The 144,179-nt window shown below is 38.9% G+C and overlaps 1 protein-coding gene and 1 long non-coding RNA gene across 2 annotated transcripts; one reads left to right on the top strand and one right to left on the bottom strand.

Annotated features, from left to right (window-relative positions):
* Positions 1 to 56,293: 56,293 nt before the first annotated feature.
* LOC126648889 (uncharacterized) lies at positions 56,294 to 131,656 on the bottom strand. Its single transcript, XR_007630904.1, has 8 exons — positions 125,143 to 131,656; positions 98,151 to 98,390; positions 94,410 to 94,502; positions 82,421 to 82,488; positions 63,268 to 63,619; positions 62,049 to 62,188; positions 59,552 to 59,652; positions 56,294 to 58,736 (listed from the first exon to the last, which is right to left on the bottom strand). It is a non-coding gene; the product is annotated as an uncharacterized LOC126648889 (long non-coding RNA).
* An 8,455-nt stretch (positions 131,657 to 140,111) lies between these two features.
* On the top strand, positions 140,112 to 142,930 carry FZD8 (frizzled class receptor 8). Its single transcript, XM_050332396.1, is given in 3 exon segments — positions 140,112 to 141,277; positions 141,280 to 141,319; positions 141,321 to 142,930. Coding segments are annotated over 3 exon segments (2,007 nt in total). The 5' UTR covers positions 140,112 to 140,277; the 3' UTR covers positions 142,288 to 142,930.
* The last annotated feature ends 1,249 nt before the right edge of the window (positions 142,931 to 144,179 follow it).

Here is a 144,179-nt window from a genome sequence, read left to right as displayed (position 1 = left end):
ACACGTGGAGGTGAGGGGGATAAGAGGACCAACCACCTTTAAGAAGGAAATGTGAAAATTAACCTTCGTTATGGTCCTCCAGGAATAAAGGGAGGATATGATTTTTACATCTGCTAAATGTTCCAAGTCTGTTCTTCTTTATGGTGACAAAAATACCTAAGTGAAAGACAAAACATATTTCCACCACCATAAAAAGTTCACAAGTTATGAGGTAATTGCATTAGCACGCTGAGAAAAGAGAAGAGAATGCAAGAAATCCTGATTGGCGTTTCTCTGTTTAAAAGGAATTATTTTCCAATACCTGAGCATGCCCAGAGGAGCTAGTCTCTGAGCAGCTGTGAAACAGAACCTTTTTACTTCAGGGTTAGTGCAGGGAGCTCATTAGCACAGCCTCAACCCTCAGCTAAACAGCCTTGTTTGCATATTGAAGCAATAGAATGTGAAGGTGTTAAAAAGGAAGAATTGCAGCCGCTACTCCTGACTGACATGTCTATCTGGGCTCTTGTGTTTACAAGAGAATAACGAAGCTGCCCCAAAGCCCCTACTGGGCCTGATTATTATGCAGAGGCTTCTTAGATTATGTATAATTGATATCCATTTTCCCTCCAGCTAACCAATGGCAGCTCTCAGGAGTAATGCTCACTCTCCTGCATCTTACCAAGCAAGCAAACACTGGAAATTGCTATCTTTTGCTAAGCTTAATAATTTTTAAAGACCAAAAAATTGACATTTACATTTTTCAGAAGCACAGATGACTGCACCGTTGGTGGGGGTTTCCTGCTAATAATAGTCAAACAGTTGAGATACTGTATTTAAGGGTGTTGATGATCTGGGGCTATGTTTGTGTATCATTTCTATATACTCACACCTTCGATGGACTGTCTATATAATGTATGGGTATGTCCCAGTTTTCCCATACATTAACAATATGGCAACAAAAAGTAAGGACAGGTTCTGAAAGATTATTTTCTACCATTTTTAGTGAAAGATTTGCAAGGTGAGTTTTGCAGGCAAGGACATTCCTTCAATTACATTTACTGGTCCCCTTTCTGTACTTACAATAGTTATCTTCATCCTTACAATTTAGGCCAAATGTTCAATTCCTAAATCTGACACAGGCATGAAATTGAGTAGTGCAGTGTTCATTTTTTATTTCTCAAATAGTTTTCTGCTCTTCTAAGAGAAAATCCCACTGAAGTTTTTCCTCAAAACTACATTTAACCTTTCAATTACAAAGCAGTTATGAGACAGGAGAGGTTTATTTTAATTCCACTGGTCAATTCTTTTGTTGTTTTTAGGATGTTTTATTGGTCTGTTTCAGAGCTTTTGAAAGGATGTTTGTGTGGGAGGATTGGGCACAATAATTTTGAAAGTTTTGCCAGTTGATCTTGAAAATTAAATGCTAATAGCTTGAGATAAACATGCAAAGTCTGTATAACCCTCTCAATGTGCTGTACTTCAATCCTGACCTTCAGCCTTTTTGCTGTTTTTGTCCTGGATATCTCTTCAGCACAAACTGTCAGTTGCATGGAGAATTTTTTATCCATACAAATAGTTTCCAGAATAAGGATGTGTCCAGTCCAATCATTTTCATGTCACCTTTCTCTCTAGAGGTGAAGACCTAGCTCACTAATCCTTTCTGCTACCTAGCCTTGGCAGAATTTTAATTTTAATCTGCTCTCTGAGGAGATGCACAAGAAAATGCAAGGAATATTAATACATGGGCTGAACTGGGTTGAATGTGAAAAGGTGAACGTTTTTCCACTCACTTAGATATACCTATTCAAAAGCATAGCCATTATGAGTGCACTAAACCCTCTCTCTGCACAGAGCAAGGCAAACCAGCAGAAAGGGAGATCGTGAATTAATTGATCCTCTTATAACCACTTCTATAACTGCCAAAAATCTACATACTTCTTCCATCCACTGAATAGCCTGAGAAAAACCAGATAATAATAAGCAAGGAGCATACAACCTGATTTTTGTTGCAGTAACTTTTCAGAAACCAGAAAGTAGTCACGGAAAGCTGAACAGTTTGCAGCCGCCCCTCCTTTAGCATACCCACCTTTACGTTATGGAAACATAAAATGACAGAAACTGACCATAGCAAAAAAATTTCTACCTAAAGAAAGGCAGAAATAGTCCCAACAGGCAGTCATCCACATCATGATCTCCTGACCTGTATTTAACAAAAACTACACAATAGTTCTAAGAACAAGTGAAGTCAAATAGTCGTTTCAGAGTTGCACCTTTGGCCAGTGGACCACAGGACTGCAGTATGAACGACCACACAGGGATTTCAGGACACATAATTACATTCCAAGCAGTATTAGTCCTGCATTGACTATATAGTCAGTTAAGTGATAGAATAGGTCTTCTTTTTTATAATGTAAGCATCTGCTTTTTACTTAAGCCTCTGCAAAGTGGTCCCTGCAGTTCTACAGAGAGCTTACTGGTCACATATGTCTGTCTCTCCACCTCCTTTCAGGTGCTAACTTTCATTAAAGGAAGTTTTAATTAAATATTAATTTATTACTTATTTATTACATAGTGCTTTTCCATGTCAAGAACTGCTGAGCTTGCCATACAGATACTATTTGATCTCTGGAAGGAAAGGAAGAAGGCTGTGTGTCCATGGATGGGAGGGGGAATGTTCTGTATGGAGAGGCAGCCCACATTATGAAAGACTTAGGTCACATCCAGCATTTACAATAAAATTCAGGAGTGGCTCTATTAAAAGGCATATTTTTGTTGGTCAAACATTCAGTATTATTTTGAGATGCTCCTTGAAAGTATTTATGATATTTGGCCATAATCTGCTCTTGAAAAAAAAATTATTAAGAAGACAGTTTCAGCTTTGCTTTTGCCTTCTCTCTTGAAAACATTGAATCACAAGCCTTCTTTGACTTCCACCAGTGTTCAGTAGAGACTATTATACTTCCTTTTTCTTCAGAAATACAGAACTTTCTCACTGCTTTGGGTTTTGGAGTCATCTTTGGCAGGTTTCTCTCATGAAGAAGAAACATGTCTGGCCCAGTTTGCCATGTACTTGTAGAAGCTATCAATAGAGATAGGGGCTGGCTTTAATAACACAAAATCTGGACTCATGGGGGTGTGACTCTTTTTCTTCTTTCTTTTGTTATATAAGTAAAAAATAAGGACATAAAGCCCCCCTTCTGAAAAGCAGATCCTGTTTCTCAGTATACCTTCCCTGACGAGTGACATAATGAATACTGAATGTTTTTCTTTTATAATGTAAAATATTTTCCAAAGTCCACTTACCATCATCACAGGAATAAAAATTGCACTGACTATCTGAAAAAGATCATAATCAGTAAATATATCAGGTGATGTGCAGACTAGAGCTTTGGCCCAGTTCACTATATGATCCATCTACAGCAACTAAGAAATATTCATGATTTGGTCCAGGAAAGCATTTAAGTATTAAGTTATGTATCCAGATATACTGAGTTTAAAAGGTTGACTGAGAACCTTGTAAGAGGACTTTTCTTTTTCTTTCTCTTTGCTTTTAGATTACACCAGGTTTTTCTCACCCTGTGTTGGTAATTCTTTTTCCAAATCCAGGGGAAATAAAGGCACACAGACATACATGAAAATCTATATTTTTAATCAGCTCTGCAACACATTTTTTATGTTTATTACCTGTTTATAATTTTGTTTGGTAGTAACAGGGATCTTTTGAGTCATGGCTTCTGTGCCACACTGATGGCACAAAGGAAGCCACAGCATGAAAAAGACTGCAGAACATAATTATAGCATAGAATAACTGAAGTCCCAGGAATCTATGGTCCAGAATAAATTTTAGCCTGCCATTCAGTGTGTTCTGCATTCATTACTATTCAGTGCAAGTGCCATACACGCAAACAATAAAAAGTTTACTCTTGGCACTAGAAATTCTCACCTGCAAGAAGGCAAAACAGTCTAAAGTGGAGACAAAATAACTGTTGGAATGAATATTTAATGACTGCTTCAAGAGGTTAGCACAGGGAAAGAGGAGAACAAAGTTTGCCATTCAAAGACTGCTCTTGTATAAAGCCAGTGAAATTTGTTTTACAACTCTGTTGAAATATAACATAATCTTCCTCTTTATTAGATAGGTCCTTGCTTTAATTTGTTACTGCTCTCTAACACTGTGAAACACCTGAAACTTTCTGTATCCTAAAGAAATAGACTATATCTGTATATAAATACAGAAATAGCATTAGCCTCTTTAGAAGCCCCATTGTGTCCTGCTACAACAGAGGAACTTAACACAATCCATTTGCACAAGTCAGTGCCCAGGAGCTACCTCAGCTCTTCATTTCCTCTATACCTTGCTCGGCTATAGCTAATAGTTAATATGTTGATCCAAATATCACTGATCTTAGTGCCTTACAAAATGTTCTTTTGAAATTAAGTTCCTCAAAATTGACATAATGTTGTGTACAGGTATCACAAAGACAATACCACAAAGAAAAACAATGGAGAGACATTAAAAGTACCACTAAAAGACAATGATCTCTCCCAACTAGATTAGCTGAAATTTCAAGTCCTAAGAATCTGATTATGTCCATAAAAACATAGGTCCAAATGTTGCTATAAAGAACAGTCCCTCATTTATTTTCAAGCCTCTTAGTCTTTCTATCTTTCGTGTCTATCACTGGATTTCTCTTAATTTCCTGCCAGACAAGCTATACAGATAGAATACCACAGAGACAAGAGAAAACTTCCACAGCCAAGTGCAACTCACTTGGGCTGCTTTGTTCCTCAGGAATCCATTTTCAGGCAGCACCTCATTGCTGCAACAAATTAGTCACCAAAGCCCTGGTCTGGTAATGTGCTGTGGATTTGCAAAAGCTTGAAAGGCATTACATTTATTACCTGAAAGAAAAATTAAGTGAGTGCTCAGTATGGGAAAATGAGCACAATGGCAGTGTCGGAGGCCAGTTTTCCTCTGGAGCAGTTACTGGTAAAGTTAGCTAAGTCCCAAAATCTCTGGTTCATTTTTGGCCTGCACCAAGTAGTCATCTTTACAGTTGTACTTGAAATCTAGAACTCCATGGATCTTGGGTTGTTTTCCACAGGTTTGGTGAAACAAACTATTCCCAGAGACTGGCATCAGCCTGATCTTTGTTAGCACTCACAGAGGCTTAGATTCAAATACATGCTACTCATTAGTCTATTTTCATCATCCCTCTTTCCAAGCCCGTCTTAACTTTTACCAGTATCTGAATGAATAATTGTGATGTTTATGTTATTATTAAAGTGGGTAAATTCATTACAGTCTACTTTATCTCAAAACATTTCTGCATTTTGCCACTGAGAAATAAGACAGGCAGTATTTTCAGGAGATAGGATGGGCAGATGTCTTTAGCTTTAAGCTATAACAAGAGAATGGAGAAAGCAGTAGAAATGCATAAATATGGCATTTCCTGAGTCCCACTGAAACACCCTGCAGAAACATTCAGCATATGCCTCCTCTGACACTTGAGGCTCAATCCAAGACTGTTATAACAATCAGTCTCTTAATGCTTCACTGAGAGATCTCTGCTCAAGCTCCACGACTCTCTTAAGAGGAAGGGTCAGCAACTCTTCAGCAAAGCATTGTTGTTGGTCCAAGCTCTTACTCGTGGAGATAGATAGATCAAACGCAAGAAATCATCCACCACCAAACAGACTAGCTGAGTTTTTGCAGAATAGATACCTTGAGACTGAGGCAGAGCTTGGCTGCTTGAGGAGGAGGCACTGCCACAGGAGCTCAGTCATGACAATGTTGCTCTGAATATACTGAATTTACTCTATTTCTTTCAACTGCAATTACTGCAGCTAAAGCAGAATCAGTGCCAACTAGATTGTATTTCTGACACACAGCACTTGAGACCTCAACAGCAAAAATGCATTCCCTGACCTTTTATTGGAAATTCATCTCTTAGCAGTAAGGAAAAGGAGGTAAAAAATGAGTGTATGGTGAGGTTTCCTATTAAAGCATCACCAAGCCTGTCAAGTGCTGAAAACATATTGTGCATAAACACATACCAAGAAAATCTCTGCCTCTCAGCATTTCCTAAATCAAGACATTCTCCTATCTCTCCAGGAAATACATTTTATTTTCTTTCAGCACAGCAGAATTGCCTAGAGTTTATTCACGGCCCTTTTCAGGACCATGATATAAGCCATTAAGCAAAACATATCCATTCAAGGTTTCTTATTTAAAAATAATTTATAACAATATCAGAACCATATCTCTGCGTGATTTCTGAAAATCCTTTAGTATAATTTAGATGAGTGAGCAAGGAATATTTTTCATTTGGTTTACCTCACATTACAAATACCTGTAAATACACACACAAAGAAAGCGTAAAACATAATTATTTTTGTAATGAAGCATATTGTGGGGATTCATCTCATCCATTTAAAAGCACAGATTCTGAAATTAAGATAGTTCAAAAGAAAGCACACATGATCCTGTCTTAGGTGCCTAAGACAAGTGTAATGAAGCTAAAAGTTGGCTCACTCTAGATGTCCAACATTAAGGTGCCTGAAATTAGAGAAGATGAAGACCCACAGCACTGCTGCGTGGCAGACCAAAGCAGCAAATGATTTGGGCCAATGCCAAGTGGCGGGGACCATGGGAATGAACCATTTTTGTTACAAACTGCAGAAGTGATATAATTCTGCCTGTACTTTTTGGAGAATTAGGTTCTCTGATCACAGGCGGCAAAAGGGATTTGTAAGAGAAGAATATACTGTTGTGCACTCAATGAAGTAATGGATTTGAGAGACCTTGCACAACACTCCAGAGCACTGATTCCTCCTCCTATGACAAATAAGCTACTGAATGAAATTTAAAAATTAGGATCTATCTACATTTAAAACACAGTGCAAGGCCAATTTGTAGGCATGTGGGGCAGTAGCAGATTTTCAGTAATAGGTTGATTCCATCCCCCAAACATGAGAACTTTTCTTAATCAAAATTACTTCTGCATCTCACACCTTCATCCAAGCCTCACCACACTGACCTTCCCAGTATCTCTCATTTGGTGGTTAGGATTTATTCATGTGTATTACATCAGAAATGTATAAATTTTTGATACTAGGAAGGCTGAGCTGGACTTTCTCTAAGACTTTTGGATGCTGACATTGAAAGAAATAGCCATAATAATTAAACAGGTAGGACAGCCACTTAAAACAAAACAGCACAGCTGCCCATTTTTCACACTGACTGTCAGAAAATCTTATGTATTTTTAAAATAAATGTTTCACCAGACAAGGAATTGGAGGAGGGGGGGGTTGGGCCTGGGGAGCTCAAACAGTCTTCCACAAATAAGGAATCTTGGCATGGGTAGTAGTGGAACAGTCACGCCGTGAGAACTTACAAGTAGTCTAAATAAAGAAATTAGCATAGAAAGTAGGGTCTCCCCTGAATTCAAGGTAACAAAACACCTTTATGTAGGCAACTAGCAATCCTTTTAACCATCAGTCATCAGTTCATTCATAGTTACCATAGCAGAAAGCAACTGAAGTATTTCAAAGAGTGTCATTTCAGAATTGCTGCCAGAAATTGGAGATGAAGGCTTATCAGCACAAAAAACACAAATCTGGCATAGACCTCCTGTAAACCAACAGCAGCAAGGAAACTGAGAGGCTGAAGTTCAAATGGTTTTTTTATGCCAAATCCACCCTGCTTTGATATTGTAGTTTCTGGGTTTGAATCACTGGAACACAGTAGCTAGTCTCTTGTCTGAGTCAGTGTTTGTCTGGCATCTAGCAAAATGCCACTTTGCCTGTGGTTACACTTCTAGGCATTACGATACAAGTGAGTAAATAGTAAATATAACCATTCATTAAGGGGATAATCTTTCCCTAAAGGTCTCTTATGAAATAATTCATTCTTTCAATAAACTTTTCTTTATCTGCTAGCTAGAGACTTCATTAAAAATACAAAACCTATGAAGAAGACTAAATAGTAATACTAATAAACAAATACTTCTATGAATATCTTACTTATTAAAAAGAACAATTAACAACCAGCTCCAAAAGGAAGCTTCAGTCTACAAATAACATGCTTGCAACACAAAAAATTAGAAACATCTTTTCCATGTTAAAAGCCAGTTAGAGGAGATGTGCTACTAAGTTAGAACAGAAACATGGCACAGTTGTGTAGAGGAAAATTATGTTCTGCTGTGAGATCAATTTTTATAATTAGAAGAAAAAAAACAGCTGAGTTTTCCTGCAAAAAAATTCCCTTCAAAATGCAGTGTTATTCCTTGTGGTTACATATCACATTGCTTTATCACCTTCTGTTCTTCTTCATTACTTCTGCAGGGCTTAAATATTTATCCCACTCACCATTCCAGCTCCATGGAATGACTGTCATCTACCATGTAAAAAATTCTGTTTATAGAATATGCTTTGTTTCTAACAGCAAAGTGTCTCTTTATAGCTCTATTACAGTAGACATATCATGTCTTTTTTTTACTGCTGTTGCCTAATGAACTCTTCCCAAAATTGTGCCACACACTCTAAACCAACAGTGGGAAGCATTCTTGCATTAATAGCTTTGTTACCTAAATAATGGAAACAAGCACAGAATGAAAAAGAGGGCATGTTACAGGTGGGGAACTGAGACACAGATTGATTTAGTCAAAAGTATTTTCCAAAGACATACGATAAATCAGTGGCAGAAGGTTGGATTCCTTATTCCCTATTCAGTCTCAAACTTTCCTTTCTTTTATTATTTCCTCTTTCACATGATATTACTTACTCACACACATGAGCAAGATAACTATCACAACTATTATGCTATGCTATTATATAGCACTGAGGATGGATAAAAATGCAGGCTATGGAGTATATCAGTTTTATACTGTGCTTTTGAATGTCACAGATCTCCACCCATAACAGTTCTGCATCACTGTTTCCATAGTAACAAGATAACATGAGACACTTTGGTGTATGTTACTGTCTCTGAAAGAGTCCAACCTCAAGATGAGAATACCATATTGGACTTTGTAAATGAATTCCGATTTGAGCCTTTCATGCAAAATATATCCCTGAATGATGTACCAACTTGAATAGTGAAGTTATTTAATTTGATGATGATACAAAGACACAGATAGGAAAGAAAACAGTTTTTAATGTGTAACAATGAGCTGAAAATACTTTTCTTTTTAGATAACAGAAGCTACAAGGCAACAGATTCTCATGCCAAATTAAATAATGTTTATATTAAATTTACAGGAAGAAATAAAGTGATGGCAGTGACTTATAAAGCCCAGGAAAAGACTGTAGAGAATTTTTTTAATAGAGTAGTCCTTCAAATTACAGTTGATGCTTGAGGAAAAGGTGTGATATGAGCTCACTCATGGTACAGGTAAAATGGTAGCAAGCCAGGTGTCTGCACATCCCAGCAGTTGAGATCTGGGAGATGAGAGAAGTCAAAGAGCCCAACAAAAGGACAGCAAATTAAAGTGGATCTGTGAAACAGCAGCAGGTACAATGGACAAAGAGCTGATTTGTGTGATGTGATCCAAAACTGCTAAGAATATGTACATGGAGACTGTAGGATAGAAGAGAGAGGGAATGGTACTGCAAAGATAGGTAAGAAAAAATTACATACAATTTGTAGAAAAATTATGCACATCCAGCTCCAGGAACCATTTCTACCACTCCTAAAAATTTTACCTGATGCAGTGCAATACCAGGAAACCTCTTCCCACTGCTGAGCTGCAAGGCCCACCACATAAGCTCACTTCCTTATCTTATTTTTGGAATGTTTTTCAGGATATCAGTTGTTTCAAAGAAGTTTGAAGTGCAAAGTACATATAATGGGTTGTAAAACTTAGGAATTTTCTGACTGGCTCCCAGTGTGGCAGGAATGTGACTGAAATACAGTAATATGATGTGTTCTTATAATTCAATAACTTTTTTTCATATATTTTGGCTTTTTCTATTTTTGTCTACCTTTTGATGTCTAAAAGTTAAATTAATTCAAAAGGTCTATGGAGTTGGAAGAGCCTGCCTCTGACTTGCAGAGATGTGCATGGCTGGGCTTGCATTCTCCTACCATATGTATCCCTTTTAATGGTTCAGACTTCAAGGGGCTGACAACATCTCTTCATTTGATCAATAGCCTGAACCCTTGCTACGTGCTCTAGCGTGTACAATGGAAGGGGCCCGGCAGTGGCACCTCTCTCAGAAAAAGCATTGAGATAAAGTCCCACACCAGCTTTTTATTCGTGTGGAGTGTCACTAAACCCAGATAGTGGCTCCACACCGCCACGCTAGAGCAGCGGTAGCTCTGCACTTACGAGGTCAACAGCCATGGGGGAGCACAATGGGGGGCTTTCATCAGTCAGTCCATAACCAGGAGAGAAGAAATTAAATTGTTTCCCCTAAAACACTGGCCAATCCTCACTGCAAGGAAAGTCTTCAGTTAAATGGTCTCTTCTTCTCTTAAAACTTTGCTTCACATCATTTGTGAGAGGAATCTGGGGAAACCTTTGTAAAATCATGAGAGCTGGGGATAGACTTGTGTGAAAGTATGAAAGTGTAGCTCTATGGTCTACCGTGCAATAGTTTCCACATAAAATAATCTATTCTCCTATTCCTGTTCCGTTCAGGCTGGTGGGGACTCAAGTGGCTCTAATGAGACAAGGATGAGCAAAAGGCAGCCACGTGGGCTGTGAACTGAGTTTCAGCAATAATGTTTCTCAAGGGCTGGTTAAGCTCCTGAGTTTTAAGCACCGCTCACTTATTGAAGGAGTATAACTGAAGCAGAGTATAAACATGTATCTGTATCTGAACAAAAGTGAGATTTTTCACTAAGACATTCAGTGATCTCACTCCTCTCCCAGTGAACCAGTCCTCTGACCTGCCCCATGAAAGCTTTTCTTCTTCCTCCCTCACTGCCAGCTCTGAGCATCCTTTTCATTCAGAGGCCTCTGCCATTTCAGATCACCTGCTCTACAGCTGACTTTTGCTCTAGCACTGCTCAGTTTTCTAGGGAGTTCAGAAATGACCTTATGTTTTACAGAATTCATTCAATCTTTCAAACACAGTAAGAAATTTCAGAACTTATTGTGTATAGTACCTGCCCACAATATGGCACACCACTAAACCTCATGCCCTACCTGCAGATTTGCAGCTGAAACATATTTAACCTTCAGCACATGCAAGAGCAAGAAACAACTAGAACTTTGCTTCAAAGTAAGGACAGCAGCAATGTGAATATCTGATGATGGAACAAAACTTTCAGTAGAAAAGTGACATAAGAAGTCTTTACAATAATGCTGATAAATACACTGTTATAGGTACTGGGAACTGCTATGAATCTCTTCACCCTTTTGCCTTGCAAAGGAACTTGCTAGAAGATACCAACTGAATTCCAGACTCTAACCTTAAGCATGATTGAATCCCATAACAACAAACTATAATGATATTCTTTAAATGGAGAGTACTCAGATGTGCTGGGCGAGATAAGCAAAGCAAAAGCTTTGGAAACTATTTCACTCCTTGACAGTGAGAGTTTGAAGGGGATGCCTTTGTAGCTTGTTTTGTTTTAGTGAGGGTTTTTTTTGACAGTCCTGATTTGCAAGCCAGCAAGTTTCACTGACTTCCTGCATTACACTGACCCTACCTCACTTGGTCCTCAGACAATTATTCTTCTGTTCATCACTTCTAAATGCCAGTTTCAGATCTACTCTTTGTTGCAGATCAGACCCTGCACTACTGCCCCAACTCCCTGCTTCCTTATTACCTGTGTTTCACCCCTTTATGTTAGGGGAAAGTGTAATTTTATTTTCCTCCCAAATGTTTCAGCAGCAGGCAGGATAACATAAAGTAGGTTTCCTTTTTTACTGTAACAGTACACAAGATGTGCACATCAAACTGGAACAAACTAAATGGCTGTATCAAAGTCCCTGGTATGGGCCAAAATAATATATTTCTTTCATCATGATTCCCACTTGTGACCTCACACTGTCTATGAACTCTGGATGCAATGTTTGTACTGTCAGATGTCTGCAATGCGGTGGCATGGGAAGGATACCAAAAGGTTTTCTTAATAATGGGCTAGGAGAAAACAGGCATATTAGGGTGAGATTCATTCAACAAATTTGAAATGCTTGTGTTAGGGTGAGATGTGTAAAATCTTACTTTTAAGGTATTGAGTCTTTGGGGGTTTAGGAGGAGTGTTTGGAACCACTACATTGACTTGATTTCTCCAAAGCAACCCAGCTTTGTAAATCAAAAGAGAAAAATGTATGGCAGATATTTACTTCTAGGAGACTTAAAAAATTGAGGAGTTAGTTCCTCCTCTTGATATGGCAGGGTTATATTAATTGCCTAAATAGTTAACAGCACAGTCCTCTGTAAGGAATGATGAAAAATACTATCAGTAAGTAAAGAATTCACTAAGGAACACATTAAGAGAATGAGAGAAATATTTTAGGACATATTTTAAACCCTGCCAGTAATGGAAAACAAAATACTCATAATCTTTATATGCTTCATGTTTTTCTTCAATAGTATCATCTACTCTTCTAATCAGAAGAGGAGAAAAATCCAACCTAAACCAACTAAAAATTCCCAACCTGGCTCTTTTTCTTTAATCTTCCTAAAACTGCAAGTTATTGTGTTGGACATCTTGGAAATTCCAACTCACTAAGGCTCTGTAACCTCATGGAAGTAATCCTCTACAGGAAAATGGAATAATTTCTCACTAAGATTATGCCAGTCCTCAGGTTACAGAAGAAGTCACATGCATATTTTCCTGTAACTCTCTTAGACATCAGTACTATCTATCTTAAGAGTAAGTTCATTGAATAAGGAAGGGTAGTGGAGCATTTGCATTGATTTTTCTTGGAAGTTTTGCCTGATAAAGTTTATAAGTCTCTATAGTTCTCCCATTAATGTCATACTGGGATCTTCATAACTCATTCTGTATGACACAGAAAGTTGTCATAGGCTTGAAGCTAGTAATATCATATTAAAATAGAAATCGAGAAATACAAAAACTTATCATAGATACTCCTCCTATATTGCTGTCCTCTTTGTCTCAAAGGTATCAGCTTCAAAAACTTTAATTTCAGAGAAAGTCTCAAGCACATTGGGCTTTGCTGTGCCAATTAGGAAAGTTAGACTTACATATAACCAACCCTTCAAACAGTAAAAAGAAAGAGAGAGAAAAGTAACATTAAAATCCTCCCTGGTTTGTATATTAGCAGTAACTACACAGGACAAGAAAACTAGTCTTCTGCCCTATAAAAGCTTCCTAGGGTTGTTTTGCTAAGAGCAGAGTTTCTCTTCAGCTATTACAAATTAACTGCTTGAAGAGCTCTTCAGCTCAACCCCAATCCCTGCAGACTCAGTTTTCCTTAATGCCTTCTGAATTTTTGGATTTCCTGTGTCCTTTTTAAAGACAGGTCTTCACAATATTGGTAGGTACAGCCTGTGTTAGCTTCGTCTCATGGTGTCCTATGCTGCACCTGGAACCTGCTGCTGTGTGACGCAGTTTTCTTCACACAGTGTGTAGGGGATTGCAAAGAACTGATGAGGGACTTAGGGAAAGAGTGCTTAGTAAAAGAGTATAGAGACACAATAATGTACAAGAGTAATACTTTGACATGTCCTGGCAGCATTTGCCAAGCATTTGCAGGTTAAGAGACTTCCCCCACTGAAGACTGATTGAGGACAATTGTTTCTAATATATATGTGTGTGTGTGTGTGCGTGTGTTTATGCACATATGCATATGCATAAAAACATAGAATCCACTCATATTTTTGACTTTTCTAGCAGTTTTCTGTTAAAAAGTTCCAGATATTGTTTTGTCTGCTTCTTTCTACACTATAATTTCAGTACTTTCACTAGCTCCTTATGTAAAAAACAGTAGATCATTTCCCATCCCCTTCTCTGTTACTCCTTTTCTAGCCCTCTCTCATATCCCTACTGCCTCTCTTCTCTGAAATAAAACCTCTTAATCTATTTAGTGTATCTTAGAAATACATGTAACAGATCACAAACTGTTATCTGTTAGATAAACAGATCATAAAGAACTGTTTCATATTTATTGCCATACTTCTTTTTCTTCTCTATAAATATTCTTGCTCTTGTATATGGGTTTTTCAGGGGGGATATGAAAACTCTTGGCAGTGTTTAATATGTGGGTTGACCACTGATTTTAAAAAAAAACCCCATAGGTCTGTGTTCTGATATCCTGGTCTCTGCCTTCTTCCTTACAGCAAGAAACTGTCACAAAACCAGCATGCTGAGAAGGATCTGTTCAGAGATAGCTGGTAGGAAATGCTCAGAGCAAGGAGATGCCACCACTAAATCCCGCCCTTCTCTGGTGTTTTAGGAGCTCCAGATCAGGATTAAAAAACACAAAAACTACTCATGAGGAGCCCTCCATGGCATCATATACAAAATACTGCATCGTATGCAGACCACTCGCTGGATCTGGAAGAGCTATGGTCCAATTTACCCCTTTCTGCTGGTGATGATTCCAAACCACTCTTCTCAGCTCCTTAGGAGCACTCATACAGGTGAACCTTCAGGTGCATCTCCTCCCAGGTCACATCTTCTCTGACAGGGGAAGCATCTGACCTTCCCCTGGTTCAATGGGTCCTGGAGGGTTTTCTGTAAGTAGAACAGCTTTAAAACAAGGGACAGAGAGCGTCTTCTCTTCAAACGTGAGCAGTAACAGGGCACTCTTCAAAGCTAAGAAACTTGGATTTAAATCTGCAGAATTTAAGAACTAAACTGAGGTTTTCAATATGCTGGTCAAAAGCTCCAACTTGTGGGCTGCTATACAAAGGGAAAAGAGTGTTCAGACGTTCAAGCTTTTTTAAAAGGTTGGGGGTGGTGGGGAGACGGGTGTGGAAATGCCAAAGTAAAAACAGTTGCTCCACTTTTAAAGCCCCTGGTCTATCAGGCTTTTTGCCATAACAGGGACTCTATAAGATGCCCTAAGCTCAAATGTTGTAGTATGCAGAAGTTATTCTTTATTCCTGAAACTCTCAACTTAAAAGATTATATTTTGTAAATTTCTATGAATAAAAATGGGCAATTGTACATCTTGCAGTGACACTCTTTCAAGAACAGAAAACCAAGACATTCTTTCCTATTTTTCCTGGCATACATAGGCTTCAGAACTGAGATTTCTAACACAGTATAGCAGCACAAAAATAGGGGAGTTTTATCCAACACAATGCAGAATCTAGCAACAGGAAAGACAGGAAATTTTTTTGCCTTTTTTTTCCCTTGCTTTGTTGGTAAATTTTTCCTCTAGATATTGGAAAAGAACAGAGCAAAAGGAAAGGTAGGTTTGAATTCAGAAGAAATTAAGCTTTGATCTTAAAGTAGTTAAAAATCAGAGTGCAGAGAGTACACAAATCACTAGGTCAGGGGAAGTGATGTCACACTCATAATGAGCAACAACAATGCTTCTGAAAAAAACAACTTCAAAAAATGCCTCCTAGATATTACATGAAGGGGTATGTTTGCATGTTAACTGCCTCCAAGCCATCTTTTATATTAAACTACTTTACGTGCAAGACTTCCAGATCATTTACAGGGCAAGTGCTTAGGAAAGTAGGGGCTTTCCAAGCGCCTGAAAAGATTGTCTGACTGATTATCTGTCTACAGGTTTCTTTTAAAGCTATTTTAAGTATATGATCCCGTCCCAGCTATTTAACTCAGGAACCTGCCAATCACACACTGCCTAATTGAACCCTCGGATACTGTAGGATTGCAAGCCACAAAGAATATGAACAAAAATGTGAAGAAAGAGTTTTCTGCTGTGATTTCATTCTTCAAGCCCAATTTGAAGAGGTCAAATTTCAGATTGCACAACCCCGTTGAGACTCAGAGACTAAACTGGGACAATCAAAAAAAACCTAATTTTTTTTCTGATTTTGAAAGGTAGGAGGAGGTCTTTAATACCAGTTAGTTGCTGGGGCTGATAGCAAGGTTTGAGGGTGGGGAAAGGACAATGCAAACTGAAAAAGGGAGACATAAGTCAGTTTTTGTACTGCTGAGATAATAAATGGATGACTGACTGACTGTATGACATCCCCTTCAGAGACACTTGCGATCCTGCTTTCTCTTGTTTGATTTTTTTGTTCTTCAAAGAGAAAATATGGGAAACCAAACAGAATTAGGAGCTAAATAAGGGCAAATACGTCTGGAATACATTTAACAAAGGACTAGAAATAAACTGTGTATTTCACAATGGTTGGACTGTGGTTCAAAGCCAAAGCCCCCTGAGGTTAAGTGAAAACCTCCTTAATTTCAACATGCACTATGTCAGAACCTAAAGGTCAGTGTTTTACAGAAATGAGAGTGGCAGTATCTATCTTGGCACATATAAAAGAAATTTAAACTACTGATTTAATCAGCATACACTTGGGTTTACATTGTCACCATCTTCATTGATTGACTTCATAAACGTGTGTGGCCTCAGCTGGTGTAAAACCTTAGGACTCCACCGACTCCAGTGGAGCAGTGACAGTTTATGTCAGCAGAGAGATCTGAACTGTAAAGGAGAATGGACTTTACACAGTATATGGTCATCATGCTCTTATATAGTACGAAATATGACTGAGCAGGTTCATAACATGAGCTGAAGGGCAGTGACTCTAAGGAAGAAAAAGCATCTGACTACATATGCTTACATATGCAGGTGGTTTGCAATCTTGATCACCCTGAAACGTTGTCAGAAGTATGCCTGGCAGCCTCTTTGATATTTAAGGTGAGTGAGTGTTGATTCTACTGACCTTATTTGCAGAACTTCCTCCATCCTGTGAGCATTAGTGACTGTCAGGCTGCACACTTTACGTAGCTGTCTACTAGATGCTTTAGTTTTAGTGATTTTTTTTTCTTACCTGAGGCATTTCAGTCATGTAACTTCAGCAATCAATTTTGGCCCACAGCAGCACACGCCTCAGTTACAGAGAAGCAAGTATTTGCATGCAATCTTGCTATTAAAGCACCAGGGAGAAGAGTGAGTCCACAAAATCTTAAGAAATTCTAATCGGAGTTGAACCATCACAGAGCCAGCTAAATTATTGGCCCTGTAATTAGCCTTTTTGGAGGTCTCTTAATTGTTAATCCCTTTGCTGATTACAATTGCTTTACTGAATCTAAATAAACCCATTTTTTTTAAGAAATAATCATGCAATTCTAATGGTTACATAAAAATAAAATAAAAAATAGGGAAGCTACTTCATTTGAGACCTAATTTAGATTAGGCTCTGTTGAAAAAAATTAATCTTGGGAACAGTATTTTTTGCAGAATTGTTTTGTGAGAGCACTGAATTGCAAGGCTGGGAGAGGTTAATATTTCATTTATGCAGTGTATGCAAAGCAGTTATATTTAAAAATTCACTAGATTGGGACTATTCACTGCATATGGAGAGTAAGTCAGTGCCAAATAAGAACTGGATCCATGCCAGGAAAGAGAGCCAGGGATTAGACATCTGTAAAGTGTTGGACAGGATGAAGACAAACGTAAAACACTTCAGTTCATTACACATCTAGGTGATTTTCTAGCCATTCATGTAGATCTAGCTTTCCAGATCAAAACCACTGTATCTAAAGATAGACATTTTCATATTTTGCAATGCACAGATAACTATTTCATCTTATAAGGACTGACTTTAACCTGAACATATAGCACTGAAATATGCAGGGTCTTACCTGACCCAGTCAGGGACAAAAAAATGTCATCCAGGTGTCTGGGACTTCCAACGCGAACAGGAATTACCTCATTATCCTACAGCACTAGCTCCATCAGATAAAGAAGAGTATGGGGGGGAAGGACGTGGAAACACGAGAAGGAGAACAGATGAAAGGAACTCGGGAGAAGAAAAAACATGTTGAGTCTTAATTGAGCTTGGAGAGGATGCAGGAGGAGTAAAACATAGTTGGCTGGGTTATGATTTATTCTCTCTAGTGATCTATGTTTGCAGTGGATTGAAACGTGCTCTTGTTCCTAATATATATTTTATTCCTTGTTTATCAAGTGTGAAGTCAAGGATGAACAAGTTCTGGGCAAAGCATGACCCTTCTTTAGAACCAATCTTATCAAGAATTACTTTGTAAAGCCCAGTGAGTATGTTAACATTTTCCAAGCTGTTACACATCATTCTACCTTTAGTCTCTGTTGGTTTAGTGTGTTACAATAAACACTTAAATGCATTAAACTTTATATAACCTCTTATATGTACAACATGCAATCTTGATGCCCAGTGCTTCACCAAGAAATCATTACTGAGCACAAGAAAAGAATTCGAGGTTAAATTTGGAAAGAGAAAAAGAAAAAGAAGAGCAGAACCAGATATACAAATCAGTGGAAATACAGTCCTCTTTCTCTTTCTCCATTCACCTACAAAAGTAAGGAGAGGTGACCAAGTTTGGAGAGGTAGAAGGAGGGAACCAACATAATGAACAGAGATCACTGGTAACATGTCTCCAAGGATTCATAAATATAACTATTGAACCAGACTTTGTGCTTTGATTCCTATTTGTGGAATATTTTGCTGGCTTTAAGAGAATTTCTATAGATTCCATGTTTACATATACATTTAAAATTCCATATTCATATGTACAGATATATATGATCTTTTCTACAAACTATTTTGTGGAGTGTTGAGCCTCCAGCAAGCTCCAGCAGTGTATATGAGTATTTAGAATACCATCACAATTAGCCCTGATAAAAATGAAATGAGTGTTTGAAACTAGCCCAATATGCCTAAGTGTCCAGTTGCCCCTGGGAAAGCAAGTGTGTAACAAAATGTCACCTTTGAAATACAGCTCTCTATCTCTTACACACAGCTGAAAAACTGCCACTTCAGCAATGAAGCACAACAGCTGCTCAGCAGCATTCTGTATCTCTACATGCTTTTCTCTTCACTTGGTTATGATGCCCTCAGTAATTGTGCCCTTACGGAACTTTTAGCTAAAACTATTTTAATTTGGGAGAATGGTATGACACAAATGATCCATTGCTATAACACCAGATTTTTTTTTCCCATGATCACCAGATTCATAATTTTATACACAAAAAGAAAAAAAATCTGTTTTATCTGCATGTACATCTCAAAGTCCACATAAGTATTTAATGTCATTAACACTCCCATTTTTTTAGTCCTTCTTCATGATTAAAATAGAAGGGAAAGAAAACCAAAAACAATCTACAGAATCAATAAGTTGCCTATAGCAAACTTCAGGGAGTTAGCAATACTTTTCTCTACTGTTTTAGTATTACTTTACAGGGAACCAAAAGTAAATACATTAAAAGAGGAACCATCAGCATCCTTTTTATTTCTCATCCCAGAATATCAGCCCTCATTTTACTTTTTTAAATTGCAAGCACTTCTTAAGTTCTTAGCCTTTGCTTTAGTTGAGGAGAGCATCCTCAGCTAAGTATAGCAGCATCTGTACAACACCAGCTACCTTTGTCTGAAGAAAATGTATGAAGTGTTCTAGGACACTGGTCTGGCCCGGTCATGCATTCCTCAATGCTCCAATACCCAGGAAAGACACATAAAAAGATGCATAATCCAATTAATTATGGAAGTAGCACAAATTACTGAAGGCCAGTATAAAAGGATGGCACAAACCCTTAGGAGAAATATTTTTATGGGCTCAGGAGCATGCCTGTGACAGAATTTGAAAGGGAAATAAAACATCATGAGAAGAGACTTTTAAGTGCTTTATTAACAAGATTAAAAATTAAGGTAATAGTTAACAACAAAATACAGTTAATTACTAGCAAGTGGGTTGAAGCATTGACTCTAAGACAGGATTTGGGGAGCAAACTTATATCTTTTATTAGACTGACTAATTTGGTAGTAAAAAAAAAAAAAAAGTCTTCAGGAACACAAACCCCGCTCCAGAGACAGATTGTCTATTTTCCAACTATATCAATTGGATTATTAAAAGAGAGTGTCTTTTTCCCCCAGCATTTCCTTGATTATACTCTTAGGCTATCACAGTTACAGCATTATCACTGTATCTTGAAAGTGTTCCATGATCTTTTTGGTTTAACTGTTGCTTAAAAGATCTGTTTTAATGGCATAGTCAACCCCACTAAAATCATAAATATAAGAGTGAAAGTCAGGACAAAAAAGTGAAACAATCAAGTAGAATCTACATAGATAATGTTGCAGTTTTCAGGTTGGCTAGGTTGGGTGTAATTCAGTGCTAGAAAACAGAAAACAATTTGTAGCCACTAGCAATTGTCCTTAGCAACTTGAGGAATACAGTTTCCAGAAGACTAGAAAGAACAAACATTTACTTACTTTTAAAATGTCAAAAAGAAGAAGAGAGCCAGACAAAAATATCAGAACAAATAATGAATAGGTCTATTCTTAAGAATCTTGAATATAACCAGTATGTAAGAGACAAAATGAATTTTAATAAATAAATCATGTCAGAGCAAATTTGTTTCTCTCTACAGTAGATAAGAGGGTTTAAGGACAGAGGAGAATAAATACTGTCATGCATTTGGATTCTGGCTTTTGACATCTCACAGGGCATTCACATAGACAATCAGATTTAAGGTAGTTATTTGTGAAATCCCATTCACAGAATTAGTCATCAATAGTTATCAATGATTCATTTTCAAATGAGCAAGACACATCAGGTCAGGTTCTGCAAGAACCTGTACGACATATTCATTAATGAACTGGTAGATGATTAAAATGCTTTTTGCATTTTAAAATACACTAAGCTATAAACACTTCAAACCCTTCAGAGTGCAGAATGTACACTTTAAATGGTCTTGGTGAACAGCAGAAATCTGAATCCAGCTAAGCAATTAAATTAATTCACAAATATATGCACAAAAAATATTACCTGAACAAATATAAAATGGAGAATGACTAACCAGACAAACAGTATAGAAAAGAATCTGGCAATTAGAATAGATCACAAACAAGCAATAAAATCATACAGTTGTATAAGAAGCAATCATGCTGGGTTAGGGGAAATTAGTACATTTTATATTAAACACACAAAATACTCCTTCCATTCTACTCAGAGTTGGTAATTCTTACCTGGATCCCTGTGATTACTGCAGGTTATCACGTGTCAGGATGATACAATACATCGACCAGCCAGAGAAAGTCCCCAAAACAGAAATAAGAGTGAACTTACGGGAAAAAAAGTTATCCAACATAAGACTTTGCAAGAACTGAGCTTGCATGATCCAGGAGGGGGAAGACTAGGAGAAGATTTGAAAACAGTTCTCAAATTTTCAGGATTCCTCATGACAGCAGATAATGAATTGTTTTCCATAATCTCTGAAAAATAGAAAACATTGCAATAAAGAAGAACTAGGTTAGAGGTGGGAGAAATAATTCAGTGTGAAAGGCCGACTAAGCAATGAGTAATAGACCTACAAAGATTTTTCCTGATTGTTAGAAATTTTAAGGAGGAGTAAGACAAACAGTGAGGACTGGTTTTCTGTATTGATCCTGTTTTGGAGCACACTTTTGATTTAGTATATCTCATAAATATTGCATTAAAAGTATTATAATCAAACAGTATACAACTTTCTACACTTGCTTTATTGCATAGACTCTGGTGCTAGACATATATCTCTATTAAGAGTGTTATAATGTAAGTTGAATCTGAAAAATTAAAGTAAATTGAATGCCATAAACAAGGATTCAAAATTCTTTTAACTAGGCATCATTCTAGTTACTACTGCAGAGGAATGGAAAGAGAAAATACCCACACTTTTAACAGATTTTTCACAGTATACCACTACTTTCTGTCCAAATATTTCATTGATCCAAAGATATTAGAGTTTAATTATTAGTTACACCCACAAGAGGTGAATGCCTTTGTGAGTAGTCCATATTGCATTGGCTTCTAAGGTTGCTGCATGCATGTTCAACAGTTTTCTGGTTTTCCATATTAAAATGTAAATAAAATCAATTTCTGCACTCTGTAGCTCTGACATGACTGTTATTTCAGAGGTGTCAATTCTTATCACTTTCTTTCCCACTCTGAACTTTTCAGTAGGTCATTAGTTATGGACTACTGTTGATTATATTTTTATCATAAAAGCAGGATTATCAACTAACCTATAGGTTGGACATATTTACCAGCATACCATATGAAGGCAAATCCTTTAAGCAGTCTCGATGACACTCTTCTAAGTTACTTAGAGAGCTCAAATAACAAAAATTATATCTTGGGGCATTAAGAGGGAAGGTGGTCCCCATCCTCTCTGACATAACTATATTCAAATAGCATCTACTTTGCTGTAGCTTCCAATTCTTTGTCACTTCTTATCTTAATATTTCTGAGGAATAACGTAGGAAGGTTTATTTAAGCCTATGATGTCTTTCTTTTCCAGTGCCTTAACAGCACACGTGCACTGTTAAACAGATCTCTCCATCTGGGTGGAGAAGTTATGCCAAGACCAAGAGAAATTCTGCACACAAAGGTAGGGAGACCAAGTCCAAGAACAGTGAAAAGGTAATATGTTGAGCTTACCCTCACTACTCAGAACTATGTCTGAAAGTCCTTCTCTTTCATTAAACACACTTCCTATTCTTAAAATAATGGGGAATAACAAAGAACAGCTGTTGTTAAAAACAGCTAATGTTCCACCTGTCCCTGTTGCTGTGCACTCATAAAACTCAAAAGTCATTCACACAATTTTACTCACTATAGGAAATACAGACTAGAAAAAGCATTCACAAGATCACACTTGTGAGCATGGATACTTGCACTTAGGAAAAAACCTATGTATCTAATGAATAATATTTTCTAATGAAAGTGAGCTACTAGGGACTCCTCATAAAATGTAGCACTATAAGAAAAGACTATTTCAGAAAGTTGCTCTACTTCATCAGCAGGATTCTCAAAAATCAATGTCATCAAAAATAATATTTGAGAGAGGTTTTAAAGTTATTTTTAAAAACAAGTACATATACTTTCTGACAGGAAAGAGAACGCTTGTGGTGAGCTGTACAAAACCACAACTTACTGCTGCTCTGATCATTATTCCCTGTTCCCAGTTACTGGACCACATGCCACAGCAGCTGACAAGGTCCAGGAATAATTGTGTTGGAGCTTTAGAGCTGCCTCTAGGTCTGTCACATTGCTAGACTGCCCTTGTGTTGTCTTCCTCATCCTTCATAATTCCATTTCCTTTCCTTTCAACATTTTTTTCCTATAACTTGTCTGGTTTTTATCCATTCATGGGCAGCTGTCCACTCAAATCCCACATAAATCCTGGACACACGAGGTGTATATAGCAGACCTTCAGGCTGCAAGTGCAGGTTTTGCTCAGGTGGGCAGATGGATTTAAGAAGAACATGCCTGCTGGCACTGAAAATGCATACCTGAAACACACCCTGCACACCGTCTGAAGCCTTCACAAATGCATACCACACCCCCTTAGCCAAGTACCCATTTCCTATTACAAATATAATGTCCTTTTTTTCCTGACTAGATCCTGGTTCAATCTGGAAAACTCAAACTTGGTCCCATATTTCATGTGCTCTGTTCAAGTCAGGAAATCTTGGTGGGCTGTCTGGAAGCAACTTAAGGACAGAGATGGATTTGGTTTGAATTTTGTATTCTGCCACTGAGACAAAAACAGAACTCTAGCTTTTAGGGGGTACTTGTGTCTATACCACTCAGACAGAAAGCTCCTGAGACTGTCCAGAATATCCTGCATGCTCGCACACCAAATGTGTTTGAGTCATTCCCAGCATATAGAGCTGTACCTCCTATGGGTATGCACTAAGAAAATCCTGGGGCACGGGTTTTGCAGTGGGCAACAAGTCAGCCATCACTCATTCTCCTATTTTACACGCTCCGTAGATGATATGAACCTACTGTGCAACCCTACATAAGACACAGGTTCTGGGAAGCAGGAATAGAAACCGTGCTCATGGCCAGATGCAGACCTCACAGTGTTAGCCCTGCCCAGGTGCTGACTTTGTCTGAACTTGCAGAGGTTGTGCCTGTGCATGGAGTAAGGATAAGATGGCACAGAGACACTCACTGGCACAAGGGCCCCCTACTAGGCAGACTGTGGAGATGCCACCACCGCCAGCTCCGCCACTGAGGGTCTGCAAGCCGGAAGGTTGGTGCAGCCCTGTGTACAAGAGTTCCTGGAACAGCAATGAATCCACCCTTGCACCTACAGGGCACAGCTCAGAGACACAGTCAGGGGTGTAGCCTCCCCTCACAGCAGGTTCTCAGTGCCCCTCAGAGGTTGGACAGTCGGGGCAGTTAGCCTTGATGATGCCTTCAACAGTGCCAGGGGGCACTGGACTTTGAAGTCCAGCTATCACACCAGCTGTCTCAGTCACAAAGTTTGTAAGCCACTATTACAATATCCTGTACAAATAAGGGCTTATCAACAAGAATAAGATCCTTTAGGGCAAAGCTGCAGTCAGTGCTTGCATGGTATGCTGCAAGGATGCTGGGCCTCCTTCTCCTGCTGTCCCTGCGTAGTGCCCTGTCAAAACAGTCATTGCTGCCCCACTGGGAGTAGAGGTAGCAATACCACAGGGGAGAAAGAAACTCAGATAAGCAGGGCGCAGGAAGAAGGTCTAACATGTCTTCCCACCTTCTTGGCCTCGGTTTTGATCCATCCATCACAAAGTGATGTGACTGGTGATCCACAAAGATAAGGAATGAGCCTGAATTCTGCTTTATTTGGACACTGGACACATATCCAGAAGATAAAAAGGGAGGTATTACATCTTTACCAAGCTTCATCCAAGTAACACCACACCAGTCCATTGCCAACTTGCATTTCAAAAGCACAGGCTTTCTGCAGTGATAAAGAAATATTTACACCATAAGTCCTTTAAGGTCCAATTTTTGCACTAAGAACAAGCTTGTGCTTTTTAGAAACGACAGAAAATGCTATGCATGCATTGATAGATTGCAAATTAACAAATTGTCTTTTCAAAAATATTAAAAATGCACATTATGAACCATTATGTAAAGACACTAATATTGCACAGTACAGATCACATTCTTATCTCCAGAACATCCTGACCTGAATCTATCTTTACTCAGCTTTTTCAGGAAGATGGAGTAATCCCTAGGGACTTCACCAAGCCCAAAGAGGCAAAGTGATGTGTCCACAGTAAGTAAAGCAGTGATTCAGAAACATTCTTCCTCAACCCATTATTTATCAAGCAATATTTCTTCACCCTACTAACAGTCTAAGATATCATGAGAATCACTGCAATTAATTGTGCTTATAGATAAAATATGTATTGCAGGTTGTGTTTTATTACATCTGGGGTTGGGGAGAAATCAAATGACTGTCAGTTCTGCTGCAAGAACATTTCTCACTGCTCAGCTATAAATAGTGCTCACAACACATGTGAAAAGTATCACACTCCATTCTGAGGTGGGAAATCGCTGAAGAAAACTGTTCTGGTAAACAAGCCCTTCCTGCATGTCTGTCCGAAAAACTGGCAGTGAGCACAACTCCTGGATTGCTCTGCTGACAAAAACTGCCTCACTCCTCACTGTTAGTAAAGCAAAGCTGCATGTCAGGGAAGGCTGAGGCCACTAATACAGAAGCTGAGGAATATTGGTGTCAGCCTTAGAAAAATCCTGGCAAAACTGCCCTTTTCAGCAAATGATCTCCTGGGTATGGCCCAGGTGTTTAGTGCAGCTCACATCTCAGCTGTTGATACCACCATCTCACTGCCATTTCAGGGCTGCTAGGAAAGGCTTTTCTTGTGTCTCTCTGGAGTCTTTTCTGCTACAGCTTGAGCATATTTTGTTCTCCTGTCCACCAAAAATATGGAAACCAAACTATCCTCATTTGCACACTTCTTGGTTTGTTTTTGAACATCCTAGACAAGGTCACTATGCCTGCTAACAATATTTTACATGGTTCAAAACTGTTTTCATATATCATCCTGTTCCAGAAAGTACATGGGATGCAGCAGGGCTGCTGCATGTAATCATTTGATGGAAAATGTGTTTAGGTATTACACACCTCTGTTCTGTTCTGCAGAGTCACACAGGATTGCCAGTACCTGGATGGCACAGCATTTTCCAGGTCTATTTTCCTGCTTCACCAGTCACATGCCCCACATCCCATGCAATACCCCTGCCAGGGAGCCTGGGAATTCTTTCATTCATTAAGCCATGTTTACATGACCATAAAATACGTTAGCTGACTCTGCTATTGCTAAACATACCACTACACTGATACCATCCCCCTTGGCAGACTACACAAGTCATCCTTCAGACGTGCCCACTCCTTTCCACTGACCCTATGTGGGACACAGGCTCCTAAATTTTGGTGCACCACATTGTATCTCAGTCTGATACCTAAAGTGGACAGTGAGTCAATCTTGCGTCAGCACTTACACAGATATTTATCTCAGCATAGAGCTTTTGGTGTATGCAATTTTTGAGTAAAATCATGTAATACACTTCCCATAAGCATTCAGGCTGGCAAAACTTAATAGTTCAAATACTTCCAAAAGAAGCAGCCCAGCCCTGACTGAAATGAATTTTGTTCCAAATGTAGGTGAAAGCATGGAAAATATTTTGTGGTCTTTGGTCTGAAAATGAGGATATGTATCTAAAGCAGAAGTCTTCATTCTGAGTCACTGGCCATTATATACACCCTTTAGGTGGTTAATACTAAGCTTCACAGTATAGATAACGTGTTAGAAACTTCTTTGTAGCTATCCAAAGAGAGAATATGCCTAGTTACCATTGACATTTAGAATATGTTAATTGTTTTCCTTCTCCTTTACTTTTGACAGCTACGGCTTAAGAAAGGACTTTGATATAGCCCATGACACGCCTGAGGGTCTTTTTAAAAAGCACTTTGGGGAAGAGGAAGAGAATAAATACAGGAAAATAAAGCCTGATCTAAATTAGTAATTTACATGTTCCCAGATGTTTCCTTCTTGAGATCTCACATAGAGCAACTGCATCAAATCACCTGTAGTTTAAGGTTTTCAGTTTGTCACTAAATCTCTCTTCCTTTTTCATAAGCTTATCTCATGTCTTCCAGGGTACTGTTGTTTTCACTTCACATCATGTGCACAAACAAATAAAGCATTCCCTCCCCCACAAACACAACCCATGTGCACTCATGCTCCTCTCTTTGGTCTGCATAAGGTAGCTTGGCACCAAAAAGATATGTGATTAAGTTTTAACAAGTGTCAAAGCCAAGTGGCTCACAGACACTTACCTGGAGATCAGAATGAGGTTTAGGTGCTTTCTGAAATTCAAATTAGCAAGTGTCATTCTTCCTGCCTTCTACCACACTTCAGGGAATGTTTGATCTGCAGAGAGAGAATGAGACACAGAAAACGAGCAAGAGAGAAACCTCCAGGATCCAGGGGCTCAGACTTCCCACTCTGCTGCATTGACACTGTCTCTGGGAGCATGTGAATAATCACAGTTACTCTTGTTTACATGGCCCTACTGCAGGGCACTAATGTAATGTACTGTAGAACCAAATTCCTCATAAATATTTAGGTCAACGATTTCAGCTTTGAACAACAGTACAATTAACAATTCAAAATGCTGCCACTGAAAGTTATTTTTTATACCATCAGCTGGAAGTGAGCAGACATGCCTTTGTTATGTTATAATGTAGTCTATCATTTGTCAAACAGTATCAGTGCAGAAAAATCAGTCCCTAAGATCACTGATCAGAAAATTAATAATTTTTTTTGTTTGCTAAAGCACACATTTTATAAAGACTCTCATGATCTCATGTTACCATTGTGTTGCCCAGAAATAGAAGGCAAGAAAGGAGATCTAACATCTCGTGACCTACATGGGTTCTTTATTGTTAAAATACTAAATTTAGGTAGTTTCTGCATCAGAAAAAAAAAAAATAAATAAATTGGCATACACAAAATGTATTTTGTACATCAATTTTAATACAAATTTTACACTTCACATAGTGGTCCAAATTAAAGTATCAGTGTTTACCTACATCTACCCCTCATACCTCTCTGATATACTATTATACAAGTGCTTGAAAAAATATGTCAACACCTACAAACATAAAAAGAGTTGTAATAGCAAATTGCAGCGTATGAGCAATAGTGATTTCCTTTCTTTTTTAACTGAAAACTATTAAGTCCAGTGAACTGTAAGACCTGCATCCTTTGTTTACCTGAGTATCCCATTAAGCTGCAGCTGACATACTGAAAAGGAAAAGAAAGATAAAATGAAAAAGAAACCGAGCATGAGGAAAATAAGAACTATTCAAAAAGCAGGTTTTTCCTCCTGCTCATGCTCAGTCATCAGCCTTCTACCTTCACAGCCTCTGTATTTGCATGTCCAAATATGAACAGTTCATCATCCAAACTTACACTGAGCCTGGGGCTGTTCTAACCAGACTGCATACACTGACATTTTCTCCCTTTATACACGTTTTAAATACTGAGTCCCTTTTGCCATAGGACAGAAATAAAATGACATCTGGCTATACCAAATCTTGTAGTTTTACATTGGCTTGTTGAATTTGGGATTAATCCTTTTCTGGATATTGATGTGATTTTGGGTACTGATATAAGCAGTATAAAAAATACATGGCACAGGGTAGGAAAATGTATGATCAAGGCACCATGAAATCTTTATCTTTTCTGTGTGTTTTTCCTGTAGTTCCAGGAAACTTTGCTTTCAATCCATCCTCAAATTACACAAGGACCTGCTACACTAAGTCTGCACAATGGAGGCTTTGGTGTGGTCATGCAAGAGGCACTTGGCAGACAGCAGAGACTCTTCCTGGTTAAAAGATGGTCTAAACACAGCCCTGTCAGACCATGCTCTTGACTGCGTCTAATTCTCAAGTGACCTGTTTTCCTACTCACAGAGGAGTGCAAGGCAGGGACAAAGGAGAATTAATACATTTGAAACTATATATACCTTTCATTGTTAATAAGAAATCATATATATAAAAGAGGTACAGTTGCTAAGTCTTATTAACAAAGAATTAGAATAGCCCCCTGTGACTTGCTAATTATGTACCCATCCCTGTAAACGTTCAAGGCCAGGTTGGATGGGGCTCTGAGTAACCTGGTGTAGTGAAAGGTGTCCCTGCCCAAGGCAGGGAGGTTGGAACTAGGTGATCTTTAAGGTCTGTTCCAATCCAAGCCATTCAAAGATTTATGGGTGCAGGATGTGCTGTGTACCTTAAAATTTTTGCAGTGGTCCTCTAACTTGTCGTTGAGTGCTGCTGATTTTAATGTGGCTATTTTCTGAAGCTAGCAGTAAGATCTGAGTGCTTTCTGAAAATGCAAGAGGATTTAAAAGGATGAAGGGTCTGGATCTGAAGACATTCTTTTTACTGTATTTTTATTTTTGTTCTTTGACATACTCGACAATCTATTCTTTTAGACTGATGCAATCCGTTCAGAAAAGGTATCATAGCAGCAAGCTTGAACTGCAGTGCAAAAAAGCAACAAAGAAATCACTGTGTTCACCTTGTCCTAAAGACTATTTCCAAATATATATATACACATACCCACATACATAAATGCCTTTATTTATAACTCTGTCGAACTATAGAAGTGAAGAAAGAGAAAAGCATTGAATAATTCATCAAATTTTCTTCCTTTATCACTCAGGTCCAATTTTCCCACATAAACATATAAAACCAAACTGAATTCTAACAAATTATTAATATTAAAGATGCAACTGCAGGATTTTATCCCAAAGAAAAGAAGTCCTGCTAGTCAGCATTGCTAGAGTTTCTGTGACTTCACCTAGAGACAGGCATCTAGATCTGAAGCAGCCATCCTTGTCTCTGTGCATAGTCAATGTACATGACAGAGCTCAGGGATTAAGAGGTCTCATCCTAAGCAGAGAGCTAAAACAAACCACCTGAATACATTACAAAACTATCTATTTCTCCAACTAAAGATAAGGAGAGCCTGAATAACTACCTCATGTATATACCCCAGAGATGTTTAAAGTCATGAGAGATTAAACATTCGCTGTGTCCAATCTCTGACAAACCAACCTACTCTATTTGAATTTTGACTACAGAAACTGTGTCAAACAAATACATATCAATATTCAGAAATATTCTAAATACACTGCTACCTTCAGGTCACTGCAGATAACTCCAGTTAAAACGTGTTCTCCAGGAATATTCGACCAGTTTATATGTCAGTAAAACACTCTCCTGTAATAACAGAGCTTTGACTTGACTGTAGTGAAATTGAGCATTATGCAGAGAATACCCTTGCTATAGTGTTTACTAATTTAGCTTTCAAGACTGTGTTGAGAGGGATGTTGAGAATTAACTAGCATGTTCTCTATTTGTGAATTATGTGGGTAATTCCCCAACCTGAAACACGAGCATACATATCTAAAAATAAAGCCCCATACACAGTTTCCCAGTAGACAATTGCTTACTCATTTAAAATGTATGTTTACTTAAAATTTTGTTCTCTGGGATGGCCTTATGAAATATACATTTTATTTTAGCAGGGATTCCCAAAGGAGTCAGCTGCCAGGCAGCCTTTTTCTAGCTCCTTCAGTACAAACTGTGTAAAGCAGGACACTAAATTTGCAATAACAGGCAACACTCAGGAATTAGAGTTTCAGCTGTGTTTATGCTGACAGTGCCTGAGGAGCACCTGGATCTGAACAATTCTGTTAGTACATTGGATAATTCATTCCCAGCAATTTGTTACCTGACATTAATTTCCTACAAAATAATGATATCTAAACGCGTTCCACATAAAATCACTTTTCAGGAAAGTCAGAGGCTAAGAGGAAATAACTGAGTGAAATTTCCCTAGTTATGAATGTTTTCAGTATTTTTGTTTCCAAACCCCCTGCAAGACCCTCCTAGAGTAATTTTAGCTGCTTTAGTATTAGGCAATGTAGACATTAATTCTTCCAGCTGGAAATCTACCTTAAATTCTGTCCCACATTTTGAAAGCATGAAGAGAGACTAAAAAAACAGACTTAATAAGGTTAAAAAGTATGCAGTCACTCTATTGCATAAATTTTCTAACTACCAGTGAATTCATATAAAAGACTTAATACTATATATCACATCCAGCATGGTCTCACAGACCATCTTCATTAGATAGAACCAAATAATATCTATATACCAACAAAAGGAGGTGTTTATGAAGAAACATTTACTGCAGTTTTTCATGTTTTGAGTGAGTATAACACTCTATTGTATGTTACAAATCCTTGAAAATCAATGTCACAAAGAGTCAAAACAATAAAAGTACATTACAAGGTTTTGGTTGAAATAAAGGACAGGGAAATAGTAGTACACTGCTTGGCAGGAGTCCTGAAGACGTTTGTATCAGGAGTCATCTAAAACTAAATCAAAAGGGATTTAGGCATCATTGGCTACAAGTAATACCAGCCAGGAAAACTAATCTCTATAAAATGATACCCAAAAAAAAACATTTTTAAATGCATCTTTTCCATCAAAGCCTTTCACAGAATAAATGTCTTGAAAGAGTTTGACTGAATTGACAGACATTTCTGAACCTCTCACTCAGCAAATATAAATCAAGATGAAACTATAGATGGTTTTATAGAAGAAAACAGAAGTAAACTCCAGAGACAACTATGGTTTATATTAAGGAAAAAATTATATTTAGTTACAAAAACAAACAGTTGTAAAATACAGGAGAAAAACTCTCCTCAGAGCTTTTATCCAGCAACTAACAGCAGAGGTGAGGCATACTTGCTGCAGGGAAAGTGGAAAATGGGCTACTCACAATATTGTTAAGTGCAGGACTGGGTCTTCTCAATCTTTCAGACCTGCCATATTTGCTGCATAGCCACCTATATCAAAATGCATTAGGCTTTTAACAAGGGAAATACTGAAAATAAAAAGAAATTTAAGGGGAGTAGGTTAGAAATAGGATAGGAAAACAGATAAGAAAGAAAATGGTATGCAAATTTATTTTTTTTAATTGCAAACACTAGCTCTTTGCAGCCTAAGTAAGGTATTTACAAAAACCCTACAGTTGAGGACAATTTGACATGTAAAGAGGAAATGAACAGTTAGTTTTGAAAGAGAACATCAAAAGCAAGAGGCAGCAGAGTTCGTCATGAGAAAGTTACATGAGAATCATTTTACAGATTTGAAATGTTGAACACTACAACACACAACAGCACCCTTCTATTTAAAAACATTGTAAGAAACTTTCTGACTCTTTTCCAAAGCAGATAGCTGGAGTTCTCTGTTCCCAGCCTCACCACATTTCATATTCCATTTCCTGTAGAGATGGAGTAACATCAGGTATACAAGTTTAGGCAAAGAAAGGATACAATTCCTCAAGCTTCACCAGCAGGTGAGCAGGTATTGTACCAGCCTCCCCCAAGGTGACAGCTATCAGCAGTCACACCTTTCCCCAGGCAAGCACACAGAAAAATCCATCTGTTTCCCAGTCAGAGTATTTATCACCTCAGTAAAATGATACAGAAAATTTTTAGCAGAATTGTTACCTTTGTGACTGAAAAAGGATTTGCAAGACTGAACCATTGTTGTTTCATAAATAGAGACAGTTATTGCTTACAACTGTAACATCAGTGCCTAGGTTACTTAAATGAAAATATTTCTTTCCCCTTAGCTGCAACTAGCCCACTATTTTTTTCTCTACTGAGGCTTCATATTGGCAGTACTGAGGTGATATGGTTACTCCAAAAAAAATTAGACCCTGGCTCCTTGTCCTGGTTCCACCTGGGATAGAGTTAATTTTCTTCCTAGCAGATGGTACAGTGTTGTGGTTTTGGATTTAGTATGAGAAAAATATTGATAACACAGCAGTGGTTTAGTTGTTGCTCACAGTGCTTACTCTCTCAAGACCTTTTCGATTTCCTGTGCCCTGCCAGTGAGGAGATGAACAAGAAGCCAGGAGACAATGTGGCCAGGCCAGCTGCTCTGAACTGGCCAAAGGTATATTCCATACCATAGAACGTCATGCTCAGAATATCAATGGGGAGGAGTTGGTTGAGAGGGACTGATTGCTGCTCAGGGTCAGTCTGGGCATCACTGGGTGGTGAGGAATTATATTGTGTGCATCAATTGTCTCTCTTGAGTTTTATTTCTCTTTATATTTTTGTTTTCTTGCTTTTCATTTTTATTGTTGTTGTTATTATTACATTTTATTCCAATTATTAAACTGCTCTTATCTAAATCAACAGGTTTTATCTTTTTTATGATTCTCCTCCCCATCCCAGGAGAGGCATGGGGTGAAAATTGAGCAGCTGTGTGGTTTGTTGCCAGCTGGGGTTAAAACACTTCTTTTTCCCTTCCTTGTTGTTTATTTCCACCTCCACACCACTCCAGGCTGCACAAGTGCACTTATTTTCCCAAAGTATCAACTCTACCATCCAATTTACCAAGCAGCCTCAGCAGGTCAGGGGTGCAGAGTTAAAGTGGTCAGCGGGAGGGAAGGGGAGACAGCCAGGGCAGAGTTACTCTGGCAGCCCTGAGGGCTCAGGTGCCCCACACACCACAGCTGATCCCTGTAACACCTCAGTTCAGTTTGATGACACTGTCCCATAAGGGGTCTAAATAATTAGGGACCTGAGATCTACAGCTACATACGCTAATTGCTTTGTAAAAAATCAGGTAACAAAAGCTGCTGCCACAATTCATTTATAAGTTTGTTAGATGTATGACTAAAATTTCATTGAAAGGGCAGACCATGGGAAAATTGTTAAAAGAACTAAATAAATATTTACTAAATAAATACGTCCATGTCTAGTGTAACTATGTATCTACTGTTTACTAGAACTACCATGATACTATCATGTTGTTTCTTATAGTAAAAGAAATAATAACAATCATCTACCATGATAATATTTCTGCTCATTTTAATAGATGTATAAGCACTTTAGTTCAATTTGTCCATTAAATCACTAAAAAAAAAAAAAATCTTCTTCTATTAAGTTTCAACCCTATTAAGTTTTGCTGGATTGATGTACTCTTCATTACTGTTGTCTCTCTCAAAATACCACCTTCACTACAGCTGTAAATAGCCCAGGAAAATAGTTCAAACCTGAAAGGGAAACTTCCAAAGAAAAGATATTTTTTCCCTCATAACTGAGACCTTTCCCAAGGGAACAGGCCACTTTTGGATGTGTTAGTGCTTCATGTTTGCAGCAATGGAAAAAAAGTATATAGAAATAATGGGTTGGCTGAGTTTATTATGAAAGGATTGCTCCCATTAGGAGATTCAGGGCAAATAAGAGTCATGATAAAACAAAGTTATGGCAGAAAGCTTGGAGAATTTGTACTAGTTTCAATATCTTTGCTTCCATCTTCTAAATTGCCAATTGTCAAATGTCATTACTGCTCAGGCTGTTAGGTGTTCATTTGATTACAGTGTAGCCCCTTCTCTGGAGTATGGCTGTCAGTGTGTAAAATCATAAAATATGCTTGTGCAGGTGCAAAAGCTTGGGAAAGCATGAAGATGATAATTAAAGATATTTTGTTGTCTTTTTAATACATAGATACATCTACAACAACACACAGAAATACTAAGCTGTTTACTTCTATTTGTCCTTAAAGGATTTGTGACTGCACGTACTTCAGTGGTTGCCAGGAGTTCTTGCACAGTTTTAATACTAATTTATGATGAAGCATACCAAAGGAACCACAAGTTACTTAAGAAAATGAAATAGGGAAACTTTTGAGGTTTTAGTAGGAAAACAGACTGGAGTGCAAGTAGTCTAATGTAAATGAATAGATGGCTTCAATGAAAATGAAAGAGAAGAAAACTCCCTCCTGGGGTTCATTATGCCTCTTGAGCTGTTGGTAGTAAAGTTAATTTTTAAATGCTTTGAGGTGATTAAGAACTCAGGCATCACTCTAAATGTAAATAAGTCTTGTTTCATTTCCTTGCAGTTAACTGATTGCAGCAGTCACCAGCTACTTAGCTTGCTGATGTATTTGAGATCTGTAGTCTAGTTCATAATTAACCCTCTTCATATGAAGTGAAAATGTTACCAAGCCTGGTGCTAAACATATATAACCAGGATGTGACATACTCGCTCACGAGAGAAAGAGAACATTTGTATTAGTAAATCATGAGGGCAGTATTTGAAGCAAAAGTATCACAGAACGAAAATCAACACAGAAATGAAAATTTTGTTTCCATTCACACTGGATGCAGCTTTAAAACAACACCAAAATATATGCAGTTTAGGTACTTCAGCATAAATAGATGAATTATTTATAGTAAAATTTGGAAAACCACTAAAGCTGGACCTCTTCCTCCCCATCAGGTCAAATCAACAGAAAATTTCAACATTCTGTATATGAATATCACATATAAATTAAAAATCTCAGATGACAATCCATTCTGTTAATGCACATATACAAGCAATTAAGAATTAATATCAATAATCTGCTCAAGGCAGTGACTGGGACCTCCAAAATATGTATTGTCATTCCAAATTTGTCTCAAGATTGTTTCAGGTCTAGGCAAATGTTTCAGAAGTGACTAATGCTGTGCACCAGTTTGTAATTACCTAACCCAAGACATGCTAAACCATAAGCAGTCAAAATAGATCTACTGGATACCAAAATACCGAGGCAACACTCACCTCTGAAAATTCTAGCCTTGAAGTTCCCTACACTTACAAGAGGAAAACTACATCTCTCTCCCTCTCTCTTAGCAGACTAAGATTAAATTATTTCACAGTTCTGAAATATTTTAGTAGAGGTTCTTCCCATATTGCCTACTTTAACCTTGATCAGTCTTGTGATATAAGTGAAACAAAGCAGTTCAGTAACAGCTGAATTCAGTAGTTCTGCACTCCCAAACTCACAAGCGAAAATGATAGGATAGTTAAACAGCACTTTTATTTTTTATACAAGTCATTGTGTCAGGGATTCCCCACATCACATCAGGTAAATGGAGATTGCAATTTAGTCTAAAGATTAGCTTTTTCAGTCACCCATATGCTCAGGGATATCATTCTCCCTGTGAATAATCCCAGAGGTACCTTGGTACATACCCCAGTCTTTGCTGTTCTGACATGATAGTGGGAGAAGATGCAGTTTCTGAAGACATTAGGTTTAAGCTATTCAGAGGTTTGTGAGCCAACACCTGTGTTTCCAGCTCCTTCAAGGAACCAACATGCAGCTAATGCCACAGAGAAAATCTGTGGGTTCTGCACACCTATAACTGGTCCTGGCTAAGAACAATCTCCATATTCCACACCATCTGTTTCAAGCTGATTTTAGGTGATATATTCCATATATACTTCACTACAGCGGTAGTATATTCGGATTGGATATTATGAAAAAGTTCTTCACTGAGAAAGTGATCGAACACTGGAACAAATTTCCCAGAAAAGTGATCATGGCCCCATAGCCCCCACAACACACTTAGATATATGGCCTAACTTTTTAGTTTGCCCTGTGTGGAGTCAGGACTTGAACATGACAATCCTTATGGGTCCCTTCCAAGTCAGGATATTCTATGATTCTCTGTGGAGTAAAGATACAGGCTTTATTAATATGATATAAGTATCCAAGTATTCCAAAACCCAGGAACATCGGGTACAAATCCTAGCCCCAAACTCTTTCAGCAAAACATTTTTCTCACCTGCTGTCAGGTTTTATTATGATCCACAAAGGCATCTGACACTTTTCCAAGCATACTATAAATATAGAAATATTTCAAGGCAAACAGTGACCTACAGAGATGTCCATTTTCACATCTACCTGCAAAGTCAGGCATTTCATGTGTTTAGTCAAACCAAACTTAAACATTCTTTCTTTTTTTTAAAAACTCATTTCCTTTTATTCACTTGAATACCAGAAGAATTGTTGGAGGAAAATGTACACAAAATAGATACTATATTTTCATAGTCCCCTTCTAAACCAAAAAACCAGACATGTCTCACAGCTGTTGGGTACACCTCTGCCTTGAACAGAAAGAGAGATTGTGCATAGCCATGGCTGATGAGAAGGAACAAAGAAGGAAAGTAAGATTCATCAGCAAGTAGACTAGTAAGAAACTGATCATTTCCAAACAAATAACAAAATGTTACAATCATTATAAATAAACTCTATACAAATGCAGTTGCTTTTTTCCCAGCAGTGATATTTAACCCCGAGTAGCTAAAGTGGAAGAAAGAAATGTCCTAAATTGATCAGGATAAAGACTTCCTAAAATCGCTGGTAGTCTGAGCATAACTCAGCACTGCCCCAGCTAGAATCCTATTTCTGCTCCAAGACTGTCACAAATTTATTAGTAAATTTGATGAAATAAAATTGACTCCAACCATTTTGGAAAGAATGTCTTTCCAGTGAATTTTAGTCCCAATTTCCATTCTCCTACTGACAAGTTTTAACTCAACCTTGTTTTCACATTAAATATCTTATTACAATCTTACCTGACAAACATGTTGAATACAAACTAACAGCTGGATTTCTAGCGTTTTTTGTTCAAGAAACAACAGCACAATATAGTCATATCTTGCTAATAAATAATCTTTTACTGCATTTTAAGTCTTAGCTTTTACAAAAGTTCCTAGAAGAATTTCTTTTCTCTCCTGCTCTTCTTCAACTTCTAAATCACGTTACAGATAATATTACTTATGTCTCACTTTCTGCACTTCACACTTGTAGCTGGAAGAAGATAGGGAGGTGAGAGAGGTTGATCTAGTCATTTATTAATGTCAGGGAGCTTCAGGCTAGATCTATTCAGTGGGGGAGAAACACTGTTATAGCTCTCAGTAAATAGAGGCAGGTCACGTCAGTCTTGCAAACCAAAATTCTCCAGTTGTTCACATTTGCTAAATAAAGGTTCTCTGGCCAGCTGCCTGCTGACAGCCACAGAACGACAGCAGCAAGAAACATTGCACATCTCTCAGGCACCCGCAGGGAAAGCAATGTTGCCCCATAAGAAAGTTCACAGAATTTCCAAGTAGCAAACAAAAAGGCAGAGAGAAATTACTAGAAAACACATTCGAAATAGGTGCCTGATTGTTTGTAAGGAGGAGCTGGCTGCAACATCTCCAGCAGGCAATGTCTTTTCTTTTCTTTTTTATTTTTTTCCATAGTCTAAATATGGTTGACTTCATAATTTATTTTTTAAATTATGTCAAGTTTGGAAGTTAGGCTTGCATATTACTGTACATGGATATGTGCATTCAGTGATTATGAGGATGTGAGTTAATCTATGATTATAACTAGAAATTAATGTTTGAAAATAACTCTCAAAGTAAGGTAATAGCTGCCATACAGCACACAATATTCATTTTTGCAAGCAGAGCAGCTACCTACTTCTAAGTTTGAAAGTACTATACTAGAACCATCACTTCAGAATACATCCTTATTTGAATCACAGACACATTATTAGAAGGTGGTCAGTCTATCAAAGGCCAGAGCCACAGCAAGCCCACAAAAATACCAGTTAATAAATGTGGATTTAGAAAGGTAATTTCTGCTATATTCTGCTTACTAGGGATCTGATATAAACTTTCAGCAACTGTAGCACCCCATGAGAAGATATACAGGCAAAGAGGAGGTAATTTTGTTCCTTTTGTGCTGAATCTCTCACTGTGCTTCACTTTTGTGTGCTAAATGAGGACAGATTCTTTGCATGGAAGTTCCCCACTCCTCATCTCTCACCCACACACCATGGCACACCCATTCCCCGAGAGGACAGGTCACCTTCACTGGCCTTCTCCACAGAATCAGAGAATGGTTTGGAAGGGACCTCAAAGGTCATCTAGCTCCAACCCCCTGCAGGGACACCTTTCACTAGAGTCAGGTTCCCTCTCTCTGGGGCTGCTCAGTCACAGGAAGAAAGGAAGCTAAAAGTCTTCTCATCGCACTGACTGGCCATGGCAAAAGTATCAGAAGTCCTGGTAGGCACTAAACACAGAGGGTCATCCCCAAAAACATGTGTTTATTTTAAGCCTTTAGATTTTTAAAGTAATCTTTTTATCTTCCAAAGAGGGGAAAAAGATGTCTAACCAGTTTCGAATGGTTGCAAATGGCAACCAGTATGAAGTGTATAAAACCACAGTAAGTGCTGGCACCTTGGTGGTAGTTGAGAGGTTCTTTCCCAATACTGTGGTATGGATTACAGTTTTCTTCATTGTGCCACTGCATTAATGTAACCTTTCCCATGCCTTACCTGTCTGAGATGACAGAAGTGCTTTTTCAGAGGAGTATTGCAGACACTAATATTGATTTGTGTAGAGCATCACAAACAATAAGTGTAACATCCCATTAGCGGAGCAGGAGCACACAGCCTTGATTCAGTGTCCAAATTTAGTTTCCCCAAGTGAGACTCTGCAGGACACTCAGGATTAGTGGATGTTGAGCATCTCTTAAAGTTTGAGCAAGACTGAGCAGATCCAGCCCGCACTGACTGCCTGGGTAAAGATTTTCTCATCTTATCCTCAAAGCTATTCAAACCCTGATCCTAACAGAGGTCTTAGGGGGCTTTTTAATTTTCATACTTCTCAAATGCAGTTTAATTTAGTAGTCCCTCTCAAATCAAGTCAAAGGCTTAGAGGGATTTGAGGAGAAATACAATCTTTTTTCATTAAAAGCAAGGTCTTATCACAGATCTTTGTGATTTGTATTGTCGTGGCAATAGGGGAGATCATGTAACTGGGAGTGTTTATTTTCTATTAGGCAATTAAGGTTGAGAGATATGATTGTAATCCTACGTGCTTACTTGCAAAACTATGTACTCACTTACACCTGGGCTGGGCCTGGTCCCTCTGGCACCAGTTGCCAAAGTTATTTGTGTGTGCATATATCAAGGGCTTTGAGAGGTCAAAGAAAGACCATTCAACTGAGACTTAAAAAACCTTGTCAGTGTAAACAAAGTTTTTGTTTGAGAAAAATACTGATTTTTACATCACTCTGCTCTTCTCCCACCAAATCCACAAAAATATAGCACAGAAAGTTCATGACTGCATTTGAAGTCCTCTCCTTTTTAATTTAGAAAGATGTCCTCTTTTAAGTTTAGGGTTTTTCTCATGTTAAATAATTATTCACCTGAATTCATATCTTCTTTTATTCTTGATCATGCTGGCTCCTCAGATCCAAACACCCAATTCCCAATTGGAGTGGAATCAATTCTTACTTTTAAAGGTTATGGGCATACTTTTTTCTACAGCTTAAGAAAATCCTCCACTTCCAGCCACTGACAAAATACTACACCCTGTTTTAATATCTCTCGAGTAAAAAACCAACCAACCAAACCAAACAAAACATCACCACCAGACAAAAAAAAAAAACACCAATCAACTTACAGGACAGAGAGAAGGTTACCTGGACAAGGCTATGACTTGCCAAGTAAGGACAGCCACAACCGCTGATTACATAAATGCAGTTTTCTGTTTTGACTGGGGACAAGCCCTTCCAGTAAAATATGATGCCAATTAGCATTTATTGTAGATGAAAAAGACTGATTCTTAACCTTCTGTGATACTAGAAAGAGCCGAGGACACTCCAGTTAGTCATACGACATACAGGTACTCAGTTAATCATAAAGCACAAACAGCCTTCTCAGATAATCACCCAAGAACTGCTAATTATGAAAAGAATAAATTAGACTGAAAAATAACTCATGTTTTAAAACTTTTCTCCTGGGCAAGGTGATTTCTTCTCTTTTCTTATACTGATGTTTATTACATTGTCTTTGCTCAAGGGATTTTCTTCCACCTGCTTGCTATTCTCAGCTACATCTAATCTTTCACACCTGTTCAGACTTATTAACCCTTAAAGTTAAAAATCCTGCATATTCATATCTCTCTTAATTAACTTTGCTGCTTGTAACCAAAATCATTTAACTAGGGAAAATTTATACTCCCTAAAATATGGTACAAACAGGCCCATATCTTTCAGAGTCAGTGCCCAGTTCCTGCTTACCCAAATTCTCCCACTCTCAATAACTTCCACCCAAAGACCAGCCAGATGAAGTTGATCCAGTGAAATTTCTGGTGACAAGAAACATGTCAATCTGAAGCATTCTCCTTAGGACAGAGGACCTGTACTAATGAATTAAGATAAATTAGGACTGAATTATGTACTACTGCCGAATTAGTACATCATGAGTTCGTCAGAGTCATTTAACATCAACATAAGAAGAGTACTTAACCCTGATCAACTGCTACTGTCCTCGGCTCAAATACCAGTATTGTCCTGCAGCATCAGAAATGTCCACAGAATATGAAAAACTTGCACTCTATCCTACAATGTTTAATGAGAAATGTTGCATCTACATCAGATTTGTTTGCCAGATTCTACAATAGCATCCCACAGAATATTGAATATAGGTAAAAAACTAAATGCTGTGTTCAAGATATCTTATGGCTGATACCTAGAAAATTGATTAAAATAAATTGATAAAGATGATGCTCAAAATTGCCACTCCCCTTGCACACTCGGACTTCCACTACAAGGGTACATTTTTAAGGCTACACAAGGCTACAAGAGAAAACTCTCACAAGCCTACATCCTAACCACCTTTATTTCACACAGTTAGGAATGTAGGAATGTTCATATTCTCAAAAAAAAAATTAAAATAATTCATTGCAAATCTTAAACCACTTTTAGAAAAAAATTAGTTCACATGCAGCAGGTTTTATTTATGCTGGTTAATGTGGCTATGGAAGCCAGGATGCTGTGTGGTATTAAAAAAACCCATAGGATGCAAGGACTAAATGGAAATGAGATTATCAGGGTCTGTCTCTAGAGACAAAGTGATTATTCCGTCCAAATGATTATTCAAAAAGAGCAGTCTCTGACAGGGAGGGAAAAAAGATAGAATGGGGGTCATAGGGGGAAAGTGTGCATTGTTCAAATATTGATAAACAAGCTGCACAGACGGGGGTAGAGCCTGAGGTACCAATCACAGCAGCAGAATTGCCTATTTAACGGATGATGAGAATTATGGAGGTGAAAATCTACTGGGAATGGACAGGGTATAAGAATGCAGAAAGAGAAACTGACCCATGTGGAAATCTTAGAAACCCTCTGACAGGGATGGAGCAGTAACTGCCATCTCCAGAATTACAGGCAGTAGGAATGGAGCAGAACTGATCAGCCAGAATCCCTTTTTACCAATCAAATTAAGGTTTAACAGACTAGTAGTGGGAGGCAGAGGGGCGGGGAGGGGTGTGGGTAAAATAAAAGGATATTACATAAGATTTGTTCTTCACTTCTAAAATTACAAAGTTGGTGTTCTGTTCCTATTAGTGTCCTGTGTTTTCCAGCACTCTGTTACCTGCAACTACTGGTATGTAATTACGTGTTTCACAAAATGGTGCAGTTACAGGAAGCCATGACTAAATGCTCCTACTAAATTAGCCTCTTGTGTATTAGTCACTCTTTTCATGCAGGAAAAATGGATTTTGGCTCTTCCCTCGTGTTTACACTCATTTTGAATTGGTCTCATCTCACTGCCTCTATATGTGATCTGCCATTGCAAGTGGAAGACTCTGATGTGCTGTTTCAATTAACTTTTCAAGATACATATTTTCCTCCAAATATTAATGATATGCAGAACCTAAAATATTACAAAGTGATGTTTATAACGGTGTATTTCAAAAGAATGAATGATTTAACTAGTATAATCATATGTGCAGCAAAGAATGCAGGAGTATGAGGGAATATTTTAATGTACATAGCAATACAGGTGTGAATTAACTTTGACATTTATGTAAACAGTAAAACAATTCTAATGACCACAGAGAAGAAAGAGAGAAAAAAAAAGTTCTAGAAAATGCTTTTCCTCCCTTCCCAGCCCAATCCAAATCCAATAAAGAGAATAAGAGGGGCTGGGTCAGGACCCTTATTCAAATACATTAGGATTCATACTTTTTTTTTAATGTGGTTGACACTATAGAATTGCCATAAAACTTGTCAATTGCATATATACTAGATATAAAAAGTTCACCTTAATAAGTTCATCATTAATTTTATTTGGAGGAATTTTGCTGACCTCATCTTTAGATGAGACTTTTCCTGGCATAGGAAGAGGTAGAAGGGAGTGGTGCGTACAGAAGAAGACAGGCAGTTCTGTTATTTTGTGTCTGCACAGCACAGTGGAGTCATTACTGCTTTGCAAAATGTCAGCAACCTACAGATAAAATGATAGGAGATCTGCACCACCAGATTGCATCTTTCCATTGGAGGAGACAGTGAAAGTATTACTTAGCAATTATCTTTCACATATTAAAGATACAGAATGGTAAGGCTGACTGGAAAAAAAACTTAATTCCACAGGACTTTTTATGACAGTAGGGCAGACTCAGCTGTCATTATGACACTGTAGTATTAGGATATTTCTAAAAACTACTTATGTTAATCGATTGTGTCAGTAAAGGAGGAAAAATATGTAAAGAACTATTAATTAAATCACCTGCAAAGGATTTATGTTCACAACTAATACTCTTCCTAAATGAAGCTTCAAGCTGACCATCACCTCTTACAGATAGTCACAACATGAGTCAGAGTGCCCTCTCTTTTCTTAGGGAAAAAATTTTTTCAGTGGTCCTCCTCTCCTAGCATTACTGGGATTTCACTTTATCCCATTTAGAATAAATGGAGCTCATTAATGTAATATTTTGTGCTGTGACTCCAGATTAAAGATGCACCCAGAAAAGCACTATAGCTTAAACAGAAAGATAAGTAGAACTAGAAAAATAACACTTCCTCCTGACTGGTCTCTATTCCTTTCTAAGATAATGATTCTGAGAAAAGAGTTATCTGTTTGAATAAATGAATAGAGGGACAGTTGGCATTCTGTGCATATAAGTTGACTAGCTGAGTAAGAAATGTTTCAAAGACCTTGAGTGCAAGTCTTTGTTTATCGAGAATAAGCAATCAATCAGCCAGAGCACATAACAAGACCTTGTTCAAACAATGGATAATGATGAGTGCCTCAATCACACAGCTTAGATTGGGCAACTAAGCCTGACATTACCAGCAAAAAAGGCAAAGTCAACAGCATAAAAGTCACAGAATAAGACAGTTCAGGGAGGTCTCAAGCACAGGAAGGTTAACATACATTCAAATGGATAGAGGGCTTTCTTGAGATTTCTCTTAAACAAAACATTTATTATTTAAAGCTAAGAAAACTTGCCTTGAAAACTAGATTATATAAATCTCTCACATTTGAAATCTCTATGACTAAAGACCTACTTCTGTTAAATTAATTTTCGTGAGATTAATAGTATCAAGATTATTTTTCCTTCCTGTATGTATTTGTATGTTTTACAGATTTCATTTACAGCAGTAGCCCTGTTTATAAGCCTCACATGAAAGCAGGCCAAACGTGAGCAGCAGCACAGAAAGAAACAGCCCACACCTTTAAGAAAAAATTAATGGAAAATCTAGTGCAAAACAAGAACTAATTATTCTGTGAAATACATGCATCTCTTTCTGTTTCTCTTTCCAGCAGTTTCTTGACTACATTTTTCTGTATTACAAATGAAATTATAAGCAGTCTCAAATTTTGCAGCCAGTAGATCCTGACAGTCTTCTGATTACCTGGTGATGGATGAACTTGCACTATTTACACAGGAATGGAGTGGCAGGGGGAGAGAGGGAGGGGGGTGTCTGGTGAGAGACAAGAGACCAGATATGCAGAATGCTTTCACATCCTTGGGTTAAGGAACAGTAACAAGATGAGAAGTTAATTTACAGACTGTGAAATATACTTGAAAACAGAGCTTGGGTCGACATAATATTTATAGGTCTACTTTGCTTGCTGTTAACTGAAAATCCTATCACATGTAGTCTTCATTCTACCACATTTTCCATGAAGGTAGTGAAAATCTTCAGATTAGCCAAGGTATTTGTGTGAGAGAGCTTGCAAGACCATAAGATCATGTCAGCTGTGGTATAAAACATCGATTGATAACACAGGCTGTTTCTGTGAACCATTTCTGCACTGCATCCCAGCAGCCCATTCCTCAAACCTTTAGCTGCTCATGTAAGGTGATTTTCCTTGAGCCCTTGCAGAACTTTTCCTGTTCAAAATTTCTCCGTCGTGTGGCTGCTTAACCTCATGCATTTATCTTATTTTTATATATATTTTAAAAACAAACAAAAAAAGAGTCAATGGAAATTTTTTAAAGATAATCTTGTACATCTTTTGATTTTGATAAACTGAGCATTCCTGCAGCTACACAAACAGAGGGCATTACATATTACATCTCCATAAATAAGTATCAGTCTTATCTCATTTATTTCCACATGCACCGGAGAGACAAATGCTGGAAATGGAAGTCTGAGGTATATTTCACAGTGGACAGAACCAGGATGCACTTCCTTCTCCTGTGCTGCATTTGGACAAGGGCCCTTCAAGTCCTCAGCCTCTGTTGCAGCTATGAAACATTCATTTTCCACAGGTAGAAAGGAACTAAATTACACATTGATCACATTGTACTCAACTGCTCCTTCTGCCAACAGGGAAAACACTGTGCTGAATTTTAAATGAAATTAATTTGGTAGATTTTCAGAGTATGAACTGTTTGATGCCTTGTGCACCCCAGGAGTTGCAAAAATGCAACAGGTTTTTGGTTGCTTGAGATTTCAGTGGGTGAACAGCAAAAACAATAAAAACTGACTTTGTGCTGTGCTAATTTTCCCCCACTTAGGGAAAAAAATATATATAAATAAAGAAATAATTACTTGTGATAAAGTCTAGAACCATTCTTGTTAAAAGTATATTGACCTCTAATTATTTTGAAGCATTCTGTAAATTGAAAGACAGAAGTCTACACATGCAAAAAGTTCCTATTCATTCAAGCCTAATGATACACATCTTTTTTTAGGCAATTCTTTTCATTCTAAGATGATTTTTATTATTATTATTCAAAGCTATTAGACAAATTTTTGTGAGATATTATTATTCTGATACATAATCAACTCTCCAGGAATTTTCCACAATGATAGAGGAAAACTTTGGCTAAAATATTTTCGATTTCAGCACTGATTTCTTTTGGATGATTATAGGGCTTCCCCAAAGGATTACCATGACACACAGGCAAGGGGGTGACCTACAATACAGTAGATGAAAATTTGGCTAGACTCAAAGGGTAGGGGTCAACAGTTCAAAGTCTAAGTGGGGGCTCGTTAGGGACAGTGTTCCTGAGGAGCCAACATGGAGGGTGACACTATTTAATGTCTCAGAGGGCTGGACAGACAGGAAACACATTAAGTTTAGCAGGAAGCTAAGTTCCAAGTTCTGCCTGGGAATGGAAATGTCCCTTGTGGCAGCACAAACTGGGGACAGATTGCCTTGCTCATAGCTCTGCAAGAGGGGCCTGGGCAGGGGGTCAGGGTAACAGCAGTAAATACTTCTTAGCAGAAGAGCACAGCCAGAAAGACAAGGGGAACACTGCTTCTACTCAGCACTTGTGAGGCTGCATCTGTGTCCAGTTTGGGGCTTACCACTATAAGAGATATATTTTCAAACTGGAAAGATTCCAGAAAAAGGCCGTTTAGCTGGAAGCTGGAGCTGATTAAATCCAAGGAGAGGCTGATGGAATGTGTTTGTTCAGCCTGTAGAAGGGTATGGGGGAACCTGATTGCAGCAGCCTTCTGCAACAGAAAAAGGAGTTCACACAAGGGTGGAGCCAAAGTCTTCTCTGGGATGCTCAGCAAGAGGCAATAGTCACAACAAGTTGCAGCAAGACAATCTAATTTGACATAACAGGGAAAAAAATCAGACTGAGAGTGATTAAGCACTGGAAGAGGTTGTCCAGGGACACGGTGAAATATCTATCTTGGGAGATTTTTGAAACGTGACTGGACAAGGTCTTGAGTAACCTGATTTAAAGCTGAAGTTATTCCCTCTTTGGGTGGGACTATATGACCTCTGGAGGCTTATTCCAACCTATGACTTTGGCCCAAACTCATCCACATGGGCACAGCTATCTCAAAAGTTTGGAAATGGTCTGTGGTACCTCTGTCATGTCAAATCAAAGCATAAGAGATCGTTGCCTTCAGGAGACCAGGTGCAGCAGTAATACTTTTGGAGGATCAGCTGGACTAGTGCCCTTTTATATATCCACTCTGCTGCAGTAGGTGAAGAGCACAGAACATTGTTGGAGTTTGTGTAGAGCACAGAAGAGTCTGTTATGCACAGGGGAGAACAGAGCTAGCACAGCAGTTTGCCCAGAGACCTGTATTCTTTTATCCTGCCTGTTGTCACAAGCTTCATTTGATAAACTCACTGGATCTGTCTAGGAAGCCCCAGTGAGACAGTTTTCACATTTACTCAAAGACCAGTCCACTGAGGTCCAAATCCTTTGGACAGCTTAATAAGATAAATATTTATTAATCTGAGTTACTATAATGGCAAAAGTGTTTACTGTCTGTGAGAATTGCTTCCCTTTGGTCTCCTCCCTGAAATTTTCTACAGCTGGAAGTTGCTCTTTCCTTCACATTGCCTGACTGCCCTCTGAACTCCCCCTCACCTCCCTCCATCCTTCCTGTGCAACTGGCGTTAGACTCTAATCTCAGTTCCACTTTCCACTCTGCTACTACTTCACCCACTCTCTTCTCAGCACAACCAGCCTGGGAGAACACTCACTTGCCATTTTTACGGATTTCACGTCTCTCATTCCTATAATTCCTGCTACCACTTTATGCATTGTTTTGCTCTGTGTGTTTGGATGGTGTGTCAGACCAGGTGTTTGAATGCTCATGGGAGTGGGTGTGGTGAAAAAAATTTATAGCTTGCAGTAATGGAAACTTCATGACAGTACCAAATTATCTAGGGTTAGGTGAGTACAAACTCTGCAGGAATTCACAGGACCAGGAAACAATCCATGGGGGAGCAGAAGTAGGAAGATATATTTGTATTTCCAAACAAGCTATCCTTCCTTTGAGTCTGACCCCTTGTAATCCCTCCTCTGGTTCACAGCAGCACCAAACTGCCATGGTGCACCTTGTCTTGCAGCAGAATGAAGAAAACTCTCCCTGTCTGCAGCAGGACACACACAGATACAGGAGAGCTTTTTCATCTTCCCGGAGTTGTATGCTCCTCTCACACACTATCAAACGTTACTGGTTTTTAGAACTGTGTTTTTTAAGGAAAAAGGAATCAACTATATCTGATTACCCAACACCAAATTTGTGGAATTGTCTTTTTACTAGCCAGAAGTTAAATCAAGCAGTTCTGTAAGAGCCCAGATTAATGCAGCCTGGTGTTTTAGACCACCACAGCCGTAACTGGTATTGGGTATTGTGGTAGGCATGAGTTCCAGACAAAGCTTTCTGCTTCATAGAGACATTCAGAAATTTTCTCTTTTGATCTTGTCATAATACCTACACACACAGAGGATGAATACCTAAGCCCCATCTTAGGAAATCTGGTTAAACAAATGAAAGCAAAGAGATGGAGCAGAGAGGCATATCTGCTAGTGAAACAGATTTTTTTTGTTTGGTTGGGTTGGGTTTTTTTCTTTTAAATGAACACATAGATTTATAACACTTCATCCTACTTTCTTCTGGGTAGCAGGACATTTTCAGCACACATACCTTTATTCATTTTTGTCTACCAATGCCCAGCACATGTAGGTAGCTACCAAAGCGCAGGCATTTCCTCTTGCAAATCCAGGTTTCCAGGGAAGATAGCAATATATAAATGCAGTAATTTAAACTTCTTTATAAAGCCCATGAATGTAATCAGTTGTAGTTTGCACCTATCAGTCTTCAGTTGTTACAAGTAGAACAACTTTTAAACAATAAACCTCTAAAAACATCCATCTTGTAGGGTTTGAAATAAATACAATAGTATGTTAATAAACTCCAGGAAAAAAAAAAAAACCATGCTCCTAGCTCCTACACATGTTCACAGTTGTATTTTTAGGTTATATATAATAGACAGCAATCTTTGTTTGGAAGCCAACACACACTTCCCCAGTGAACTGCAGGATACACGTAAATAATCAGAGCTGGAAAAAGGTCATCTCACGGCTAGAAGTGGGTTAGCAACAGCGCCCTGCAAACCAATTGTTCAGAAAGCCTTAAGCAAAGCAAATCAAGCTAAGTGCAACATCAGTGACTGTGCTGAAAGCTGAACAAACTTGATCATAGGGATGAGCCAACCTTGAACCTTAAAGCTCATCAAATTTTATTAAGAATTGACAAGTAGTGAGCGAAGTTGCAGAGTTAAACTATAGCTCAAGGGAATGAGTGTGCAAAAACAAGAGGAGGAGCATTTAATAAAGCCCAAGGACCACCAGCTGAGCTCGTGAGAATCAATCAGTAAGAGCTTGGTCCCAAGGTCTCCTTATTACTGCATAGGGAACATATTAATGGTATATATTGACTTGCAATAAGAGATTTCCAGAAACATTCCCTTTTAACTTTTGCAAAATAAAATTTAGTTAGGAGCAAAAAAAGGACCATAAAATATTTTCAGACTGTGTCTGTTTCCCAGCAGAAAAACAAAATAGATTTCACCAAGACCTATTTGTCCAAAAGCTCAATTTTTGTAATTGAGAACTGAGTTCTTTTTCATTTCAATGCCCTTGGGCACTGTCTTATGGTCATGTCATGATCTCATTTGCTTTGTTAGGCCAGAATCCCTGGACAAATTTACCTGCACTTGCACTGTATGCCTAGGGACTCCCATGCTACAAGCAAGAGATCCTCTGCCTGAAAGCGGGAATTGTCTCCTGGAAGACACAGGTATTTTCATAAAGAATAAGCCATTCAAAGCAGCCCACAAATTGTGCCCAGAGTACATAGATATAGCATGCAAAGAGTTGCTGCTTGGCAGGAGGAAAGGTGGCAGAGGAGAAAGCAGGATATTCAGAGGTGTTATACTCTTTGCCACTGAATTGCTGTATGCTTTAAACACAGCTTCACAACACTAATTAGGAAGCTAAGCCTTGTGATTTCCTGATAGATTCTTAAATATCTTAGAAAAACCCTCAGGGAGAACTGTAAAAGGCAGGAACTCCACAACTGGACTGTAACTAAACAGAATGAGTTTTGAATCTCACTCCAATCTGTCCACAAAGTTTGCTTTCTGTCTGAAATATCTTCTGTATGTCCAATCTGAAGGAAGCATATTGGCTTGTTTTCTTGTTTTTCTTTTCTCTCAAAAGTTTCCTGTAAACCAGATAACATATCTTGCTCTGAATTCTGAAGGCATTTTCAATTAATACTGCATACTTAATCTTGTCTTAACATGCCTTTTGTTTGGTTTGTTTGTTTGGGTGTTTTTTTTCGTTTAATGGGATGCAGCAGTTGTACAATCCTACTGATTAACTGATGTTTGCTGTTACAGGAATGCTATGAAACTTAGTTAATTGAAGTTTGTAAAAATTTTTACAGAATCTTAAATGAAAGCTGCTTCAGTTTAGGTAAGAAATAGTTATTAGAAAACAATGGAAGGACATCTGATGAAATTATGTATAACAAAACTACAGAACAGAGGGTCTATGCAAATCATATCCAGATGAACACCCACTTGTAGCTCCTTTAGCAGAATAGAGGTGTTGAGTAGCATGTACTGGAGCCTGATCTCATTTACCTGAACTGCAGTGCTGGGAGCTGAGTTACTTCTGATCTACACCAACGAGAACCAGAATCAAGCCAGGCAAGAGCCCAAGGGGTACGCTCAGAATGAGAAGAATAGGAAGGAACTCCAAACTAGACAAACCCATGAGCCCAGGGGATTCCTAGTTTGAACTACTTTTTATATGACAATTGCCAGTCTTCTGACAAAACTGCCATTTATTATGTACCAAATCTTACAGTCATGAGGAAGAACATTTCTCTTCCACTAAGGGTATATAAAGTCAATGACTGGGAAGAGTCAGAAAGAGGTCATAAAAAATTATCTAGTAAAAACAATTCCTCCTTCCTCATCCTTATTTCCTGTATACCCAAACCAAATCTGTTTATTTTATTGACAGAGGGTATTTTTATTAGTTACCTGCAAGCTGGATGTTCTTTTGAGATAAATCTGAAGCATAATGTGAACTTTCTCTTACATCCCCAGCAACAATCCTGGTGAAGTTTCCTTGCAGCCCACACAGCAGTTGCAGGAGTTGTGATGGAATTACAGCACAGCTGGATGTGAAGAACATGACTGCACTTAAAGGTGCACTTACAGCTCTTGAATAAAAATTCAATATGCACATGTCTGATGGAAAGGTTATTCAGAAACAGAAGTATTCTGGAAACATACTTTCTAGGGTAACTTCAATATATATTCAATGCCATGCAGGACAGTAGCCATTGAGAAGCTGTGAGGAGCAGCAAGTCCAAATGGGAAATGTTTGCAAATAGGCTTACAGCCCACACAGGTTCAGCTGGTTCCTGAACTGTTGTTTGACACCGATCTCATCTCAGCATTTAATCTGCAATTTTCAAGTGAGTATTCACTGAGTTCTTATCACATATAGCCACTACCTGCTTCTTATTACAACACTGCATAGAAAGAACAAGTCCCCACACAGTAAACCTCACCTTACTCTCCAGTACTCCATTTTTGGGCTGACTACACTGCACACTACTAACATATCCACAATGACTAGACCCAACAGTGTACCAGAAATCTGGGGAAAAGCCAACTACTAAAGACAGATCTTCAAAGATCTGGCTAAGTATCCATATTTAAGGGCCATTGTTCTTTTTCAAAGACTGACAAAAAATGAGACTATGTCAGATGCCTGACAGTTGTGGTATAAGACAATCTAATACTGCCCTTGGTGATACATTTGTTCCCTTGATAGCTGTATGTGGCAGAGAAAAGTATTTACTAATTCTGCCTTCTGCACCCAAAACTAATTTGGGTTCCTCTGCCAGAAATGTAACCAGCTGGGGAGGAATTCCTGAATAACAAGGGAGAACCAGGAGCAGGGATTCGCTAGTTGCCATAATTTTATTTTCTCTAAGTTAAATGGAAATAGTTTTTCTTTTATTTCTCAATTTTTTTTCAATTTTCTAATGCATTAATTTAAGGTGTGGTGCATTAGACATTCACCTAAAACCCCCTGAAAGAGAGATGGATTAATCAACACACAAGTAGTCTCAAAGCTAAGCAGGATATCTAAAGACAGGATGTCCCTTGGGTTACAATGTAGGCTTCCAGTTCTGTCAGCTTTTGAGTATTCTTGTTTCTTTTTTCCTAAAGCTTTCCCAGTTTGTCATTAGCCTCACTGTACTGTGAATACAACCAAATATAATGTTCTTGAAATGAAATTGCAAATGCCAGCTGTAGGATACATTCTTCCGCTTACATGAAGACCACGTTAGTCCTGTTTGCCAAGGAATTATCCTGGGAGTTAATATCCAGCTTATCCATCAGCCAGAATCTCACTTAGTTGTAGTCAGAGTGACTGTTTCTGGGACAATATCTCCCCTAGTACCTTTGGTTTCTATTCTTTCTTCCAAGATAAAGTTGCCTGTTTCCAACTATTTGAGACCTGCCTGTATCATTTCTGTTCCTTACTCAGCATTTTCCCAGTACTTGAGCTATCTGCAAACTTTATCTGTGATAATTTTTTTCTTTCAGAATATATGAAAAAACATAAACAGAATGGAGCAGGAATTAATCCCTGCAGGAGCCCAATGCAAGCATCTTTGTGTGCTAAGGCCTTCTCACCTACATTTATAATTTGAAACACAGTATTCAAGCACAATAATTTTGTACCTTTTACCTTTCTTATCAAAATGTCATTGGGAATTAAGCAACACTAATTTCTCAAATCTATCAATCAAAATTTTAATCCTATTAAAAACAAAAATTATTTTGAGAAGATTTCCAGGCTGCCAATCCATGTTGACTACATTAATTGCATTATTTCCCCTGTTTATTTCTTAACTGATGCACTTTAACAAATTCATCTGTTATTGAATTCAGACATTAAGTAACCTAGATTTCTAAACACTGAGAAATGGTACCTAAATATAATTTTAAAATATTTTAAGTCCTTTGACACTTTCCTGGTAGCCTAAAACACTGTTTATTCTTGGAAAAGCCTCAGCAGCCTCATCTTTTTTAAATCTTGGCTTTATATAATGAATTCATAAAAAAGAATTCAGTACTTACTTGCCCTCAACATCCTACAAATTAACAATGAAAATAAAAGTACTTCTAATTGTGAGATTATATGGTTTCATTAACTTAATTTTTCACCAATTAGGAAAAATATAATTTTTATCTCCTGTGCCACTTTTCTGTCATTGGTAACTGTACCATCTCACCTAGTAATAAACTAATAGAATTCTTCAGGATTCTTTTTGTTATATAAGTGGAAAACTTTCTTACAGTTCTAAATGTGCCAGCGACTGATTTTTCCTTTTCTGATTTTTGCCTCTGTCTTCCATTTTCTATAATTTTAAACATATATTTTTGTCTGGATTTATATCTGCTTCTTTAATAACTATGGCTACTTTCATGTTTTTCTCTATACCATGTAAGGGGTTTTTTTAAGATAAAATCTTTCTAAGCTGTACTGGGGGCTCTCATAAAATTTTCTTAAATCCCTCAGTTCCCTTCTTCAATAGCCAACTAGTGGTTATTTTTACACATGACAAATATACATAAGTGCATGTCACAGTGTATATGTTTCTATTTATTTAACATGCACATCTAAATACCGTAGTAAAATTTTATTCCTTTCTCATACAATAAATAAATGCATCTATCTCAATCACATCAACTTTTAAAAACCCACTGATGAGGAGATGTCATCATTCCCTTTTTAATTTTTAGAGTAAGGTCTAACATAATATTTCTTTATTGCAGGTACAATAAATTTTTGGCTTGGAAATGATAATTTCAAGGGGTTTTTTAATATCCAGGTATTTTACTTTTATATTATCGTATTTTCAACACATTGCTCACACTGAAGTCTTCCAGGATAACACAATGTACTTTCCTTTATCAAAAATACTCTTTAGGGACTGTATTTTTGTCCTTTTGTGGCTATCACAGTAGGAGAGAACTAAATTCTATGTCATGTTTTCCTGTTTTAAGACCCTGATCAGCAAACACCTAAGAGCACTAGCTTCAAATTGTCTGTCATGTGAAGACTCCTTTTCCTTTGACATACAACACTAATCCTTGGAGGATTTTGCTTCACTGGTCCTTCCTTTGTTTTAATAAATAAACTTTAACTCTCTCCACCATGCTTATTTCCATCTTGTGTGTAGAATGAGATGGAAACACCTGAAGTCTGTTGCTTCTTCTCACCACAGAAGGTGAGACAGTGTTGCCCAGAGGTGTTTACCACTCCTGCTTGTTCAGTATATGTGCTCATCACCTTCTATCTCCTGCTATGTACGATGGTACCCCCTTCCCCTGCCTGGGGTGATTAATAGATAACTAATTTCTCCCTGAGTTTCACTTTCTTTGGTTGCTCAGTAGCCAGATCTCTTCTTCATGGTTCTGGAGAACTGCTGTCAGTCACAGTATGCTCGTCAAGAAATGTTCACTTTCACTGATATGCCACATTACCTCACTTAGCCTTTCATTTACATTTCCTGCTCTTTATCTGCTAGACCCATACTGCTGTATGTGAACTAAGGTGGCAGCCAAAAAGGGACAGATTCGTATCTTGCTCCCTTCTAATTTGCCACAGTTTCCATACTTTCCACCTTTTGCTCTTTGTGAAGCTCTCTTTCGATGACAATTTTCATCGGCCCAATTCAAAGCAGGCCAGACATCTTCCTTACATATCTTGCTTACTATTCACAACAATCTTTCCTTGTAACTAAGATGTCATATAGCTTGGCTCTGATTACACTCGCATAGCTGTAAATATATTTTCTTAAATGGAGTTGTTCCTGACATGAGTGGTAAGCCCTGTAATTTCATAGCATAGCAACTCACTTTAGCTAAAATAGGGGTTTATTATTATTTTGTAAAAGGAAGATGCTTTCATTCTGACCTAGATAAGAATCTCTTTCTCCTCCCTCCTTAAGATAACTATGAAAATGAGACTGTAAATCTCCTATGGAGAAGAGACTTGGACAAATCAATAATTTATGTTGTGATTTTGAGAGACTTTCACCTTGAGGAAGTGCCAGCCCTATCGTAATTCTGTAGATCTTGTTTGAAAATGTTTTCCATTACTAATCGAGAGAACCTTTTTCTTTTTTCTTATTATTTATACAAGGCTCCTTTGATTTTCAGTGTATGACACTTCAGAATGAAAATGGTGTCTGCATTAATTAAAAAAGAAGATGAGAACTCTTACTTTCCTTCCCCCTTCACTTAAAATCCAAGTAAAATGCTGGCAGGCAACACTCAGCATGTAGTGCTCTACTTCCAGCCATGAACCCCTTTTATAGATTTCTGTCATTTTAGCTGCTTCTGGCTAAAATCACTGGTTCTAACAGTGACTTGGAAAGAAAAATGAGCAGTTAAGAGCAAAATGGGGGGTAGGGACACGTGGCAATTAAATAAGCCTTCTGCAAATCTCAGGCAGAGAGCATGTCAGTCATACAGTTCCTAAAGCAGACCCTGGCAGTGCCAGGTTCATATTGAGGGCCTTGGGGGAAAAAAAACATACACATTTATGCCCATGCACCTTTCATTTGACCTCCACATCTTACTCAAGTGCAGACTGCCTTGTCAACAGCTCACTTCCCCAGATCTCCCCCATTGTTTCAAGAAATCTTCATTATGACTTGTAGCAGTATGCTCTAAAGCTGGCTTGCTTTATCCACAGGATCTCTCAGAGGTTGGATAATTAATGGTCACCCATTCTCACCCACTGCACCCTAAAGTCAAAACCACTCACTCAAAGTGAGGTAGCGTGGCTGGGTCTGCCCACGCAAAGGACAGACACCAGAGCTCCTGCAATGGCACAACAAACAGCAGGGCTGGGGCCAGTCTCTCTGTATAAAGTTCCACATTTCCACTTCGACCACTGCAGGCAGCTGTGACATTTCTGAACCACACTTAGAGAGAGCAGACGACCTTCAGGTCTTCTGGAAGTTGTAGAACTTGTGTCTGACTGCTGTATGCCAAGTAAATTGATTCCCTTTATTCTTTATAGCAAACCAAATCTGAGATGTGACAAAGGGCTAAGAAATCTGGCAGAATAGGAATTATAGGAAAAAAAAGAAATTAAAAAAATCTTTGGTCAAGGATTTTCACCTGTTAGCACCAACTTTCACCTCCAGTGGTTTTAAACTTTGTTTAAATTGAAGCACCACCCTGCAAAATTTTTACAGATTTCTGGAACAAAATTACTTTCTTTGTGCAAACATTTGACTATCATTCCAAACATTCTTTCACACAATTCAAGTTTTTCAAGCTTTTCAAGTTTTGATAAAGTTTTTATGTTGTGGTCTTATATTACTAACATAACAGGACATCAGATCAAGCAGGGCACAAATCTAAAACAAACTCCAGAAATACAACTTTGCATCAAAACAGAAAGCATGGTTTTATTCGATTTTTTTTCACACACAATTATAAACAATGTAGGTAATGAATGAATTGATAGGCTGGCAAAGAAGTTCATGGTCACTGGACAATTTAAGATTATTCAACCCTTAACTCAAGGTGAAAAATAGTAACTGTTGGGTTATAAATAACATCAAAATGTGATCAAAATTCCCAGTACACATCAAGAATTACACTGGGAAAGTAAACACTACAACCTCTAAAGATTCAGATGTATAGACTGGGAACTATATAGCTCCAAGTCCCTCTTAACTCCTACTCTCATTTATTCCCCCCCATTTCTATATTAGATTTTTTTCCTTATCTCCCCTGCCCCTACAAAGCAGCTCAGATATCCACATATTTACACAGCATTCATGGCAGCAACTCTGTGACTAAGACAAACTGATGAATATGTAACAGAATCTTTAAAAATGCACGTGAAATATGCAAAGGCATCAACTTAATGAGTACTTTAATTTTGTACCTTTTTTTTGCATCGAAGGTCAGTTTATCAAACAAAGAGCATCGGAATTAATTACTTGTATTCTGAAACCTAGAGAATTCATCTGGCTAAACAAGGAGAATTATTTGAAATTAAGCAAAGGACTGGAATTTCTCTACCATAGGGTGGCACAGGACGCACTTTTTAAATATCAGGGCATCCAGGACATTTTTGTATGTCATCTGAGGTCTTAAAAATGTGACATAAGAAGTGAGCTTCCATCTTAGCAGTCAGCAACCAGAAGCTTTTTAAGAATTTTCACTGCCTGTAGAAAATTTTTGCAACAATTATTCATTTTGATTTCTGTAACTGAAATGTGAATATTTTGCAAAATGTAAAACCAAAAAAATTGTTATTTCACCTACTTGCCCTTTAAGGGTGACAGAAATGGGCTTTTATTTCTGCAGTGGTGCATGATGAGTGTCCATATACAAAACTAGGGGTACAGTAGAAATACTCATTCAGGTAACCTCACAGACTGGTGTCTTTGGGTATTGTCTATGAAGTGCAACTTTAAAAAGAAAGAAAACCATGAAGGAACTATATATAATTCCAGACAGTCTGGTAAGATGAACAATAGCATGTAAGTTGAGTAGTTATCTCAAAACTTCAGCATTTACAAACACTAGGTTTCAGAAACAATACTTAGTGTAAAATCTGACATAATTTGCATCTGCATGAAAGTTTTCAAATAATTTTGAATTGACACATTCCTAAAAATTCCCAGCCATGTTTGTTTGGAACCAATTAAACAAAACTTGTTTAAAAAATAATCTGTTGATGCATTTTCTTCTTCTCTTCCAACTAATAATTCAACTCCATAAGTTTCATCACAGTTTTTATAATGTATGCCTTTTTTTCACCTGGGTCATTTCTTACCCATGTGAAAGTTATATCTCACTTTTTGCCTGCAACAGTTTGAAAACTTTAGAGAAATCATTAATATTAAGAAGAATGCCAAAGACGATAGTTTTCTCATCTTGTCTTTGTTTCTCTTTTCCTCTGGGCCACATAAGGATGTTCAAGTCAGCAGAGACAGTGTTGCTCTTTAAAAAACCTGCTGATTTAATATTTAGTAGGTGATGGATTCCACCTCAACAATCAGACTCAGGAATAAAAATAGTCTGAATCCCACTCAGTGCCATCCACAAATCCATAGATAGAAACCCAAAGAATTGTACAGCACAACATTTCCTGCTCAGTAAGCTAGAGACAAGCTGCTGTGATTCCCTATATATACACATATATTCTGAGCTGATGCCTGTCAAACCAGCCCCTGGTTAAGTGGCAAGCATAATATAGCTTCCTTTCCCTAGAGGTAACTGTCCTCATTACTGAAGCGAATGAACCCCTAGGTGTATTATAGAATCTTCTTTAAAATATTCATCATATGACAACTGATATTTCAGCCATATTTGGCTGGAATGCCACATTTTGGGGAATTTAGGACTCCATAATCAATTAACCTAGCATTTTGCTTGCCATCTAATTATTTTATTTTTTTTATCATGAATCATTAAACATTTATGTCACTATGTAAGTTGTTATTCTCTTACTCAGGACTGAGCAGGATGAGCAGACCAGGGTTTCCTCTTACAGCAATATCCATTATAACACCTGGACTAGCAAGGCTGAAACTTAACACTTTCCCTCGGCTGAAAAACACCAACTTCTCAAGGTGAGTCACATTATCCAACATGGTTCTTTTTCCTTCACACTGCTCAGAATCAACACTTCAGGCTGTTAAAATCTCCCTCTGCCAGCAGTTCTCAGGAAGACCATGGACAGGCGAGGGAAATAACACCGGGGCCAGAATATTCCACCAGAGATCAGAACAAAGAAGCTGTGTAGTGAGAGAAAGAGACAAATACAGCAGCAGGTTATTCAGCCCAAACATTTCCATTCTCAAACACAAAAAAATACTTTTCCTTTTGCCTCTATATTCTTACTTCTTTCTTTAAAGAAATACTGTATTTTTCCCTGCCTAGTCTTCCCATTTTTTTCCTACCTTTTCTTAATTACAGCCATAAACTTCCACAGGTTCTCTTCCACCTGCCCTTCCACTCTATCACCTCCCAGCATGAGTACCTGCTGCCTCTTCAATTTAACCTTCCACAGCCCTTCCCCATCCTGTTCCATGCACAGCACCTAAGGCAGGTACACAAATGAGCCCCACCAGTGCAGAGGGAGAGTGTCAGCATCATGCACAGGAAGTTTACACTGCTCTTGCTCAAACCCTGCAAGCCTTCCTGACACCAGCACAGCATTCCAGCACACCAGCATCATTTCTAAGTGATCTCTCATGTGATTAGGGCTGTCTCTCTGTTCCCACATGATACTCAGACATTGGTGGCAAAAAAATCATTCTTACTCTCATCAGGACTTGTTTGTCATCAGAACCCCTCTTTAATTTTAGTCATTTGCTTAGTTTTAGACTACGGATCTCATTATGATGGTCTAATTAAAATCATTTGCTGACAAATATTGTCAGTAATGTAACAGTTGGCTAAATTAACACTGGCTTAGCCTTAGCTTTTTTATCAGCTTAACTATGCAGCACTGATTGATGAGCATTTTAAAGCAGGAATTCCTCTCTTCAGGTCAAAGGCAGAGAATGAAAAGCTGGAGATTTGAATGTGATACATCGACAAGTCTTACCAAAGAAAGTCAGACGTAATTGTGCCCAAGTCAAACCAAACTCACTCTCCACGACTTCCCTGTAAGCTCAGTCATAATAACAAAGATGCATTTGGCCCAACCTGTTAAAACAGCAGGAATAGAACAATATCTTGCTCTAAATTTACTGTTATAAGCAGTATATCTTGTTGTCTGACTCTTATTTACTTTTTTTGGCATATATTGAGTATTTCTAGACCACAATTATTCCCACAGATGAAACTTAATTGCAATATTCATCACTGTATATGTCTAAATGATAGGGATGCTGGAGTGTTTTACAGTGAAAACACATCCAATTTTAATGAAGTTCAAAAGAAGAAATGTTTATTTATGGATTAAAAGTACACAAAGATCTGCTGCTCACACTTTCTGAAATACTGACAGCTTTTTTTTTTTAAGAGGGAAGGAGAGAGAGAGTGCAAGGGAAGGAAAGACTTCACATCTTGTACATAGTTGTGGTGAGTGGATCAGTGTTCCCAGCAGACAGGCAGAGAGTTACTGGGTCTTTTGACACAAGTTGAGATCAGATGATATACAGCTGAAGTCTGAAGACAAAGTTGCTTCTAAGAGGTTGCCTCTGGTGAAAGGGTGGAGATGTTGTGCTGATAGCCTATTACAGCTGCAGGGGGATGTCTTGACATGTCTTGAGAAAGACTGCATATTTCTCTGTTTGGGGCTCAGGTTTGCTACTGTTCAAATTAAGTGACATCTTTTTAACACTCCTAAAATGATTTTAAAGAAAAAAAGGTGGAATCCAAGCTAGAACAGTATCCTGAATAAATTTATTTTTTATTTAATAAGTTCTTAGGAGGAAAAAAAAGCATAAATAAATACTTAAAATTAGTCCCTCTACTGAAGACCTAAATTGAAAACAACTTTAAGGAAGATGTGAAGGCTTCAGAGTGACATGTAAATATAACTATGACTTTCTATAACTTTCATAGATGTATGAAAAAAAAAATTAAATACAGAGAAAAATTCCATTATTGGATAAAATTTCCAGAACTCTCTTCCTTACTTGAATTTGCAGCCACTGCCTCTAGAATGAGAGTTGCTGCTGGTAGTCTTTAGAATGATTCATTCGCTGATGGTCCATAGAAATATTACTAGGGGGAATACCAACCTCCCTGACATACAGATTCAGCCTGCTTGGAGTCAGATGTTGAGAAAGAAACTAGAAAACTGTGGCTGTGCATAGCCTTGACAGGACTTCACTGGAACAACAAGAACCCAGGTTTGCACAGGCTCTAGAAAGTTAACTGTTGCAAGAAATCCTGACTGCTTTAAAATAAAAATTAAAAAAAAAAAAAAAAAAAAAGGTTTTCATGGATTTCTCTCTTCAGACCTTCAAACTGGTTCTTCAGGTAATTCCGTTTTGGGATCAGTGTAAAAAGGAAAATGAAAATGGGAAAAGGAAAATATGACAGACAGGTAATCCTTACTGCTCTGAAAACCATTGCTAACACTGACATGCTGTCAAACCATCCAAAGACAAGAAAAGATACAATCTGCTCCCATTATTACAGTCCAAATCTTTATGGATTCAACAACAGAAAAACAGCAAGTCCAGAGTTCGGCCTCAGCTTACATTTCACGAACAGAGAAAGAAAAAAAAAAAAGACAAATAATTTTTGCTAAGCCAGCTAACAGCATGCTGCTCCAACACTCTGCCTCAGGCCACGCAGCCTCAGCTGCACCATCTGCCCTGGAAAGACTCCAGGGAGGAAGGAGCAGCTGAGAGTGCAACAAGTCGAGGATCCAGTATAACCATCACTGTTCTGTGCTGTGAGTTCACCTGAAACCTCACCTCCCTGGATCCTGTTCTCAGACACCTACTTTGTTAAATTGTTATTTTTTTAATTGTTATTTTATTATTTAGCTGTCTTAATTACTGTGAGTTCACGTGAAACCTCACCTCCCTGGATCCTGTTCTCAGACACCTACTTTGTTAAATTGTTATTTTTTTAATTGTTATTTTATTATTCAGCTGTCTTAATTACTTGTTTCTCTCTAAGTGTTGGCTTCTTATGCCTTTCCACTGTGTAACCTTCTCCCTGAATTCACAAGGGACAGCATCCTGGGTAAGAGGCACAGCGAAATGCCACTTACAGTGCAGGTATTAGGTATCAGGAATAAAACACAAGGCAAGATTGTTTTTAAGAGCAGTAAAATCCGTTCCAAAATCTTGTGACATCAATTATCAGAAATAGAGATAAAACGTATTTCCTATTTTCAGCAGCAAAATTCCCATTGATTTCAACACTGCAGGATATGTCCCTGTGCACTGAAACAAATCATCTGTATATGAATGCAGTCAGGAAGAAGTGGCCTCCAGCAAAGAAATTTTTTATCTTTTGGTTCTGAGGAGTACCAGTAAAAAGGTCTGTCCCTTCAGTCTGTATCTGTGAAGTCACCCACAAAGAGATGTAACGTTCTGGATCACACTCTTTTGTTTCCCCTTTCTTTGACATCTTACCATGCTTCCCATTTTGTTTATACATTTCTCTTTTATGCTTGACATGCAAAAGTTAGTGACTTCATATGAGGCCATAATGCAATGGCTTGTGCTTTCTGAAGGTAGACAGTGTTAGCAGAGGAATAAAATCCAATAGTCTCCTGGAGGAAAGAAAAAGAAGGCAGTATGAATCATCTACAGACTCTATGTGAAAACTCCATTTTGGCTAGCAGATCAGGGAGCAGATTGGGGATATTTAAGTGCAAGTCTACAAATTCAGCTGGAGAGTGTGATTATTGTGCTGGCAGTGCATTAAGACACACTCCTTTTGCAACTCTCATTCACAAGAGAAAAAGAACAAGGAAGAATGACTTGTGAGCTGCGCTGCCTCAACCTGCAGGGCAGAGGAGCTGCAGCTGTCCCCTTGTTACACACTGTACACCCTAAAACCCTTTCTACTGACTTCAGAGGCAGCACTTCCCACGAGGTATCTCCACATCAGGCCAGAAGACGCTCCTGGCTGTGCAGAGACTGTTCTCCAAAATCCCTCCATGCTCCCACAGTTGTACACAGGTCTATGTGACAGGGAAGGATCCCTCATACGGAGGGATGACTGTATGTCTGAAATATTTTGCTATTGTCTTCATTACATCAATATCAAATCTTAAATTGCCTTTAGCAGGAGCAGGGTAGGAACCTTGCATGGCATCACATGAGTTGCTGAATCGAAAATGCACATTACCTGGAAACTGCCTTCAAAACTTGTTTTAAAGAGAGACTTTGGAAGAATTTGACATCATTTTCATCCTTGAAGATGGATTAAAAAAGACAACTGCAAATAATTTAGAAAGCTGCTTATGTTTTTTTACAGGCATTTACATTATTTTCTGCTTTTCAACACCCAAATTCTGATTTTTACCACTGGTCTTACTGCTCTGCAAGCAAGCACTGTTTCTCTGGTGCTAACTCCTCACATTCCTGAGGTAAAGGCAAGACCTGTTCTTACTTGTTGAAAATTAGCACAGAGCAAATTTAATGATCAGAAAAGTACATATTACACAGGAATTGTAAAGAGTTCTGTGCTTAGGATTTTGAAGGGGATCATTTCTATAGTTCACTTATGTGAAATGTTTTTTGAAATATTCACATGTATATTTGAATCCACTCTTGGGATCTGGATGTCCAGCAGATGGATTACAAAATCTGACTTGCAACTCTTTTATTATCAGTTTTTATTTACCACTGCCAAATCCATGTCCTCCGACATCTCTGATATAATCCCATCATCACTTCAGGGAATATGAAGTGATAGCCAGCAGGGTAGAGGTGTTCAAACACTGCAGAAGAGGAAGTCAAACGTCCTAGGCCAGAGAAGAACGTAAGGACACATGAATTAGAAGGAGTGAGCAAAATCTCCACTTCAGTCACTGCAGTGGGTCTGTGTGTGCGTGGGCACATTGTTCCCCTTCATTCACAATCAGTTCACAGACTGAAGCCACCCTTATCTCCTTTCTGCTCCTGGAGAGGGACATGCAGCTACATATGACCTCTGTCAATGAACATCAAACATGCTGTGAGGTGCAGAAAGACATCTGTAGGAAAAAGAAAAAAAAAAAGAAAAAAGGAAAGAAAAAAGCATCATAAAAATACTCTCTCAGGACAGAACAGGTCAGAAGAGCAGTCAGAGGATGCAGATCCAGCCATTTGCTGGCAGTTCTTGCCCAGTGCAGTATTTATCACCTGAAGGCCCTTTGGAAGCTGAAGTGACCCCTGTGTGGCAGTCCATGGAGCATGACCCAGTGCTGTGCTGCCACCACACCAGCACCAGCCAGAACTGTTTTGTATGTATCATAAAGCAGAAGAGCAAACCAGGCAGGTATTGCTTTATTCCTTAAAGGGAGAAGACTAGGAGACATTAGAAAAGACCACCAGTATGGTTCTGTCCTTAGCATAAATGGAGGGGCTTACCAGGCCATTGCTTTCCATACACACATTTAGAAGTTCAGCACATATTGCCAGCTGTGTGACCTATTTATATTCCATTGTATTTTTCACAAGTGCAAATGTGCAAAAGACAAACTTCTGCCCATCCAAACAAAGGCAGTTAGACAGAGCTGTCCTGTGATACCACAGGGTACTCCTCAGAAAAACCTAGTAGGAGGTTCAGAGGCTGTAAGGAGGAGGAGACCCATGCTCACAGCATGCTTGCATTCCTCTCCTGGGATCATATCAGAACACTGCAAACTGTGTCTATGATAAGACAGCTTTCCATGCATGGAAAAAACAATGCCGAGAAATCTTTTAAGATAACAATCTCACTAACTGCAGTCAAGAGCTTAACAAAGACGGGTTTCACAAATCAAGTGAAGACTTCTGGAAAATATTCAAAAGAGTATGTTGGGGAGCAAAATACTGCACTAACAATAAATTGGGTTTCTATGTCCAAATTTTTTATTGCATTTTTGGCTATTTCCATCTCTAACAGCCAAGAAAGATGAAGGGACTCTGCATAGAAAGTTATAATAGTTGTTTTACAGAATGTATCTGAAACTCCCATTTCTCACACTTACATCCTTACCATTGAGATTCACAGTTCCAAATCCTTCCATTAAATTACTGACTCAAATAATGCCATTGCAGTGAGTACAAGCACTGCAACAAAATCTATGCAAGTTTAGATGCAATTTAAAAAGTACATTTATTAGTATATATCAAATGCTTTTTAACTTATCTAGTCATCTTAAATATACAGCATTAGTCAACTATCTATAGTTAAAAAGCAACACTACCCAAGATACAAATGGTAGTACCCAGATTATGACAGGCACTGAAATTTGTGATCCGGGTTTCCAGGTTCTTGCAGGTGGAGGTCAATATGGTCAGCCAGACATGGCAATGTGGAATATGTCCCTGCCCATGGCAAGGGAGTTGGTACTAACTACATGGTCTTTCAGGTCCCTTCCAACTCAGACCATTCTATGGTTCTATGATTCAATCAGTAAACTTCCCTTTTCTTAGATGACCCTTTACATCTGTCTACTCCTTTAGGATCTACTGCTTTTAAGGACCAATTTTATTCTACTTTAGGGAGAAACTATTTTTTTCCCTAATGGGAATAATCTGTAGCAATTATTAGTCACTTTTTAAGAGATGCCCATTCAAAGGCATTTTCCAGAGACTCACATTAATCACATGAAAAAATATGTTTTCTAGGAAGCTCTGACATATTGCAAATGCACTGAATGCTTGACATTTTTATGATTATGCTAATATTGTGACATTTGATGTGCTTGTTTTTGAATAAACATAGTGCAATTAAGTTCTCTGAAAGAAAACCAAAAAGAAACAGATCAATCACTGAGAAGGCAGGAAGAATGAAAACTGCTTCTACCAGCTTTGGAAACAAATGCCTGCTAGTCAATGGCAAACACATCTGAACTAGATATTTCATGAGATTTGTCAGTTTTACTCTGAAAGTAAAGAGCACTGATAGGGTGACTTTCATGTTTTAGTACAAGCAGTGGCTTCACTTTCACCTGTTCCCTCTACCTTTGAAGTATATTAGCATTCGTCATAAAATGACTCCTTCCATCACTGAAAGAATTACAACTCCTAGACAACTATTACTTCCCCTTAGACTATTTCAAACTATGGATAACCCAGTTAGGTCATGGAACCTCATTTTTAAGTTCATCCCCTTTTAAAACATGTTGAGTGCTTCAATTATATCTCAAATCAAAGTAGGAGAGAGATAAGGTTTATAAATGCCAATATAAATCATTTCATAATTTCTCTCCCTCATCTACAGACCAGAAGATTAACAGGAAGAACCAGAGAACTGAAAGAGTCACTACTGGAACAGCATGGTGTTTGATGGCTGAAAGGTGGCATGGATCAGAGCTGTGGAGCCAAGCAGAAACACAGAAGAGCAGTAGACACTGGAGGAGAACCGAAGGGGGAACCAACTGTGTATTTTTGGTACAAAGCTAGAAAAGGCATAAGAAATAGCTACAGCTTGATTACAGCAATGTTAGGAAACAAGATCCATCTCCTCTGCCAGATCCTTGGAAGCCGTAGCACTCTGAAAATGCTGAAGTAACTTAGTAGCAACTTTGGAGGCAATTAAAAGAACATTCATAACCTTAGGGACTATATAAATTGAATCTCTTGGTAAAGACAAACACTGCTCAGATTGAGTTTAATAAATCTACCTTGATGGATACTCACTATTGATGAAATCAAGAATCAGCTTAATTCCAAGAAATCCAGTTCCTTACATAATACATAATCAAGGCAAAAGCAACAAACTCGGGAAACTGCAGAAAGTTACTAAAAAAGGGGGATGTTGATCAAAAATATTGAACTCATGGTCAATCATTGGCAAATCCCAAGTCAGACTCTGAAAATAGAGTTATAAAGAGGCACAAGCTGGAAAACTGTAGGAGAAGTTTTAGCTCTTTTCCCTGAGACATTGCAAAGTAACAGATTTAAGTTAAAGAACTGGTCTGAAATTAAAGGGAAGAAACAAAAAGGATATTCAAAATCAAAAGGAATGAACTGGCAAAACACAAAGCCTAATAAAATAATCCTTTCAGCACAGTCAGAGACTCCTACAGCTTTTCTGTTCCTAATAAGATGTGTACACCTAAACTTTATTAATGTTCTCCAGTATTTGTCTTTTTTCAGATACATGCACTCTAGGATTAATAATGTAGAGCCACTTGACCTACAGAAAGATCTCCTCATATAATTGGCATGGCAACAGATGCAACATATCTTTAATAGAAGTGACAATTAGTGGTACTGCTTCTGCCACCCCTCCCAGTATGACATTAACCTTTCCTGAGTTACTTTCCTACAGCATAAAAGTAAATCCAAAGCTTCCCAGATCAAACATCCTTCTCTCAAGATGTTTTAACTTGGAGACACCTCAATGGCCCATATATTTCATTCCTTGGTCTTAGTCTCTAACAGATACTTTCTCCTTTTACTGGCTGCAAAGTCTTTGAGAAAGTTGACTCATTAGCCAGTGGTGGTCAGAAGGAAAACAAAATCTGGAGGGTCAAAGTGTTTCTTTCTACAGAACTAAATGCTTTAAGCAGGTCTACATCAACATGTAAGCCCAACTACCAATGCCCTGCTTACCTGCAGGTATGCACTTAGAAATATATCCCAAAACCTTAAACTTTTAGTTTTTTAAGGCAATTAGATTTTCAGACCAGTGGCTCAGCTTCGTGACCTGTAAAGACTAAGACTGAACCAGACCAAACATACTACAGCCTATTTAATCCAGCTGGGAACACTGAATATTTTGGGTGGGTTTTATTTTACCATATTTTAATTCCCCAGAGAGTATATGTCTATATCAGAGCTAGTTAATTTAGGCACTTTTTTTTTAAGCTAAAGAAGAAAAACAAGCATTTAAAAATGATTCATCTGACCTATTTTTGCTGATCTACACTACAATGAGATTGATCACACCTTAAATTTTAAGTCAAATGACTCAGCCTCTTTCTGACCTGAAAAATAGAGCATAATTATTAGCTCAGAAATTTTGAACATACAATGCAACCTTCTGCTGACAACAGAGACAAAACACTGCAGGTTACTAGACTCAGTAGGTCCAAATTCTTCTTCCCCTAGTACTGCACTTACAGCCTACACTGAAGCTACTTCACTTTGTTTTTCAATACAAAAGAGAACCTTTGGCTTTCTCCATCTTAGCTTCCTTATATGACTTCTGTAATGCAGAAAAGTAAAAATATTTTGCTTAAGTATTTTCTTCAATCCTTGTGAATCCAAATCAGAAGTGGAAGTGTGTCTAAGGCATTCACTGTTGAATATCTGGACGTTCTAGGTTCTAATAGATACAGAAAAATCCAAACCTGAATCTTGGTTTGAATTCATTTTCCTAGCCAAGCTCTACTAGTAGAAATAAGCAGGATCTAATGTAATGGAATATCAGACTTTAGACCCAGCCTGAACTGATGTAGGTTTTATAACCATGTAGGGTTTTTTTTACACACTAAGGTTTTTTAAAACCCATACTCATTATAATCAAATCTCATTACAATGTCCACAGCTTTAAATTAAGTTTTACTCAGAATTAAAACAGCTTCCTCCAAATTATATTATTTTAAAGTAAAAGTTTAACTAAATAAGGAAAGCATTAAAAAAATTCAAAAATCAAGCTCACAGATATATATAGAGAGGTATATATAGATAGATATAAATACATAAACACATTTTTCTTTATCAAAGGGCATTATGAGAACTAAGCAATGAAGTAGCCATAATTGTTACAGTAAAGTCAAAGAACTAAAATTTAAAAGAAGATCAATACTTTCTAAATTCTCCAAGTTTTTGTCTACCTCTATTTTTGTATTTCCAGATGTGAAAATCTAGTTCCCTCATTTTAAAGTGCTGAATACACAGCCATGAAAACTAATGACAGCTGGGGTTACCCAGCATCTCTGAATATCAGATCCAGAGCACCACACCTTCTTCCAAATTTAGAAACTTCTTTTGACAATATTTGCTAAAGTAGTTTCCTGTTTTATTATACAACTCCTTAAACTACACAAGTCAGTCCTTAGGCCAGAGAGATCAAACCTCGGTTCCACCAAACATTGAGGGAGTCCTGACATTAATCACAATGAGGTAAAAATTAGCCTCTGCAGAAATAAGTGGAGGGGGTGTATATGAAGTTATTCATTGCATTTCTTATAAGGAGTCAGCCTTACCTTTGAGTCACTCCATAATAAATACCATATCATTGCTCAATTGTATGGAAATGGTGATTAGTGGTTCTGCAAATGTTTTGTTTGGGATTTGCATTTTCTCATCAAAGGATACTTCTCTGCCTTCATATGCTGTCAGCCTCTTTCTGATGAGACAGCTCAGCACAGAGATGCCTCAAATATATCAGGAAGAGAAGAAAACATATTAAACCACAAAAAACGTGCAAGCTAAACACAGAGACTCTGAGTTCAGCCACAAGGGCTTGGAAATGAAGGGAGCTGTAGCAAAGTATTTTGGGTTGACTAAATACCATGCCCCAAAATTTAAGATACTTGCAGTTCTTAAAAAAGAAATTCCAGTGACTAAGGCATAATGAATACCAGCAGGGAATTCTAGTTTCCACTCCCAATTTCTGGCTTCAAAACCTTTTTAGTTTATTTTACAATTGAAACTTTGGGTGTTCTGTATAATTTAAACAGCTGTCAAATACATATGCTACATTCCCTCAGCCATGAGGAAGTGGTCGGTAATGGGGAAGTGATAATAGTGTGAAGCCACCATCCATGTCAAAGCTCTTAAGATAGCTCTGGTTTTTAATGGGTCTCTCCTAGCATACCAGTATGGTCAAGTACCTCCAAACTCATTTGCCTTGCGAGGATCATTTTCAGCAGAATTTGCTGTACCCAAAACCAAAAGACAATTCTTTAGGTTGTATTGATTTTGATGACTATTGATTTCCCACACATTTATTGCTGGCTATCACCATAATACTATGATAAGAAATATCCATTTATAAAGCTAAAATTAGCAGCCCTGCAACCACACACTGCATACTCTTCTATTCTTCTGCTTAAGCCTTCCATTTCCACTCAAGACATTGACCGTGTTTTATCTCACACAATCAATAAATGGCTGCTCAGACAATACACTCTACTGATGTAGCCTACATTCAATCTTTCACTGGATTCACTGCCTGTGAAAACAAACATAGCACATGTTCAGAACAACAGAAGGGTTAAGGCTGGAAGGTACCCCTTGAGGTCATACAATCCAACACCACTGCTCAAGCAGGATCACCTACAGGCAGTTGCCCAGGCCTATGACTAGATAGCTTTTGAATATCTTCAAGGACAGAGACTCCACCTGATCTCTGAGAACTCTGTGGCAGTGCTCAGTCACCCACGCAGTGAAAAAGTGTTTCCTCATGTTCAGAGGGAAACTCCCATGCTTCAGATGGTGCCCATTGCTTCTTGTCTTGTTACTGGGCCCAGCTGAGAGACTGGTTCTGTGCTCTTTGCACCTTCCCCTCATATATTTATTTCTGTGGATAAGATCCTTTCTGAACCTTCTCTTCCCTAGCTCCATCAGCCTTTCCTCACAGGAGAGATGCTCAAGTCCCTTAATCATCTTCAAGGACTTCATTGGACTCTCTCTAGTATGCCTAGTATGTCCATGTGTCTCTTATGCTGGGGAGGCCAGAACCAGACACGGCACTCAAGGAGTGGCCTTATCAGTGCTTAAGAAATCTCCTCCCTTGACCTGCCAGAAATGTTTCTCCTAATAAAGCCCAGGATAAATTCAGCCCTTGCTGCAAGGGCACACTGCTGGCTCACGATCAACTTGGCATCCCTCAGGACTCTGGGTCGTTTTCTGCAAAGCTTCTTTCTAACCAGTCAGCCCCCAGCATACAAATGGTGCATGGGGTAGTTCCTCCTCAAGACCAGGGCCTGTCGCTTCTCCTTGTTGAACTCTATAAGGTTCTTGTCATCCATTTCTCCAGCCTGTCCAGGTCCCTCTGGATGGCAGCACCACCCTTTAATGTATCAGAAGATAACCTGGTGCCTGAAGTGTAAAACCTGGGACAGACTCCTCATCATTTTGTCCAGCATCTACAATGACAAAGCCTCAGGACTGGCCTTCAGGTGAATTACCAGATCTTTCCTTCTTGCAGAAAACAAGGGGTTCCCAGGTTCACTAGGTACACCGGCCCAGTTCTGTGTTCTCTCCAACAGCATAAGGGATACCTGTATCTTACAGATAACATTTTAATTAGGTAAATTACATTTCTCATTAGAATGCCATGCACTGAAGTAAAAAAAGACTGTGTCTCAGACATGTTGACAGCAATTTCTGTTCTATTAAAACAAGCCTCATAAAGACAGATTCTTTTTCAATGGTACCAGCAGTTTTTTAAGAGAAAACAAAACAAAAAAAAAAATGACTGGGGGGAAAAAGGGTATATTTATATGAAAACTGAGGAGTTCTTTACTGTGGAAAAAGACTAGTGTCACAAGGTTCAAATATTTTAAAATATTAAATTTATTGCCTGATTGAAATTCACTATAAAGTGTTATTCAAGGGAATGATTAAAACACTTGCCAAGTAGTATTATAAAAAAAAAAAAAAAAACTTTTATTTTTGCTAGCAAAAAACCCCTGGCTTAATACTACTATGAGGCTTACTCCACCACTTTTTTACAGCTTTTCATTAAATTCCATTAACTTATGATCAAATCCTGAGTTATATTTAAATTTTTTGAATTCAGGAATGATTCCAACAGCAGCAGACTAATGAGAGAATCAGGACCTAAGAGCTGCTTTTATAAATATTGTCACACCTTTACATAGTAACTTTTAGTTCATTTTTTAAACATTACTACATTTAAGTGGGAAGGCTCTTGCAGGCTGCAAATTCCTCACTCAGCATTTGTGGAATAAGGCTGTAAAGCATGTTTTTGTTTAATGAGGCTGTGTTCAAAATCAAGTTTTCAAGTTTGCCTCGGTATCACAGGCAAAGAGCTTTTGGACTACAGTTGTGTGAATGACTACGAGACATCAATCTGCAAGTAGGGCTCCAAAAATAGAAAGACAACCAAATACTCTAAGGGAAGTCAAACTTTACAGTGCCCCAAAAAGAAGCTTTTATGATCTCTAGAGGAGACACTATATTAAGACAAACTGAATTAGTCCCAAATTTATTTAAAAAGGTTGGACTGATATGAGTCTTTTACAGTTTACTTCACAACTGTTAATCATTAAACACACTTCAGATAATCATCGGATATTCATTTTACATGCAATAAGATTTTTATTTCAGTTAACATAATAGTACATCTTAAGAACTCTCTTGAAAATATTCCCTTAGGAAAAAAAAATTATCTGCGAAATAAAGCCATGAATTGTGTGCCTCATGGGTTAGCCAACTTTGTAAATACATATGATGTGAACATATATCATTATAACACTATTCTAATGCCATACATACCCCCTGCTTTACTATGCATAGTAGATAATTTGCCTGGGGTTTTTTTATGAATATCACTGATTTACCCATCCTGGAGAGGTCAAGAGAGGAATTACAGACATTGCATGCTACTGTTTTACAGCTATCTTGTTCTTTCCTGTTTTGAAAAAGATTTTTTTCTGACTAGACTTTTTTTCTGCTCCCATAAGGTCCTTCTCTGACTTAAAGGAAACTCCTCCCAGAAAAATTACTTTGGCCCTAATCCTGAAAGCTGATCTGTGTCAATGGACATACACAACATCACACTGAACTCAGTGGAGCTCAATTTGAATGTGAAGGTTTTGTTGATTTAGTATGAAGAGAAAAGTAAAAGTCAGAGGTTTCCAAGGTAAGGTCTGTATTTATATCTGCAGTGACTAACTGGCTTGTGTTTAGCTTCAAGTTACTTCAGCCTACTTTCCTAATGAAATGTAACAGAAATCCAATGAGAACAATAAAAATGTTTCAAATACTAAAAATTAATTTTCTGTACTGAAATTATATTAATTTCAGTGGTACCTTCAGAGGTACCTTCACTGAAATTACATTAATTTCAGTAACTTTCTGACAATTTTGTTTCTAAAAATATTTCAAAATTAGCTCATAGAAATAGATTATTTTTTTTAAGCCCTTCCTCTCTAAATCACCAATTCTGTCACACACAAAAAAAATACTCCCAGTTAGTTGCTTGCCTAAAAATTTGTGCTCTTCTGGTAAATAACCTCATTGATCAGAACTGCAGTGAAGGTGAACTGAATGTACCTGCCCTGAGGTACCTTCACAAAATTCTACCCAACTTTTAAAGTCTCCTTAAGCAGAAATCTAATGAACCTACAGCCACAAAAATCAAGTTTTTCAAAGACTTTAACAAGCTGCTTGTAATTTTTTCTGACTTACTGAATGAAAGGGAGTCAAGAGGAAAATTCCAATAAAACTGTATGTAAGCCAAAGGTTTGTTTATGTTTGTATGGATTAGCATTCACACATTTCCTGTTACTAGACTTCCTATTAGTGATGTTTAACTTTAACCACATATCCTGGGTTAAGGAATAGCTCCTGAAGTCAATTTCCTGATTAGGCTAAGAAAGGTCAAAGGTTAATTTTGCAGCCACATGGTTAAGCTACCAACAGCTACCGCATAGCCTTGTTTTAACATCTAAAGTTACTGCAAATATTAGCTGAAGGAGGTGGCACACTCTGGTGATTACACAAAAGTGTTGGGAAATAATAATCCCAGGAGTTTATACACTCTAAGTGAAATTTACTCTCTCCACATGCACACCTAGAATACACAGCAGTGGAGACATCTCTCAAATACGGCGAGGCCAACCTGGCAACCTCAAAAATGTACATCCTTTTAAACCTGGCTGTGTGACCACTGCCAGTGCCAAGAAACTTCCTGCTGTATATCCTATCATAGACTTTCTTCATACACTTGCTACAGACCTTGAAGAAGAAACCAGGTTGAATATAAGGTAATACAGTAATCCATAACTATCATATTCTCAAAAGCACAATGATTTCTGTCTCCTTAAGGGAAAAAAATCAACTGATGGATGATGAATTTGCAAGCACCACTGCAGCAGAGACTCTTGTTGTAACAAATCAGCAAGAATTAATTAATCATCATTTCTTCCATTTAAATACTAAAGTGAACAATCCTCCCCCCAAATACTTAGGATGAAAAATGAAATATCTGAAAAAGTTTGTGGAGCTTCTATCTGGAGAGGTACTTTTGTCCAACAGTGAAATCAATTCTTTTTTAGGAGTTGACACACATTAATAGCAATGAAGAATTCTAGATTTAAAGATGGTAATCCAGATTTGTTCACACTGCAAAGCATTGTCCTTCTCTGGTGAGTTCTCATCTACAAACTATTTCATTCTGATTCAGTTTTGGTAACTCGCTAGCATAGAATATGTGAAATATTCAATAGTCGAATGAAATCCCATGTATTGAGATTATAATCTTCTTTCAGATCTGTGAAATAGGTGATGGGGTAATTTGACATTTGATTTAGTAAAGACAGTCTTGGTACTTAGTTAGCTTGTTACAACTACTGTTGATTAAATAGAGGGCTCACAAGTAATTAACTCGGGTTGCGGGTCATAGTTTTACAAATAAAACATGGTTTGACTCTTACCCAGGACCTAACATTACTAACACAGCCACCACTCTTTGGGGTGTTCCTCTCTGTCTCACGTTATCATTTATATTTGCATCAGTGTAGCAGCATTTTACACTTGTTTTGCACAGGGAAGGCCTCTAGATAAGATGCAAGATAGTGGAGACAGTAAGTCATCAGTCTTTATTCAGGATTTCCCAGCTGCATGTGAACAATAAAAAAATCCTCTTTTTTTTGTAAAAACTAATGCATTTGAAGATGTTTGGAAATAGAGAACATCTGTTTCTTACACTTAAATCTGGTTAAGTTCCAGTCATGAGGAACTGGCTCAATTTTCACATTTAGACTGTTTGCAAGACATAATTTTTGTGAATCATTCATAGTCATTTAGCCTTTACTGCTTATAAAGAAAACAAATATAAGTGGATGCACATGAGCTGTTCTTCATTCACTTGTGGACTTTTAACATTTGGAATTCACTTTTTCAGCCATGTGACTGGTTCTACCAGTCAGACAGTACAACTTTTCTTCTCTGACTAGACTTCCTAAACTTTGTAAACAGCATAGCACTTGAAAAACAGGTTGCACCATCCAATAAAAACAATGAAGATCACCCGAGAAATAAAAACTTTGAACAGAAAGAACAGTCTAATGACTTTTGTTATATTTAAAGAAATTTAATGCCTTCTTTTTCAGCTGAGGGATATTTCTGTCTGGCTAAAGGTATCCATTTTGGATTTTAAAATACTCTGTTTCTTTCCTCAAATGCAACAGAGCAGGGGAGAAGGATTTCTCTTATCACATTCACACCAACTCATCACTACAAAAGCAGTTTTCCTGCCTGCTCAGAAGCTGTCACGTTACTGACCTGTGCCTCCTTTTTCTCCACATCTTCCCTGAATTAGTTTAGTTTGATAGCTCTTTCTGGTCAGCAGCTTTGACACTTTACCAGCTGATTTTGCTTATCTCAAAACATGAAGTTCTAGAACTGTTTACATTTTAAATTGTAAACCCTTTGGTAGAACATATGATGACATTTCAGCAGCACAAGCTCCTGTGATGTGAATCCTCCTCTCCCAATAATTGAATGTACTGCAGGTACAAATTCCCTGTATTCTCCAGTTGGAATATAGCAAGTTCTATGGCCAAGGGATCTCACTTTCTACAGTGCCTTTTCCCTCTTCTTTCTTCTTATTATTGGAAATGTCTGTTCTATGGCACCTTGAAAAATCACTGCATTTTTCAATCTTTTGTTTCCCTAGTAATTTTAATACCTGCATAAACACATCCACAAGGTACAGAACTACTGGGTAAATGACTCTGATAAAAACACAATTTTTGGCAGCCAAACTCACTAATGTTCTGTACCATTTGTCTAACAGGTATCCCACAAAAAGGATAGCTTCCACTGTGTTCTAATAGTTCTGAATCTGCAAACCTACTTAATTATTTTGACCATAAAGTTTCTGGTTTCTGTCACTGCTCTTTTTTTGGTGAGAGAAAGGTGAATAACTAACACAAGGTAATTCATATAGAAATACTTCACACCTCTCAACTCTATTCCTTTGAAATCCCAGACAAATGGCCACTGCTTATGAATGGTGAGACTCTCCATTGGGCAGTGAGGTAGATGCCTGTTTCTCTCCTGTGAGAAGAAATACTGCACACTTTCAACATCGATGGAAAAATTGTCAGCGCCCTTGCCTTAAATGACAGTAGAGCAACTAAAGTATATAATCAGATCCTGGGAGACTCAGGTAATATGTTCCCCTGAGATAAAAGGTGTTCATCTCCTATTTTCAAAGAAAGTGTCCTAACCACTAAATTACAGCTTGATCAAAGTGCTCTGGTATGGCACTGCACTGCAGAGCAATACGTGAACATCCACCAAATGCACCTAGAACCTGAATCTGATTTTAGTTTCCTTTTGGAAATGAAGGGAGAAATCTGGCCTGTGGTTAGACATGACTATTCAAGATTTCCTAAAATATACAGTAACTATATTCCTAATTAATTGCTGTCTACTTCTGTCAAGATGATACAACAGTAACTCCAATGAAGTTACAGCACTTACAGTAGTACAGCTGATAGTAAAACTTGGCTCAATATCCTCAAACATAAATGGATATTTTATCTGTTTAGTGCATGCTGTCTCTTTTATTGAAACCAAAACAGTGAGACAAAAGTCATCCTGAAGAGACCAAAAGAAACTTAAATATGGGGTTTTTTCTAAGCATATGAATATTTTATGATCTATGGTTTCCATAGTGCTTATTCACTTTGTTTGTTCAACATTTTGAGTTGTCAGAATAGGCTTTAGAAAGAGCAACAACAGAAAAATGGAAAATAAGTCAGTAAGAAATGGATTTCTTACATTTTTCCTTTAGCCACCATCAACACATTGCAAATAATATACTAATTGTTCATTTGGCCCAAACTTAAACCAAGAACTCAACACTCCCAGAAAGTATTCAATATATAATTTTTTAATTATTCTAGTCACATTAAAATGTAGAAAGGCTCAGTAAAAATAATCACAGAAGGAGAAGACAAATCAGGTACATTTTGAAAAGAAAATATTGTGTACACAATACAATAACTTTATCAGATTAGCAAGTTTCTTACTAATGTGCAGAAGGAGATATTTTTAAGTCACTTATTTGAGCAAACAGTTTCAGAAAATGTTAAATGTTATGAAGTATTTCTTTTAAATCTGCATTATTAGTATAATTTATCATTCATCTACATTTGCACTTAGCATTTTGGCATTGGTTTTAAATGTATCAAAATTTGCTTCTACCTTTCAGGTAATGACAGGGTAGGAAACACCTAAGACAGGCTTCCTTGGGAGATGCACAATATTTTTGACTGCATATTTTCCAAACTCTGTGTTGTCTTCCAGTGAAAAGCAAACAGAAATACTTAAATTACTTAATTGTCTCCATAGAATCTACCTAAACTCTTCCTTCAGTCACACTCTCTTCTTTCAGTGAACCTCAACAAGGCAAACTGAAAGCTTCCTTTGTTATCCTGGTCTGTGGCACCTGAATGGTGCCAAACAAAAATGAGTTATTCAGAGCTCTTAGCAAAAGGATTTCTTTCTCTGACTTCTCCCCAATACCAAATAGAGAAAAAAAAACAAGCTTTGTCTTTTCTCTCAGTATTATCTAACAGCAGAGAAAACAAAAATATCATCTCCCTCATGTTATGATTTACCTACGCTCGTCTTCCTCCTTTTTTATTTCTTCCAAGTCTCTGTTTGATTTCTCATGGTTATTATTCATCTACATAAAGGCGTTACCCCTTATGGTATGAAGTGGTTTCACATGGAATCTTTGTAATGCAGCAACTCATAACCATAATCTAGGCTAAAATGTGTTACCTAAATTGCTGTGGTTTCAAAATTTACAAAAAAAATGTATTTCCCTGAGCAATCTAACTTCTCCTTTTACTAAAACAACAAAGCAAACCCATTAGGAAGACTATGAGTTTGAGCAATTAATTACACACTTAATAATATTTTATGGTTTTCTAAATACTTTAAAGTCCTTTCCAAACATTATGATTTAAATCCTGCCACCGCCCCTCATATAGACTAGGAAAATTAATGGAACAACTCCAAAAGCAAATTACACTTAGGTTCTGGGAAAATTTGGGTTCTGATTCAATTTTTTTTTCTAAGAATTCAGTGACATCATTTTGACCATATGCATTTTGAAAAATGGGAAATGGAAATACCACATTTGTTACAACTTCATGTAACAAAATGGTGGAAAAATAAGATTTCTCTCTAAAAAAAAACTCTGACTCTTAAGTATCTCACGGAGCTAAGTGTTCCAAAGGCACAGAAGGTGGTCAGCCACAAAATCATTATGGAAAGCCTCAGAACTGGATCCTACCTCACATTTACTTCTGTAAATCCTCCCCTTGTTATGTTACTGCACCTTAAGAACATAAAGAATGAATAACTAACTATTGCTTGGAGTTTCATGTTTATTACACAACTAATGCCATATTCACATTGAGAAGTTACAGAAATTAAAAGAGCATAATCATAATATCCAAAAATCTTAAACATTTCAAGTGTACCATTGACATGACAAAGAATTCAGTAACTACTCAAGTCACATGGTTTGCAGAGGCATTCTTTGTCAAACAAAATAACTAAAATTTAGGGTTAAAGCTAGGAAAAAAAAGACAATTATAAATAGTGGTTCTGTTATACCTATTCTGTTAGAATTTTTAAAACATTAGGTAAACCTTCGTGATTTAAAGATGTTGATTCAGAGAGTATTAGCTATTTACCAGATGCTTAATAAAGTCAGGTACAAATTAAAAAGCTCAATATGTAATTCTCAGTTCTGCATAGAAATCCTCTGTTTGGTGGTTGGAACCACATCAAATCAAATTTTTACTAGGTTTGAAAAAAACTGCATATATTCATGGTTTCCACCGGCTAGTCAAGAGCTTGAAATATTGGTCTTGACTATCCAGTCAAGACCAATTCTTTCCACAGGAAAGTAATTCTCAGAGGAAATTATTTGTCACGCTACTTCCAATCTAAAGATCTAAACACAGTCTTTCCTCTAGCCTTTGGCACAGCCCATAATAATTGGACCATAGGAGAGAGCAACAAAAAAGTGGATCCACAAGATGCATGCCAAATATCACTACCAGCTCAATCATTTGCTTTCTCACCTTTCCTCCCCATCAGGAATAATCAGTAGCTGAAGTATTAAATGACATGTCACAGTCATTCACTGATGGAGCAGCAAGACAGAATGACATATTCTGCTGATCATTTATAGCTATTGGTTGTTATAGGGTATTAGCTTGCAATACACAGTCTCGTTTGAATTTCAGATGAGCAGATGGCCAGATGAATTAGCCTGTAAAATTAATATTCCAAACCCACATACAGCAGGACTTTGTAAGGGTACTGACTGCTTCAAAATCCATGTAGTCGGTTTAGTGGAGTTTATTTTTCAGGCCTTGCTTATTATTTGCTCCATAAATACTGAAACCTACCACAGAAAAAGGCAATTCTGGAATGCTTCGGTAATTTGGTGCCATGGTTTCCTTGAATATTTCTTTCACAATGCCAGGACCATTCATTTCCAGTGCCCATCTGGTGAAAAGACCAAAATTTGTTTACCTAGCCTACATGAAAATATTTGCACACGCCTACAAGGAGGTGTACGGTACATGGGAGCTGGAGATACTAGGTGCCTCATTATGGCAACAACCAACACTGAAATTATTGCCAAAAAAACTTCTCTGTGCTTCTCAGGCCTCACCTGGAGGACTGTATGTGTACAGATACCTGGCAGATGTCGCTCCCAGTTCCTGAATTGACCAGAACACTAACACAGACCTGCCGAAACAGGACGGAGCAACTCACTTGCTGGTACAGAGGGTACAGTTAGTGACTGCAGCCTGGGAGAAGGTGGTAAGTTCCAGCTATTAAAATCTGTGAATTTTTCAAGTCCCCTAGATCTTTCTGAAAAGCTTACCTCAATTGCAATTAGTCTGCCTTGGCCTCTGACCCACTGCAGATGAACATAATACAAGTCTTGAGGGAAACTGATGTATTTGAGAGCCACCAACTTGATTACTATTGATTATCTACTTGCCTCAATGGTAATTTCCCTTTGTCAGTAGCATTTCTGCCTGACTGCTCCTTCTGGGACCTGGCTTTTCTGTTATTTTTCTCTTTTTTTTTTCCCCAGATCGGCTCCAAGAAATATATTTTGATTATTGTTTTGGGTTAAGCAAGGGAGGTAATAGAAGGGAAGCTCTAATCACGACAGGAACTTATTAAAGAAATCCTTCATTGTTCCAGGGGAACAAAGAAGGTAACTTTCGAAAATTCGATCGTCCACGAGGTAAGTTTTCCTTTTATGCTTTGATGAGGAAAAACAAAATAATTTAAAATAAATAATGTATGAGGCACTAGAATACTCCCATGTAGTTATAATCTTGCCAGTTAATGTGAGGACTGAAAGGATTCCTACAGTTAAATTACTGGGTGGTTGAAAACTCAAAGACTAAGTTTAGAGCTGACTCTCCAATATGATGACCCAGCTGAGGGGTTCAGTAACAATGATGTCGGGCCTCCAAGTGGCAGATGAGGCTTTTGTTTTATTTGTTTGACAGTAAATATCTGGGCTGTTGCTTAGCAGCCATGCACAGAGACAGAGGCGTTTCCAGACAAAATAAACTACACTACAGCAGGTAAACCTTTCACAGCAATTACCAAATGGAAATGAGATCTGAACTGATCACTGCAAAGCAACCCAACACCTTTGTTTCCTGCAGATGTTTTAAGCACAAAAATAGCAATTTGGGATTTCTTTATGCCAGTGTGATAAGGTATCATACATTTAAAAAAAAAAGAGTATACTGATTTTGAAAAATGATATGCTGAAAATACTAGAAACAGAGACCAAAGTTTTCAAACTTCTGTCAGCTGTTAAATCCATATTTAAATAACACATTAAACAACTAGATTTTCTCTCAGGGACAAGGAGCATTTGCAACTGTTGCTGAATTCCAGGGAATTTTCATATATCCTAGGAGCATTGCACTCATCCAGAACTGAAATACAAATAACAGAGCACCAGACTGAAAAGCTTTTTTGGATGTTCTAACAACTTGGTATTAATTCTGATAAGTCTTATTTCTACCTCTGCTGTCACAAAAGCCCCGACACCCTGAGTTCTCAGGCCAAAACTCGTGCATGTCACCTACTCCTGAGTGTTTCATTTCCACACAAAGTCTTCAGCTTTCATAGGACTTACCTCCTATACCAGGAAAAAAAAAAAAAAAAGGAAATGCCAAAGCTGCTCTTGCATATCGCAGCTGTACAGCTCTAAGGCAGGTATTTCACTGAGAAAGCAGCACTTGGCCTCAGTGAGCAAACAGAAAGGGCCAAATTCTGCTCTCTCTCCTTACCCTGGGGCATTCCACCACAAGGAGGAATCTGCATGTGAATAACCTAGAGAAGAAATGTGTTTCCAGACACTTGAGCTTAAAGACTGAAAAAAAATGCTGTTGTGAATTCTGTAATCTTATATTTTCATTGACGGTTTTTTTGGGGGTGAGTTGAGTTGTGAGATGTTTTTTTTTACTCTCAGAGTTGATCCACAGGGCATTGTCATTATGTTGCTGTCTCACCTTTCAGTTGATAGACAGACTTCCTGCTGGAGAAACATTATTATTTAACCGGATCCACTCATCCTGCCACTGATTTGTTTTACTTTTGTTCCTGGCAAAGAACAGCAACTCTAGGTAATGTTTCTTCTCATTTGGGCAAGTCCTTCAGAACACTTTAGTAAATTAACCCTATGTAGTTCACTTAGTAAACACAGGATCTCCTGAAAGGATTTAAAAAACTAAATTACTTTAGAATTTCCAAACAATCTTTGTTTTTCTTTCGTTTTGTCTGACACAAGCTTAAGAAACTACTCAGGAAGCAAACGTGAATATTTAATTCCTCAGCAAACAGAGGTTGCTAGCTCAGCACGAGAGAATTAAAGTAAAAAGGAGGGGTTTTAAAATAAAGATGAAGACATGCCAACTCTGTTTCTGGAGTAGAAGTATTATCAATGAATCTGCAGTAGTCTGTTTTTAATTACATTAATCTTTCTAGTTTGGGTTACCCTTTAGCAATTGCAACCCCTCTGGAAATCCATGCCTTCAATTTGACCACAATCAAATTCTCATTCATTAAGTTTAGGCTGCATGTACACATATTTCTGTACAAATATTTATGATATATCCTGTACTATATACCACTGCTCAAAGAGAAGTTATAGACTTCCTAAAAACATTACTGAATAAGATTTTTTCATCTCAGTAACATCAGACCAGACAATTACAATTGCATCTTACATTCATCTACAAGTCTATTAAGAAAACATATTCAGCATAGTTGTGTTCAATGGAATATTCTCCCTCCCGTATTATTAGAGTTTAGAAACTTCTATCAAATGGTAAAAAGGCTTTAAAATATTACATTGTAGATGCCATTCATAAAACTTTCCTTGAGGATGCAATACTAATTTATGCAGTAAACAAGGAAAATATTCCAGTTAACCTAAACAAGACTTGGTCTCAACTGTAGACTGACAGATACTCACCACTAACTTCACACATATTTTCTTCTTTCTAAATAGAAAATTAGGATCATAGTTTGCTCAATGGTCCCTACAGATTAAACAAAGGATTTCTCTTACTACTCACCTTCTTCTTGTTTTCCCACTCTCCAAATGGTCCAAGAATCACCAAGACAACAGGACACCTTCCAAAGTCTTCAGTAATGCAGACAGAAAAGAAAAAAGATTTAAAAAAAAATAATAAGTAACTATTAGATGCGTGCCACAAAGAAAGAATCCATAGATTCACAGGTTCAGGGACTTCCTTTATATGGGAAAAATGAGAGACCTCTGATCCTTAGAAGTTAGGCAGGAATATTTTCAGGCTCCACAGTTAGGATTTAAACACATTAAGGGGGCAAGGGAGGATCGCAAAGGTACGTCTAACCTACTTGCAGTCTGAAAATATACAAAGCAGCTTTAAACACCCCGTGCAATTGACAAGAACAGTTTTGCTCCAGAGCACAGAACTCTGGAAGCTAATTTGGGAGAGGACAACATTAACCTGCGCAGAACTCTAAACTGGATTAACCCTTGCACAGAAATTAGCTCACTTAAAGCCAGTTAAGATACCTCAACACTCACTCTCCTGTAGTCCACCCACCCCTGAGAATACCCTAGAAGCAGAGGCAGCAGCAGAATACCCAGCAGAGGTAGCAGCAGAATACCCAGCAGAGGTAGCATCAAGCACTCTGTACAGTTGCAAAATGGAGAGAGGATTTCTCAAGCAAGGTTAATATGTAAATGTGCAGCAGCATTAACAGCAAACATCAACTGCACAGAAAGCAAAGTGAAATGCAAGCAGATGGGAGCAAATACTGCAGAGGGCCTGCCTGTAAGACCATCCTGCTCTGGAGGAGCCACACAGTGTGGGGCAGACAGCTAGGTATGACCAGGAAAAAAGGCATTTCGTAGGAATCTTTGAGACCAATTAGGCAGTGTTGCTGCTGCATCAGCTTCTTCACAGTGAAGATTCTCAATATATTGACCAAAGGTGCAAACAAAAACATTAAAAAATAATCCCTCTGAAGTTCCTTGCCATGTTAGCTGCCTGGGCTCCTCTTCTGCCCTGTATATACTGTCACAGATCTCAGGGGTTTAGCAAACTCCTTCCCCTTCCATACTACTGCAAACAGCTGAGCTGAGCTTATTTGCAGTGACCAATCCAGAACTAAACATCAGCACTTCGGCAAGCCCGGGATGTGGCAAATCCGAGCCAACAATGCAAAGTACTGAAACCAGTACGAGCTCCCAGCCAAAACTGGTGTATGGATAAAACTGCTTAGGAACTTAAGCTTCACCATTTAATGTTATGTATATCCAAAGAAATTCCAATAGTGTGACCTAGCACCCGTAGGTTCTCCCTGCACACAGCAGTGCATTCATATAGATGTTTTTTTCCCTCATAAATACTCTGCCTTGGTGGATTTAAAGCTGTGAATACTTGAAGTTAACAGCTTTTGACTTCAATCCATAGGCAGTACAGAATCAATTTCCTAATTACATATATAAACATCTGTTTCCTCATGCCAGAAAAAAAAAATTTTAAAAAAAAAGGAATACAATCATAATAATGTACCATCATTTCTAACAAAGTCAGGACATCCTAACAAGAGAGGTTTGCAGCAAGATTTTTTTTAAGTATAAACCTCCATTCCCTTCACTTTCAGTCTTCCTGCTGTAGTTACCAATTACTACACTTAAAGACAAAGCTGCTCTGAAGGAGAACAAGAACTGGAACTGCCAGAACTGAGGCTGAGATATTCAGTTAATAATTTAGCAGCAGCTACTTATCAGGATGTACAAGTTCACATTCCTCCTTTTCCCCACAGAAACATCTTCTTCGTGAAGGAATTTCTCTGGGAGGTCACTGTTAGAGAAGAGAGTGAATAGCACTATCTGCAAGAAAATTACTATTTCAGGTTCCAAGAATTATTCTGGATAACTTGCACAGACTTCTTTAAATGAATGGTAATAACATTCTTTTAAGGATATTAAATCCTCTATGCAGAGCTCTTCTACCATGTTGCAGCATTTAATCTGATTTGAAAACTACATTTTGCCCTTGTGCAGGTCTAGTAAGAGATCTATATAACACATGCAAATTAAAAGAAAAAAGTATAATTATGCTCTTTGGTATCTAGATTTTAAGTTTAGATAGAAGAAGAATGAGAGTGAATGAAGTATATCCAAAACGTAATGTCAAATTTTGGGCTGCTGAAAACAGTCCATTCGTATATTGTTATAAAAAATGCAATATTATTGTCTCTTAAATATTACTCTTTTTTTTTTTTCCAGACTTCACAACTGCCTTTGCAGGTAAATGGTATCATTACTTCTATTTCTCCATAAGAGAGTCACCCAAATCAAACAGTATTTCTGCAGAGCATCATCAAATATGATATACTCATCAACTATGATATATAAATGGAAATTTTTAACTTCAGACTGTAAAAGTATGCTCAAAAGTATTAAAGGTGTACAAATTAAAATCATCTGGAAAAAAAAAATTCTGTGCTTTGACTCATCTCCTTAGCCAAGCAGGGCAAGGCGTTTATCAAAGTAAGTTTTAGTGATCAACTCTCCAGATTAAAAATACACCTTTCTGTTAAATTTCAATGCTCATATGTTCTTCTGTATAATTTTTTGCTATGTACAGGAGATAAATTTGAGGAAGTTTTATTTCACTGAGATCCAAATTCATCTCACTAACTGCAGGAATTTCTCTGGGGTGCCTAATTAGGAGGCACATCAACAAAGGTTGCCTATATAAGTCAATGCTGAGAGACAGCTTTAAAGGATAATTCAGTGTTGCTACTCTAAAATTGCCTCTTCTCATGCACTATAGAACAGGGCTCCTAATCTCAGCTGGGTATTACAATTAGTTGAAATTAATTCTGGCCCCATCCCTAGGGTTCCTTCAGTAAAAAAGTTTTCCTTTTTTCTTTCATTCTGAAAGAAAAAAAAATTATTCACAAACCTAAGAAACACATAGGACAGATGCTCCTGTCTTTCACTTGGCCCTGCAGGCTTCTGAAAACCTATGGAAAATCCCATTCTCACTGGTGTTATGGCTTCACAAAGCCATAACCACTGCCACTGCCTTAGACTGCATTCAGTGCTCCCAGTAGACATTTCTAGCTAGCTTGAACTTCAAATTCACCCCATTTCTAAGCCATTCCAGTCCCCAGAAAGGATCTTCAGCAGTCTAAGGCAGAATAAAATGAACAATGACATGGCTCCCTACTGCAAACCTGCACTATGTTTTTGAACACAGATGGAAAAAGTAAAACAGAGCCCAGAGTAACTCTCTGGATGCATGAGCCAGAAACTGGTGCACCCTGGAGTCCTGAGGATACACAGCTCTCACAAATGTATTATGCTCTGTAAGTAACCTGCTTGTGAATTTGATATGGGAAAAACAGACAGTCATGAGACAAAAACAAAACAAAACAAAACAATCAAATCCATGTATTGGTATAACTTCACAGGATAGACTTTACCACAATCAAAGAACACAAGCTCCATTCACTCAGCCAAGTTCAGCATTCTTTCAATAAACCAGGTCAGAAAAAATCCTGGCTAGTGGCATGCCAACAGAGTAAGGGTCATTTAGGAATGCTAACTGAGAATATTCAGCTGTCTAGCATTTGGATGGGGGCAGGGGAGAGACAAATTATATTTCTCCACATTTATTTCCTTTAGAGATTATTATTTTTTTAAAAAAGATGCCTTGCTAAGGAAAAAACAATTATTTTTCATCCTTTCATACTGCTCTATATGATATATGAAAAACTAAAGGGAAGACTTAAGGACATGGTTTAGTTTGGGTTTACAGTCAAAATTCTGTGTACTCCAGAAAAGCGGCATGACTGAAGAATTTATGAAATTGTGATGTGAGAGAAAAAAAAAAAAACAGGAAAGAGTAAACCCTACAGAAGTAGAGATTCCATTGTCTACTGTCCTTCAGCCAAGATTTTCAAGAATGACTAATGATTCTGGCTCTTACAATGCCTGAATTGCCTATGTGGATACTCATTTCCAGAAAGTGCTGAGTATCTTTCCTCTGCAAATCAAGCCTCTTGAAACTCTGTGTAGCTGGGAAACCAAGAAGGAGGCATGGAAAACTTTCTTTAAATTTAGAATATTTTTTTAAACACCCATTTAACTACAATGCTCGAAAGGACACTTGGAAAAAATGTCATTGTGAAGTGATTGGATTATCTGCTATATAATTACAGTGTTGCAACACATACCCCTGAGATATTCAAGAAGCTTGTGAGGAAAACGAGGGATGATAATGTATTTTCTGAGATATGAAGAGTTTAAAAATCAGCAGAAATAATGGCTCCAGCCATTTTTTATTTGCTATACCAAGATGATACTTTTAAAGTACTTTGTACATTTACTAGAGATTGTGTTTACCACCTTGGTGATTGGCCATAATCTAAACTATTTCAAAGAAGTGTTTTTTGTGGAGACTTTTGGCCTTTTTGGCAAGTGCAAGCACTCTCCTGTAGTTATAGATACAATCATATGTGAAGCCTGTGGAAACTGATAGATTTGATTTGCATTCAAGAGTTCATGGAACTATCAGGCCAAATGGGACTACACAGATGACTTCAATGAAACGTGTGCTTGGCTGTCTGTAGGGTTAGAACCTTACCCATGACGTTCACTTAAATATTCAGCTATCCTAACACCTTAACATTTAGTACAATCCACTTGAAAATACACCACAGCACACAGAATTCTTATAGGCTGCAAAATACCATTATTTCATCTCCAAGTTCATTGAGAATTTACAAATTTCCAGCAAAATACAAGATGCAAGCAGCTGCACATAAGATTAAATCCCCTTCCTCCAGCAGTTTTACAAAACTTTTGCATGATACATGTTCATTACACAAAGCTAAGTGCCCACCAATCAAACTGCTATGAATGCCCCCAAAGTGGTTATCACTTTAAGAAGATAAAGTGTGCTGTTTATATAACTTATTAAAAATTGCACCCTTGCATTCCTTTTTCAGATAAAAAGTGTGAGGGCACTGCTTTATCACTTTAACTATGTGTTTCTTTGAACATATTTGTGCTTTAAAGTAAACACCAATGCTAGTTTTTTACGACTACTAAAATCAAAACACATCTTTTCAAACTAATCTGTACAATGGTTGGGAACAGCCTTTGATTCAGTACCGTAATTATAAACAGGCACTTAAGTCAGAAGTCCTAAAAGAGCATCAGTCATTTAAAATCAAATTAACAGTTTGATTAATCAAACACCAGACTGTCAAGTCAGATAACATACCTGATGGCTTTGTTCAGTTACCAAAGAGGGTTTCCCCTTTAAGCACCAGAGATTTCATCAGCAAAACAAATTTTACTCAAGCAGAAAATTTTGGGTTCCTTCAAATGTGCTTTACAGTATTACTAGTAAAATTCTCATGACAAGCCAAATTCTGCTTCACTTTCATGTGGTCACATGGCAGGAATTGGGAGACTTTACAGATAGATTTCCTGTCTCTTTGAGGCCCACTTTTCAGGCAGAAAAGTGCAGTGGGAGTCAGGAGGATGTGCATTAATAGAATCAGATCATTTGTATGTGGTATACCAATGTGGTAGAAAACCAGTTAATTTACTTATTTCTGAAAGTTAGCGATTATTTACTAGAATGTATATGAGAAGCCAGTGCACAGCATAGGATACATTGCATGAATTTTCACACCTGAATCCTCCTTTCCTCCCTAAGAGTATTTTGCTATCCTACCATATGACACTAAGTCTGAATATCATTATTCTCTACAAAAATTTGGAAATACCCTTCACAATAGAGACAATACAATTGCTGCCATTGTGTTAAAACCCCAAAATGGAAAAGGTCATGCTATGTCATTACACCCCAGAGTAACAAAATGAACAGAATGGAATATGTCATGCTAAAACAGACACACATCTGCAGAACCATTATGGAAAACGCTGTCTCTGTGTTTCACAAAGCAGCATATTCCTCCGTGCTACTGGGATCAATCAAACTCGAGAAACTGTGACTGAAGAATTGTCCTATAAAGTAACACTGATCCTCTGTACGTGTGACATTGTATCTGGCAGGAGGTGTCTCCAGATGTGTTGTATTTGATTATGAAGAAAAATGCTGTTAGCCAATAGAGAAAGAAGACATACACTTCAATTGACCAGAAAGGTCTCAAACAAAGAGAAAGAAAAAGCCATCTTTTGTCTGCAGTATCCAAATGCTCCTAGTGTTGGATGATGCTCCAGAATTAGTTTTCAATCCCTTGGGTGTCACAAATAATCTTAAAACAACTATGAAAGTAAAGCGAGAGAGTTTCTCACTATATCTGTTCACCCGCTATTATGAGACACTGAAAGATTGCACCTGTGACAAGCACCCTGAATTGTGAAGCAGCATCAACAGGCAGATGTGTGCTTGTGGGGATAGGCCTGTTTTCAAAAGAATGACTGCAAATGCATGTCCTTCACAATGTCTGATCTGGAGCCCATTTCCAGCATGGCAAGGAAGGATAAAATGGAAGTGTGCCAAGTATACCAACATAAAACCTTGAAATTTGTAGCAGACAATTAAAATTACCGGAAATAGGAACGAATTCCAGATTAAACAACAGCAAAGGAAAAACTTGAAGAAACAAACCCCATCACCTCATACACCAAAGATCTTTCTGTCATGATTCAGTATGCTGCCTGCATAATATCTATGGATGCGTAACCAAAGGAAAATCAAAAATGCCTCTTGTAAATGGTGTTTTGAAAAACTGATAATTTCTTGGCTTCATTCCACAACTGTTTTTGATACTCCTCTGTCTATGATTACAATTCAAACTTTATATTCCTCTATGCTTCCAGCCTAAAATACATATTATTTGTTAGTTGTATTCTAAATGATAATTCTTTCAAGGTGTCTGCATATGGGGCCATTTAGGGGCTGAAGAGTCTAATTCAGATTCATGCATTTAAATGTTTGGTGCTGCCCATTGATAAGCTCTATTGAATATGAGAGACCTAAAGATGAGCAGAAAGTAATTGGCCAGTGGGATATTCTCCCTCACAGTACAAGAAAAACTCCTAAAACTGTGCTTATTAAAAAAAAAAAAAAAAAAAAAAGCAAGGAAAAATCTTAACCCACTGCTTAAGTGTGTTATGAGTGAAACAATGATCACGGGTTGTAGGAAATCTAAAGGCTTATGGTAAAAGCATTTCTCTTGCTTACATTGGCATAAAGACAAGGGGTTTCAAAGAAAGCTTATATGGTTTTTGCCAATTCATTACAGTATTTCTGCTAAAAAGAATTTCCAGCACAGGTCAAAATCCAATGATATATGAACCACAATGTCTTCTGAGGTTTGGATCAAGTATGCCATGAAAATTATGGCTGCTTATCTAATCTCTGAAGCTTCCTTTCTTCCTTTTCCCTCCACAGTCTTGAACTCTCCCTCCACAACCTCATCACAATTCATTACTACTCACACCAGTCCTTCACTGTTTTTAGAATATCATGTGTAAATCCAACCAAAGCCTTTTTTTTCTTCTAACCACAAATATTGGTCTGATAGCTGTTTCAGATACCAAATCTCAGGATCTCAGGAAAAGAGAAGTGCAACAGCAGGACTCAAATCCTGTGTCTGGTAGACTGAGTCATTTTTCATATCCACAGATGTTTCCCCAGGACTGAATGAATTAGAATTCACCGCCTCCATCCCAGAGTCCCACTGCAAAGATATGCCCTGGAGCTTGTAGATACTGCATACAAAAATTCACCTATGTATTTGCACAGCTATATAGGCAATTTGGACTTTAAACTTTTTATTCAAACCCATTACAGCTGGAATCGATTCAGTTTGTTGTTTGTGTTCCTTAGTGTGAAGAAGTGACTTCTTTTTAAAGCAAATGCTTGATCTTCAAGCTAGATGGACCATCAGATACTGATGACTAATGACAGCTATGTATTGTTTCACTTTAATCCTCATTGATATTAATGGAGACACAGTTTTCAGACCGGGGCACCTAATTGCAAGTAACCTGTTCCCTTCATGCTTGAAATATCTACCATACTGATGCAAGAACATTTTAAACCAAAGAAAATCTGATCAGGTATTATTCTCTGGAAAAAGCAATTTTAACAAAATCCAAAGCTTTCATCAATTTTGATGAAATCTTACATGTGTCGGCTTCTAGTAAACAATCACTGTTGTATTTTTTTAATTTCCATTTTATTTCTACTTCATCATTTATTTTACACCTTTGCCATAAAACACTGATACATAGCATGCTTCAATACTAACAGAGTTTCCATGCCATGAAAAATTTCAAGTTTTACTCCAAGTTAGAACAAAAAGATGTTTTATCCTGAACAACAGAAAAATGCCATTCTCAACCAGCAATACAATACCTAATTTAGGAATCTAATTTTCATGGACTTAGATGAATATAAAAGTGCTCAAGATAGATATGGGCTTTGCTTTCAGAAAAACTCAGAAACAGAAAACAATCATCAATGCTCAGGATTGAGTTTTTAAACATTTGGATTTCTCATTTTTCTTATGTATGTTTATTAAAAACCAAGCAAACACAAAGAAAGGAAGAAAATTTTTCCCAACAATATAATCCCATCTACCAGCAGTGAGGAATCATTCTGTTTCTCATCCTAATGGACATTTTTTACTGTCAGTGACACCCTATCACCTTGGCAATAATATAGGAAATTTCAATATACAGGCAAAATAGGAACGAACTAACCCCTTTAACCTTAGCATTTTGGCTACATGAAGATTCAGACCAATGTATTTTGGGTTTTTGTTCCAGAATGCCTTTCCATGCAAATACAATCTGCTGGAATAACACGAGACTACATTGTGAAATAATAATTTTGTTAAGAAACTAACAAATTTTGCTCTGAATGCCTACATAGAAAACCATTCCTATACACTGGTCAGTCAATTTACCCAAATTCCATAGAGAAGGTCACTTTTAACTGGTGTCCAGGCAAATGGTTACCACACCAATACCTCCATAATCACTAACTAACAACACCTGACTCCGGTTTTAGCCTCATATTTGGTCCAAAGTCTAAATTCATGTTAAACAAACCTATACCAAACCAAACCAATCAAAAAAGATAAATATTTATGACAATTCATAACTTTTCTAAATCACAGTGGCCTAAAGTATAAGAATCTGAAATTAATTTCACATGGGAAAACTTCAGGAAACTGAGTAAATTCATGTCCCTCATTTGCTGTAGACAAAGATTACACTCTTACAACATTCAGATAAAACTAATTCAGATTGAATTAGTTCAACCCCTTGCTCTCAAACATCTGATCAATAGAACAGAGCTTTAAAATTATCAGAAAGAGAGTGAACTTCTCCAGAAGGCCACCTCAGCTGAAATCTATACTGAAATCTCATTTGCTTTAATCTAGCATATAAAACATAGATATGTCATCTGGCATACTAATGTATATATTCCTCACTATTTACAAGAATTTGTACGAGTCTGGACCATTTCCTTCATAAATCTTAGGGGTGTAATAAAGAGAAGCCTTTCACAGTATGTCACTGTGATTCTAATTCCATTAACAACTTTATTTTACCAGAAACTGTGGCCCTCCAAATATGTGCTCTTGAGACTGTAGGATTTTCTTTTCCCCTTTGGATTAGCTTTAAATACAGGCTCATACAACTGCACAGAATAATAGCACTCAAAGGAAAAAAAAAAAAAAAAACAGGAAAAATAATACCCAAAGCAACTGTTAGAAGGAGTTGTAATCAGCAAAATTCCAGAAGAGAAAATGGGATTATTCTAATAGCTTTTTCATATTGGTACTTGCTGTATCTTTAGAACAAACATTTATGGAAATGAAATCAGGACTTTCTCAGACTTCCTGCTTCCTTTGCAACATTTTCTCCCTTTTTCTACAAACTACAGAATAGATTTACTTCCCTTTTCACTTTGCACCTTCAGACCATGCTATCCAAAGAGCATCTGAAGGAGAACTGTACCTAATTCAGTCAGCCCATCGGACCTGCACAGGATAAGCAGCTCTTCCCACACCAGACAAACCATTCCATGCTGTTCATTATATTTTTAATTATAGATGGTATTTCTCAGCACTAATCAGAAGGACAGCTTGGTCATTGCTCAAGAAGTCATACCCTTGTAACATTGTTTCAAACACCTGAAAGGTCAATACCAATAAAAATATGTGCTCATAGTGAAGAGTTCCTTTATTTGACATCAGCTGCCCAACACGTCTCACTTCTGTCCAAACACCATGCAGTCTAAAACCAGAGACTGGAAACAAGTTACCCACAGACTCAACAGTGTACTCAAGCACAGTGGTATTGATCCCTTTTTCCCACGTTTTGCTCACTGCAATGTGAATAGCCATTGGATTCCTTCCAGGGCAGTTTCCCTGACTGTGGACCTGAGGAAGGTAACTTGACAGTGTCAAATTCAGGCCTCTCTTCTTGTACACTCACCAAGAGACAATAATACAGGACCAAGCCTGCTTTCCTGACAGCAGAGATTCAGGAAAGAGGGTGTATCATTTAAACAAAATAATGAAATATTTATTCCATTGGTATCAGAAATCTAACGTACACATTACAGCCTAACATTCTTCGCTACAAAGAATGTACTATTAAAAACAAAAGCAAAACAAAACAAAAACAAACAAACAAATACAAACAAACCAACCTCAAAAACAAATATACGAGGAGAATGGGAATATGTTTATTTCCAGATTCTTACTGTAAAACTGAGCTACACTGGAAGGGTATAGAGAGTTAAGTATAACACATCAATGTATCTCATGTTGCTGAATCAGAAGGTAACAACTTTTTTACTTCAAATCCTTTCAGAATATGTGAACATCTACTTCTGAGTAGGACTGTATGTCAGTGGATTTTCATATTTTTGGACAGCACAACATACCTTGAAATGACTCCAAACCTGAATAACAGTGTTTTAAAATTAATTCCAGTCACAGTTTCATTCAGCCTCGGTGGTGATACAGCCCTGGAAGGGGTTGAAGATCAAAAATACCCCTATCACCGCACTGGACCGTGGCCACGCTGGGTCAGACCAGAGGTCCATCTGGTTGGATATGCTGGCTCTGACAGCAGCCAGTAGCAGACGCGTAAAGAAAAAGATACAAGCAAGGCAAGCATGCAGTGATCCTTCCCCTACTTGCACTTCCAGCATCCTGTGGTTTCAGTGCTTCCTAAGCCAGAAGTAGTGACAGCAGTTTTATATGCTGAATTACAGGATTCAAATCCCCAGCCCTTTATTTTGTGTAACAACGGGAGAAAGAAATGTTTTGCAGTTAATTAATTCATGTGTTAAGAAAGACCTGTTTCTTTAGCCTCAACACAGTTTAAGTGTTCCTGCTGCAAAATTACATTTGTTTAGGCACATTTCCATGTCACACATCTAGACACGAATTCCATCGATCTTGTAATTTCATTTGCTGTTTGAAGCTGCAAAGAATCCACAGTTTGTCCATAAAGATGCCAAAAGCCTAGAAACTTATTACACACTGCTCACAGTGTGGGTTCAGATACATTATCAGCATAAAAAGAAAAAGGCAAATTAGGCCACAGTAGGAGAACACATTTTTAATATTACAGTCTGCAGCTTGAATCTCTAATTTAATGCTGCTGTTTCCCAAAGTTATGCTACATCATTCTAGGTTGCTGAATTGAAGAGATGACAGTGAACTAAATTTTTACAAGCAACTGGGCAATGCAGATAGTCAGTACACTTGATGACTTCCAGAGAAACCTTCAGGGCCAAAGTGAATGAGACATTTTCAAAGAATTCCTTAGGCCTTCATATTGATAGAAATTCGGTACGAATATGTTCAGAGCACCAAATCTGGGGAAAAGGGAGATTCTAGTGTATTCTTCTAAAAGAACAGAAAGGAAAAATACTCAGCACCTGTAAGCAAAATGCATATACCCTCTGCAAATGCTCAGTTGGTTAAATACACATGCCACACACAAACACTACAATCATTTCCTATCAAGAAATCATTACTTACCGAGAGGATTATCTGTGCCATTACAGCTTCTCTCTGGAGCTGATAGTTATCTTCTACATCATACCTACTGTTTCCTCCAGCTACAGCAGAAATCTTGAAAGTAGATATCAAAGAATAGCAAAGAAATACAGTCAGCAAGGAAACATAAGCTGCAGAACTTCTAGTTTCCTCATGCACCTTCCCAAAATTCTGGTCAGCAGGAGCAACTACGTTTTGCTTAATTTAAAGTTTAATTTAAAGATGGTGACTCTCCCAGCTAAGAATTAGAAAATGATACTGAAGAACCTTAGGGACAATGAAACTTTAGATTATGTTGTTTTTATGAAGTTGTAGATTTTTCTGTTTAGGAAGAAAAAAACCAGACAGCTCATACATATGAAAAGTTTTGACCTAGTCAGATGGAAGCAGAAAGGCAAAGACCTAGCACCTGTTGACTTTATCCTAAACAGCAGACTTTAATACTAGACAGGTTCAATTTCAACAGTTCCAGTACCCTGAGATTTTATAATACCATTCAGATGAGGTGGACTTATCAGAGTTTACCCACTAAAATTACTTCAAAAAGATAATGAGTTCCCACCTTGAAAGTTTACTTTACTAATATTCAGAGGATGCACATGCATGCCCCACAAAACCAGTCACCAATGAACACCATGTCTGTCCTGACTGCTAGCTACCAAATGGCAGGCACAGTAGAAAATGATTCAGAATTGTAATTAATCTCATGATTATTCAGCCAGCATTTCATTTAAGATGCTTACAGCAGGTGATTTTACATTGTTCAAAATAAGCAGCCTGCTACCATTAGATATTTCCTCCATGCAAATTAAAGAATACACAGTACAAGAGCATTTCAAAAGAACTAAATAATAGTCAATTTACATGTCAGCAAATTGTTGTCAAAAATTGCAAAAAACTAGCTGTTCTTCAGGATGGATATTCAGCATGTTTGGGCCTCTTCAGCATTTCTTGCCTTGCTCTGGGGAATGAGCAGTTCGAGACCTTTTGGTCTCTATTGTAATCCAAAGTATTGTGTTACTTGAGAAAACAAATTAAACAAAGCAATTAACTGGGAAGAAGGTGTCTGTGATTCTTGATATCCTGAAGTGGAAGTAAGTTAGCACTGGCACTCATATAGCAAACATATTATTACTGTCGGATGTTTATGCAGCAACACTGCAGGGTCTCAGAGCCTTTAAATTAAATTTACATGGCCAGTTAAATAGAGAATCAATAGTACATATGTCTGTAGTGTTTGAGATATGTATGGTTTGCTAGACTGAACCACCAGGTAAGCTTTAAATTCCCTTTTTTATCATTATTTTTTCAAGAAAATATATAAGAAGATAGCAAGTGTTTAAAGATATCAGGACCATTTGTCAGCCTCAGGCTGATTAGAATATAAATTTTACACTGTAGTTAATAATTTTAAAATTCCATATTCAAGCTTTTCTAGAACTCTGGCAACAGCACTGTGAATCCTGGGACACAATTCATCTTGTTCTGCTGATCTGTCATTTGCACTTCTGGGTCATATTTTGCTGCTGTACTGCTGGTCAAGGTGGGTTTAAGAAAAGGTTCTTTTCTAAATTTTTCATTTGATAGGCGGTACATTGTTACTCTGAGCCTCTAATGTAGGGTCTTCAATCATTTTTACCCTGTTGGTTGCTCTTTTAAATTTCTTTTCAAGAAGCTTTCTTGGGTTTTATGTGTTTTTCTTTTTTGAATTTTAATTTAATTAAATTTTGAATTTAAATATTACTATTAAATATAGGGTGTTTTTTCCCTTCCACAGGACACAAAATTTGAATTAGTCCTGATCTCTTCAGCCTGATAAGTAGTAATATCTTGAAGTGCACTCTGTGCCATGTTAAGGATTTAGCCAGACTTCACTTCTCCTTTATTGATTTTGACTATCATTAATAGAGGAAAACTTTCTAGAAAATACCAATGATGGTACTTCTTAGTGAAAAAAATACAAGCCTGAACTGCTTCTGATGCATTAGAGAAATTCCTATGCCACTAAGTCAACCTCTGTGAATGTAAGATTGTCATAAACCACAAATCATAAGTTGCTGATTAATAAAGATCATAAATATCTTTCATATTATGGGGTAATACTTTTTATGTAAAAAAAATAAGAATTGCTTAAACTGTTTGCTTATAATCATGATTTTACTGCATAATACTAAGATTTCCTCATTTTTTATATAAAACAACCATAAAGTTATTCCATCTTGCTTTAAGTACATAATAAGGATAGTCAAGTAAAATGCAGTTTCATATTCCATTTCCAAGAAAGTCCACAATGCGTGGTCATTTTACAAGGTAGCATCTAGAATCTTAAAAAAGCTAAACAAAACAGAAGACTTGCGTAAAACTGAGACTTTTACTGCCACAGCTTTGTTAAAAGTAGAAAAGGATTATGGTAGACCAATAGATATCCTGGAGTAACTGAAGTGGTATCACCCCCTCCATTACCAAAAAAATCCCCTTTTTGCAAATTCAACAGTCAAAATAAGCTCTGGAAAAAATGCTTCTCATTTGCAGTTGTAATTATGGAATCTGTAGTCTTAATTATGGACATTTGTAAGCATAACACAACCAGTAAACCTTGCATAGATAAATACAGCCTTAGACACTTTCATAAAATAGCAGTTAGCAGTACAGTGTTTCTGAAACACAAGTAGAGCAAAGGCTGATACTGGTTTAGCACCAGACCAGAGGCCCTATGTGCACAAGCACAAGCTTGACATAATCTATCAATCACATTGACTACTACTGTAAATTCATTTTGAGATATACTGGAAAGACTAATTTTAAAAATCAAAGACAACTTCATTTTCCAAAATGTGTGGTGTTTAAATTTATTTAAACATTAGATTTACATTCTTTGGAATCAGACCTACATTTGTTTGTCTAAATCTACAAAATAAACAAACTACAGCAGCCAAAATGTTATTTAGTTCATATTAAATCCTTCACTTTAGGATGTGTAATGGCAAGCAGGATTGGATTAAAAATATTGACTACATGTTTCTGCTAAACTGGTTATCGCTAAAAATTATCAGGGTTGATATCTAAAGGCTAGATTTTCAGGAAAATTCAGCATTCAACATTTAGACACCTAACCCAGCAAACAGACTTTCAAAGGAACTTTGTCCCCATTTTGGTACTGAAATGTATTAATTAGATTTCCAAGGACTCAGTCCTACATGGTATCAGGCATTCTGGCTCTGCAGCAATGAAGCACTTCAGCACACTTAATTTAAACATGTAAATGGTCCCACGGAAGCCATGGGGCCATTTGCACACTTAAAAACCCTCATACAATCTTATCACACTGTTGGCTCATGGCCAAAGTTTTCAGAAACTCACAGGAGTGATCCTAAAAGTAGTGATGAGGCCTGGGCACATTTGAAAGCCCCCCATACATACTGAACCTTGATTAAAATAAAGAAAGTTGGTTTCCCATTTGTCTCAGAGTTTGCCAGTATTTGCATCTTTGCTCTCACTCCTGTTTGTAGAAGGAAAGAACGTTGTAGAAGGAAAGGATGTTGTAGAAGGAAAGGATGTATATGAAGTCTGTTTTATTGAACAAAATGGGAAAAAAAAATGACCAAAGGTGAATATAATTATCTTGAAATCTAAGTCTGCCCTTCCATGAAGTGCTATATTTCTAAGCTCTGTGAACATCACCGTGATCCCTGTTGCCATGTCTGCTTCTCTTTATTCATTTACCTTTTTGTTCACTGATGTCTCTCATCCATGGACAACTGCAAATCAGCTGAACTGGCATGCATTCCATCTGACATTTCATATCCCATCAGTTTCAGTTCAATTTTGGCTTTTCCACAGTCTTGGATGTTGGCTTCTTATTGTTTGTACCACCACTGCATAAAGGCAGTGGTCACCGTTCTTTTCATTTAGATCAAGTGAAAAGTGATTATTGCTGGTGAAGAGCAGCTAGGGAGATGCCACCTTTAATAAACAGAAAATAAAACACTGCACTGAAATTGGCCTAAGGGCTGTCATAGCATCAGTGTAAACCATCAGCCATAACTGGATCTGTGATCACTCTACAGATTGGAGAAGGCAGCCACTACTGCCAACATGAGTTACCCACTCCAATGCTACACGACCAAACTCCTTCCCTCAAGTCTCCATGGCCATGGAAATTCTGTGACAGTGGTACTGCTCTTGCACTGCTCACCCACGCACGTGAGCCGCATGAGCCACACCATCTGGCTTTACAGCTTACACTAGCAGCGCTGTAACAGCATTTGCAACTGCTTCTGTGGGACATCTCCTTTTGTTTCTAGGAAGCTGACAGCCTCCCAACTGCAGCTCCTCTCTAATATACAGTGAGCACTGGTCAGGGATGCCAAGATGATAATGTCAGTTCCAGCACTACATCTGATGGCATCTTTCTGCTACCATGTGCAAAATTTCACACAGCCTTTTATCCCTAATCTGAGCTTTTACACACATACATATACAGCTGTTAAAATTGCCAGCATTCTTCAGCAATAGGACATTAACTGCTGTGAATTTATCACTTTTACAGAAAGCTTTTTGGGTAAAGAGAATTAAAAGTGTTCTTCAAAATGACGTACATTCTTATGATGTGTAGTAAACATCACACTAAAAGGAGGGGATGGGGAGAGAAGGGGAAAAAAAAGAGCAGTCCATGCAGCCAGCAGCTGTCAAGTATCAAAGATTTCATTTCAACATTATGTCAAAACCCACGATGCTTTAAGGCTCATCAAAACATGAGTACATCTCCAAGGCAGATGTCTTGACTCTTTAGGTTGTTGAGTGGCTGGATTATAGAAAACTTACCCCAAAAAACAAGAACAAAAATCAGCCATGCATCTAAAATTTTTGAGCAACAAAAAGCATCCATACAAATGCAACAATAACAGTTACCCTTACTTTTGGCTACATTTCTACTTTGTCATCTGTATCTACTATATCTAGCTCTCCTTAACTGCCAAGGCCCTTCTGATTTCACTTGCTCTCCAGCTCTGAGCAATTGTTACTGCTTTCCAGTGGCATTTTTTCCTACTTGAATTCACATAGGTATCACAGATTTTTATATATCTTAAAATACACATTAATAGACCCTGCAAGAAGATATCAGTCTAAGGATTAAAAAAAATTCATACAGTTAACAAAAAAAAAAATTTAAAAGTGTTTAACTTTGGTCCAAGCTAACATGGTACCCAGCATACTACTTCACAGTATCTGTTATATACCTGTGCTCTAAAACTAAACAGTGACAAAAATAATGTTCTCCAGAATTTACAGAGATTTGGTTCTGCAAAGGGCCAGGAGTTTAACTTTGGTGATCCTTCTGCATGCCCTCCAACTCAGGATATTCTGTGATGTATGATCTCAAATATGTGAATTCTTCAATTCGAGTGGCATTAACTCGGCCTCAACACCCCTTCAAATGGCTAAAAAAGACAGTAGTAGAAGTGTTACAGATATAAAAGATGTATTAATTGCATAAAGATGCATAAAATCAGATCAGACTGGATTTATGAACCAAATTACAATGAAACATCTTACTAAGCTCAACATTCTAGAGGAAATATCCATTGACATCAACTATAGCAGCAACAGACATCTAGACTCTCAGAGCGCCTCTGACAATTTTTCACATGATGGATTAGTACATATGGTATTAAATATAAGCTGCCCTAAGGAAAATTTTGAGAGTGGATAAAGAGAAGTATAAGACTAAATAATTGGTTTATAGACAGAAAGAAGAAGAGGAGAATTTAAAGTATCCATTCACCATAACATGAATTGTTCTGCATGGGATTTATATCAGATAGCTATTCTTCATACTTTGATTAACAGTGTACAGAAAAGATTGAAAAGGTTAAACCTGTCTATTGTCATCAGCATCAGAGATTAGGAAATGGTTAAAATTAGAAGAAATATTTCTATTTTGATCAAAATAGAAGCTCAAGGTGATATGGGAATTTTAAGTTCCATGTGCAGAATCATGCACACAGAAATGGTAACTCCTTAATTAAATACAGGTCAAATAAAAGGAAAACAGTGTAAAGGAGAATGTGATCTAATTAGGTATGGTGTAGTTTTTACATTCATCTAACACAAAGCAGAAATTTAAATGTATTTTGCTTTTCTCTGCAAGGTTCTTTTGTAAGAAGGAAATCCTCATGAAAATCCACAGGAGTTTCACCACTAATTTCAATGGGTCAGGATTTCACTAGAGGTGTCTGACATTATTGGCTCTATCTAAATTAAGAAAATGCCACATGGGTAAGTGGTGAGGTTAGCTGCAACAGGAAAGTTTTTCACCTGAGAGAAAACTGGAACAAGTGAAGATGGGGTGGGTAAATTTACCCTGATGAATTTACTTGACTAACTTAAGGATTTACTTTCTATAAATTAACCACAGCAAGATGCATCAGATGCAAATGGGCCTGTCTGAAAGTACAAATGGTTCCTATAAATATACATTACACTCTAGGAAAGTTCAATTTCCTGCCACGCTTCTGGCTCACACACACCTCTTCCCTTTGTGTGCAGAAACGAATGGCTATCACCTTCTGGATTGGTTCCAGGTCAGTAGGTAATTTAGATGAGTCTCACAGTTTTTGTAATGAAGATGCTCTCTCCTTGAGCCTCAAAGATGAAAATCTGCAGAAGGTCATTGAATTATAACTATGACTGGGTTTTTTAATTGCACTGGTGCTACTGCTGAAAGCCATACCCCAATTTACTGGGGAGGTGGGGAGCTTGAAGAGGGGTTATCTTTGAAGGCTATCACTTTGAAGTATATCCTCTCAAAGAAAATAAAAGGATTTCACACAAAAAGACAACAGATTTCTACAGAAGATACTTCTGCAAAAGAGAATAGTTCACTGCTAACTTATGCCATGCTGTCACTCATTCTTCACACTCAAATTAGACCATCGAGTTTAAATTAAGTTTCTAGCTTGCAAATTCTGTCAGATTTAGGCATGGAATTGAAAGACATTGCTGCCTCAAATTCCAAAACACCCATAGTAGGAACAGAAGTTTCATCAGGTCACTCAGCCTCCACAACTCACTATTCAGCAAATCTGTGGAAAACTGCAATCAACTTCAGGGTACTGCCTTTACCTTTTGCTTCTTTACTCTCATAAAGCAGCTCTTTTGATTTCCTTTTGTCTTCCTGTGTCTTAGGTTCTTTTCTCTGCATTTCCTTATCTACAAATACACGTACCTTCATTCTCCTTACACACACCCACTTGCCCCATTTGGGATACCACATACTAGCTAAAAGTTTAGGTGGAACTGAAAGTTCATGGAATTTTGTAGTCCATTCTACAATGAAATTGAAAGCAGGGCAGAAATCGCTGCTTCAGTGATATTCATACTGCACACTAATATTTTTCCATGAAACCTGGAAAACTTTGTTGTGTCCTAGAGGCTACAAAAATATATCAATCAGAACATAAGTTTGAACACCACCTTCTGTGCAGATAGAGGTCTTGGTCACCCTGGTCCTGATTCATCCTGCAGAACACCAGCATTTAACTGAGGTGCTTAAAAAACAGCCTCTCATCTCAGGAGCTTTCTGCTGTCACAAAGAGACACAGATATACATTAGACATGCTGACTGGTTTCCTGTGTAATCCTGGTCCACAGGTGTCTAATTGCAGAGAGAGGAGTAGAGAATATCCTTAGCAGTGATACCTCAGTCTAGTGGTAGAATTAGCTGTGACCAACTCAAGTCATAGCATTTTTCCTAAAACACCTACTATCAAGCAATTTGACTTCAGGAAAATCTTAGTGTTAACATTATTGATGCCCTTAGAGTCTGTTTATGCTTCAACTAGGATTAAAAGAGCATATGAAATGTGACTATTGTGAACAACTAGGAATAACCAAGAGCGTAGAGAGATGTAGTTGGAAAAAATATCTAGGCACATACGATTATTCAGAAAGAATTCTGTAATGGTTGTTCTTGACTAGCTCAATGTGTAGTCAAACCTTCAGTCAAGATGGTTTGCTAGGTCAGGGTGATGTAAAGATGGACATGGTTTGTAACAGAGGAATCCTGTATTGCAGACTATCAGTCTTGGTCAGGTGACTTGCTCTCTGGAGGTGCTCATCTATCATTAGGAGTTACCTACACTCTCATATGGTATGCTTTGGCAAAATATATAAAGTTATTTGGCATAAATTGTGGTCATATCAGTTTCACAAAAGTCTAGAGTAATTTGGAACAGAAAAAAATTATAAATTAGTTATCTTTAATTATTTGAGACAAATTCAAAGTTAATTTATCCTTCATGAGATATTCTACCTTCAACAGAAAGAGAAGTTCCTCCACGTATAATTCAACCTATATTTGACAGCCCACCTCAAAACTCATTTGGACAGGCTCAAAGAGAAAGAACGTGTGGTCATAGGAGGAGGTTCCTTGACACTTCCAAAATCTACATAGGACCTCTGAAAAAAGACAGTAAAACTGGAAGTAGTTACAGAGGATCTATTAATAGATTATGAAAAAAGAAAGTTGGACAAAAATTGATTAAAAAAAAATGGAAGGATAAGGATAAGATAGCATTGTGAACAGAGGAATAATTGAATTCCAGGAAGGAGCTACAAAATTCAGCATTATTAGTTTATGTGAGTACAAAAATGGATAACATTTTTCAGTCATAACTCAGTATGTTTGAGGAGTATCCATCACTTCAGCATCCACAAAAAACATTTTGCCTTTTAGGACCCACTGGGGATTTTGGATTGGTCATGTTTCCTCTGCAGTACTGGCTATGAACTTCTCTGATGCTCCTTCATTCTTCACTGCAAGGTCTACCTGTGACATTCACTCTGCTTTGCGCACAGGTTTGAACGCCAAAAGTCCCTTCTAACCTAAATTATTCCATGATTCTAGAACATTTTTAAGACTCAGAATTCCACAAATTTATTAGATTTGGAAGTTCATCTTGCTGTCCCAGAAATTAAAAGCTCCCTGGCCCATGTTCTATACCGGGCTAGTACAATGCACTGCACCACTGTACCCAGTGTTCTCAATAAAGGACATCGGTCCTCATACATCCATTGCCCAGAAGCAACAACCAGACCTATAAGAATGATAACCATGGATGTGACAATAAAAAACCCTTGGCACACACGGAGTCCTATACATAGGATAAAACTCCTATTTAAAGGATCTGTCTTGAAGATAGAACTTTTTGTAAACATTTTGTTTCTCAGTAAACGCCAGGCAATCCCTCATGAGATTCTGCACTATTCTCTTGTGGAGCAAAAAGGCTTCCAGATCACCTATTCTTCTCATGGAAAAATGGTTTTGAAGAGCAGTTGTGTGAAAAGAGCCCATGCTCATTATAAAAGGTTAATCACAATTAAGCTCTGTACATTTATATAATGTTGATGTTCTTTTTCATTTTTAATATCAGACACTATACAAAACGTATTTATGCTGGCAGAAATGAACCTCTTTTGCAAGAAAAAATAAAAGTAAAAATATGAAGAATGTTTTGAAAAATATGTACGTTTTCTTTTCAATGCTAATCCCACTACATAAAAGCTCTTTCAATGTGTTCCTAGAATCATCCAGGTTAGGAAAAATTGCAATCCATAGGATTTCAAAGACTACCTAAATCTAAGCCTCCTGCAGCATAATTTCACTAATCCTACAACACCCCTGCCAGATAAGCATCTTGTTGAGTCTTGCATATTCCAGTGATACTGGTTACAAAACAACCCTTGGCAGCCTTTTCTATTGCATAATTGCTCCTATGAGGACTGAGTTGACTTTGTAGTTTGAAATTTGGCAATTATCTTATCCTTTTTTGGAGATTTGAGGAGGTATAAAAATAAAATCTAAATTTGGAATCCATTTTTCCTATAACTGAAACTGATTCTTAACAGCCATGAAAAACCTAGGCTACCTTAAGTTGATGCTTAATATTTTGAACACAGATTTTTGCTGTGAAGTCCATGTGTTCTGCCACTGCATCTTTATTTCTGAAAGCAAGCCAGTCTTTCCTCTTTTCTGCTTGAGTCTTCCCTTCATAGATGCTCCAAATAAAAAACAGATTCAGTGGTTGAACTCTCAACCTGTCAAAGAACTCATAATTGGACAGGACAAAATTTGATTATTTTTAAAATAAGGTTATTCATTATTGTTATTTTCTTGTTAGGCAGTAGGAATAACTGATGACAGTAACCCACAGGTATCCCTTTGAATGCTCACAGACATAAGCAAGTCTGTTTTGGTTGTTTCTGTTGTGGGTTGACCCTGGCTGGATGTCAGGTGCCCACCAAAGCCGCTGGAAATATAACAGAAAGCTCATGGGTTGAGACAAGGACAGGGAAGATCACTCACCAATTGCCATTATGGGCAAAACAGTCTCAAATTAGGGGAAAAATTAGATTATTACCAATCAAATCAGAGTAGGATAATGAGAAATCAAATCTTAAAACCTTCCCCCCCCACCCCTCCCTTCCTCATCTTTCCCAAGCTCATCTTTATGGGGCTGTGGTCAGTTCATCACGCATGTTCTCTGCCACTCCTTCCTCCTTGGAGGGAAAGAGCCCTCACAATCTTCTCCTGCTCCAGCATGGGGTCGCTCCCACAGGAGATAGTCCTCCATGAACAAGTCCTGCCAGGAGCTTGCTCCAGTGTGGCCTTCCCATGGGTCACAGCCTCCCTTAGACATCCCCTTACTCCCATGTGGGGTCCCCACTGGCTGCAGGTGGGTTTCTGCCCCACCACAGTTGCCTCACCACGATCTGCACCACGGGCTGCAGGGCAATCTCTGTGCCTGCAGGATCTTCTCCCCCTCCTCCACTGGCCTTGGTGTCTGCAGAGCTGTTCCTCTCACATATTCTGACTTTCTCCAGCTACAGTTTTCTCTTGCACAGTGAACTATTCCCGTTTCTCATCTATGTTATCCCAGAGGGGCTACCACTGTCACTGATGGGTTCAGCCATGGCCAGCAGCAGCCACTGGCTCTGTCAGACGCAGTAGAAATTTCTGGCAGCTTCTCACAGAAGCCACCCCTAAACCTTGCCACCTTGCCACCTTACCACCAAGTACATTTTCATATCTTTAGATTCCAGCATGCAGTAGCAGTGTCTACAACATTTTATTAGCCTGGTGCATATGATTTCATTTGCTACTAACAAAGCAATAAGCACTCCTCAGACAAGAAAGGAACAGTGCCATCCACAGCAACTTTCATACCACATGCACTTACTCAGATTAAATGACAGGGTACAGTTGGTGAGGGATTTGAATTTATAACACTCTCAGGGCAGAAGAAGCTACTGCCCCCAAGAACCTGTCTTTCTATGATGAAATACATTCCAGTTCTATGCATAATTTTAATAGGAGTTGCTTACTAGACTGCTGGAAACATTTGATTAGTGGTAGGAATTTAATTCCAAAGCTCGTAGAAACTATTTTTACCCCTCTGGAACACTAAAAATGCCCAACAAAGGCTTGGCTGCTATTTGTAATTTGCAGACTGTGAGTGAATAAATGTTTCAAAGTGTTTTGTGGGTGAGCTTCAGTGAGCATCGTTATGATGAAGCAATGGGTAAAGATCCAAACAAAAAAGGCAGTTGCTCTGAGCCAACACTTTTTTCTGCCCTTGAATACAGGGGGGAAAGCCACTACACATAGGAAATTAAAAAATAAAATGTTTTACCTTCACAGTACACAACAGCCTTTGCTGATTCTTAGATCTTTCTTCTGTGCTTCCTAGTAACATGAGCTGTCAGTGTTTGCTCTAACACAGATCAACTCTGCAAATATATGATGAATTAGCAAGAAGAATTCAAGGACATTTATCACAATAAAGATCATATATATCCCCTCCAACTCCAGAATGTTTTTCAATTTGTGACATTTGGAAATTCAATTATTCAATGAAAAAATGTTAAAATTATGCCCTGTTCCATCCTAAAGAAAATCAAACTGAAACTAAAGTTTAAGGTATTATTTTTGTGATTTGGGGTTTTTTCCTCCCTCATTTGATCAAACTCTTGCTCCAGGAGCTTATTTGCTAAGCTAAAAAGCAGTAGAAAGTTTACAAGCAGAAAACTATATCAATATTTAACTTGGACTAGAATTCCACGTGTTGGTGGAATCAATGCACACTGACTAGAAGAGTTGGTACAGACAATATATCTACCTGTAATAACGTCTCCAAAAACTGCTATAGTGACCAGGTGGTACATAGCAATTAAAATCTCTGCTTTTCCAAGTTTAAGCTACTTCTGGCAGCTGACAAAAATGAAGCATTTCTGATAAATGCTTTTTACATGCTTTTTATTACTCACAAACCTTTAGGAAGTTAATTTTCCTTTGACAAGGCTGCATTTTGCTTTGCTGCTTGACTACTTGATGCACAGTGATGCTGCTGTTCTAATTGTGACAAATCTGTATAATAAAATGCCCAAATCAATGTCATTTTTTTAAGAGGCAAACTGAAGCAGCAGGAAAAATAAAATGCTGGCACATTTTTGGAAGAGTCTTTCAGGTATTTGTCAAATTCCACAAAGCTACTGGGACCAGCAGATTTTTGCAAAATGCGTTTTCTAAAAGCCTTCTCAGTCCTTGACTAACTAGCAAAATGAAAAGGTGGGAGATAAGCATTACCTGAAACCTCACCAGGGTGACCCAGTTGTCTCTTCTATTGTCAGTCACCATGACCAATTCCCAAGCCATGATACAAAGCTAAGTTTCATCTCACTTTTTCATGAAAGTCAAATATGTCCCTGGTCTTAATGAAATCAATAAAGCTTTTATATTCATAGCAAGAAAGAGAACTCTGTCCTACATCACCATGCTTCAACATACCTATCTATAAATAAACAGCTAGCAAGCTAAAGAATTCAATTAAGTTTTCATTTCTCTCAGTCAACTGCAGATCACAGAGGAAGCACCAATGACAGCAAAGACAGATGATGAAAACCTGATCAATTGCTATCACTTCAATTTAGATAAAAAGTCACTCACTTTTCAGCTCTGCTTGGTGCCAAGAAGAGATTAGATTAAAACTAAATCAAGAGGAAAATAAAAAATCTAAACAACAGCCAAAGAAAACCTTTTCTAGCTCTTGTAAATGTCCTCAGTTAATCCTACACGTGAAGTCAGGCTATCAGCAATGGCTAAAAGTAAATTCCAGAAAGTTATTCCTTTTAAAGTTATCAGAACAGTTGAGCCTTCAGAGACAATGAGCACAAAAAGTTAAACTACCTGTTTGCTAAAGTTGTCTCCAAGAAGTTCTGGTGTTATTCAATTCTTATGAAGTCACTGCAGAAATTGGCTAAGATCTATCACATCCTAATTTATTTCAGTTTGGGAAAAACAAAGATAAAGCACTGAGATGCAAGATCAGTAACTGATACTTTGTATTGGAAAATGATTTTGCAAATGGTTTCATAAAGCAAAAAACAAAGAACATGAATTTAGCTCATTATTACAAACAGAACACAAGTAAAGGGAGAAGACATCTATTTCACCACCACGAGGTTGTCATCACATATAGGAATCTCTAAGACAACAGAAGTAAAAAATCTTGATTTTATTTAAAAAGAAAATATTTGCCTTATTTAAAAGCCGTGGAATTACACTTAGTTCATCCCACCAAAGTCTGTGTATGGCAGCAGTTCAAATATGAATAGCATATCTCAGCGGGCAGCATTAGCACGAAAGGAAACATTTTAACGAGAACAATATTAATCCTAGATTTTATCTTTCTTCTGTCAACATTTGTACAAATCACACAGTCACTTAACACATTGTCTCGTGGTGCCCAGCCCTGTGGCTGCAACACAAATCAGGGGTGTCTGCCACAGCCTTGGCCTCTCTCTGGAACCAAGTGTACTGCAAACACACGGTCATGCACCCCACAGGAGACCCCATAGAAATGTATACATCTCATCACATGACAGAATGTATCCCCCTCACACAGCTGGGCTTACCAACCCCGCCCTGGGATTTATCACGCACCCCACACACTGACGGAGCTGCACTAAGGAGTGCAGCAAGGAGGGGGCTGAGGCACTTGGGACAGGTTATGCATTGACACCCAGTATGGCTGAGAGGCCTTTGGAAAGTACAGGGAGCACAGAGTGGATCACAGACTGTGTCAGCTATTCTGCTGGGCTGTGCCAGGACTCCTATGGCCACCTCCATGTGATATGAATAAACCCTTGTCTTAACTTCTGTTTTCTAGCTGTCAACAGTCACCATAGTACAAGATAAACAGAATTTCACTGTAACCAAAAAGGACCAAAAATTTTAAAGTATCACAAAGTAACACTCTTCTTTGAGAAGAATGTACCATGACGTGCCCAAACTACCACCATAAGGCCCAATGTCAGCTCAAAGCTGACCACACTAATGAAACTCTGAATCTGAAAAATTTGAATCTTTTCTGCCTCTTGTGCTAAAGTAAAACTGGTTTTGCTTCAAACTTTCTACAGAGCCCCCATCTTGGTCAGCTATTTATTTTTTGAGAGTAGCTAAAGAGAGGCAGAGAGCAGCAAGAAACAAGCACCACACAACAAGTCAAAGTGCTGGCTGTGCACTAGGATATTTAGAGGGAAGAAAAATGGCATAGAAAATTCACACTAGATAAAGCAAGCAAAACAGTGGCATCCCAAAGATCTATCAGGCAGAAATAGGTTACAAGGTTGAATGACAGACACCTTCACATCTCATGGAAGCCACACACTTTCCAAACAACTCAAAAGTCCTACAGCTGACCTGAGTATTGAGTCAGCCCACTTAGAATCCCTCTTCCCTATTCTATGCTGCCTATCCCAGCTTTCACCAACCATTTGTCTCCCTAATTCCATATAAACTGTTAATTAACTGTTAACAAGTCTTCTCCCATGTGGACAATAAAGTACAAATCTTAGTTCAGGACTGAGAAACTTCACATGAAAAGTAAAAGGCTTGCCTGCACAGTATCAGGGCTTACATCCCTCTCCACACAATAATTTCTACACAGAAGTTATCTTGTTGTGTTGATCACTGCACCAGCAAACAAGCAAACACAAGCAAACTGTAGAGGAAATCCAACAAATTTTTGCAGGATATCACTGGGAAGACTTGATAGATATAAACAGTTTAAGTGTTTTAAGTAGGGAAAATACTCATACTCCCACAGTTTCACCTAACACAGCCAACATCATCTCAGCACTTCCAAAGCCGTATGCCACTGGACATGATGCACAACAGAAATCAGCTGTCTGACATGCAACACACTAGTGAAAAGGGACTGAAGTCAACCAGCTACAGGTATGGACAAGTCTTAAATTTCACAACTGTACAAACACTTGCAAAAGCACTGTTTGGCTGTTAAGTTTTTGTTGATGTTTTCCACATTCTTGCACCCATTGTTAGTCAACTACAAGAACATGGAAATGGAACAGTAAGTAGCATTTCTCCAATAAGGCAGGAAGAGGGGGAGTGTAGGTCCAGATACAATAATTCCAAAAATTGCTGGCATTATGTTCCAATATTTAACTGCACTGCATAGTGCCACCATTACTAGAAAAAGTGAGGAAATTATGAAAATATAAAAATCCAAACATACATCAATATAAAAACTCATTTGGAAATTAAATAATAAATTGTTATTTTGGAAAAATACAGCAACTCTACCCTCAAAGAAAAACAGACATCTATCAGTTATATTTTCATTGTTTCCATTCCAGAGGAAGACCAGAGAATTATTACTGTAGCAGAAAATAGAAGAACCAATATTTTCTCTAAACAAAATTTAGTATTTTAGCTAATCCTATATCTGCAGCATTCCATCTTCAAACTACATTTTCCCCCTTTCCTCTCCCCTCCCCTCCACAAACACATGGGAGGGATGAAACCTATCTGCAGACTTCACCATAACCAACAGTTTCCATATTTATGGAGACCCAGAAGCTAATATAATCTCATTGCTGAGATGACAGTTGTGCCTAAGCAGAGGAAACCCGGGGGGGAAAAAAGAGAGAAAAAGGATGAAACAAAACACCTGAAGTAGAAAGCCTAGCTCAATAACTGCTTTTCAGATCTTCTGGAAAGAACAAATGAAGACAGAATATAGGCTGACTACGTCTTGTCTAAACTAAGGCTGCTCAGAGGAAATGTTTTAGCAGACCTGTGACACCTTCGCTTTTTACAGCCGTGAAGCAAAGGGCACACACATCACAGTGTGATTCTGCATTATGAGGAACATCTATCAAACAAACTCAGCTTTGCTTGGTTGTGTGATTATATGTGGAATTCTGGGATTTGTTCCTCTTTGCTGTGAATTTACTGCTATATTATTTTTCAGAAACATTTCTTTTCCTAGATGCCCAGAGTCCACATTTGATTGATTAGTGTGGGTTTTCTGGTTTTCCCACTAAGTTGATTTGAACAATTCATTTGTTAATATAGTGAAACACATGTTCACGATTACAAATTGTTTAACAAGTCTCAACAAACAAGTCCCTTGGTGGTCTTGAAGCTTCTCAAAAGCAGATGGATGAGGTACAATTTTACAGATTCTCTTTCCTATTTCTGCAAAGCTGCTAAGGTCGGAAATAGGCTTTAGTGCAAACAAGGGGCATTGTCAGACAATAAAGAGACAATTGCCTGTGTTAGCACAACAATTAATTTATTTGCAGAGAACCACTCAGTCTATTTGTTACCAGAAATGTGCTAATTATTCCTGCTAATTACATGCAAAACCTTCATTATCACCTATATGAGGAAGAGGACCCCTCAGGTTTCAGTGACAAATTAATTACTGTGTTTTCCTTCTGAATGTACTTCTTGACAGTCTCTGTTATCTAAAAAATAAATTGGCTAGCAGGAAGCTTGTCTCTCAGAGACATTCTGCAAACTAAAAGCAAACATACAAATATCACATCAAGTCACTACTGCTATTTTTTCAGGCAGGTATATTCTGAAGCTCTCAGAACTTCTATATTAATTTACAAGCTGTTAATCCTAATAAAATGTATCATGCACTGCTAAATTCCACTATGTAGCTGCTTTCAGAGCCCTTTACACGTTTATAAAACAATGGACAAGATAGTAGGCATTAGGTTTTAAAAATACAGCAAATAATCCCAGTGGTAAACTACACAGTCAGTAAAACATTGATATCATTTCAGGGAATAAATATTATTTAAAATTCATAACTGAAGAGAAAAGGACAGCAAAGGGGTTCTGAATTATTCAGTCTTGCATTTTCACCATTCACAGAACACTTGCCACCAAGTCTTTGGAATGCACATCAGGGGTAGGGAAGTTTCATGCAGAAGGTTGAGGAACAAGAGGCAGGCAGGACCAAAGTCTTGATTTGGAAGGTAGGAAACACAGTCAGTGAAGGACTTGCAGCACAATAAATCTGGCACAGGAATGCATGGAGAGGCTGTAGTGAATGCTCAACACACAAGATAAATTGACTATTCTAAAAAAAAAAAATTATTTAAATCTCTTAAATTTTGCTTAGAACCTGTTAGGTAAGTTTCTGCCATACCTGTATGACACCTTGCCCATTGCCTGCCCCCACTTTCAGTAAAAGTTGCTCTGGAGTGCCATACCCACTGTTCATCCTGGTTATAGTTACTCAAGGCCTCCTCAGTTTCTGTGTTTGGCATAGCAGAATATCAATACCTGAACAATGCAGAGTATCAGAGGCGACCATTAATGGCACATAAGCATCACCACGTGATTCCAGAATGTGGACTTACAACCACAACTTTAGGAGCAGCTGCTACACAACAACACTGTACCAAACAACAGCTAATGCCTGTCTAGATACAAATGGTGCAGTCCCGGCAAGGCGGCAAGGATGGGATAGAGCAGCTCAGACAGGGCTACTACAAGGCTAGAAATAGTTTTCTAATGAACCAGGTGATGATTAGCACACATACAAAGTCATATTTCAACAACCATCCCACCTTATGAAGATAAAGCAGGAGTGGAGGAGTGGATTCAGACTCTGGCTGTCTGTAAGACCCAGCCCTGCTTCTCCAGACCATCAGCACAGAAAGGCAGTGCCCCAGAGCACTGAACCTAGCCTTAGAGACCCATGACTCACTGGACCTATGCCCTTGCTTCACTGTAATCAGGGTATCACTTGTCATACAGCCCGTTCTATTACTTGAAACGTGAGATACTTATCTTCATATTTTACCTGTATGTGTAGCTCATTTCTCAAGAGGTTTGTATCTGTTTTGTGTATGAAGAGACTGAGCTAAGTACCTCCCATCTCTACTTGTTTCAAAGTAGCTGTGTTGGTGCTTTCTGCAATGTTCTCCCTCAGAGAGAGGAAGCCCCCATAACTAACTATATGGCAACTTATTATTCTTCAAGTCTACTTTTATCCTCTCCTTTCACTCGAAGCCTTCAAAAACCTCAGTAACAATACTGCTAATAATAGCTTCCATGTAGTGTACTACTGAATACGGTTTCCAACTGTGTATCTTGGTTTGTCTCCTGTGTCAGAGGATAAGTTCTGCAGAACAAGAGACATCTCTTTGGTGTATTCTTGTAGTTAGGATGTCTGAAACACTGCTCGACTATAATTATTAATAACAGAAGTAGTATGTATTAGTAGTGGTATGAAAAGGAGTGTGCACAGTGCAAGTTTTCCAAACCAGAAATGCAGGAAAAGATTCAATATTTGGAGGCCAATACCTTTGTCATAGTTTAAACAAACAAACAAACAAAAAGACAAACCAGCAAAGAAAACACGTCAACTGGCATATAACCACAGCTGTATGTACTTATAATTTTGATTTTAATTTAAATCTATAATCCTGACTGAGATTCTAGCATATATGCACTGTCTTTATTCATGTCCTTTAGCTCAATATCTACCTTCATTCAAATAAACCCAAAAGATAACAAGTGTAAGAATAGGAGGAGTTCTGTACTCCATGTCAGTGCAGTAGGTTGTTTTTTTATTACTATTTTTAAGTCAGAGACATTCATGTAGAAGATAGAATGTGTATGGTTTTATTTTCCAAAAGTAATTACTTATAAAATTATGCCAAAAGCTCAGCCCATACCCCTAGCACAGAGTCTACATTGTTGATAGGTATTAGTTCAGTCCATGGGGATAGTAAGCCAAATGTTTTACACAGGAAAAATTGCTACCTCCAAATCCCAGTTTATCACCAGGTTTTTTGTTCCAAAGGACAGGAAGGTTTCACTGACATAAGCAAAATATCCCATCCCTGAAATTTAGAACACACTTTTTTAAGCAGTGTATCACTCTGTATGACTGAAAAAAGAGATTAGGGTTGCTAGGCCTTTAACAAGTGCCTTCCAACCTACTGTACCCAAAAGTAGCTCAGATCCAGAAAATATAAAATTATCAATACATTGAAAATTGGACTCAACAAGCAAGAGTTTAGGAGAAGAATGAAAAAAAAAACAAAAAACAAAAAAAACCAAAAACAAAACCAAAAACACCAAAAAAAGTGCATAACTTAGAAAGGCCTTTTTTAATTTATTACCTCAGGTTGCTCACCAGATTTTTTTATCTGTTTGTCAATAAGAAGAACAGCAACAGTTGACTGACTTTGAGAGATGACTGGCAACAGGGATGCCATGTGGAAACAAAGGAGGATTCAAAATCTAAGCAGCAATTGATGAAGGAGGGAGAATAATCTGAAAACCAGAGGTGCATAAAGAGAGGAGCATGACATCAAAATATTATTCAGAACTGGAACTGAAGGGGACAATGGAAAAGCAGATGATTCTAGACTATTTTTGCTATAGCACAGAGGAGGAACAATACATTGCTTTCACAGTGAAACATTTGAGCAATAAAATAACAAGTTTGCCTAGAAGGGAAACCCTTTCAACATGGGCTTTAATATCTTCTAATTTGCCTGGCCTGAATTATGAGAACAGATTTTTGGCCTGGCCTATACCACAAAATATGAGTAGGATTAAGAGCATTCAAAATAGTTGACAAGATGCTGAAGAAGAAGAGAACCTTCCCACAGAGACTAGAAAGCTGGGGTCAGCACTGGATTAGCTGACACACAGACTGCATTTTGTGTTCCAGAGGCTTAATCACTTCACTTAAAGCTATCAACATGCAAAAGTAGCAATAGAAAAATTATAAACTCTTTGTCATGGCTTGATTTGGCAACTATGTGACAAAGAATGACTTAATAATATTTCTTGCTTCTTTCCCATGTATGAAGTTTTTAGAGATCACCTTCTTCCTATTTATTTGTTTCCAATTAGATAAGAATTTCTGTAGTCAGAATTGTTACAGTTATAACAGTTTAGTAGTAAGGACTAATTTTCAAATATAGGAGCCTAGAGACTTACACATCTACAGATAGAAAGGATATGGATCCACTCGTCCTCCTGAAACCAAGACTGGCCTATCAAGTCCTACAAGAGAAAAAGCAAATACTGACATGGAAAAGAACTGATCTAACTCAGAATTACAGTACTGCTAGAAGTTGGGGTTTTTTTAATCAAATACCACCTGTACTAAAATACCATGGGTTTTTTTTTTTCATTAAATACCATGTGCACTAAAATACCAAGAAATTTTAAACTCCTTTACATTTGATGAGGAGAGGGAAGTAGTTGCTGGGTATGGGGTTTTTAAATCCACACTTTCCTTCAGGTTTTCACATGCTCTTGCATAAACATTTCCTGGCTCAATATTATGTTTGCTCACACCACAGTTCTTCCACAGACGCATTTACTTCCTGCTGCAAAGAAGGGGGAGGGAGGGCACTGTGCAGTGTAGCACCATTTATCCTTTTCAGACAAGGTCTGATTTAGAAAAGAACCAGCCACAACTTGCTGGTTACCAGAAACCAAATAAATTATTTTACTGTTTGATTATCCACATCATTCAAAACCTGTGTCAGTGGCAATTGGCTTGTTTCCTGTCATGCTGGGACCTCAGTTGCACAAAAAGTTTGTCTTGCAGAGGAACACGAGGTGTCTGGAGTTGAAGGCTCCTGGAACTGTTAGTTTTAAAAATTTTGTCTTGGACTGAGCACCTTAACTCCTCCCTGCTCTCTTGCACAGCAGCTAAAATGGAGCCATCCTCCTGGAGCCTGTACAGCCAGAAGCTCCCTAGGGACCCCCACACCCTTCCCCTCACATTAATGGGCAGCTAACTAATAGAGTAAGAGAAATAAATTAGAAAAAATCTTATTCTGGTAGATGTCAAGGAAGAAGACAATCCCAAAGAGGAATTTAAACAGAAAGATGTATGAGCTTTACATTTCATTGTACAAAAGAAAGCTTGTGTAAGATACTGCATAAAAGAAAATGAGAATATGGTTTTAAACAAAACAGAAAGTACGTCTCCAAGGCTTGCACCACTAATGGAACTCAGAGGAGGGATGAAAAATACTAGCATTATCTCTGGCTCAGGAAGTCCCAAAGCCATGATTCAGAATAAGGTAGGAGCATACACCAAGAAGGGATCATTACGTGCTTGACATTTTCTTATACGCTCCCCCAGGCTGCTGTCAGAAACAGGATACCCGACTAGACAGATGTTTAGTCTGATCCTGCATGACTGTTCTTAGTTTGTGATAGAAAGACCATAAATGTGGAAAGGAAGAAAGTTATGTGCAACTCAGGGATCACTGAAACTCCAACTTGATGCAGGCACAGCAGCGAACAGTGAGGACTCAACCCAAACTGAGGCATGTCAGCTCTGAGCAAATTCTGACCACTATGGACTTCCCCCCTGTTCATACTGCCTAAAATCCTTCTCATACATTTCAGGATTTGTCTTTAGGACATACAGCACCTTTGGAGTCAAACCACTTCCCCTACCGTCCTCTGGTAGGGGAAAAAAAAAAAGTTTCTTTGCTCTCTTGTCTCTGAATTAATACCTGTTATCATGCTACTGCCAATGTGGACATTTTCTGCACTGCATTTTCTAGTTCTTTGCAAGAAAACAAATCTCCTCAAGACCACCAGTCCTTGTCCTATGCAAGTCATAACCTACTCAAAAACTACATTGTCCCTTATCCTGCCACCAAGTATTTGGGAGTTAAAGCAGACATGCAGAGAGATTTTGCAATATAATAACAATGTTATGAGGTCGACTATAATTTCTAAGTTGTTCACAGATGGCCCAAATCGTCACAGTTCAAACACAGCTGGAACAATTCCTGGTCAGGAAAGGGTTTACTTCCGACTTTAGTATAGACTACAGTCTATACTAGAAATTCTCCTTCACAATAAATTTTCTTTCAGCACAGCCTTCAGAAGGACTACCTTTTCTTGCTCCTAGCAATTTTAATTCATACTCTTTCAGGCAGGTTTGCTAAAGAGACCGTATATAGAAAATGTTATACAACAGTTGCAGCAAGTAGCCTACACAGCAGCTCATTTGCTGTGACAAATTGCACAGAGCATGCAACACACCAATACTCCATATTCTCTTCTGGGTCACTGAATCGATTCTGGTTCAAATTCCTGACAAACCATTTCATATGTAAAGCCACTAAAGGACTAGAACTATTTTCTTGTGCTAGCTCAGACTAGCCTCTACTCTAGGAGACAGGGTAGCCTGCAAAGCAATGCACAACACAGATGCAAGCCCACTCCGATATTTCTTGGATGACTATCTAGCCACTGTGATGTTATACAAAAGGGAGCTGCTCCATCTTTGTCCCAGCAGTAGCTGCTGTCACTGCATTTTATGAGGAGATGAAGCTGTCCAAGGATATTGTGTGTTCTGGAAACATTTACCAGATCAGCTGTCTCAGGTAAATCTGAACCCCTAACATCTGATTCCTGGATCCTAGTCAAGCTTAAGGAGATGGGCAAAGAGTTCTGCTAAAACAGGGCTGTTTTGGACCTCAGTTGACAGGCACCACAGAATGGTAAAGTTGCTCATGGAGCTTAGGTGTCACCAGGCCTAGACTGCAGTTAAGGAGGCACTCTTAGGGTCACAGTTTTGGACTTAAATAGCTTACTCTTCCAAATCTCATTCTAGGTAAAAAAAAAGGGGTGACTTCAGTGATCCATATCTCTCAACAGTACTGTACACTCTACAAATGCATTCCTCAACTGACTGAGAAAATTACTTACTGGTTGTGTGCACCATAGCCTGATCCCTAAGATGAGTCTGCAGGATATATAGATAATGCATGAAAGAGTTATAATGGAATGATTTTCACTATGGAGGTAATCACCTCACTTAATTTCAGTCATCTTATAAAAAACAGTATCTCTTCCATAATGGGAGGGTGATTTGGTGACACTACCAGCTTAAGCAGCAACTTCAATGAGGTCAGACCTGCCACTCAGAGAATAAAAGTACTCAGGAACAAAGTTCAAACCAGGTGGGACAGCTGGCCAGAAAGCAATTTTTTCTCTCTCTTCTAACAACAGGTGAAGAAGCATAGACAACTAGATTAAATTGGAGAGCAAGATTACGTGTGTTTTTGTTATAGTAATGTCATCTTGCACCAGAAAAAACAGGACACATGAAGAAGGATTTCTTTAAAGCTAGTGCCCTTAAACTACATTGGCATACATTTTTATTTAGCAGCTATAAACTTTTTCTGCTCTAGGATTCTTGCAGACTGGAGACTTGTACAACAGGCCAGGTACATCAGATTCACACTATCACAAGAAAAAGAGAAGTTCTCAAAAGAACAACACAGTTGTTTAATTTACCTTACCTTACACTGTCCACCAGAGCAACACTAGTTCTTATTGCTAAGTAAAAATATATGAGTGCCTATGTAAAGAGAGATACAGAGATGGATATTCTGTTAATTTACAAGGTTAAAGACCTTTCATCAATCTCTACATATTATGTAGTATTTATCATTTCTATCATAATGCTCATTCCAGTCATAACATTGTGCTCTTATGGAAGATCACAATTAATCTGCCACCTCCCCAGAATACATTTCAGTGACTTTATTTAAGATCCCTTCCACATCAATAGTTCCCCATGACTGAACCTGTGTTTCAACAGGAAAAACTTTACTGGAGGGGGAAAAAGAAGGTAATTCCCATTAAATCTGTGATGCTTAACAGTGATACTGAGCAGCAACTTTTTTGATGATGTCTGACACCAGATGAGAAATCACTTTCTAATTAAGTGGAGTAGTAGCATATGTATGAGCACTCAGAGTCAGCTTCTGAGTGTGGAAGTAATACCATCATTTTGCAGGGTAAGTCTGTTCTGCTTCTTTAAAAGAAGATACTGTAAAAAAAATATGACCTTGGAAAGATTTCCTATGTATGGCATAGAGAAACTGTTATTCCCAAGACTCCACAGCTCCTAAGTGTTTCAAAAACAGGCACAGAAGAATGAAAACCCAGACAGGTGACAATAATGGCATGAGTAAAATACCTTATGCCTCACTCAAGTATTTTATATTCAAGGCACAAGTTACAACTCATAAATTTCATTAAATCTACCTAATTTATACCAGAATCCACTGCCTCTTTGTCTTTCAAGAGAATAGAAATGCATGGGAGATTGTGGACAAAACTGATATTTCTTGTGGGAATAAAATCCAAACAGAAGAAGAGAGAGACTTAGGCTTAATCTTCCTTATTATTTGATAAAAAAGTATTTTCTGAGTAAAGGTACAAGTTATTTGTGGTTTTGATCACTCCAGTACGCTGTTCCATACCTAAGAGTAGAAAATGTTTCAAATATTTAACAAATCAGGGCTAATTATACAGAATAATTGAATCCTTAATATAAAGCCTGAGAGACTTTATTCTTCTAACGTTACTTGCTGCTGATGTGAATACCATGAGAAGAGATAAAGCTACAGACCTGTTAATACAAAGAAGACAGTTAAAAATTACTTTCAGTTTTGAGAAAAACATTAGGCTCTGAATATAAGTTAATTATTAAAGTTCAATTCCCTTTTTTCCCCAAAAAAAGTTATTTTAATTACTGCTTTTTTATGCCAAGTGTCTGCTTTATTTAAGAGAAGAAATTACTTTCTATTTGAAGCAATGCCTACTAGAAATAAGAGTTACTCAAGGGCAGTGTTTTATTGATAAAGCTTTTTCTTTATAATCATCATATGTCATAACATTTCACAGGATTCATGAGGTTCATATTTTTTCAAAGGCAGAAACGACTAGAAGTTCTGATCTGGGGTGAACAAAAAACCACGAAGCCCTGTCTAATGCTGGAATCATTTTTGCATTTTAAACATTAGATATAGTAAAAGTCAGGGCTTCATAAAAGTAGGAGAGGTTGTTACCGTAAGAGCTACCATTTTTAAACTGTTATGAGTATTTGCATACATTTACATGCACTGAAAGCACAGCCATTCAGAACAAACAAGGTTCATTATGAAGACAAACATGCTGAGTATGACTGAGTGACAATCTACACAATAGCTGATTTAAACTTTACATTCACAGACCATTTTTCTGAGGAGGAGGAACAGCTTAAGGATGCCTTACATCTCTTAGGCCATTTTTTATTTTTGATAAACCCTGGGGCTGCCTCTGTTAAGGTGAGAGAATACACTAAGGAGTCAGTTCAGCTTGTCGAAACCTCTAATATGGTCTCTGACTTTTAGCAGGCAAGCTTAAATGAATCTCTCTCAACTAGTGGAATAGGTAGGAAAACTGGTTTAGCAAAAAGACATACACAGTTCTCTTAAACAGTTCAACTTTAAGGCATGTCTGCATGCATTCCTACTGCCTGTGACAATAGTAACACTTCCTTTCAGCCTAATAGGTCCTGAGCCCCATCCTTTGTCTGCTGATTAACTGCTCTATTCATTGACCAGACCACTAATTGCATGCTCCTTATAGTTACCCTACATTACTGTAAGAATTAATGAGACACAATTACAGCTCCCAGAAATCTCAGGCCTAGCCAACTGCAAAGCACTCCAACTGAATAAGAACTCCCCAAGAATAAAGAGAAAAATTCAGCCCATTGTTCACAGGAAGCAGAATGTTTTTTGTTAAAAAATTGTATTTATTTGAAGCTGTTTCATAATTAGGCCCTGGAGAAAAAAAAAAAAAAAAAAAAAAAGGGAGAGAATAGAGAAAGAACTTGGGAACCAGCATTCACTGAGAAATCACAGCGGATGCAAATAGACATACACACAGTTCAGATATGAAGAGAAAAGACATAAGGATGGAGTGCATGAAAAATTAGTGTTGTGAATGCTGCAAATATCTATAACCAATCAGCTGGTTAAACAGAGCATGTCCCACTGTATGGGAATTGCCACTAATGCAACCTTTTATTTGACAGCTTCAGTCTTGAACAATTTAAAATAAGCATATGGCATGCTTCTGCAATCATGTCTTTACTATGAGATGGAAGAAGAGGAATTTAATTTCCCACTCCCAGAATTTAATATGCATTAGAAGTCAGTGTCATTAGCCATGAAAGTCAAAATGAAGGACAGAAAATGAGTTTTTTGAAAATCAGCCATATTGAAAGCTGCACTCACATTTAATCTGCGTAATAAACAGCCACAGCTATTCAGTCTTAGTGACTACAATCACTACCTATTAGCCTGTAAGTAGTTCAAAAGCTATTATTCTCACTTGAACAATTTTCCAATACACAAGAGACAGCATTAAGTTAATGAAGTTAATATGCAAAGTCAATATTCTGTGTTATGAAGTCATCTTATTCCATTGGTTCCTCTTCAACGTATTTTCACCATATAAATTTCATTTAAATTACATGTATAGTTTGACAAAGCCAGTGATATTCAAAATAGAGCTTGAAATGCAGCACTATACTCTCTAGTCCTAGTAATCATTTTCCAGGGTACAATTTATAGCAGCCACTGAGACCCCAAACTACGCATGTCAGACTGGCACTGCTACATTCCAGAATCAACATCTTTGGACAGAGACAACATTTTTTGTGCGACTCTACAGGGATTCTCAATAATTGCACCTAACTGCGGTAATAGTTTAAATTCATGGAAAATGGATGTTCTTCTGATACTATCGCTCACTGATATCACAGCAGAACGCTTTCCTGCATGAAGCAGACAGTTACCACCATGTGGTGCTGAATCCCAAGCAGGAAACAAGGCACGAATATGGATCAGAGACCTTTGTGTTCAGTGTATAATAAGTCCAATATCCCTGTCATAGAACAGCAATCATTAACTCAGGGATCTTTTGTTAAATGGCCCCTGTGGCTGGACTGGTAACAGCAGGGATCGAATTTGCAATCTTCAAGACTAGATTCATCTGTCAGGGAGACTGCAAGCCTACAAATTCACGTGTTTCCAAAGTAAGTCTCTAGGACTTGAAGTGAAAATACCAATTTCAATTAACCTCGGCTGATTAATCAACCTCAGTGCACGGCCACAGAGCTTACATACACAGCTTTGGCTCTGGCAGTATTATTTGAAATGGGCTTTCCACATGTCTTGAAAAAACCTTTGAGGAAAAAAGGAAACCTTTGTCTCAAATAAAACATCACCTAGCTTGTTCAAGCTGTTCCTGTTTCAAGCCCAAAAATAGAACAAGTCTGAATTCCTGCAGAGTGTGATGTGAAATTATTTCTGCTAGTGCAAATAATGTATTCAGGTATCTAGTCCAGCCTTCAGTTCATATGTTATGAAACAACTTGAACCAATAAAAATACGCATATGCTCGAGGCTAGATGTAATTTTTAGCAGGATGTCTCTCTCTCCTGTAAAAGAAAAGGGAGTCCTTCCTGCAGACAAACACTAAGAGCCCACTCTTTAAGTCATCGATTCCAAATAGGGTAGAATTTCTAAATGAAAGGTAATTAGAGGCATCCAGGAACTGCATTGTAAGAGACAAGGCAAGGTTTCAAGTCATAACCTGAGTTCACTCCCACCATTTTGACTCTCCTGTTCCACTACCAATTTCTTTAGAACTACTTGTGCTTTATTGCACTGCCTGTAGCACCAGCAAAGGACAATCCTGATCCACCAAGTGTTTCCATATGCTTATTTTTCCTGGAACTGATTCACCTAAGGAAGCTCCCACTTTGGTACTCTTCAGCCTTTAGTTTGTGTGTGGCACATCACATCCTAGCTTCACTGCTAGGAATTTTTCTTCCCTCCTTTTCATTGTTACATCTACATCCAGCCTCCCTTCTTCCTGCAAGTAGTTCAGTTAGTTAAACAATGGTCCTGTCTGTACTGTTTCCTAAATGTGGCCCCAAAACTGTCTTCAGGACTAGAACCACCAACAGGACAGGTGCTAAACGTGAAAGTTCATGCATTTTCAGGCATTATTTATGCAAGTCGAAGCTGTAAGACAATTCTGTAGACAGAAGATGAACAGGAGACAGGGACACATACTATTCTTAGAGTTGCTCTAGAGGTCATTCTTTGGAGTGACATAAGCATAAGCTATGATATATCATCTCTGTGTGCAGTGATATGAGTTGCATATGAGTCCCTACAGGATGAGACTTAAAGCTGATTTACACTAGAAAGGTTAATATAGAAATTACACTAACAAGACTCCTCTTCCCAAGCAACTTACACCTATCCCTCAAGAGAAGTAAAATGTACAGGTAAAAGAACTTCTTATGCAGCTTCTGCACTAGGGTTTTTGCTGGCATAGCTATGTCAGCAAAAAATTCATCTCCCTCCCTGACAGGCTTCCTTGATAACACTTTCAAGTGCAAACCAGGTGTCAGTATTTCTGTTATGACAGAAAAAGAGTTCTACACTAGTCATGAGCTGAATACTTGGCCTTTTGTGACCTGGAAAAGTCCTTGCTTCCAAGGAGGTCAAATCCCATGATCATGTTTTCCACCAGCATAATCTCTCACGAGCACTGATTAATACAGTACTTATATGGTACTGTATTAACACATAGAGAGTAGCAGAAAATAAATCAGTCAACATGCCACAAAAAATGCAGTGAATGCGAGGCACTAACAGTTCTATGCAAAAAACTGCTGTGATTTTTAAATTATACTGAAAATATTTTTAAATCTAATAATGTCTAGATATTTCAGTTGGTTTTACTTGGCTCTCAGAATGATTTAGATGATTCTAAGAAGAGATTATCTACAGATTGAGTTCCCAGAGGCATCCAATCAGGAAACAAGATGACCAACAAACATCTTTCATTTTAATCAGGATTGTTAGGTAGAAAGTTAAAAATACCGGTTGAGAGCAGGTAGATAGCTTGTAAATAATTAAATACATAGATCTAGCACATGGCATTAGGCAACAACCCCACAGCTGCAGACTGGAAGAAGCCATGATGTCACAGGCAGTGCTCCAGAGTGTCCCTCAAGGATCACCAACGTTGCACCTGTTCCTAACCTAATTTACCATATTCTCATCCTCTCCAGTTCAGTTGCTCCCTAATCCCATGAGATTGTTTATGGAATGTGTTTAGACCTTGCACTGATGGGGCAACAAAAGGCCCTCTGAAAGCACCCCGCACTGAGGTGGAGTGCAAGGGCCATGGTCCACCTGGAGTGTTCCTCAGTACAAACTAAGACTTTTGGTGATAAAAATCAGCATGAATAAAAACCAAAGTGTCTCTAAATACTTACACATGCAACACTCATGGCCACTGATCAGCCAAGCAGCATGAATCTCTGAGCCATGAGGAACAGTCAATCACATTCATTTCTTTAATTAATTAATTAATGTTCCTTTGTTAAATATATAGAAAGAAAACATGTTTCACAAGCAAAAAGCAATCTATGATATCTAAGCACTTAAATCACTACTCAAACTGTATCCTACTCCTGAAACTAAGTTAAAAGTCTAGCATGGGAAGAAAGCATTACATTGATTTATGCCCTGATTTACTATTGCCAGCTTCAGAAAAACGAACTGTAGAGTAATTTCTGTGACAAAAGGATTAGACTGACATAAGGTTTTGCATTATTTAACTGCCTGTGGCACCCCTCACCCTACACTTTTTGTCAGTCAAAAGAAGTAGAATTTGGCTAATATGCAACTTGCATATTTGGGTTATATTGGTCAAAAAACAGATTGAATGGACAAAATAGTCGATTTTGAGCCCTAATGATTCCTTTTGTAGCATCTTTACAAGGTACCTAGCTCTGTTAATACCAACAGCCTTATGTTTCATATATTCCATTGTAAGAGGGAAGCTAGCTGTTGGAAATTAGGTTTGCTGGTGCCTTTATTTCTGGTTCAGAAAGTCTAAGAGTGGAGAGATACTAAAAGAAACAGACAAATAAATACAGGATAAGACTAGGAAGAAACATCTCCCAAAACAGAAGCATACTTAAGCATCCAAATTGCCTATTAACAGTAAATAGCCAACAAGAAACATGTATGGAAGAATGCAGAGATGTGTGGGGATTTATGAGGCTACATTGCAACTAAGCTTTATACACGCAGAATTTCAAGGTATTTAGGCTCCTAAATCCTACTTAGGAACATAAAATCCCACTCAGTTCTACAGGAAACTAGCCACCTTCCCATCTCTTACAATTCAGGTTCAAGGACTGCTACCATGAGCCATCAGTGGACGTGCCTCTCATGTGCCTGTCTCACTGTATTAGGCAACCAGAAGAACATTACGAAGAAACTCTTGATGCACCAGTGACTCAGAACAAAACTCTCACTCTACCATAAATACATTTAATGTCCCGCACATAGGACTGTTTAATGAGACTCGGTAAAAGCTTTAGAGGAGCAGTTGCAGAGTGGAAATGCAGAGCATGGGGGAAGGGAAGTTGCAGGCAATTGTTTATTCTGAACTTACCTACAGGTTCAGAGATTTCCTCTGTAAAGCTGCCAGCCTTTCTTCACACGCAATTATCATATACCACTTGTATTGCTGGAGAACCTACTAGCTCAGGTTATGGATCAGCCCTACACAGACATAAAGAAAAAAAGAATTTGATTTCACACCTGATGAAAGTCATGCAACCCAAATATTAGCCATAAACAAAGTTTTTTAAAAATTTTATTGGTTCAGAATAAAGCTAGTTACTATCATCCATAGTAAAATTATCATGAAAACACTCTTCATATTACATTTGAACAGGCTTAAAAAGGAGAAATATGCAGTGAACCACAGGGAGAAATACAGATTATTACAGTATTACATATACTCTAGATAGGCAGAAGAAACACCTTCTTTGCAAGCAGTGGGGGTTTTATAGATAGCTAGATAAAATGTATTCCATGTAAGTGACTTGCAAAAACTGAACACATGGGAACCACTCCAGTGACTACAGTCTTGGAGAGCTTTCTATTATAAACATGAGAATATGTTTGGATATCATTTATAACACACATTCTCCAGTAATAATTTACCCTTCCACTAAAAACCTCATATAAAGGTACCTCACTGTTACCACTGACAAAAATCAAAAAAACTTGAGAGAGCGACAAAGGATATTTGCATCTTTCAGGCAACCTGACACTAATACCTTCCTAGGATAAAGTATATTTTAATGAAGATATTGTCAGCAATACATGTGTTCTTGTTTTTTTTTTTTCCTTCACACTTGGATTTTACTTCATTTATGTCATTATCTACCTTGCAAGTTTAAGAAATGCATCATTTATTCATGACCTCTCTTTCAGAACTCCTCCGTTACACAGATGACCAGGTTAAAGAAAAATCAAATGGTTTGTCTGAGAACAGTTTGAGTCAAAATAAACTGTGTATGTTGTACTTCTGCTACCTGAAGTCATAATTAAAAAAACTCAATCCAAAAAACAATGCTTGTTTTACCTTTTTTCAGAATAAACTCTCATAATTAAACTTTCCACTTTTCCAAGTAGCTGACTGTGTATTCCTGCACAGCAGGAGGTTTTCTCCACAGACATATTGACTTGGACAATAAACAAAGCAAAAATCCCTGACTGGAGTTTACAGCTAAATTTAACCACGCATATTGTTAATAAAATTTGCATATATGTCTTTCAACATTAAGAAAAAAAAAAAGTTGAAATTCAATGAATTTGGGCACTGTGCTGCTTTGCAAGAAAAAAAATGAGATTTAAGCTGTAATTTCCATATTTATTGAGGCTGTATGTCAAAGGAAATCTGTGCAAAAAAATTCTGGTGCTGCCTTGATGAGATTTGAAAGATGACAGCATATTAATAGTAAAGGAGCTTCTCCTTAGCAAAGATGGCTTAAATAGTACCTATAAAACACTGATGAAGGGCCACCCAGTTCTAGGAACCATTTCTAGCATCTCTGATCTTTCTATCCTTAAACGACAAAATAAGTAAAAGCAGTTAACATGTTTTGAAGAAATATCACCCACCATTTCCCTCACTGTCAACTTTCCCCATGAAACATTAACAGATCAGTTCAGCATTAGCTTCTTACAATTAAAGGTGGCAGAAATTTTCATTCATTGATTTTTTGTCACAACACTGCATCAGCGCTGATCCTCCAAAGACAAGAGCCATCAGTAGCAAACATTCACCTTCTATTCCTTATTTTTGTGTCTCTTTTCACAGCATCCTGGACACTTGGATGTCTTAGGAATTTGATTTGAAGGAATTGGGGTTTATAGTTCCTTTAAAACTAAGTTACTTTACCTGGATCTGCCTATTCACAAAAAAGTAGACAATGGGATGCAGTTCTGCAAGCATAAAATCTTTTAGATGAGCACAAATACTTCCACACTAAGGTACTTCTCCAGCATAAAAATTGGATGTATTCCAGGGATTATGCTGTTGTTTGGGTGGTTTGGGCTTTTTTTGTTTATTATTATTATTATTATTATTGTTATTATTGTTATTATTATTGTTGTTAGTAGTAGTAATAGTGGTGGTGGTGGTGGTATTGGTGTTTGGGGTTTTTTTTATCTGAAACAGTGAATTTTTATCAGTAAAGCACTCATTAAATTATGAAAATGTTCACCCCAGCACAGTGTACTTTATGGCTTTCAATACTTGCACTTGCTCTGGGCAGGATTTCAAGGGTGCCTGTAACCTATGGTCAAATCTTTAGTGTTTGACTACTCCTCAACTGGAGGACAGAGAAGGAAGAAACACCACTCTGGCAAAAGTGAGGAGCTGGGTCATCACTTCAACACATTACCTACAGTTGACTGTGCAGATAAGTGGCCCAGTCATTCCTTTCTCAAGTTTCAGGTGAAACAAACACAACCATTAACACTGAAACTACAAGATTTGTAACACCCCAGTGAGACGCACAGATCAGCTCACACCTCTCAAATCACTTCTAGCACACACAGTAGGCCAGGGCGAGGCATCTCTGAATCCTGGTCCCGAATTCTTCCTGCAAATATCGCTGCAACTCTTTCCTTTTCACAAGACATGCTGTGAGAGAAGCGCACTACAACCACCACTTCTAGCATTCAGACTGTGGCTATAAACAAGCAAGGTCTAACTGAGATTCTGTAAAACAGTATGGTACCCTACTGAGTACCCTCTTGGGAGATTCTGGTATCGCAACGTTACATCAGATTTTTTTTTCCAAAATGTTTCATTCAGTTATTGTGCAACAGAGGTAGCTGAGGAAGAGGAGGAGCAATTTTATTCTGCAAAAGTGCAAAGAAAACTAGGTAAATAACTGTAGTGACACAGAGAAAGTCACCAATGTCTTATCTGCATTCTGGTCCAATCACAGAAAACCAAAAAGTTACAAGAATATTCGACTTTCAGTAAGGTGCTGAAAGCTCACTCGGATGTGTTTATGACATTGAAGTCAGTGGAAGTCAAAGACCACAATTCTCCAAATATAAATTGCTGTAGCAGGAAACCAAGTTAGCTGTTAAACGTTCCAGAATCAGGCACTGAAATTAATGAGTTAAAGATTAATTCATTCACAGACTGTGTGTACATGGTCACCTCATGGGGCCATCACCAGGAAGACAAGAGATCTTCTTAGAAGAACTGGCTCTACCAGAGGCTAATTAACAGATATGCTGACTGTAAATAAAAGCAGGAGGTGGTAAACAGAAAAGAATAGGAAGTTTGATGGGGCTCCCAACGGATGCTGTGTGTCAATAAACGTCAGCTGAAACTTAGATGCTGCTTTTGTGCTCTCTTAAGGAAATCATTATAATCACATTATTCTGTAACACAGCCTAGACTCATCTCCATGCATTGTATTAGAAAAGATATTTTTGATCAACTCGACATTTGTTAATTACAAACCCAAGCATATTGAAGCTGTTTTGTTTTACATACAGAATGAAGCAGCTTATTCAAAAGTGAAAATTATTATATCCAGATTTACTGCCCATAAAACTAACAACTATTTCTTATATCCCAGATCAAACTAGTGACTCTTGTAAAAGTAAGGTTTGTTTCAAAAATGCCAGCACAAGAGCTGTACAAAACAGAAAAGAGACTGACATACACAGCGACAATTAGAATTTTCAAGCACAGAAACACTTTTCCAGTTTATGCTCATCATTTCCTAAAACTGTAGAAGATATATGCCTTAACTCTGGGTTTTGGCACAAGATTCTTTATGTGTTTTTTACCATAGCATTTTCCTTTCCTGAATCTCGAATTTTCTGCCAATAAAAATATAAATACTTCTAAGAAAAAGAGTTTTGATAGTACCGAATACTGAAAAGATGATTCATTGTCCATTTGCTGCCCTACACCCCCAAAAGTTAACTCCCACTGCAAGTTGGATTTTGTTTGTTGTTTCCTAATCCCCTTTCCCATTTAAAGACTTGATTTGACAAACCTTTTCTCAAGTAAGCAGACACTTTAAGCAGGATCACTGACAGAAGGATAGACTATTTTGCATGAAAAAGTTTTGCAGGATGTAATCTTCTCTTTCCCTTGAAGTTAAAGTAATTACTACCTACTACCATAATGAAAGAAATTTAATAGTGGCAGTACAATTACTTGTGAACACATGTTTATTTTGCACCCAATTACTCCCCTCAATTCTTTCAGTTTCAAGAGTGGACAGATTTGGCAACTCTATTTGCTTCTCGCTTCTTCAGATTATCATAAAAATTCTGACTAAGGAATACAAATTATGTGAGAGAGGTTGCACTATTCTGCTATTCTTGACACACTTTAGAGACAGGATTACAATATCTCCTTTCACTTCACAAAATTTCTGAATTAATTTTAAAAGAATTTATATATTTTTACCACATTTTTAGGAAAATACGATATTTTTTTTTTTTGCTAATTTTTCCAACTCATGAATTTTAATGTACTAAAATTTCTTCCTTGGACAATGATTACTTGAAATAACACTAACTGAATGTGTAGCATTTCACTTCCAAAAGCATTTAGATGTCATACATAGGAGCTCACTCTTATGCTTCAATATTGTGCTTTCCTTTCTTCATTGTCTTTCCTGCCACAGTTTGGGTTCCAGTATGATGAATCTCTTTCTCAACAAAAACTATTTCTTCCTTTCAAACATTTGTCAGGCTATTACATTTTCATGCAAATATTTATTTTAAATAATTCTGAGATAATGAAAGGAAGCTTTTATTATAAAAGGAAATTTCTAGTACTGGCAATGTACTATAATAAAATTCTGCTGACAGAAAGCTGAATAAAAGGTGCCTATCATGTCAGGAAAAGAAATAAAAGAGACACCATATAGTTTGGTCAATATAACTCTCAAGTAAACTTAAGCACACAGGAGTATAACTAAATATATACACTTTCAGGAAATCATAAAAAGTCTGAAGAGTTTACTAAAATATAGAAAAATATAGCTGCTGTCTTACAAAACTAGGCATATGCTCATTTACAGATTTCATCATTAATGTCTGTGAAGACTGAAAAAGCATAGTATTGTTCAGCAGTCATGAAGTGAACTACATTAAACTGCCATGAAAACAAAGTTAAAAATATTTGGAAATATGTTTCTGTAAGTGTTAACATGTAAAACAAGCAATAAAGAATAACAATCAACTTTTGCTTAAGAAACACCACATGTTGCCAGTTCGTGATAGATTCTGGCTAAAAACTGCATTCTAACACTGAGCTAATGACAAAACATAACACCTACTGAAACTAATGTAGGTCATATTAAGAATTTTCCTCCCTGATTTTTTTTATTTGCTTTGTTTTGTCTTTTTGTCATAATACAAGGCACAGTGAACTCTGTAGGAGTATCAACTTATGTTCTACCCACCAACCAAAAGGTTCACAGTTGTATTTGATACATAGTTGTAGCAAATTCTTACTGAATTTGCTGAAGAAGCAACAAAAGAGAAATGGAAGCTGCAAAAGAAAAATAAAAAATCAGCAAAAAGCTCGAGACTCCAGAATCACAATCTATTCAGCCAAAATTCTCTATCCCTATGACCACATCTTTTGTGACTGGCTTACAGTTTTGTTGGAGAAAAGAATTTCAATTCTGATAATTTTTGCTGAATTCCAGATTGCCAAAGCCCACACTTACTCATTCATTGATGTTCTTCTCCTTACCTAAGGATGGCTATGACAATTCAGATCAAAAGTCCATTTAGCTCAGTATCCTGCTTCCAAAAGCAGCCACAAGTCAGAATCAAGAGAAGAGAGCATGAGCAAAAAAATCAAATGCAGTATTTTCCTAGAATAACTCCCTAGCCCTTCAACTGTATTCCCATCAGGAATTCCTGAGACTGATGTGACTTATCTATTTATCTTGCCCAATGGGTCTTCTCTTTCAAACACTTAGCCAATTATCCCTTAAACTTACATATACTTTTACATCCACAACATGCCAAAGCAAGGATACCCTGGGCAAAGAAACTAGGAACTGTATTGCAGTGATGCTGTTTTCTGCACAGTCAGTGTTCAGTGGATATGGTACTCATATTTGCTTATTAAAACCCAGGCAAAAAAAAAAGGCAAGATTGATGCACCTCTTGAAAGAAACTGAGTTTTCATATACCCCAGCAAGTTGAGTCCTGTGGGAATTAGCATTCTGAGCACAGTAAAATGCTGCAATATGAAGAATTATAACAAGGTTGAATATAGCTTAAAAAGCAAGCAGATGTCATGAGTGAAAAAACAGACACCCTAACAAAAGCAGCAAAAACACTCTAGAAGCCTCTCTCAGTCCAACAACCAAATTTTGATCCAAGGAGGTTAAATATAGGGCTGCCTGAAAATCTTCCACTGCATCTATTTTTGATGGGAAACGAGGCTTTGAGCTAAACACTTTTTGGTTGGATTGTTTGGGGAGTTTTGGCATGTCTAAATATGTGATTCTGTAAATATAATTTCTTACCAAAAAGCCAAACTTACCAACTGAAATATTTTATTAAAAACATAAAATATTACTAAGAAATGCTACTGTAGCATTTCCTGGTATCTCCAGCTTACCTGATTTATGTGGCAGATCTCTATCAACAAGGCTTATCATTTAAATGAGAATTCTGATGATAGATTACTTTGAGGGAATCCCTACTTTCCAGCACTCCCTTCAAAGAGGAAAGATCATGGCACAGTGTCAAAGGTGGTAGGCAGCCTCAGCCTTGCAGAACAGGGCCAGCAGGCATTCAGGTTGTAATATCAGAGGAGGACTACAGTAACATTTTTCAAATCAAGACGTTTTAGTTTTCAGACAAAACCTCCCAGTCCTCTAAATTCTGTCAAAGCATGTAGTGTTTCCTGGAAAATTAAGACCAAAAAAAAAAAAAAAAAAAAAGAAAAGGAAAGAAAAAAGCTCTGTATTTGTTGTCAAAAATTCATGCTGGAAATTTCATGGGTCAAGCAAGGTCTTTCTTGCTAATTAACCTGCAGATTCAAACCTAGCATCTGGACCCATGCATCTACAAATCAGAAAAATTTTAAACAGCAGTAAAAGGTTTCAAGTTTTCCATTCCAGTTCTGTTAGCAGGACTGTTCAAAAGCCAAGGAGCTAAAACCAAAATAAAACAAACAGGGCTCATTAGATGTGATGACTTGATGTATGAGTCCTAGCTTACAAAAGACCAATCTGCTTACCTTACAAAACCAAAGGATGAAGGTAAGATTCAGACAATGGCTACACTTACTAGGTAAGAAATCTGCAATACAAAAATGTGCATAGCAAAATTGGCAAAGTGGCAAGCAAATAAGGTACTCCATTTATTATTCCCTTTCAGGGCTCTTTAATTCAGTGAATTAAACCAGAAGGAATAAATTGGATAAGGATCATAGAATAAAACAGTGAGAGTAACAGCTATCTCAGTATGGCTCTTATGGTGATAAGAGCCTTTTCTTGGAACCACACAATCTACTTCTTCCTTTCTTCTTGGAACCCAGCAATCTACTGGAAGAACTGAAAGCCTTTCATCCAAAACCAGACCAAGACAGAGAAACACTCAACTAATACTACCAGGGAAAATGTTACAACTAAATTTCTAGTATTTCTCTTCCCTTGCAGCTGTTTCCTGACATATAGTTGCCTCCCCACCCCTCCACACCCCAACAGCAAAATAAATGTATAAAGAAAATAAAGACAAGAAATCAATCAAGACTGCATCTTTTGTAACACCTGTGAACCCACAAAAGACAACTGCAAAAGATCTCTTACCAGTGGGGTACTACTTTCTTTCCCCTCACCATACACAGAGGACTATTCCTGCTGTCATTATGCCAACTAGGAACGAAGAAAATTCAAAGGAACTGGCAAAGGAATATCCTTATTTAAGAACTCAGTGGGTGAAATGAAAGGAAGAACATTTTGCTATTGCAGTGAAATTCCTTTCAACACTTTTCTTTTCAATCACACCATTCTTTTACTAAAATAAAAATAGAGAAAGGTTTTTTAAGAGTTTCTGCTGAGACTAGGCACCAGAGAGCTCCCTATACACAGTTCCAAACACCTGTCTAATGATGATTCCCCTGCACAGAGTTAACATCTTTGACTGTCTGATGTTATAAAGTGAAAAGTGCTAACACAACTTGTCATTCTCAAGGCAAATTTATTCATTAAAATTAGTACAAGCCCGAGCCTGCTGTCCTTACTCATATTTGGAATCACCGACCATGTATGTTTTGTCCCAGTAAAATCAGCACAGCGAAGGATTAGTCAGGATCTAGCTCTAGAGATAAAAAATTTGTTTAGAGTAAGTGAAATACAAAGAATAAATATTCTAAATGAGTGATGAAAGATATATTTGTTATTTCCACTTTAATTCCAGGGTAATAAGTAATTTCAGTAAGAATTCTTCAGTGTGATTTTTATCATTCAATATTTTAAAAATTATTACTGTGCATCCTTCAAAAGTTGGGATTGAAAACAGTGAAACTTGAAAAATGTCTACTTCAAACATATCCAAAACATTATTCCCTTAAATTATAGTATTACTGACTTATGAGGTGCAAAAAGTAGCATCAGAATTTATGAACAACTTCATATCGTTCAAGGATTTAATGACATTTTTTCCTATTCAAATCAGTTATACAAAGTTTTCTCAAACAAAGGTTTAGCCTTATCCATGTCTTTCAACACAAAGTGTCTTTTTTTCTTCAGTCCACTTCTTAGTCCTAAGCACATTTCTCCTTTAATGTGCAGCACGTGAGAGGGCATGCATGTAACCTAAGGTCTCCATACAGCTTATGCAAAAGTTCATAGGTCAAAGTGGACTACACTGGTTAACGTAGTCTCTGCACCAAGCCAGATAGCCCAGATTAGCCTACTGCAGACAGGGCATCCCTAGCTCAAAGCCTTTCATATCTACTTCTTTTGTGCTTTCTTCCACCAAGACAGGCTGGGATGGATTTCTTGCCAGGAGTCCCACAGCTCCTTGTGGTGTGGCAACTGAGCCATCCCAACTCTGATTTACTGTACGTGAGAGAGAACCCTGCACTGTCTTCTCTCTTGTGGCTCCTGCTTACACCCTGTCAGCATCACTACTCAGAGCTGGTAAGAGTTTAAATGCACTACTCACCCATCTACTATCACTTAACCCAAACATAGATGCTGCAAAGTTAAGTAGATCAAGTTAATAGATAGACCCCCCTTAATTCCTCCAGTAGATCCGACATCAAAGACCAGACACCTGCATGCCATTCCACCTTAAGGCCAGATGGTAGTTATTATTTGGCAGCTGCCCACCCCAGATGGCCACATCGCAGACAGGTAAGCCAGGTGGATATTTACCAGAACCTTTGCAGGGATTTATACCCAGGTTGTTAAAACTGAGGCCTCCAAAACTAAAGACTGAAAAAATGGACTACCCAATCCACTCTGGGAGTTACAATGGTGAATGTGCCATTTGAGCATTTAGGAGCATTAATGAGCTTTTGATGGAGCACAGAGAGAGAATTGCAAACATGACCACAGAAGTCACCGGCATGCCAGAAGCCTGGATGTGCTTTCACTTTTAGAAGAGAGTGGTGGGTGTTTATATTCCATATTAAACCCAGAGACCAGGCCTCTCCTTGCCAGCCTGAATTCACAAAACATTCCTGAGATTCAAGAGTGAATTAACATCCTAATGTTCTGGCACTTGCCAGAAAGTAAATTCATGTTTACCTGGATAACCAGAGGAAGACATCACTACTCACTATGTCCATACATACCTCTTAAGGTTAGCAATTTAACTGCATGATATTTTTCTTATTCTCCAAATACAGTGACAATGATTCAACAGACTGTTTAACTCGGGACAACTTGTGTTCAAAAGTCACATGGATTTATCACATGTGAAACATCACACCATGAGGTATTACAGTTTGTAGCATGGCTGAATTATAAATACAACTTGCTAAATAACGGGGGTAAAAATAAAAAATTATATTAAGGAAAAAGCCCTCAAGAAATGAAGCAGTTACATTGAGAGAGCAAATATATCGCAGCCTGATCATCAACTGCATAGTGAGGGAGAACGTGACTAAAGCCCTTCAATACAAGCTCATCTCTTATGGCCCTCACACTAAACTGCTGTTCCCACTGACTTCTTCACTTATTCTGCTGCTCGTGCTGCTTCTCTAGTGAAGCTCATGCATCCAAAGCAGCCTCAGGAAGAAGTCTAATCATGGTCTGCTCCAGTGCTTTCAGCAGAAAATCCTCCAGCCACATTCAGGGCCGCAACCTGCAGCTTCACTGCTGGAGCAATCCTCAGACCACAGCACTGATCAATCATTTTACATTATCCTTTATGGTAAAGGGACAGCAAAATCCTCTTCCAGTAGTTTCTCCTCCTCCTCCTCTATCTATCACCTACTCACTGCACTAGAGCAATTGCTATTGCAGCAAATTATATTCAGCCTATTTTCTTTTTCCCTAAAGTCTCTCTCATATCTCACTGACCAACAGCAGCATCATGGTACTGTGCCCATCCACGATCAAATCTGACATCCCTGGAAAGGTATAAGCAGTACCTTGTTCTTGTCTACAAAATGTTCTCATGAATCACAATAAAAAATACAGGCTGACTCAGAAGACACGAGTGGCTTTTTTTGTGACAGGAAAAATATCTACCAATATATAAGATACATATGCACACTATACTTTCCCATCCCTGTTTCTCTTCGGTTCCACAGGGCTGGATTTTTTCTCATAGTTTCTGCTTTGCAGATTTGCAGAAGTACAAATCAATTAGTTCCTTCCCATACTTGGATGGCCCATCATGTTGATCAGATCCTGACTGCATGTGGCATGTCAGAGAGAAGGATGCACTGGAAAAAAAAAAAACAGGGTTTTTTTTTATTGGTAATTTTATTGGTACTTTTTATTGGTACTTTTTTAGGGAAAAGCTGAACACAGTGAGATGCAACAACTCCTCAAAAAGTTCCACAGTTTCTAGTTTCATGGTGTTGTTCAATGTATTGTCCATGCAAAATCCCCCATGTCTTGTAGCTAACCAGCATTTGCGTAGAGAGTCTCTGGATAAAGCTCTGTGGCCTGTGATAGGAAGGAGATCAGCCTAGCCAGCCCTTCTGGGTTTAATCCATGAAATTACTGCCTTCAGTCAAGGCTTCATTTTAACAAGATTATTTGAACAATTTCCATGGACCAAGTTCTTCTTTTCAAACATTTTTATAAAAGCACCATTCAGTGACCTCTCCAATGCAGACAATGCCACACTAAAATTTACTGGAGAACATTTGGTGGGAATAAAACGGCAATTTTTAACCTTATAAATTAAACATCTGTATTTTTACATTAACAAAATAGCATGTTAAATCCAAGATTTTATGTGGAATTTTTATTTCCAGTTAATAAAAAATCAAGAGCCAATTTACTTATTTTGAACTAAAATGCCCTGTAGTTATCATTACCTGGTTTGGTGGGATCCCCATAATCCCAAATGCAAAGCCTCAAATCCACACAAAAATTAATCTTATGTTAGAGGGATCAGTGACAAACCTAAATGTTTGGATAAAAGAGGCATGAATATCTGTGGCAACAAAGACTTGTAGTGGCAAAGAACTAGTCACAAAGTGACTAGATTTGACAACAAGTCGAATCTATAAGTTTTTAAAAAGTTGTAGTATCTGTAACACTTTTGCCAGCTTTATATGTCTGCATGATTTGATGACTGGATATCTGTTTTGAAATCCTTGGAATAAAAAAAGTGCTCTAAAGTATTCTGTATTGCTATAGCAAAGCTCAGCTCTTCAGAAATACAGCAGCTGCTGTATTTTCTGGAATAAACACACAAACCATTTTAAAGACTTGACCCTTGATTCCTTCATCACAGGACTTCTAGGGACTTCAGGGAAGTCTCAGAGTATGAGGAACACAAAATGGGCTGTGATTCCACAGTCTTGAGCTATCCAGGCTGCTTTTCACTCACATAAAGCAAAGCAGCCTCCTCACAGCTGTGCTGTTTTATATACCTGAAAGACAATTCTAAAAATTACCATGGTCTTACTAGGGAATTTGGATATGCAGTCGTTACTAAATTGCCATAAAGTTCCATATTACCGATTCTGTCATTACTGAACAGCTTCAAGACACACAGTATCTTTGTGCTGCATCTCTTTTCTCTCTTTAAAAAAAAACAAGAGCATATGAATGACAGTAAAAACGAAGCCAAGTGTACTGTTGAGAAACTTGGTATTCTCTTATTTCTAGGAGAGTTACAGTGTAATTCTAAACTGCAGCATTCAGCATGTCTCCTGAGCCTCCTCGTTGAAATATAGCAATGGAAATTTTACAGCATCTGTGTTGCTTTTGGAAGCCATCACCTCACATCTGCTGTCTCTGTAGTGTAAAGTTCAGCGTAAAAAGGTACTTTGTAACAGGCAATAGGAATCCTGACAGAGCAGTAATTTACAGACTCGCTCTGCTCTCCTGACTTGACTCACTCAGTTTTACATTCTACAGAGATTTTTTTTAATAAGGTACGCTTCGAACAGCCACCAGCAAAAGAGTCGCTTCTTTAAAAAAACGAAGTAACGCATCCAGGACTGGAGACTTTTTGAACCCCTGTCACTCACTGAGACCTCTGCCAGACCTCTTCCTCACTGGGCATTGCTCGATCTCCTAAACTCTTTTCGGTATGGGGTTAAATAAATGAGCACTAAAACGACCATTTGCTACTTTTGGAAAAGTTGTGGTGTTGATCAGAAACAGCACTCTGCGTGTAATAGTGGGGCCGATTCCGAAGCGGAGGAGCGCGGCCACGACTCCCGAGCGCTTCCCTGTGCCGTCCGAGCTCGGGTGGGCGCCGGGTCGGGAGCGGTGCCTTGGAAATCTCCGCCGGCATCACACCGCGGACACAGCGTTTATTGCCCCATTATCGCCCATTTCCTCCTAACGAGGTAATCCTCGCTTTCGCTCCAGAGCGGGCGAGAGCAGCCTGCTGGCTCAGCCAACAAACTCGGGATTGTTTCTTGTTTGGCCTCACGCATCCCATTTCCTCCCGGCGCCCCGCACCGCCTCCCCCCGCCCGGGGCGGGCTCCCTCCCCCCGGCCCTGCTTCTCGCGGTTTGACTCCCGGCGGATCACACAATCCCCGCCGTTCCCGCGGTTCCCTCCCGGCGGCCGCAGCGGGAGCGCCCGCGTCAATGAACAAACAAACGCCCCGTCCCGGAGCGCGACAACCCCCCGGGACGGCCCCGCCGCGCCCGGCCCGCGCCCGCCGCCGCCGCGCCCCTTAAGGTGGTCTGGCTACGGCTGGGCCGCCGGAACTCCCGCCCGGCCCCTTCCCCGCGGAGGGCCGGGGAAAGCGGCGAAGTCCCCCCGGGGCCGCCGCACGGCTCCGGAGCGCGGGGTGGCGGGGCGGGAGCGCCTGAGCAGGCACCGCGGCGCAGATGGCTGCGCCGCCGGGATGGCGGGTCACGCCGCTGTGGGCGGCTGCAGGCGGCTCCTGGGCGAGTCACCGCCGCGGCGCCGGGCTGGCGCGGGAGCCGCGGCCGGGCCAGAACGGGCCTCCGGGGGCTCCCCCTGGGCTGCGGGGCACTCTCCGGGAGCGGGCCCCGAGCGCGCCCCCCGCAGCCCCGCCGGGCTGTGCCCGCATCCCGATCCGGCGGGGACCCGGCTGGAGCGTCCACCTGCCGGGGCTGCTCCGCGCATCCCACGGGCAGCTCCCGGCGCCGGCCCGTGGGCGCCCACGGAGCGTCAGCGCCCATCCCGCTCGAGGAGCTGCCCCGCCCGGCGAGCGGCCCCTGACCCGCGGCTCCCGCTGTCCCTGTCACCGCTCGCTTGCTGCCCCGCGGTGCGCAGGGCAGGAGCACCCAGCGCTGCGTTCGCACTGCACGTCTGCGTGCCCGTATCCCCAGCGATGCGCTCGGGCTCGGGGGGCGCGGGCACGTACGGGCTGAGGCGCCGCCGGGTCCCCCCGGCCTCGTCTCGCTCCCACCTCCGCCAGCAACACGTGCAATGGGCGGTGCAAAGGCAGCCTGAGCCCCGCGGGGCAAGGACAGCCGGGATGGGACAGCGCTGGCACGGGCGGCGAACTCCCGCGGGTACCAGCGATGTGACAGAACACCCCTCCCGAAGGAGCCCCGAGCGCCGCTTACACTGCTGCACATTGACTGAGAGTTGGCGGGGAACCCTTACAGCGGGGCAGAAATACCCTGCGCAGCCCGGGCTGGTGCCTGGACGCCGCAGCCTGCACAGCGCGGTGCGGACCCGCATATCCGCGCACAGATCCGCGCCGAACAGCCCCCGCCACGTCCACCCGCGGCCGAGGCCATGGGGCAGCCACCACCACTGTCCGGCGCCCGCTCCACCTTAAGGAGCGCTGGGCCCCGCCCCCTGCCGCCCGCCCGAGCGCGGCTGATTGGCGGCCGGGGCGCTGGGGGCGGGGCGAGGCGGCTCTCGCTATAAATATTCATGAGAGCGCGGCGGCCGGAGCGGCGCTGCCAGGGCCGGAGAGCGAGAACTTGCGGAGGAGCCGCCGCGCTCGACCCGCGGCTCAGGTGGCGCGACCGCGGCCGGGGCTGCGGCAGCCGGAGGAGGCGCAGAGCGAGCACCGCCCGACTGGCGCTTGCCCGTGCAGCCGAGCGCTCCGGCGGGCGGTACGAGGAGCCGCTCCGGCCGCCCGGCCCCGCCGCTGCCCGCCCGCTCGGGGCGGTGGGAGCCCGGCGCCGCGGGGCACACCGCCCGCTCCCCGGGACGTCTCAGCCGTCTTCGCCGCGCCGGGGCTGACGGCGAAACTTCTGCACCGCCGCCGCTGCCCCGTGGCTGGCCGGCGCTGGAGCAGCGGCGAGAGGAGCGGCGGCACCCCATGCGCAACCGGCCCCGCGAGGAGCGATGCGGCGGCGGCTGAGGGGCCTCCCGTGAGCGGATCCCCTTCCTCCGGCGCCGAGCGGGGCATCGCCGGCGGCTCCCGCTCATCGGGTGCCCGCGGGGCCGCCTGCCTGCTGGGCGACGGAGTCCCGCGGGAGCTGCGAGACCTCTTCACCTGCGAGCGGCACGGAGGGGGCCGCCCTGCGCCCTCCAGAGGGGTAGCCGGGGCCGGGGGGTGCTGTGGCGCCGCGCTCCCCGCGGCTGCTGAGCGGGACGGGAGAGGAGCCGGGGCCGCCGCCCCCGCGCCGCCAAGCATGGAGTGGAGTTACCTGTTGGAAATCACCTCGCTGCTCGCCGCCTTGTCCCTGCTGCAGCGCGCCGGCTGCGCCGCCGCCTCAGCCGCCGCCGCCGCGTCCTCCTCCTCCTCGGCTAAGGAGCTGTCGTGCCAGGAGATCACTGTGCCCCTCTGCAAGGGCATCGGCTACAACTACACCTACATGCCCAACCAGTTCAACCACGACACGCAGGACGAGGCCGGGCTGGAAGTGCACCAGTTCTGGCCGCTGGTGGAGATCCAGTGCTCCAGCGACCTGCGCTTCTTCCTCTGCAGCATGTACACCCCCATCTGCCTGGAGGACTACAAGAAGCCGCTGCCGCCCTGCCGCAGCGTCTGCGAGCGGGCCAAGGCCGGCTGCGCCCCGCTCATGCGCCAGTACGGCTTCGCGTGGCCCGACAGGATGCGCTGCGACCGCCTCCCCGAGCAGGGCAGCCCGGACACGCTCTGCATGGACTACAACCGCACGGACCTCACCACGGCCGCCCCGCCGCCCGCCAAGCCCCCGCTCCGCGGCGCCAAGCCCGGCAGCCCCGCCAAGTCGCCCCCCGCAGCCGCCGCCCCGCCGGCCGAGGCCCCGCGCAAGCCGCGGCCGCCGCCGCCCTGCGAGCCGGGCTGCCAGTGCCGGGCGCCCATGGTGTCGGTGTCCAGCGAGCGGCACCCGCTCTACAACCGCGTCAAGACGGGGCAGATCGCCAACTGCGCCCTACCCTGCCACAACCCCTACTTCAGCCCCGACGAGCGCGCCTTCACCGCCTTCTGGATCGGGCTCTGGTCCGTGCTCTGCTTCCTCTCCACCTTCGCCACCGTCTCCACCTTCCTCATCGACATGGAGCGCTTCAAGTACCCCGAGCGCCCCATCATCTTCCTGGCCGCCTGCTACCTCTTCGTCTCGCTGGGCTACCTGGTGCGGCTGGTGGCGGGGCACGAGAAGGTGGCGTGCAGCGGCGGGGCGGGCGCGGGCGGCGCGGGGGCCGGGGCTGCGGGGCCGGCGGCGGCGCGGCGGCGGGGGCGGCGGCGGCGGGGGCGCGGCGCGGCGGGCGGCGCGGCCGAGCTGCAGCCGGAGCTGGCGGTGGCCGAACACGTGCGGTACGAGAGCACTGGCCCGGCGCTGTGCACCGTGGTCTTCCTGCTCGTCTACTTCTTCGGCATGGCCAGCTCCATCTGGTGGGTCATCCTCTCCCTCACCTGGTTCCTGGCCGCCGGCATGAAGTGGGGCAACGAGGCCATCGCTGGCTACGCGCAGTATTTCCACCTGGCCGCCTGGCTGCTCCCCAGTGTCAAGTCCATCGCTGTGCTGGCACTCAGTTCTGTGGACGGGGACCCCGTGGCTGGCATCTGCTACGTGGGCAACCAGAGCCTGGAGAATTTACGGGGCTTCGTGCTAGCACCGCTGCTCATCTACTTGGCCATCGGCTCCATGTTCCTGCTCGCTGGCTTCGTCTCGCTCTTCCGTATCCGCAGTGTCATCAAACAGCAGGGTGGCCCCACCAAGACCCACAAGCTGGAGAAGCTGATGATACGCCTGGGACTCTTCACCGTGCTCTACACTGTGCCAGCCGCCAGCGTGGTCGCCTGCCTCTTCTACGAGCAGCACAACCGGCCACGCTGGGAGGCCACGCACAACTGCCCCTGCCTGCGTGACCAGCAGCCTGACCAGGCCCGCCGCCCTGACTATGCTGTCTTCATGCTCAAGTACTTCATGTGCCTGGTGGTGGGCATCACCTCTGGGGTCTGGGTCTGGTCTGGCAAGACCGTTGAGTCCTGGAGGGCCCTCTGCACTCGCTGTTGCTGGGCCAGCAAAGGTGCTGCCGTGGCTGGGAGTGCAGGGGCAGGAACAGCTGGGCAGGCAGCAATCACTGCAGCAGGAGGACTTGGGGCTGGAGGTGGTGGCTCACTCTACAGTGATGTCAGTACTGGCCTGACATGGAGATCAGGCACTGCCAGCTCTGTCTCCTATCCCAAGCAGATGCCCCTGTCTCAAGTATGAGGAGGGGGAAAGAGGCCAAAGGTTAGGGAATGAGGGACACTGGCCTGCCTAAAATGCCCCCTCACTGTTTGGTGCCATTAATGAACCCCTAATGGTCCTTATTAGCCACAGCTTGTATAGAACAATGCAGCTGGCAGAGGCCCCAGGCTCCAGCCCCCTCCTCCTTCCCCTCCATTCATATGCAGGGAGCATGTACTTCAAGGAGCCAGCTTATTATTTTGCTGGCAGAGGAGGGTAGAGGCTCACCCGTGTCTTACAGAGGGCAAGGCACAGCGGCTTCTGAGTCACTCTGGACTAACAGCAACTCTTTACTCAAGGGAGGGAAGGTCTTCCTCCCCCCCCCATACCGAGGTGGGAGTCTGCTGGGACTGCAGGTTTTCGGGATGTTGATGACCAGGCAAATGCCTTATACTATAGACTGAAACAAAACATGTCTTAATTATACACCCCAGCTAAATACGGGTTTCCTACATTAAAGGATGTATTTATATAATTATTTGTTATCTTGTACAGATGTGTAAAATATGTATATATCCAAAGCTATACAGTCTGTAAATTTTTTTGTAAAAATGTTTAGAGGCTACCCCTGTAAGAGCAAATATGAGTATTCTATTTTGTCAATAAAATGACTTTTGATAAATGACTTTTTCAAGCTTTTCCCCTACTCCTGCCCTGGTTATTCTAACTGCTCTATCTTTAGGTAGTTGTATAAACTACAAACTACATTCATGCTCCAGTCATTGCCTATTAAAATGTTGAGATATGTAGACACAAGAAAACAAGTCATTCAACAAGTTGTTCTGAAAAAGTGTTTGCCAAAACGGGGAGGTGCCTTGCCATAGTTCTCTGCTTTTTGAAAGATGACAGTATCTTTAAACTGAGCCTTTACAAAAGAGTCATCTCACATGGCATGTTAAGTATCCTTTTAAAATGGGTGTTATTTTAGGAATGTGCACACAGGCCTCTTGTATCTGTTGTCTGCACTTCTGTAAGCACCTGCCTTTCCTGGGATGCATACTGAAGTGTAAAAGGTTAATGTTTTAAATTCATAGATCATGTGCTACGGTGCAACAGCAAGTTGAGATTTGTTAGATCAATCTCTTCTTAACAGATTAAACTAACATCTTAACTTTTGTATATCAAATATGGTCCTTTTTAAAGAGAAAAGGTATTGTTCTTCTGTCAGGACTAAGCTAATTTATTTGAGCAGAAGGCTGTTGAATTAACAGAAGAATGCTTTGGCAATTGTTGAACTTTTTACCTGTCTGCCCAGTGGCTCAGAACATCATTCCTTTAAGAGGAGCTAAATGAATAGGGTTAATCTGTAGGGAACTTGGTTTCTTTTGAGTTTGGGAAAACTTTGATCTTTTCTCTTCACCAAACGTGATGTATAGTCTGAAGTTTCTTTCCCTGCTGCCTGGTTCCTCTTGTTGCAGACCAATTGGCCACCATGGAGCCTTAAAGTTCTTCAATTAAAGGGACATGGGACTTTTTTTTTTTTTATTTTAAGAGGAAGACTTGTAACAGTTAGTGAACACCAGAGGGAAAAGGGAGAACAGCCTTTTAAACAGCTTTTCCCTGCATTGTTAGCCAGACTGCAGGCAGCAAGGCATGGCTTGGAGCATTATAGAAAAGAGCTATGAATGCCCTACAGGTGGTCTGCTCACATAATCTCCCCAATTTAAAACATTTTCCTTTACAGGACAATTGCATTACAAAACTCCCTTCTCTTTTACTCCTAATTGAACCAAAGAACTACTACAAGATTTTCTTTAAAAACTGAGTGTCTAAAAAAAATTTAAAATCTATTAAGTACATTCTAATCTGTTTTCTAAAATGCGAGTACTCACAATACCAGGAGTAAAAACTGCATTAGACACTATTCCAGATAT

This window comes from Myiozetetes cayanensis, unplaced genomic scaffold (assembly GCF_022539395.1).
Source record: "Myiozetetes cayanensis isolate MyiCay16 unplaced genomic scaffold, myiCay2020 scf1, whole genome shotgun sequence".
Lineage (NCBI taxonomy): Eukaryota > Metazoa > Chordata > Aves > Passeriformes > Tyrannidae > Myiozetetes > Myiozetetes cayanensis.
This window is presented reverse-complemented; position numbering and strand designations above follow the sequence as displayed.